The sequence below is a fragment of the Parasteatoda tepidariorum genome, chromosome 12 (genome assembly GCF_982258835.1).
Source record: "Parasteatoda tepidariorum strain Cologne lab strain chromosome 12, Ptep-v5.0, whole genome shotgun sequence".
Classification (NCBI taxonomy): domain Eukaryota; kingdom Metazoa; phylum Arthropoda; class Arachnida; order Araneae; family Theridiidae; genus Parasteatoda; species Parasteatoda tepidariorum.
In genome coordinates this window covers 613,507-757,685 of record NC_141766.1, presented here as the reverse complement: position 1 = coordinate 757,685, position 144,179 = coordinate 613,507, and the positions used below count along the sequence as shown (strand labels likewise).

The following is a 144,179-nucleotide window of genomic DNA, read 5'->3' as shown; positions in this document are numbered from 1 at the left end:
ACTGATTCCTTTTTCACTAGCCAAAAAGTTTTTGTTTGTTTCATCCTAAACTCATCTCCGATCCAGGACTGGATATCTTTTTATGGATAAAAAAAGGTACGTGCTTTAAATATACTTGGTATCTTCTAGAACTGTTTTTGAAGAAGAAGAATTGCTATTTTTCTGGGTTAGCCAAACTTCGTAAAATGTACAACTAACTATGTTTCACCCGGCCATTATTAATTTTTAGTTTTTTTTTTATTTTTCTAAATGGTTATTCTTTTGCAACTTTTTCATTCTTTCTATACCCAACCGTAACAGGGCATAGACGGAAACAGTATTTAAAATAATTTTGTTGGTTTGTAAAAAAAGTGAAATTTTAGTTTTAAATAAAAGTACTTTGAATTTCAGCTGACTAATTATTTTAATTTATAGTTTTATAGCTTTAAAAATTCAAGCACCTTAGACAACTATCTTCTAAAAATACGAGTATGAGTTCCCATAAATAATTTTTACTAACTGTAGAATTTGGATAAGTGTTATTTTAAGATGATTTAAATCAATCTATTAAAATTATAAAAGAATTATGCATTTGAAACTTACTTTTATAGCTTAACAAAAGAAGCAATTACTGCCGAAGGTTTAATATTAAAAATTTCAGGTTGATAAATGATCTCTACTAGTGAAAAAAATGTAATGTACATTATTCTTCATATAATATATATAATATCTTTATATATATATATATATATTATATTTTTTATATAGTGAGTCTAAAAATTAATAAACTAGGTGGTCCGTATAACACCTCACCTTCGTAAGTGCTAAAAAAACATCTTTGGTTGATAAATTAATGCTTCTAAAAATACAAAAATATATACTTGAGGTTACGAAATAATAGCTTAAGGTAGAACATGGAACACATGGCACTAATTAAAAGTAACCTTTCCAATTGTTGAAAATACACTTCAGGTTGATTTATAACAACCAGAAGTGTATGGCCCACCTTAGGTTGAAAAATATATACCTCTACAAGCATAAAATTATATACCTGAGGTTGAAGAATAATTACCTGAGGTAGAACAAAATACATTTGAGGTTGATTAATAACAACCAGAAGTGTAAAACGACACACCACAGGTTGATAAATATATACCTCTACAAGCATAAAATTAGATACCTGAGGTTGAAAAACAATTACCTGATGTCGAACAAAATACACCTGAGGTAGATTTATAATAAGCTGAAGTGTAAAATGACACACCATAGGTTGAAAAATATCTACCTCTACAAGCATAAAATTAGATACCCGAGGTTGAAAAACAATTACCTGAAGTCGAACAAAATACACCTGAGGTTGATTTATAATAACATGAAGTGTAAAATGACACACCTTAGGTTGTTGAATAAATACTTCCACAAGTGTAAAAAAATATACTTCAGGCTGAAATATATATACCTCTGGAGGTATATTTAAGGTATATTTGAGGTTGATTTTGAGGTATTCATTTGCACCCTTTTCAACCTTTACGACGTATTTAAACAACAACCTCCTTTATACCTTTAAAATATACCTCGTTTATACCTCATTTATACCTCGATTTTTTCATAAGGGAAGTATTTCCGAAACTGCATGACTCGTGGGTTGTTCGCGATCTACAGTTGTTAGTGCTTATGCAAAGTGGATGAATGACGGTGAAACCAGCAGTAGACGACATGATGTTGGACTTTCACACGCTATCAAAGAAAGAGGTGGTCGGAGATTGTTTCGCTTGGTGAAGCAAAACCGGAGCCTGACAGTGGCTCAGCTGACAGCCCAATACAATGCAGGGTCAAGTAGAATAGTATCAGAGCACACTGTTCAGCGGACACTGTTGGATATGGGGCTACGCTGCAAACGTCCCACTCGTGTGCCTTTACTAACCAAGCGTCATCGCCAACTACGCCTGCGCTGGGCCCGGGAACATCGCGACTGGTGCATGAATCAGTGGCAGAGAGTTGCCTGGTCAGATGAATCACGGTTTATCATTCATCCCACCGATGGCCGTGTCAGGATACGCTCTCTTCCAGGCGAACAGTTGCTCCCTGAATGTACTGTAGGTCATAGACAGGCAGGTGGTGGCGGTATCATGCTTTGGGGGACGTTCTCTTGGGCGTCACTGGGACCCGTGCTTGTGGCAGAGCAGACCATGAGTGCTACAGGGTATCTGAATTTCATTGCGGACCAGTTGCACCCTTACATAGTCTCTGTTTTTCCAGCTAGAAATGGAATTTTCCTACAGGACAATCCGATAGAACACATTTGGGATGTCATGAAACGGCAGCTCAGAGTTCAAAGACCACTGAGTCGCAATATTGTGGCATCCATGCCAAGACGGGTTGCAACTGTGTTACGGGCTAAAGGTGAGCCAACTCGTTATTAAGAGGTGGTCATAATGTTTTGACTCTTGAGTGTATTATTACAACGTTAATTATCATACCGGTTGTTCATTCATTAGTTCGATAACGAATCCGTAAAAACTTTTTGCAACATTTCCCATATTTCAATAACATTTCGGAGCAGACTTTTACGAATTTGATATCTGGTCCTAAACTTTTTGTTACAATAAATTTCGGTTGTAATGTAAAATTTAATTTTAAATGAACAACTTTTTTTAAATTAGAATATTACACCTATAAGGAAATTCAAACATTGATAATATAATTTGAATTTTTATTCCTTAATATTTATATTTTTCGTAGGATGTGAAAATATTCTAAGTCTAATATTCTAAGATATTCTAACTAATATTTACTAATAAATTCATTCTAATGAAACTCTACATAAAAGGCACTGTATGCTATTTTGTAATATTAAAATTTTTACCGTCCCGCAGTGGACTGATCGTTAAGACACGGTTCCCAGCAGATCACCGAAGTCAAGCATCACTGGCTACGGTCAGTGTGCGGGTGGGTGACCACTTGGATCAGTCTGCGTAGGGACCGAGGGTGTGCGGTATTGGTCCTCGTTAAACTGTGCTACCGTAAAGTGCTCGACTTCGCGCTGGTCCTCGGGCTACCGAAGCGGGGGTGCCATCCCTTCCGCAGAGGATCAAAATTGTGATGGCATGTCTTCGGATCATCCTCCGGGATGTTTCCCAGACCGTCGCCAATAGCCCATTGTGCAGCTCTAGTGCGACGTAAAGTAACAATAACAACAATAAAATTTTTACCTGTAATTTGAATCTTAAAATCATCAAGAGAGGTGGCATTTTTTTTTTTCAAATGGTTTTAAAAAAGCAAATATTTTTATCGTGTTATTATGCAAATTTCAGTGATTACGCTTAGTTTTACCTTATTTTCTCCGATTTTTTATAAATTCAAATGGGGTTTTGACTGCTTTTAGACAGTTAAAACTACGATATTTGGTCAATTTAGGAATTGGTAACTGGGCGGAGTGAGCTTGACGTTAGCTTTAATCCATCAATCTTCTTATAACCCTATATTGATTGTGTGACCAAACTTTTTCGCCAAAGCAATTGGCGTTGTTTAAACAAAAGCTATTGTTATAGAGGAAGCCATTTTCTGTATTTGGCTGCGCGGGATTTCATATTTTATCATCATGAAAGTTTTAATTACAGGTAATTCTTATTAATTAAAGATTTATAATATTAGTGCATGTTTCATAGCAATATATATAAAAATTACATGAAATTTTTAAAAAGATTAATGAATTTTATTAAATATCTGTGAATACCACGCGTTAGATTTTAAAGTAAATAGTTTGTAAAATGTATGTATTTTAAGAAAATCGTTATAAAAATTCATTTATCAAAGTTTTTCTCTGCTTCCTTAGAAATCCTTTGTTTGATCTGCCAAAATTGTGTGAAGCAGTTTAGTAATGAAATTTCATTTAGTTAAATTACTTGATTTATGTTTATTTTAGTGACATAATACAGAGGTATCTTTTTTTTCTATGAAATATATTGCTAATTAAAATTTATTTTATATAGAAAGATTAATATTGAATTTTCTTAAAAATAGTGAAACGGGTTTTGATCATGTCTAAAATAATTTGTTTCAATTTTATTGTAAACTAATCTAAAAAAAAAATTCTGAGAGAAATTGAACAAATTTAGATAATATTTATCATTTTCATTCACAGTTACTGCATTCATTATTATTCTTTTAGGTTGTCTTAACTATTGAATAAATTATGAGCATGCATACTTTCAAAAAAAAATTTTATTCTATAGGTGTATCACATTTATGTGCAAAACAATTTGTACTCAACAATTTGTTTTATTTAAAATACATAATACAAATACTATAATAAATTAGAAGATAATTCAGATTAGCAAGTTATCTTAAATTTAAGTTATTTTTATTGGATATTAATATGAAATTGAATTTTTTCAATTATTTAACTTCTCAAACTATATCTATAATTGTATTTTTTTCATTACCCTAAGATTTTTGACAGTTTACGTGGACAATGTAAAGCAAACTTTTCATATTTCTTCTTTCTCTTCATAAAATACTTTTTTACTAGGTGATTCCCTGGAGAAGTATTTGGCTAATTACTTAAATGCTGAATGAAAAAAGGGATATCGATGTTTGCACACCCTGGAATCGGTGTGGACAAATTAAGTGTGCAATTGTGAAGGGACGATTGTGTTTTTGTCTTAATTCATGTTGGTAAGTTGAAATGTAATTTATTTACATATTTAATGATTATGTATCTAAACCATTTGTTGGCATTGTTAGTATCTTGTGTAACTATTCTAATTCAGATACTTATTTATTTTTTTATTAATATTACTTATGGTTGTGCTATAAAATAATAATTTATTTTGCTTTTCTTAAAAATAAAGGAACTAATGATGTGCAATTGGGTACAATGCCCAACTTTAAAAAACTGGCTTGTGGGGTTGTTGGGGAGATTTTGTTTGGTTATCTGTGGAAGAATAATTCTGGGTAGCCAGCCGCCAGGAACTAATAAAAAGAGAAGGGAACTCAGAAGGTATAACTCGTAGCCACCCCCGGACAACTATGTACATGTGTTTTTTTTTTTTTATTAAATTTGCAAGTTTAAAATCTGTTTAGCACCTTGGCGATTGTAGTTGGCACGGCAGATTACAATACAGAAATATTTCTGAGTTGTTTTTCTCGAACGAAGAGTTTAGAAATTTCTCTTGCTGAAAGATCAGCGTATGCATCAACATTTTGTTAATCTTGAAAACGTCACTATAAAGCGATTCAATGAAGTAATTAAAACTTTGTGAATTGTACTTTGGCTAATGTTCTGTGAATCAGCTTTATCTGTGGATGAATGTATTGGTTAAGATCACATACATTTAAACTGCCAGGGCCATATTCAACTGGCAAACATCTTTGAAGAATGCATGGCAAAGTTGCTAAAAAAGGAAGTGTATTTATACACAACTTTATATACTAATTATATGAAAATATTGTAATCTTGTCTTGACATTTAGCCAGATAACCAAAACTCATCCCATACAAATAAGAAAGAGTAGTCACAGTCAGAAGTCTGTTTAGAAGAAATTTGGGTCCGTTAACGAACTATTCACAAAATATCTTTTCATAAAAACTGACATTTCACAAAATAATTTATCTTTTACTCAGACTCTTCACAAATTCGTTTATCTTCATTATTGTTTTGTTAATCGAATAAACCCTTCCCGTGAGGGGGGGGGGACGACAGATGTAAGCGAAATAAATTTTGTCTTCAGCAGACGCTTCTTCCTTTATTCGTCCGAAATGAATATTCTGCATTCAGCAGTATAGGCAAAATACCAAATATTTATATGTTGCATCTCTAATTTAGTAGCAGCAATTGCTGTTTATTTTTTAATTTTTTTAATTATAATTTTACAGTGTTGGGCATAATCTTGTAAGTCTTTACAATTTAAAAACTCCTTGAAAAAGTTTTTTTTTGTAATAACAGACCCTATTTGCACTAATTCACAAAAGCAGGACCCTGGTTGAAAGAATGTGACCTAACATTTATTTTATAGTCACAAATTACGAGTAATTTTTTCTCAATTTTGCAAATACGGACCTTTCATAAAATGTCTGGACAGATCCCTGACAGTACTTGAACAGATTTAGTACTATGATGCTGTAAAGAAAAATATTCAGAATGTATTCAGTAGAGAGTGTTATTTTCTAATATTCTTATCTGTGCTACTTTACACAATGCAGAAAAATGTTTAGATGCAATAGATTATTTTATGACTAGTTCTCTCTCTCAATGATTCTGGTTCTACCCTTAAAGGACAGGGGGAAGATTGTTTAGAACATTGTCCCTGAATTATAAATACCCTTCCACTTTAAACGCCTTTGGTAAAATATACTAAATGAATAATGCTAATGACACTAATGAATAATGCCCATTGCTATTACAAAATAGCAATGGGTATAATGTTCAACACTAAAAGAGATTATAAAAAAAATTTCGATTGCACGGAGATTACTCTAATTCTATTCTTTGTTAGCTTGAATGAGATGTAGACTCAACAGAAGCTAATACGAGTGCCTCAGTTAGTATCTTTCTCTAATATTACTATAATGTTTTTTGTTTTGATTATTCGGAGAATTGTATATTATTAACAGTGGCATTTTACCTTAATCGTTGTGAGTTTTTTCCCCAACTGTATTGTTATAGTACGGATTGTTTACTGTTAGTGCAGCACAGTTTATAAATTATTACAGTATTAATAGAATAATTCAAGTCAATGAATTGAATGATCTTTTAATGTTTATCAGTATTTGTCTTTAATCAAACTCTGGTTAAGAAAAAGACAGTGCCCCACCAGTTAGTATATTCCTCTTTTTTTAATAAAATTAATAATATATATTTTTTTAATTTGATTATTTCAAAAATATTTATTACTTTTGTTTTTATCAGTGGCATTTATTGCATTATAAATAAAAACTAATTTAATGTTTAAACTAGATACTAATAAGTTTAGAAAATTAATTTATGATTTTATTTTTTATTCTTGAAAAAGGTTTAGAAAATAATATTCATTAAAGTACTGGTGATGTCGACAGAATTTAGATGATTAGATACTAAAAAACTGGGAGCAGTGCAATCAAACCTGAACAATAGACAAACACATCAACATGTACTGGCTCATCATTAAAAGTCAGCGTGGGGATAACTCAACATGCACATTCCATGATCCATCATGGACTCGTGCCTTTAAGAAGCCTACGTGGCTGTCTCTAGGGTAAACAGTTACTCAACAGTGCACATATCAACTGAACAATTGGCTGTGGGGTCATTTATGTTGTGTAAAGAAAATATAAAAAAATCTGTGCTGTGACTAACTATTAAATGCTGTGATGTAATGTCCTGTGATTGTCTTGTTCTTAAAGCCATTAGTCTTTATGTGTAAACCTTGATTGATGCTGCAATAGAAATATTAAATAATATTAATCAGACACTTCCCCTCTCTTTCAGATGTAAGTAACCTGACTAAATTGGGGATCTGCAAAAAGAATTTAAAGGAAAAAATCGAGCAACAAACCTAACGTTGCAATAATTTACACTCCTTTTTTATGTCTTGATTTTAAAGTGACAGATGTGTCAAATCCCCAAGTATGAGTTTGAGTGATGCTTCCACCCAAAAGAGCTGTGAGACCACTCTGAAAGTGTCGCAAGTATGCCATATGCGTAGAAAAAGATGGATATGCCAGGTTTAATAATTATTATTTTTTTCTGTTTATCTCTGTTTATAACTTAAAACGTATACTTCTGTGCTAAATGTTCTTTCACTCTGTAATTCAAATTGATTCAAACTACTGTATGCAATCCTTTATTAGATTCACAATTTGAAGAGTTGTGCTTTTATCTATATACTTAACCGTTGGTTGAAATCTTAACAAGGTATCTTGATTACAATATTAATTTGAAGCAACTTGTTCTCTTCTAGCTTTTGCCTGGATTCTACTGATGATTCATGTTTGTCCCGGGGAATAGTCTCACAGCATTGTCTGCTTAAAGCTTTTCTGTGAGATATGTTTTCCAGGACTTGTTTCTACAATGATGTATGCAGATTCTCATTTAGTTTGAAGAATATCTCTGTACCGTAACAAGATAACATTTCAGTCATTGATTTTGCTATATGTATTAAATATAATTGTATATTTTTTAAATTCATAAAAATAATTAAGCTCTTTATTTTCCGGCACGGTTGTCAGTTAATAATATAACTGAAGTCTTTGATTGGATTCTGATCCACTGTAGAATTTTAAGGTAACATGATTTCTATTTTTTATCTAGAAAAATGCATGCATCCTGTGATTATTGTGCTAAAGTAATTTTTAGTAGCTTTTTATTGGAAAATATTATTCCAATAGCTGTCTGTTGCTGATTATTTTACTAAATTATTATTTTTGGAAATTTTTTTTTGTAGTATTTAAACACTTGCATCAGAAATATTTGTTTATGATGTAGATTATTATTTACCTGTGTTTTATAATTTGGAGATAAATAATTATATATTAATAGGTAATGTTTGTTTTTAATATATTATACCGGTATTCCTAATTATAAAATATTAATATTATAAGTTTCCCACAAAAGATAGCGTTTATAGTTTTGTTTTACTAATTTACATATTTAAATATATGTCTATTAATGTTATGATTTAATAGTTAAATTTTTATCTTACTCTCGTAATTAGTGCATATAATTTTGTCTCTTATAGTGTTCCTAATTTTTGATTCCTAAGGTTGGCAGCTATGCAATAGTTATAAAGAAAGACTTAGCTGCTTTTTTTCTCAGGATGATGCCACTAGTAGTGGTCATAGACCTTATACGATTGCATCTGCAAGCACCTTCATAGAGTCAAGCTAGCTACCATATTCTGTCTATTGTGTAAGAATAAAAACAAATATACGTGCTTCAAATTCTCAGATCCAACTTGAATAATTTTTTTTTCTTCCTTTTTTATACTTTTTACATATGCTGTACTCTTACCACTAAAAATAAATATATTCAAAAGAAAACATATCTCATTTATTTATTCTTTCTTGAAGATGTATATCAAGAGAAAGATACTATTTTATAGTACATATGTATCCAAGGTGCTACTACTTTAACACTGCAACTATTTCAATTTAAATGAATCTCAAGTTAGAATTTAATGCTACTATATTTAATTAAAATTTTGAAAATACGTCCAATAGTACGTTTAGAAGTCATTTGACTAAAATATTGATAAGTATTGAACAAGAGCTAGCTCTTGACCTGAGAAAAAAACCAGAGTTTTGGGAAACCAAAAGCGTTAGTTAACTTATTTTTAACGAACTAATTTTTATAACTGTAATTCAACTTTTTTTTATTTTCAACTAGCTGAATATCCACTCTTCGAACAGGATTAATAAAATTAAAAAACAATAACTCGATACTGAGAAACCCAATGAAATCGTGGACAAAACTGAACGGTATATACTGACAAAATTAATAAGCAAAAACATAACAAAACCTGTTTTTTGTAGTTCAGCCCATTAAAATTGAGATTAACTGTATTCAGCATTACTAGGCATAATATCGAAATTTACCATTAACTTGAAATTTTTGTAAATAAGTAATTTTTTTAATTTATATAAAAGGAATTACCTATATTAATTAAGCATCATTGGCGGCAATAATAGTTTGGCGCTTGTTTACGATTAATCTAAACGAATAAGTACCTGTACTCCATAAATGTTGCTTTTTGTAACATAATGGCTTACTTTTTAGTATTTCAATATGCATCTATTACATTACTTAAATGAACTGAGTGTCAGCATTAACACTTTGACTCAGAATTTTCATTAAATATATTTTTTTTCATTATTTCTTTGTATTTATTCATGTCAGGATAAGTGAGAAATAAATTAAGAATTTTAATAATATTTGGTGAGATGAAATATAACGTGAAACACCATGTTTTTTTCTGCATAAAATGTCAAATATTTCAAACGCGGCTCACTTTCAAACAATTTAACTAATATGCAGTTATTTAAATCTTAGCGAAGCAGTTATTTATAATTGAAACTTCTTTAATTTACAAAATCATTAATACATTTTTGAATATGAATCAAAAAAAGATTTTTCCAAACTAATTATTTTGAATTTTATATTTCAGTAAAATCTATAATTCCGTAATCTAACAAATATTTTTTATCAGCTGTTTGACTTTTTATTTTTAAAGAGAGAATACCAAAAAAATATATATATTCTTACTAGGAATCAAAAGGCCAGAGAAAAAGAAAAGAGGGACAGCGGTTAATAACACTGAAGTAATTTTCTACGTTTTTCCTAAGCAAATTAGTACCACTTTCCCATTAATTTTGCCTTTCATTGCAAAAGAATATTTATTTTATTTTAATTACCGCTGTTTTTAAATTATTTACTTATACCGAAACACATTTTGACAGACGTGACAAATTAAATACGTGATTTCAGATAACTTTAGAGATAATTTGGTGATATAGTGCTACCACGCAATTTTTTTTTTTCATTGTTGTTGTTTACGTCGCACTAAAGCTGCTCAATGGGCTATTGGTAACCAGGGCTAAAGAGAATAGAAGGGCTAGTTCACTCCGCTCTTAGAGCTGAAGCTACGATTTCCCTCCTCGTGACGTCACTGTGTCCACAGATCTCGGAGATCGCAAGCAAAGATATGATAACTTAGCATCTTTCTCTTTGTAAAAATAAGTTATACTTTTTCTGGTTATTAGCCTTCAAACTTTACGTAATTAACACATTATTTCCGTTCATAAACGTAGTTAAAAAAACTTTCTTGGTTATTATATTAAAAAAAATACCATTTTAAACTTATAAAAATGTTTTGCTAGTTGGTGAAAATGACACGATAAATACTTTATTTTAAAAAGTTCAGTTTTAACTTTAACTATTAAGAAAAATGAAGGCATATATCGGCACTTTTTTTATCTACATATTCTTTTATAACGATAAGTTAAGTTAAATTTAGAATCCCTGATTTTAAAATATGTCGTTAATGGCAATTTGTTCTTACTTAATCATTAGGAAACATCGACCTTAAACGCTAATTACTGAAACAAAATAATAATTTAGGTTCATAATGACATTAGAAATTTTACAATTGTTTATAGGCATTTAAATTTACGATGATATAATTTATAGATATTTAAATTGAAGAGAATATAATTTTTAAAAAATATCTTAAATATTTAGAATAACTACATTAAAAAATATGTTATGAAATTAGGAGAATTTCAACTATATACTATATATTTTATTTATACTTTTTATTTACATTTTAATTTTCTTTGAATTTATCAATTTTTTAATTCTTTTCACCTGCCTTTCTTTATGAAGTAACAAAGCGGTTTCTATTTAGATAATGAATTTTTATAAGAGTTCTTTACGACAGAATAAACGTATTGCTGTTTTATATTAACTGTGTCATTTCGGAATCCATTCTTTACATAGTTATTCATTTACTTTAGGGAACACGCGAAAAATTATACTTTTTCCTTTTGTTTTTGTATTAGAATTTTTGAAAGTTGCAATCGCGCGAACTGGCATTTCGATAATAGTTTTAAATTCTTGTAAATTCACTGCAAATACTGAGGAAAGTCTTTATAAAATAACAAATGTCTTAGAATAACTCGCAAAAAGAAATGATCCAATATTAGTTAGAGCTAGTAAGGCCAAACGCTCCGTTCTTGAAGTAAAAGTGCGAGCTTTGTGCCAAAGTGACGTCACTAGAGTGACGTCGGAGGATCGGTGCGGCGAGAGATACTTCAAAGGAGTGAACCAGCCCTTCTATTCTCTTTAGCCCTGATTGGTAACGGTCTGGAAAACATTCCTGACAATCATCTGAAGACATGCCATCACAATTTTGAACTCTGCACAGGTGAGGCTCCCTTCGCTTCGATAGACCGACGACATGCGCGTGAAGTCAAGTACTTACGTATAACATTTTAACGAGGACCAATACCTCACACCCTCGGTCCCGTCACAGATTGATCCAAGTAGTTTTTCACCCGCACGCTGACAGCGGCCAGTGATGCTCGACTTCGGTGATCTGCTGAGAACGTGTCAACAATCAGTCAGTTGCGGAACTGTTGATTGAAATTATGACATAGCGAAAAAAAAAACTAAATAAAGTACAAGCAATAACTCTTTTTTATTGTTATTAAATAGAGCTATAAAGTATCAATGATGTTATCTTTAAGATTTTTGAGGAAACAACGGCTAAGACTTAACCAGTCAACCCCGCTTAAAAGAATATCATCAGTTCCAGCGAAATCTATGCAATTGAGCGGGTTATTCGATTAAAAGGATAGTGCAATATTCTATCCTAAATTTCTGCGAAATTTTATTTTTAATTGTATTTAATGCAAAGTATAGTGTTTTGATTAAATAAACTTAGTTTTATGATCAATAAACAATTTTGATTAATAGTATCTGTGTTAGTATCATAAAATATAAATGTCATTTAAAGTTATATAAAAATAAATCAATATTAGTAAATAGTATAATATATAGTTACTAAAATATTATTTGATCCCTTCCGAAAAAATCTATAATTGAAGACTATTTTTATACTCGTTTAATTCGTCAATTTATCAAAATTAGATTTTCAGTTTCTATTAAGACTTTCATGAATAATTGCGTATTCCTTTCAAACGCATATTCAGATTATTTTTTTTTTCTAACCTCGTCTTGAGAATTTCCAAATTAATGAGCTATTTTAGTTTGGAATTTTTTTAAGTATATCGTTTCCCAGATTCATTGTCCCCCCCCCCCCGATTAATTCAAATCCATCCTTTTCTCGCTGAACTTGCAACCATTCTCAGAGTTATTCTCTGGATTAAGCAATAATTATTCTTACTTAAGAGAAAGACACACTGTATACTGATGTGGTACGTTTTTGAAATTTTTTCTTATGAAGCTTATAGCGCACCAGGAGGGGACCACAAATCTTGACTACAAAACAAATCACTCTGTGCCTTTTTAAAATTCTAAATGATGTGTAAGTAAGTACAATTTGTCTAAAGTAAGAACTCACCTATTCGTCTGGACCCGTGGGGGTGACTATGGTAACAAGGTATAGCTATTTCAAATAGGAGTGTGGGTCACTATTTAGGATATATTTTGTTTCGGGTGGGAGAGAGAAAGGGAATCTTTTTCTTCATATTGCCCTAAAGCAGAGTTTCCCAAAGTGTGGTTCGCGTACCCCCAGGGATACGGGAACAGTTTAACGAGGGTACGCGTCCTTATGCGAAATATCTTGCAATAAACGAAAATTTCAAACAAACTTATTTAAAAACAAAGCTAGCCATGAAAATTTACGGAGTTAGCAGTTAATAATTAGTGGTGTCTACAGCCAGTTGTGATTTTTAAATTTTGTGCAATTTTTTTATAGTAAAAAATGCACTCATTTTTTATTAGTGGTACACAGCGTTACGAAAAGTTTAGAAAAGGTACACAAAAATCATAAGTTTGGGAAACACTGTCCTAAAGTAAAGAGAAGCTACCCTCCCTGAAATGCGCTATTCTTGTTTCCTTAGCAGCAGATGGCCTCAGATTTAGTGGCGGGGGGAGTTCTTACCGTAAACAAACTCGTAGTCAATGAGATGTAAAACACTCGTCGCTCACTTCAATGTATAACTAGCAGCAAGATTTGATTTTTTTTTTTCAATTTTACCCCTAACACCTGCTTAGACCAACTAATGAACAGGACCCTTTTGAAGTGACCACCTATTGTATCCTTATCTTAACTGAAAAACGAAAATTTCATTTTAGTTAGTGAAGCTTTTCTCCAAAATAAAATTTTTTTTTCATTTCAGTACCTCTTCTACATGCAATTAGGCGGGGACAAAAAACAAAGAATGTCAGTTTAAACGGGGAAATTTAACATTAGTTGCATACAAAATGATTTGGTTCCATTCGTGTAAGCGGGTTATTCGATTATCCGACATGCAATTAAGTGGACATGACGCAAGAAAGTTCCAATCCGTTTTTCACTCGAACGGTTTGAAATAGAATGTTTTAATGTCAACAGTAACCTTCGTGCGACGAACTATTAGTATGCCAAATTTCATTGCTCTCTGTCGGATGGTTTAGTCCAGGGGTGGCAAACCTTTATGTCTCAACGTGCAATTTTTTCTAAAAAAATGTTTAATGAACTAGTTAACGTATAGTTTGTCTAAAGTAAAAACTCGCCTAGCCATTTGTCAAGACCCTTGGCGGTGACTATGGTAACGAGGTCTAACTATTTCAAGGAGTGTGGGGTCATTGCTTAGGACAGATTTTGGCTAAGATTCGGTGAGAGTAAGAGGACTTTTTTTTCGGTCTATTGTGTTAGCCCTAGAGTGAAGAGAAGCTACCTCCCCCCCCCCCCAATGCCCGCCTGTGTTAACATTTTTCGTCAATTCGGACATTAACAGGGCACCATATTAGGTGGGCCAACGTTGCTCCCACAGTAAGGACAGATAGTACAGAGAAGAAAAGAACATCCATGCCTTGCCCGGGATTCGATCCCAGAACCTTTCTGGTGCAAGGGCAGTTCCCTAACCCTTCCACAGGCCGGTCGGCTAGCTACCTTCCCTGAAATACGCTATTCTTGTATCCATAGCAGCAGACGGTCTCAGACCATGTGGCGGGGGGAGTTCTTAGCTTAGACAAACTATAAATACTCTGTTAAATTCTGCATCCATTTATAATTACATTCATGTTTTTAAAATATAGGAAAAAACAAGTGAGTGCGAGCGAAAAGGACACATGGCCTCTAACATAATTGGATATAAATAGGAAAACAGATTTTAAATTATCGTAAGTTAAAGCTAGACGCCCGGTGGCTGAGTGGTAGTGCTTCGCGCTCCCGTGCCACAAGTCCTGGGTTCGATCCTCAGACCGGGCAAGGTTGACTCAGCCTTCATCCCTTAGTGGGTAGACAAATGAGTACCAAGCATGCTTGGGAACATGCACTGGGGGTTCCGCGGTCGGCTGACCACCTAACTGGAACATCTGCTCCTGCACCCCAGAGCCCAATGTCAAGAAAACTGAGATGGGCCTAGTAGGCCTTGGCCCCCTAGGGGCTGTCGCGCCACTGAGTTTAGTTTAAGTTAAAGCTACATTTTTTCTTCCTTCGGCGTAATTTAGCTAAGCTAAGATTATAAGCAGTAAAATTATGATCGCGGCAGTACCAATAGAGTGGGGGGAGTCTCTCCCCCCTCCCTATATATATATGTGTGTGTTGTGGCATCAGCCAGATTAACTGTAACTGTGTAGTAACTGTTTAGTTTTAGTTTCAGTTTACTTTTATGTTTAGTTTCAGTTTGTGTTTGTGTATCTCGCTAAGTTGTTATTAAATGTGTTTGCGAGATGCTAGATCCTGCTCGTTTATTTAATATGTACTGAAATAATACATAACAACACATGGTGACAGCGGTAAAAGAAAACAAATTAACGCAGTAAGTTTTGACTCTCCTTCGATATTCCAAAATTGCATCATGACATCAGCTCCTGCTTATCACATAACGCCGCCAGAATCATTTCCTTTTTCGATTCCCTCGGAATGGCCTAAATGGAAACAAAGATTTTTACGTTTCCGAACTGCTTCTGGACTAATAACAAAAACAGATGAGGAACAAGTGGATGCTCTCATATACGTCATGGGTGATAAAGCCGAGGACATATTTCTTTCGCTCAGTATATCGGAAGAGGATAAAAAGAAATTCCAGGAGGTTTTGAATAGTTTCGACACTCACTTTGTTGTTAAACGAAACATAATATTCGAACGAGCTCAGTTCAATCGGCGAATTCAAAAAGAAGGTGAGTCTGTCAATGATTTTATTACTGCTTTATATGCTCTTGCTGACAAGTGTGAATATGGTAATTTACATGACGAATTGCTTCGTGACCGTATAGTTGTTGGTATTAAAGATCAAACTTTAAGCGAAAAATTACAACTTGATTCTGAACTTACCCTGCAAACTGCAATTGACAAAGTACGTCTTTCGGAATCAGTTAAGAAACAACAATCACTACTAGTTGAAAATTCTACAGTTAATGCTATTAGTCAAAAGAAGAAATATAATAAAACAACTAATGCAGACAAAAGTAATTTTCACGATTCGAAAAGTAAATATCAAGATTTGAAGACTAATTATCAGCGAAAATATTGCAAATGGTGCGGTAAACAGCCACATGAAAAAAGAAACTGCCCAGCAAAGGACTCAAATTGCAGAAAATGCAAGAAAAGAGGACATTGGGATAATGTTTGTTTATCTACTATTAAAAGAGTCAATGAACTTTGTGATGCTGGTTTTGTAGGACTAGTGGGAAGTACACAAAACACAGATGAGTGGGTTGTTCCTGTTAAAATACTAGGAAAATGCATCCAATTTAAAATTGATAGTGGTGCAGACTATTCTGTTATTCCAAGCAGTATTGCCTCCACAGTACTCAAACATGCAGAACTAAAAAGTGCAGATAAAGTGATTTTTGGCCCCGATAAAACACCCTTGAAGTTAATGGGAAAACTGCTTGAAAATGTTGAATATAATGGAAAAAAGTGCTTAGAAGAAATTTATGTTATAGAAGGACTCCAAACATGTTTATTAGGAAAACCTGCCATAAAATTTTTTGGTCTTGGTCCCAATATCCAATCTCAATCTGTGCTCAACATTACAAGTTTTAATCCTTTTCATGAATTTCCTTCGTTATTTCAAGGACTTGGCTTACTGAAAGGAAGTTACCATGTTGAACTTAGTAGTGATGTTAAACCATACGCTCTAACTTCTCCACGTCGAATTCCAATACCGCTTCTGGAGAAAACTAAACTAGAAATACAGAGAATGCAAGAATTAAATGTTATTCAGAAGGTAGAAAAACCTACTGATTGGTGTTCTCCTGCAGTGGTAGTACGAAAAAAAGATGGAAGTGTGCGAATATGTGTCGACTTGACGACACTCAATAGAAGCATCAAAAGAGAATGGCACCCATTGCCAACAACAGAATACAATTTATCACTTTTGGCTGGGGCGAAAATCTTTTCGAAATTAGATGCAAACTCTGGGTTTTGGCAAATTCCTCTTGATGAAGAATCTTCATATCTCACAACATTCATTACACCCTTTGGCAGATTTCGTTTCTTACGTCTACCATTCGGAATATCATCTGCTCCAGAACATTTTCAACGTAGAATGTCACAAGCTTTAGAAGGTCTTCCTGGTATTATATGTCACATGGATGATATACTCGTCTGGGGTTCAAATCAAAAAGAGCATGATGAACGTCTAACATCTACTTTAATCCGTCTGAAAGAAACGGGAATCACTCTTAATAAACAAAAATGCTGTTTCTCTGTTAAGTCTATAAAATATCTAGGTCATGTCATTGACGACTCAGGAATACACCCAGACCAGGACAAAGTAAAAGCCATACAAAATTTCAGAAGCCCAACAAACAAAACTGAACTGAAACAGCTACTTGGAATGGCAAATTATTTAGCAAGATTTATTCCACGATTTTCAGATATTATGGCGCCTTTGATTTCTATGTTATCCACAAAGAATAAATTTGTTTGGAACTCTCCTCAGGAAACCGCACTAAAAAAGTTAAAAGACATTTTGTTATCTGAACCTATACTTACCATCTATGACCCAAACAAACAATCAATTGTTACAGCCGATGCTTCTTCTTATGGATTAGGAGCCACACTGTGTCAGAAGCATGATTCTACAATCAAGGTGGTAGCTTATGCATCCAGAACTCTAACTCCTACTGAACAACGTTATGCTCAAATAGAAAAAGAAGCCCTTGCACTTACATGGGCATGCGAAAAATTTTCCAATTATCTAATGGGTACCAAGTTTCTTTTGGAGACAGATCATAAACCTCTTGTCCCAATACTTACTAGAAAATCTTTGGATGATTTAACACCTCGCCTACAACGTCTCAAAATGAGGCTCATGAGATATTCTTTTGATGTTTTCCACACTCCTGGGAAAAATCTTTGCGTAGCAGATGCACTATCTAGAGCACCACATCAACAAGAAACTCCAGATCTGGAATTGGAAGAGGAAGTTGAAGCTTTTATCAATCAAGTTTTAGAATCTGTTCCGATGTCTTCAGAGAGACTTTCCCAGATAAAACTAGAACAAGAGACTAACTCAACATGCAATATGTTGATCAATTACGCTTCTCAAGGTTGGCCGGAGAAAAACCAGATAGTACCGTCCTGTTTACCCTTTTGGCCTCTAAGATATGAAATCTCCATACAGAATGGCTTATTAATGAGAGGAAACCGAATAATCGTGCCAAATAGGCTACGACAAGAAATATTGGGCAAAATCCATGAAGGGCATATGGGAATTAATAAATGTCGAGCTTTAGCGAATTCAGCAGTATACTGGCCTGGCATCAGTAAACAAATAGAGGAATTAGTTCGGGACTGTCCTTCATGTATACAGGAAGCTAAAAACTGTTCTGAACCTTTGAAACCAACTAGTTTTCCTCAGAGACCATGGGAAATTGTAGCTATGGACTTATTTAAACTCCATGCAGAATGGTATTTATTAGTTACAGATTTTTACTCACGTTATCCAGAAGTGGCAAAACTGGATAGTTTAACATCAAAAGAAGTAATTTTACACTGCAAATCAATTTTTGCCAGACATGGAATTCCAAATGTTGTAAGATCAGATAATGGACCACAGTTTGAAGTTACTAGAACAGCAGAGTTTCAAAACTTTGCAAAAGTATACGGTTTTAAGCACATTACTTCAAGTCCAAGATATCCTCAAAGCAACGGTTTTGTTGAAGCAGCAGTGAAGATAATTAAATTAAGATTCAAAAAGTCTAAAGATCCTTACTTGGCTTTATTGAGTTATCGGACAACACCTTTAAAGAACGGCTACAGTCCTGCTGAATTGTTGATGGGGCGTCAACTACAATCAACCTTACCTTTAGCAATTTCACTACTTCAACCAAAGCTAATAGAGAAGGAGATATTGGAAGAAAAAGAAGAGAAAAGAATAGAAAGACAGAAAAAGAATTATGATCGGAGGCACAATGTTCATGAATTGAAGCCAATACATCCGGGTGACAAGGTATGGATAACTGATAGGAAGGCTGTTGGAACGGTGCAAAGAAAAGCTGAATCACCAAGGTCATACTTTGTTAAAGAAGGCAAACAAGTGCTTCGACGGAATAGGAAACATTTGATTCCAGGATCTAAACTACAGATTCCACCGCTAAACGATGATTTAGAGGAAGCTCTTTCAGAAAGAGATAACAGAAGGAGCTTACCAGAAATAACGGATCCAGATCCTACAGTGTTAACTCAGAAGAAGGATGTATCTTCAAAAACTGTTGTGACTCGCTCTGGAAGAATTGTGAAAGCTCCCAATAGACTAAATCTTTAAAGGGGGGGGGGGATGTGGCATCAGCCAGATTAACTGTAACTGTGTAGTAACTGTTTAGTTTTAGTTTCAGTTTACTTTTATGTTTAGTTTCAGTTTGTGTTTGTGTATCTCGCTAAGTTGTTATTAAATGTGTTTGCGAGATGCTAGATCCTGCTCGTTTATTTAATATGTACTGAAATAATACATAACAACACACATAAAACGCTTCAACTTATCTTTTTATGTTATTCCTTTGTCGAAGTCCTTTTCTTAATTTACTATTCTAAACTAAACGCTTTTGCACTTTAATATTCACATCCTGTCTTGTAATCTACTTTTGGTTTCAAATCATGCATTGAGTAACAGTTTTGATTTTCCCCCTTATTTGAACTGTGAGAAAGACTTTTTCACTCGCCTTATTTAAAATATAGATTTGATTTTATAACCGTCGTTGAACAGCCGATCCAATTTTAGGTTTACGACTCCTAATGTTCAACTCTGTAACCTTTTAATTTTGAACAAATTCAGTAGACAAGGAAATTTTTGTTTGATTTGTTATAGGAACATGGAGGACTTTGCAACTCGATAGATTTCACTTGCATCAGTCACCATTTACTATACGGGCAGTCTTCGGCCGGCTGTGGACTTGTTCACTCGCCTTATTTAAAATATAGATTTTATTTTATAACCGTCGTTGAACAGCTGACCCATTTTTTGGGTTTACGATCACTAATGTTATACTCCGTAGTTTTGTAATTTTATAATTAAAAACTGGAAAGTTCCGCCCCTTGCTTACGTTGCTGATCAACCCTCATGGTTGCTTCTCATTAATCATTGCGGATTAAGAGAAAAAAACCGTTTATTTCCATATATTACGCTTGAATTGCTATTTACATTTTGAAGATGACTAAATTTAGACAAAACAATAAAATTGGTACCAATCAATAAAATTGGAACATCCTGTAGAGTTAATACTCAGTGAAGATGGAACCAAGGGAAAAAGAATTCGCCTCCGAATGAGGTGAACCAGATTCGAATCCCAATAATGGCTGGTCGATACGAATTCCGCACCCGGCTCGCACCTACTACAGTGCTGATGTAAAATATCCTCCACGGTAGACGGATTATGGGATTTCGTGGTTTTTTTCTTCGTGTAACGCAAACGCGGGTTAGTTTCAATAAAAATTTTTCCCAACACTTGATCCAAGAGTTCCCTGGTCTTTTGGAATGGGTACAAAATTACAAGGCGACGTTGTTGAACATTGGTAACAGTAAACCCAAAATTGGGTCGGCTGTTGAACGACGATTATGAAATAAAATAAAAATCACGCGCTCCAATCGCATTTTTCAATAATATCCCGATTTTTTTTTTTTTTTTTTGAGAGTCAGATTTAAAGCTCTTAAATATCATTACTTAAACTGCATAACATATTTGAGTTTGGATGGAGTTGGATGACTGCATTCAAATCATCCTACTCCAGTCATTGTTGTCGAAACTGGTTGTCGTAATAATTTCATTTAAAAACAATAAAAGGTTTCAACTTAAACAGGGCATTTCATAAAGTTCAACCATAATGTATATTTTTAAAATCCTTGATGAAATTTAAGTAAAAAAACGAGTACACACATTGTCATAAATTAATAATTAGGCAAGGAAAAAAAATCAAAATTTAATGAATCATGACTGATGAAGGTGGGATTGGCTAAAAACTTGTGATTACTAGAGAAAACAAAACTTAGAAGGCGATTAAAACTTAACACGTTCGTGTGTCATCGGCCATTCAAACTGATTTTCTATTTTTCATACCGCCTATTTAACAATTAATTTAACTGATACGATGACGTTGTCATTTTTTCTCCTCTATGAAATATCAATTTGCAGCTTTTACGTGTTAGATGTAATTACAGAACACCCTGTATGATGTACAGTATTTTACGTGATTATTAATTAGGTAATTTTCACAATCAAATTTAAATTTTAATAAGATAAATAGCTTTTCTAATACCTAAAATTTAAAAATATAATTTTTTAACTTCCTGTAATTACTACGTCTCTTCAAAATTATGTTGAAAATTTATGATGTTAAGAATGATATAAAATGTTTCATACCTTTTAAAATACACTTCTTTTTATAATCATTAATGAATAAAATACAAATAATATTTAATTCTTAAAGGAACTTCAACATTAGTTTTGGACAAATGAATTTTACTGTAATGTAAAAATATTTTTAAATTCTTGAATTTAACTTCATAGATACAACTGAAATGCGAATTGTCATAGCATTTGTGCTCATATTTTCGACCGCTCTTTAGAATGAGCTATTGCAAAAAGTTGCATAGATCTTACGAAAAAAAGAACAACTTAGTGTTCAAACGATATTGAGGAGCATTTAGAATGTTGAAGGCACTTAGGAAAAAAAAAGTAAATAAATAAAATTCTGCTGCTTTTATCCTTGTGTTTCATACTAGGTTTATCAGGTATGTTGCAAACATTGATGAGCTTTCTTAGAGTTTTTAATATCATTGACGTTTGGAACAGTATAGTCGATTCTGGTAATGCTGTCATTAAACTATAAATGAAATTTCATCTAGAAAGAGTCGGCCCAGTTTGAGCTCCATCCTAAGCACACTTCTCTTCAAATACAATTAATTCATATATAAAATGTAGCAAATCAAAATGGAAACATTATTTATTGATTACCAGTTAACCTCACTATTTTCCTTAGTAATAAGCAATGAAAACTCACCACTCATGCTCTAAGGAAAATCTTTTTCAATGGTGCATTAGAGTTCAAACAGCGATTTTACAAATGAACAATTAAAAATAAATAATAAAAAGTACTGTTAAATTAATGGGGTAATGCCTTTTCATTCTATGCATGAATCATGGGGATAAGTATAGGCTTACTGTTTGCGGGTTGCAGTCCAAGAATAGTCAAAGGGTCATCTAAGAAACGACAAAAATAAATAAAATAAGAAAAACTATATCCAATAATTTTTGGAAAAAAATGTCAAAATTCCAAAACTGCTAAACAGTATGAGAAAGAGCCTTAGTGCAGATTATAAATAAAATGCCAATTCTATACATGCAAATAAAATAAAAATTATATATTTTTTTTTCATGCGTAAAAAATTAACTAAATATTTAACAAATCTCATTTTCTGTATTAAATGTATAAAAATTTATTTTAGCCATGATAAAAAAATGAAAAAAAAAATTATATATGTGTAACCTGTTATGAAAAAATGAAACTTTACTTTACTTGTAGCTTTTTTTTAAGACTATGTAAAAAAGCAGCTTCTTTTTTATATTAGGTTTTATTTCATACCAAACTTTGAGTACATTAACATTGATACAAATGGTAAATAAATTAAGAATTTAATATACTTTTTATGACCATTTAAACTGTAGTTGATTTAGACTAAGAAGAAATAATACACTTCTCCATTTGATTACAAAACAAAAAATTATTATTTTAGGCTATAAAGTAGCAGTAACCATGTAAGCATAAACAAATACCTTTAATTCAAATAATAACAAACAATTTAATTCTATTTACTTAAGTTGATTTGAAATGAGATCCACAATCCCTTAAGATGTTCTTTGGTCTCTTTATGTTTCTAAACAAAGCATAAAAAATAAATGCCCTTTTAACATAAAACGAGACAGTTGTACTGTAAAAAAAATTTCTTCCTTCATGTTTCAGCATTCATACATAACTTTTTCAGAAAAATATATATATATATGCTAGCAACATTTAGACCAATTTAAATTAGATATTCATCCAACACAAAACAATCCTATAAAAAAATTTTAAAAAAAACTTTAATGAAATAAAAATTAGAGTAAATTATTTACACTTTTTAATATTGTCATCAATAAACAAATTTTGTGTATTATAAAATCATATTATGATTGTGAGAAATAGAGACACTTTTTAGAAAAGCCACACAATCTCCGGTACACAAAAAAATCAATTAAAACAGACACGACCACACATCAATTAAAACAAAAATGTATTCAAATTCATCTGAAAGTAAGATCCAGTCAGTGGTGTTACATCCTTTAGAACTGCTCTTAGAAGATATTAGAGGGTATGCTGTTATTTTGCAGTACAGTCAATGGTGGATACGATGTATTTTAGATGTAAATATAAACTACGAAGAAGTTAAGATACGTTTTCTACAGCCTCATGGACCCTTACTGTCATACTCGTACCCACGGAAGCCTTTGATATTGAAAGTAAATAAATCACGGATCATTTAGAAGGTTGAAGTACTAACAACAACAGGTTAAGACTTTTTCTTACCGTCTGATGAGATAAAAATAATTAACAAAAAAATAGCACTACATCATTCCTAACTATTTCATAAAATTTTATAATGCTTATATGTTTAAAAAATTACTAATTCTGTTCATAACATATTGTAACAGAGTTAATAATCATAATTTTAATTTTATAAATTATTTTCTATGAAATAAATGTTATTCATATCTTGTAACTATTTTAAATATTTTTTGCATATCAAAAGGTAAACCATTTTTTAATAAGAAAAATATAATACACTTGCTAAAAATAAAAATGTTATTTTCGATACATTTTAGGAGCCAAAAGTATGGGATAAATATTACTTTTGGTATGAATGATCATTGATTTATATATTGGTTTAAGAATTTTAGGCTTTTTACTCAGTTTTCTATAAAGTAAAGTTCTTAAAGTAACTTTTTTTAAGTAAAAAAAAAAAAAGTTGCAGTTATTTATATGCATGCAAGTTAGTGGTTTTTTCAATGAAAATTTTATTTTTTCACGTGTTTATAACTTGGACAAATTTCAAATAAAAAACTGTTCGAATTGTTTACATTATCATGTGTGCATGCTCCACCAAATTTCATTAAAATAGTAGGGGGATCAGTTCAAAAGTGATTGATCTGTTGTGGAATGACTCATTATGAAATTTTTCCTTTGCTAATATTTCCTTCTACTTATTATATAAATATAATTCAAATTTTAAAGGATCTTTTTGATTGATAGTTTCTAAATCAAAAAATAAAAAATTTTACTCTTATATGCTTCAAATATAGATTTTTATATATTTATTATTTGATTGTTACAAAATTGTTTTTCTAATAAGGCAGTGGTAAGTTTAAAAAAAGCAACATTTTTATACTAGCCACTTGATGCACATTTGACCTAACTCTTAATACACAGCAGTAAATATGTAATCAAAAATCTAATCTATCATCATAAAAGTAAGTAGTCAACTATTTCGAAAATAAATTTCATGTAACATGAATTTTTTTCATTTCCAATATTATTGTTATTTCCACAGAATTTTTATCATTTCAATATTATTGTTTATCATGATGTGCTTAGATTCACAAATATATTATTACTTTTCATTACTTCCAAATAAATATATAATAATTGATAACCACATAAAAATTTTATCGATAATTTTTAAATCTTGCCATAGTTTTATTAACTAGCCATAATTTTATTTCGTTAAAACTGCTCGTTACAAATTCATTTATAAAATGTTATAAGTAGAAACACTTTTAATGTCGATTAAACATAATATATAAACACTTAAACTGGGATATTATCATAACTACGGCAAGTTGGCGAAGAGTCGCCGAGGAAGGAAGATAACGTTTCTGGCGGAGGGAACCAGTTTTCCTCGGATCATGACGTTTACGCCTCTTCCTTCTCATTGGCTCAAATTCCCTGACTACTCCTTAGAACTTATCGGTTAAGATATATCAGTTATTAAGTAACCGGTTCCGATTTCTTGTTCTTAAATAACGTGTACAAAATATTAGTTCTTGAATAACGTGCTCACGGTGTCAGTTCCTAAAGATAAAACAGACGTTTTGCAAACGTCTAATCTAAAGTTATTAATCCTTTTATTCTTTTTTTTAAAAAAAATCTGTTTGACTCAAAATTAATGAGATTACATTTGAATAATAGTTTTAAAAAGTCTTATAATGCACCACAGTTTCTTTTCTTTGTTTCTGAAATATAATTCATATTTGATTTAAACATTTTATTCATTTTTCAATAGGATGAAGATACTATACATTTTTCAATACAAAATGCATTTAAGATGGATCTGAGGAAAACGTTTCTAAGAAAGCTTAGACATTTAAATGTTTTACTTTAACCTTATTTTTATTAATTTTTAATTAGGATGAAGATCGTATGGCAATTACCTTAAAAGTTTGCAATTTCAAATGTAACAAACTTTTGTAAGGTATTTTTATTGCAATACATTACTTATTGCTTTTATCTCTAAATTCAGCATTTCAGATGCGTAATTAGGACGAAAAGAATAAATTAAATTTTCTTATTCCAAATGCATAATAAAAATTCTTCAGAATGAAATATGTACATATTGTTACGCTAATAATGAACTATTGAATTTGATAATGAACTATTGATTTGAGAAATGAGTTAAGGATGCACTTTATACATTCAAAAAAAAATTTGAATCACTTGTTTGCTTTTTCAGATGTATGATATTTTATTAAATCGTTTTTCGTCAAATTAAACATTTAATCAGAAATAATTTTCAATTATGTGATAATTTTCAATAGATGATAATTTTCGATTGGAAATATATATAAGACATTATTCACAAAGGAATCGATACTTTTACACAAATAATAAATTAAGATAGATCTCAAGGAATAGACCTGAGAAAGCAATTAATACATTTAAAGTGCTTTACTTTAACCTTATTATTTTATTCAGTTGTTTGCAGTTTCAAAAGTTATAAAAGTTTTAAAAAAATATTTATATATATTTCATTATCATACGCAGCACTTTACTTTAACATTATTTTATTCAAATGCAATTTCAAAAGTGATAAAGTACAAAAACCAAGTCTTATTTCATAATTATAAGCATGATTGATTGCATCTTAAAAAATATCTGTAGTTGATTTATAGAGAAAATTACATTGTCAACTTTCATCATAATTAACACTTAAACTCGGAAAAACGTTGTTCGCAAGTATAATACTAGTTTCCATTGCACGTATTTCAATTATAAATTTGGAGTTTAATTTTAAAAAAAACTATAACTTTAAACGCGATAAAAAGATTTTGTTAAAATTTAAATCAAATCAGTAAAAATAATATTTCATTTATCTATTTAATTATTTATTATTTTTTTTTACTAAGAAATTGAAAATAAAAAACATTTCTGAGAGAACTCCAAACAAGTCAATACAATCAATGCATCAGAATATGTCATCAGGTCAATGCTCTTCACAGTCATAAAATTTTAAAATTAAATTCTTGCTTAGAGTTTCAGATTAAAACTAAAATTGAAAGATTTAATTTAAATTATTACTAAATATTGCAAAGAGAATTTTGTGTTTTAATATTTGTATTACATGATCTTATAAAAGCACAAAACCCATGATCTTATGAAAATTCTAACACATGATCTTATGAAAATTTGCAAAAAAATTCCCGATTCTTTTAATGAATATTTTTCAAATCTGATGCAATTCTGAAACTGTCGTAATATTTAAAATAAATAAATAAATAAAAATAAAAAAAAGGAATTGAGTCCTATGTTTCGTTTTAAATGTAACCAAGTCGCTAATATGGTAATTATCATTGTTCCTGACATATATAACAGAAATTATTACTATCTCTAATTATTTTTTTCATTTTAATAAGATCATGTGCTAGAGGCGACGAGTATCATGCGTTACACCACGTCCCGTAAAAACGAATGAGCTTTCTTTTCACTAATGTTAAAAGTCATATTTGAAACATCTCGTAACATTAAAGATTTTTTAACAAAATAAATTAAATTAGTATCCACTTTTGTTAGACATATTCCAATAATCAAAAACTTCAAACAATAATATTTAATGACATATTAATCTTTTCTTTAAGAGACGAGTTTCATAAGAAACATTTCATTCACTTGTGTAACTTTTTTTAAATTCCTCTTGACCTTACATTTCTTTAAAGGAAATTTTAAGATGTTTTTTTCGTTAAAATAAATAAATAAATAAAATCTTCATAGTCAGCCGCTATTTTACAATAGATGGGGGGAGGAGCAGTTTTTTCTCATTTTTAGACAATGACGAAGGAGAGAGGAAGGTAAGTTTATTTATTTTTATAAAACATTTTTTATTTACCCATTTCTTAGAGAGATATTTGTTTATTATGATATTAAATATGTATTTAAGATTTTTATTCCCTGATGTATTTTTAACGTAACTTTTCCTTTTTTGCATTTTTAGAAATCTGATATTGGGTAAAATAATGTGTTAAAATGATTTTTCCAAATTCGAAGCTATGAAGTTCAATGAGTTCGAATTTATTATTTTATTACATAGAAGCAAACTGAAAATTGTTTGAACAGTATCTGATGTATCAAAGGCTCTAGGATGGAAATTATGTCTGACGATTCGTATGCATTGCGTATCCACTGTAGCTTGTATTTTTAAAACAACCCATTTCAAAAATCAATATAATTTATTATTTTACACGTAATAAGCTTTCCAAAAAGAGTGGACAAAAAAATCTGAGAAAATTGTGCAGTACTTTCCCAAAAACCAGGCAAATTTTAATTCAAAAAGAGAAATCCGAATATATTCATTAACAAAGAATGAGTCTTTTTATTTAGTATTTATGGCTCAACATCTTTATCAATAGCACTGTTAGAAATGTTTTGTTATTCGTCTCAAGCTATTAAGTCAAAAATCTGAAGGAATATTTATTAAAAAAAAAAGAGTATGATTTTGCTTTTTAAATCGTGTATTAAATTATTATTTGCACCCGCAGTGATTAAATTGCATATCTTAAATGTGCCTCTCAAAACAGGGAAACTGCATCTTAGTACGAGTAATATTTTGTCCTACTAGTTTTTATTAATGAAATATATCTTTGCTGTTATAAACTTTCAATTAAAATGAGCAATGATGTGTTAATAAACATTAAAAATATATGGATAAGCTATCTTATTAACTCTACAATATAGTAAGTAAAAATCCAATTTAATATATATAAAAAAATTATTTAATATCTATGTATCGGGAAATTAAGCTTGTTTTTCTCTTATTTTAATCTAGCCATACAGTGTTATTGTAAGTTCCAAAAATCACAATCATACTTGATGCCTTCAACTAGCAAGCAACATTATTTATAAAAGAAGATTTTCGATTGCAATTGTTAAGAATACAAAAGAGGATCAATTTCTTGATTTCAGAGTTGTAAGAAAATGTAGCTGCACCACAACTAATAGCTAATTTTCTACAGAATTTTTTAACTCCTCATTTGAAATATTCTCGAGCAGCATGACAAATAAAAAATTTTGTTTTATTCCACTTACGAGTAGTGTCTTATTTTCCACCCCTATTCTTAATATCAGGGGTGATTGTGAGCCCAATTAAAAAATCCTGAAAATTTCCTGAGTAAAATCATTAAAGACGCATTTCAAAAAATTAATATCTTTATAAATTTAAATCATTGATATTTTCACAGCGTGAAAGTCTACATAAATTATATGCAGCATAATTTAAATTAATAATTATGTATTTAGTTTACTTTTATCTCTATACACATTTATTATTCTAACAGAAAAAAATATTTACAAATGAAAGAGATGCCAAGAATAAATTCTAGTTCTAATATTTTTAAATAAAATATACAAGAATTTTTACACATAAATGTGATCGATGATTTCTGTAAACTTCTGGACTGCGGATTTCCTGATCGCAAATAGCGAAACATCTGGAAACCCGGATTTTTTCCGGAGCACATTAATCTCTGTATTATTTTCAATTTAAAAATGGAAAGAGAGAGAGGGAGGGGGGTTTAATTTAAATAGTTTGTAAATAGAGGCTTGAACTAAGCAAAGTATAATAAACAATAAGAGAAATTATGCTACGTTAATAAATAATTCGAATAGTCGAAAATAGTATTTTTTATTATTAAATAAAGTGCAACTTGCAATTTATTTAAATCAGTAATTTTGACATGAAACTCAGGTTATATATCTTAATGATTATAATTTAGCTCATCTCATTTGTAATCTTATATAGTAATTATAAATTTAATTTTTAACAATCTACATTGAACTTTTAGTAATCTATTATCAACCAACAACCATAAATTCCAAGGTAGGGACTTTATTGCTAACATCCGCTGTAGCACTTTCGTCATGGTGCGGGGATTAGGTTCGCAAGTACCATATGATCAATGGATGGGAGGCCTTCGTGTGTGTTCATTGATAAGATTTGGTTTTGAAATAGTCAAATACTATATAAATATAATACACCATTTCCTACAATATATTTAATAATTCCTTTAAAATGTCCATTATAAATGGCAAAATTTCCTATAATTTACATAGCTTTAGCAAATTTTTTTTCTCCATAAATGCTTATAAAAAGTAATGCTTACATTAAGCTTTCATTTTTATTTAAAAATTCTATCATAAATTTTTTATTTCAAACTTTCTTCGCAACCACTTATCATCCCACTAAAAATTAATCAAGCCTAATAATATTGCGATCCAGTTGCATACAATAGATTCAGACTAAAGGCATTTGATTTATATGTAAGCATAAGTAACTTGAAATGTTAATATTAGACAGTTATATGGGTGATTATTTGGAAACATGACAATTGGAAGAAAAAAAAAATTTTGAAATTTAAAAATCTTCAAAATAATCATTTTTTTGTATATTTATTTAGTTGCATTTATTAATATCTTACAGAGCGCAGTGTAGTTTATTGAAATTTGTTCAAGGAAAAATATTTAATTGCTGTAATCAATTAAATCTTCAAATCGAGCAAAATTAGTTGCAAAAATTTAAAAATAAATAAATAAAAAGCTTTTCCTAAAGTTTATAAATACAAAAATCAAATAAGAGCTGGGTCGTAGAGAGAATTTGTAATCTGACTCAATTAAATAAAATAAACTAAATAACCGTTTCCTAACTTTTCAATAAATTCTGCATTCAAAATAATCATGTCTTTAAATCGGAATTGTAAAAAAATTAGCCCAACTCCGATTATGAAAATGATTTAGACGAATGTTTATAATCATGAGGATAGAAATATTACTTTTATTAATCTTACTACAATCGTTTAAATTATTACTTATTACAAAATTAATTTATAATCTTTAAACGTTTTTAAGCCTATTTTTTTTTTACTAAAATCTTAAAAAAGTACGCATAAAGCTATTGAGACTGAGAGACAATCTAGCTATTGATTTTCTGGAAACGGCTAAACGTTATGATTAAATGAAAATAAATGATATTAATTGCGAAAATATAAATCAGCATTGAGATAAAAAAAAAGGGGGGGGGGAACTTAAATAGAAAGAAAATTGGAAAGAGGAACGAAATGTTTCTGTTACTTTTATTATTTTTTGCAATTCATTCTATTTTCACCTTCAAGGCGATCTTTCAAAACTATTTCGTATTTTTACAAACTTTAATTCATGATTTGGACTATTTTAAAATTAATATTGTCTATGGAGCTGTAATTATTTCTAAAAGCATAAATACATTATAAATAATAAAGTTAACGAATATCTTTTAGATTGATAGGTTCATATTATTGACGCATAATGAAACATATTTTTTTTTTTTGTAAAATTACTTACTTTTTAAATAACTATATCCTAATACACTTTTATAATTAAAAATGTATTTATAATTATGATTTCATGACAATCCATGTTAACATTGTACCGATTTTCATAGCAAATAATACATACTTATAAATTATTTAATTAAATATTTAACAAATAAGGTATCCTTCAGCTCATAAAATTCCTAAGTCAAATTTATTAAGCTAAGTTCTAAAGGTAAAAATTAAATCTAATGTATCATGGTTAGTTTCCTTCAATATTTATTAAAGAATCAGCTTGGGCTAAGACATTTATTTGTTATGCGTGATTGTGCATTAATATTTTTTACAAATGCATGTCTTGAATCTAAGATTAAATGAAAATTTCAATATATTATAAGTCGGTGGTTGGCTTTCTGAAAAATTCGGAGTCGAAAATTTCAACTATCAACTCTACAACTATGGTTCGAAAAATATGAAAAACTGTTTTAAAGATAAACTAAATATATAAAACGATTAATTGTAAAAAAATGTATTAAAAATTCCTGCATGGGTTTTTTAAAAACTGGTGAAGTAAATTCGAAGTATCCGCGCATTGTTAAGACTTTGTTAAATCGAAAAAATTAAATTTATTTTTGGAAAAAGCATAAATTATTATAGAATAAACTTTATGTTGAGAAGAAAGAAGAGTTAAAATATCTAAAAAATATAATTGATAAGAAAAAATCGACTTTTTTATACTAAGAAATTTATTTGTAGTATACTCTATTAAGACGGTCAACTGTAATAGCATTTTTTCCCAATTTTTTTTTATTATTAAAATCTTTCGCACATTTATCTCTCATTTCCTTTATGTTAGTCAATAACTATTTTAAAGTTGCTTAAAGTTAAAAAATTAAAAAGTTGAAAAAAACGCATAAAATTTTATTTTACTTGCTGCAGGGTTCCCACGGTCTGGAAAATTTTTCAAAGTGGTCGCATAAAAGTAGTGATAGGTCGCAAGTGGTGGGATAAAACTAGATATTTTAAGCAGTTAAAAAATATTTAATTTAAAGGAAATATATATTGGTGAAAAAAATAACTCAAGAATCGAATTTACGAATGAAAGATAAATTTAAGCATTTTTCAGTTGTCTTGAAAATTTTTTAGCTATCACTCATTTATTTTTTCCAGTTTTTTTTCAAGGCGCTTTATTTCGTGTGTTTCTGGCACAATTTTTTTTTCTTATGTCGAGAAAGAGTTCAAGGTGCATAAATCCCCATGGCAGAAGTACCTTGAAATCTTGAATAATCTAATATCTGACATTGTAGGAGATTCATTTAATATAAAATTTAATAATAATCATTTATTAGAAAAATCTTAGTTGTATGGTGGAAATAATAATAATAAGTTTGAAAAAATATAAATAATAAAAGAAATAAGAATAAAATATAATAAAACAAAGAGTAAAAAATAATAATAAAAGAATTCAAAATTTGACGTAAATCAGGCACTTATGCACCAGTAATGAAGTCGGACATTCGTTGATCATGAAATATCGATGCATTTCACTCAATGAGATAGATATGAACAACTCTGTATCAATTTGCCCTTTACAACACTATTCTTAATATGCTTGCAATAAATTTTACTTTTAAAGTTTTTTTTTCTTTTCAAAAATCGTTTTTTAAATTTATTTCAGATAGAAAAATTTAAATAAGAGAAGTTATTTCAAAAAATATAACACAATGAAAAACTTTAAAAAAAATACCATAAAGCTTCAAATTTAAACTACTGAGTTCCACACAAAATTTTCTCCACCCTCATCCAAAGAATTCGAAATTCCACATTTTTTATTAGATTTTACAATAATTACAAAGCATTTTATGTAACATAAATGCGAGTGAGTACAGTGTGGAATATTTTCAACTAAAGAAAATTTTGCAGATACTAGACTTAATAGTTTTTTTTTTCTACACTTAATAGTCTTTATAGACTTAATAATTTTTTTCCAATGTTTTTTCGTTTTAAAAATTTTCATATTTGGTTTTTTCAGCAGTCAACTTATACACCTGACATACCAAAAATTACAAGAGCGCAATCAAAAATATAGCGGGTCGACTTATATACCGGTAGATACAATATACAGAATTTTATATTTTTACAATTGGGTAAATTATGTTATAAATCTTCATTGTAGTCATAAAACTTATGGTTATAAAAATAACACTTGCAAAGATTAATTTAAATTATAAATGTATAGTTTAATATCATAAGAACAGAAGTTTCGAAATAGGCTATCTTACAGTGCGTGTAGATACGTTGATCAAAAAGTGACGTTAATAAAGTATGACAAAATAAAAATAATAAAGATTACAAGTGAAGCAGGATGTAATGAATACTATTTAAATATTTTTATCTAAGAAAATCAACTTCTGGAGTCGACTTGCTAAGAAAAGAATTATTTACTGATTTGATAACAATAAAAAACACGGTATTTTTATCTGTTCTGCAAATAACCAAACAATTTCTCGATTCGGGAAAATATATTCAGCTTCAGTATTTTTCATTTTGGAAAAACAAAGAGTTTTGGAATTATTGGCAACATCTGAAGTTTAAGCACATCATAAATAAATGCTAATAATTAGGCTAATAATATGATAATAATTAAATGCTAATAATACGTAGCGGGTCCTAAAATTTGGCTTGGTCCAGTTATTCAAAACTAAACAGAAAAAAAGAAATCTAGGTGTTTATATGTATGTATAAACTACAGACGCAACTTATAGACGATGGGAGCTACCTAAGGCATTTGCAGCTGTTAATGTTAAACCTTGTAATTTTCAGCTACACCTAGAAGATAAGAGGATTCCTAAGTCAAGCCCAGCAACCTTATCAAGTCGACCAAATTCGATTTCGTGAAGAATTTTGTAGTTAAAACTAACGCGTATTCGTGGGAGAAGAGAAAAACCGTCCATTGTTAGCCTGATGGTAAAGGAACTCAACCGGAGAGAAATTGAACATATTGCATCGCTACCAACAGATAATTTTATTCCGTTATGCTTCAGTTTTATGTAAGCACGAATAACAGGGGTGATTGTGAGCCCAAGTCAAAATTCCGGAAAATTTCCTGAGTTCAAAAAAAAAAGAAGTTTAAATTGACAAATTAGAAAAAAAATTAAACTAGGTTTTTCTAGTAGAAGTAATTAAAATTTACAAATATGTCTTTCCTTCTTGAGTTTATGATTATAACTATTTACTGATAAAAAATGTATCTGGCTCTCCCTTACAAACAAAATAAACTGTGTTTTTAAGTTCTACCTTTGAAAATTTGATTTCCGGAAACTTCTGTGATCAATGATTTTTTGAAACGTCTGGACCTTCGATCTCCGGAAACTTCCGGATCACTGTTAGCGAAAAATCCGGAAATCCGGATTTTTTCCGGAGCACAATCAGCCCTGGAATAATAAAATTTTCCGAGATAAGTTCATTATGTCAAAGATTAATTTTTTTTTTAATATTATTTTATGGATGTGTCCTTCTTCTCAATCTTAATGTAACTTTCTGTATTATTGATTTTATTATTTGAATTCTTCAAAATAGAAAATTCGAAAGACTTCAATCTTCAAAGAAAGACAACCAGAAAATAAATAATTCAAATGCGAAAAACAAGAAGATTTTCACCGACATCAGAGTTTTTCAATTTAAATTGTGGGATTGATGAGAAAAATTTAGAGGAATCGTATTTCACCACTCTTAATGACTTTTTATCATTTATTTCTTTTATATTACATGTATAAAAGTAACAATTTAAAATTTCTTAAACTAAGAAACCTTATTCGAAAGTGAATAATAAAAAAGAAATTTTTTTAATTTTATTTTTCAGTTTCAGTTAATATGTAATAAAAATGGGTTAACGTCCACTGCAGATTGGTAAGCAACTATATCAATCGTCAACGACGATTAAGTGCACTATTTCCATCCTTTTTGATAAAAACCTTTAAGGTCGTAATCAGCTATATGGAATTAATAAATGAGAAGTCATAGAAGGGGAGAGGCGAATTCGTGAAAGCAGGACTTTAAAACTAGTTTATTATATGAACCTTATTGACCCTGCCCAATATTTATTTCTGAGATCAATTTTTGAACTCAGAAATAAATATTAGGTTGGGTCAATTTTATTGAAGGCAAATGCATATAATTGATTTATTACATGGCAGTTCCTTCCTGGCACTCCCCCCCCCGAGGCTGAAGTATTAATAAAATATCAGAATCTAGATTTCTGAAAAACCATGAAAAAAAGATTAAATGATTGAACCCATTAACACTTTTCTATTGACACTAAATAAAACTTCTTTTTAATAATTAATTGAAGACTATAAGTGTTATTTATAGAATTCGAAACAGAAGTTAATACCGAGAAATTATTTGAGCGAAAAATATGTTGAAATGTTAATTATTAGGAGTTCAATAATTTTTAAGCTATTTAGTGCATCTGAAAATTAGTTCGTGGATATAAATGCATTAAATGTTTACATAAGGCGTTTTAAATTTTTACATGCGTAAAATTATTACATTTACAAAATCAGAGTTCCGTCGAAAAAAGTTGGATCATTTAGGGTTTCATAATCGAAAAAAATTTGGGAATCGCTGTCGTGATGCATACATTTTACTTGATGGAATGTTCGTATTATTAAAAAATGTAATTTACTTTGAATTTTATTCACCCTAATTATTGATGGAAGTTACTATTACGAAATAATTTAAGTTATAAAAAATTTAGTTTATAAGGAGTATTTTTTTAGTCATGAAAGCATAACTTCAGTATTGCAATGGTAATAAATTTCCTCTAAGTCCCATTGAAGGGGGTGTAATAATTTCAGATTGCTCAGTTGAATAGGAAGAGAGCGGTCTTTTCTAGAAGATGAACTTTGACATTGATGAATTTTTCCCCCAGTGCAGCTGTGGGCTTAGGCTCCTCTAAGGCTGTGGGAGGAATGCCTTCTAAGAAAAAGATCACCCGATACTTTGTCAGGTTTCCCGCCGAACACTCCAAACTAACGTTTTGATTGGTTCGATAGAAAAGCGCGCACTTCTTTCTTTCAATATGGCTGTGTGGAAAGTTACACAAACTGTTTTATTGTAAGAGTTTTTATTTGAATTAATAATTGTCTAATTCGCAATAAATTTAATTTTATTTTTTAATTTCAAACTTCTTTTTTTGTTAATTTAAGATTTGCTATTAAAAAATTACTGTTTATTTCCCCCCCCCCTTCTCTTTCGACTCGATGTTTATTCGTAAATGAAGTAAGTCTCTTTCCCTGTATTTTAAAAATTTTATAGTGTATAATTTAGACGTAATGCATCTTTATTTTTTACTAATTATTGTTTCTTTAAAAAAGTAAATATAAATTTTAAAAGTAAATATAAAGTTAGTATGATTTTGCTTAAAATTTATGCTTAAAAAAAAACACCATTTACTTTGCTTAATTTGTTTAAATAAGATCAAAATTGTATAGAGTATTATAATGTGTAAATATTGGAAGAAAAAGTATTATGTATTCAGTTTTAATAATTATAATTTAATATAATTTTTTAAAAAATTAAATATAAATTTAAAGTTAGTATGATTTTGCTTAAAATTTATGTTTTAGAAATCGGTAACCATAAATTGAAATTTAATTAGAAATTTCTGAGGGAAAGTTTAATTCAATTAACTATTTTAAAAAAATTAGTTTTGTTTTATTAAGAATGTTACCTGAAAAGCATAGTATTTAATATGCAATAAATATAAAAATTATTACGTTTGCCAAACTTTCCATTTAGAATTAACAGTTAAAACTTAACAATTTTAAAATTGATTAGCCTACTTGAATAGAGTTTCCATAAGTAAGTGTTTATTTATGTTTATCTTTGATTTTCTATTCGTTAGCCTTGTTTCTTTAAAATCCAGATTTTTCACTCTTGAACTATGTTTACATTTTGCATGCGATTTTTTTTTCTATCTTCTGTACCTGTTATTTCAATTTTCTCCCCGTTCCTGATATCACGACGGTAACACCGTTCTATTTTGGTCCTCTCCTCTTAGAGAGCGCCTTTTCTTTCCCCCATCTTCCCCCTTTCCGTCGTGATGTCATGATCGGGTTTCTCTTTTTCCTCCTACCCCTTGGCGGCCTATCTAAATAGGTCGCCAAAAAATTGGCGGCACTTCTTAATATCAAAATGACATAATTTTATTTAAAAACAAATAATAAACATAGCAAAGAAAACATTCATTTTTATTGTTACATTGGGAAATATGCATAGGATGATTAGACATTACATGGCATAATTATTCTTTTAATTTAGATCCGAATTTTCTTTTCCTTACAACAGAACGTAAGAAAATTGGGGGTCCCGAAAATTAGATAAATATTGCAGCTAAGCTTTTAAAAGAGAATACTTAATTTAAAAGTATTTAAGAGCACCCGTTAACATACTCTTAATATCAAAATGACATAATTTTATTTAAAAACAAATAATAAACATAGCAAAGAAAACATTCATTTTTATTGTTACATTTATAAATATCGAAAAATTCGAAAACATTTTCGCCTAATTTCTTTTTTAAGCACAAGTCTCCTCTTTTCCAGTGGCTGTTTACGAAATAAATGTAAACACAATCCATCAATGAACCAATTGTTTCATCACACCAAGTACGAGATTACGCGAGAACACAGACAGGCGTGCACGAAATTATTGAAATTTTTATTTTAATTCACAATAAACGCGATAACTTCTCAAATTCTTGCAACCATGAGTGATACTCAACAGCCAATCACAGTGCGAAAAGCCCATTGATCCGACGTTATCATCTCCTTGTTGCCATTCTGTAGTAGAAACTATGGTTTAAAATTAGTTACCAATTCCTTAAAAGATAGAGACCCTTAAAACTACTATCGCTATGTGGTTATTAAAATCCTGATTACATTTAATACGATATTCAGACTCTTGAATTGTGCTTTTAGTTATAATAACCACTTCTTTGTGCTCTTTATTTTGTGTCTAACAATTAAAAGTATTTGATTTTCTGAAAACATATTATCAAGTTTACTGATAAAAAAATTACACTGAATTTACTGATCACAACTCGTAGAACATAAAAATTAACATATATGCTGTCTACATGAGCAAATACATGTGTGACTCTTAGTTAATCTACCTGCTGTATTTTCACTTAAAAAGGTGACATACCTAATGAAAATATGGTGTATAAGGATTGTATTTTATAGGAATTAGTTGAAATGCTTTTTGCAAAATAAATCCATTCTCTTTTAAATAATACCGCTTTTTGTAATGAAGACGTAAATGAAGGATGGAAAAAAAAACAACATATTTTTACTTTGTTCGTAGTTCTAAAAAATTTTTAATAAAATTTTTTTTCTATTAAACTGTTATTTAGAAAATGCTATAATTTATTGCCGTCCGAGTATTAATGCAATTTTGCTTTATTAACACAGCAATATATTAACAAAAATTTCAAAGCTATGAATATCAGTGGATATTTGGAAAAACTTGTATTTGAATGCTTCATGAATTTTGAAATTGCTGATTTGTCTAAAAAATTTTTATTTAAGTTGAGACTTAAACCAATGAACAATACTTTTAAATTTTAACACTTATTCTTTATGTGTTCATTTGCTCTAATCGTAACTTAACTTAGAGTAACTAACTTATGTTTTCTACTTAGCATTTCAGTTAGAAATATGTATATTCTCTCAGAATATACAATTCATATTAAATTTGGTTAATCATCCATTTTCCAATAACTATTTATAAAACTTATTTTTTTATGAATATTTATAACTTTAAATTTATAATGTGAATGTTTTATTTTGATTTAGAAAATCCATTGAAGAGGACATTACAGGAGCCAATAAACTGACAGCATGGACAGAAGGGTGTGAGAATTATGGGGTTAGAATTGGCAGGAAGTAAGTGAAGTACTTAAGTATGTAGTTTAAAATTATGTGTTAATCAAGGTTTTGATCACGCCATCTAGTGTTTGTGTTGGAGGGATGATTGTTTTTAATGAGGGGTTGTTTTGCTTAAGGAAACTTTAAACAAAATTATGTTGTGGAAAAAGAAAACTCTAAGAATTATTTTCCCCGTTTTTTTTCTTTCTGTAATTGATAGCAATAGGTCCTTTTCATTTGGACATTTTTTACTTAGTTTAAAATATATTTTTGCAAAAGATTCATATTAGAGATAATATGACTATAAAAAGTTAATTTAACAATAAAAATATAAATATGTGAAAAATTAGTTAAACATACTAAATTAAAAGAACTTTCTTTTTAAATATTTGGAGAGGCAAAATACATTTAATCTATTCCTTACAACTTTGAAATATGGGAATTGTGATGGAACTCTCCTTCCACATGAATCTTTCCAAGCCAAATTGATAGATACTGAAGCATCAAAATTTTGATCCATCAGTAAAATTTAAGTTACCTGCAACAGGGGTCTGTCCAAGCCAAATTTACTACCATTTAGTGGTACCTTCACAAATTCAACTTCAGGAAAAAATGGTCGTTTCACAAAGTTATATAAAGTCGTTTCACAAAGTTTCTTAAAATTTTATTATGTGTCTCGTAGGAAACAATAAATCCATATTTTTATTATAATTTTGTGTTGATTTTTTAATATAATTTTTAATTTTCAGAAATTATGTCTAAATTTTCACAAAATAAGTATCGTTCAGAAAAAGCTTGACAGAGTACTGTACAAGTCATAATGGAGACATAGAATTGAAAATTCTGTTATCTTGAGTCTCAATTTTGATGTTTTTGGATCATTAAATGGTTATATGTATACTATATGCATATAACGATTGGGAAAAGGTACTAGTTTTTTTTATTTAAGTTTCATCTCTCTCTCTTTTTTTTTTTTGACTTCCCACAGTGGTGCATAGTTATTTTTCAGGGCTAGTTATGGAATTGAAACAAAATTTGTGATGAAAAGTTACTCCCATGGTATGACATCCTCTTAAAAACACAGTGTAGCATTAGATTAAATATAAAATGGAAAGACAAATGAATTTTAAATATTTTTTGTTAAAATATCTTAATATAAAAAAAAGCATTTTGAAAATATTAAAATAATTTAAAACAATGTTTGTATGACTTGGTAATTAAAAAAATTAAAATATCTAATTTAAACCAACTAACCTTAGTATATACTAAATCAAGTAATATTTATTTTTCTTTAAATTTTACTTTTATTTTGAGAGTTTATTACTCAATCCATTTTACAGAAAATCTTTTAGAAAAAAAAAAGGAATTAATAGGGTTACTCCTCCTAATAAATAAATATAGGGTTACTCCTTGTAAAATGGTCTTAGCATATTTAAGCATTGCTTGTTGAGTAAGGTATTTATTCATTTGATTAACTTTTTTTATAACATAAAAGATGTATACTGCTGTGCAATAGATGCATTAATAAATTACAAAAAAACTCACAATTGAGATTTTAATATCTTTGTAATTTTTGAATAATATAACATTTGCCTTTCTTACCAGTTATCTGAATTAAAATCAATTAAATTAAAATTAATTATCTGAAATTTTATTTCAGTGTCAATAGTATTAGCAAAAGAAGGAAAGTAAATGTCAATCCATTTACTAAAAATATATTCTGAAGCCTGACTTCTTTATTTTAAATTCCACCCTTGCTGAACACCACTTCCTTTGAAGTCTCAAAATTTGTCATATTGTTTGTTTATATTCTGTTTCCTTTGACTGCATTGGCAAAGACTGGGAATGTAACAGTGTGTTATGAGAACTATTTTAATTTATTAGTTGAAAGTTATTTTATTAATTTATGAATGCCTTAACAAATGTGTCTGATTGAAATTACATAAATGACTGTTTTTACTTTGGCTCTGATATCATTAATTAATCCTGATCACAACAGTTTTAATTACAATATGCTCTCTGCCTTTTGCTAATTTAAGTAGTGGAGACAGTGTAGTTCTATTTGTTATAAATTTGATAAAATATTTCCCTACACTAAGTTTTTAGATACGAAAAAAGGTGTTTATTTGGTTAAAACATAGATTCTGCTGTTTAACTTTACTATTTTATTGGAGTAATCGCTTCAGTTTCTTATGAGGCCAAAATTCAATTATTGTCAGGACGTAATGAGATAATACCAACAATGTATAATGCATATATTTTTGTGTTATATATCCAATATTTATATTTCAGAGCTTATTTCATAAATTGCTTTGAAAATTCTATTAATTTAAAAAAAAAAAAAAAAAAAAAGCACGTCATACATATCTGAATGGCAGGGATTACACAACATACTCGTCACCCAGGTAAAGGCAATGTAGCGACTAACATGCTCATGTAAAAAATTGCAGAAGCTTTCCTGCTACTTAATGAAAATTTTACAGTGAAAGATGTTTAAAATATCACTTAGATGCTACATAAATGTTTAAAATTGTAAAAGTTCAAACTAAATATTGTGTTAATTGAAATTTTTGTAAAGATTTAAAAATTTGTTGTTTATTTTTTACTGAAGAACTACCAGAACTACTACAAAGTTCAGCTTTTAACTATTCAGAAATAGACATCAATTCATCCACAGCTGGAATATTTTTGCTCTTTAACAAACAGATTTTTTTAGCAAAGTTAAGACTTTTCCAAGTGCTATTGTTTTTTAAAAACTTGTTTTTATTTTTATTTGCCTTTTTCCATATTAACATTTTCTTTTTATTTCAGGTCAGATGAGAGAATATCTAATGAAAAGAGGAGTTACTGCCACAGAAATGGAGGAGGCTATGAAGAAAAGAAACAGATATATATCTGATAAAATCCAGGATATATGTTTTAATATTGCTAAAGTTAATGATTCTTAAACAAAATAAATCTTTTTTAAGTTTTCTTATTTGTCTTCTCTTATATGAATATCAATCAAATGATTATTGGTAATTATATATTTTACACAAAATTTAAATGAGTTGTGGTTAGACATACAGCTGTGGTTTTGTTATTTAATATCAAAAAAGGTATATTTGCACCATATTTAATATTTGTTAAAAAAAAAAAAAAAAAAAAAAAAAAAGGGATCCTAGATACACACATAATAATCCTACTGTTAAAAAGCAAGCCTGAGAGGTGGGCTTCATAGTAGAGAAAGAGTAAAAATATTTGCTAGTAGGAAAGCATTAAACATAACAAAATTTAAAGCAACAATTTGAAAATTAATGCTAGAATAGCAAAGATTATAAGAAATTAATAATAGTAATATAAATAGCAAAAATTTGAAGCAACTGATGGTAGAAAAATAATGCTGGAATAGCAAATTTATCAAGCAACTGTTGGTAGGAAAATAATGCTAGAATACTGAGATTCCAGGCAACTGATGGTAGGAAAGTAATACTAGAATAGCAGAGATTTCAAGCAACTGGTGGTAGGAAAGTAATGCTAGAATAGCAGAGATTTCAAGCAACTGGTGGTAGGAAAATAATGCTAGAATAGCAGAGATTTCAAGCAACTGGTGGTAGGAAAGTAATGCTAGAATAGCAGGGATTTCAAGCAACTGGTGGTCGGATTTTTATGCTAGAATAGCAAAGATTCCAAGCAACTGTTGGTAGAGAATTATGCTTGGAATAGCAATAAAAAAAAGCATCTGTTGCTATAGAATTATTGCTAGTAAAGCATAAAAAACAAGCAAGTTGTGGTCTTGATTGTTGCTAGACCAGCAAGATATTCAAGCAACTGTTGGTAGAGAATTATGCTTGGAATAGCAATAAAAAAAGCATCTGTTGCTATGGAATTATTGCTAGTAAAGCATAAAAAACCAGCAAGTTGTGGTCTTGATTGTTGCTAGACCAGCAAGATATTCAAGCAACACAAGTTGGTTAATGTATGCTGGACCAGCAAGATATTTAAGCAACACAAGCTGGTTTATTATGCTGGACCAGCAAGATATTCAAGCAACACAAGTTGGTTTCTGTATGCTGGACCAGCAATAAAGTGTGCCAATTCATGGTATGGAATGCTAGTAATTATGCTGGAACCAGCAAAGATTTATGGTAGTATATGCTGGTATTTTAGCTGGTACATAGCATTATATGCTTGTCTAGCAAACAAATTCCAGCAAAAATTTTAACCTGGGATGGCTCTGTTATATTCTGATAACTGAGATATCGTAAGAGTATGGGAAAACAGAATCATTTTATTAGATCTCCATGATTTCATACAGAGATCAGGGTTAATCAGGGATATTTTAAATCAGAGTTGTTCAATAACTATCAAAGCCCAAACTTGGAAAAAAAAACAAGTAGGTTTTTTTCTTGCATTTTATTATAACAAATAGACTATATATTAAGATTATACTAATAGAATAATATTTATATTTCTGCTACTTCAATATTCTGTATTTGAAAATTCTTAATTAACTTTTTTTGAAAATAATTATTATTAGAAAAAGGAGATAATGTACTTAGGTGTTTTCGCAAAAATTCGAGATATTAATTCACAAAATAATTGAAACTACTACTGTTATAACAAGATTAGAATTGCAATTCACTGAAATAGGAAAATAATACATTTATAAAAGTGCATTTTAACTACTATTTTGCTAACCTATGAGTCTAATTACATACTTTCAAATGATACTTTTAAAATATAGCACCCTTTAACTGGTGAAATACTTGTTCAGATGCATCCTTTGTTGTTGAAATATTAGAGCTTATTCTGGAAGCTCCTTTTCACTGTAAAAAACACAGGACACAACTCAGAAAAGTAATGCAATGCACCATTGCATAAAATAGTTTTTCCAAGTAAAAGAAAGAAAAAAAATGTCCCGCAGTGGACTGATCTTTAAGACACGGTTCCCAGCAGATCACCGAAGTCAAGCATCACTGGCTGCGGTCAGTGTGCGGGTGGGTGATCACTTGGATCTGTCTGCGTAGGGACCGAGGGTGTGCGGTAGTGGTCCTCGTTAAACTGTTCTATCGTAAAGTGCTCAACTTCACGTGCAGGTCGTCGGGCTACCGAAGCAGGGGTGCCATACCCTCTGCAGAGGATCACAATTGTGATCGTATGATCCTTAGGGATGTTTCCCAGACCGTCGCCAATAGCCCATTGTGCAGCTCTAGTGCGACGTAAATTAACAACTACCAAGTAAAAAACTTTATTTGAATTAAAATAAATAATTTAATTCTTCGTTAAAACATTTAGCAGTTTTTTTTATAATTCTATTTTAAAACAGAATAGGTAAATCCTACAAAGGTAATTGGACCTTTTTACTCTCACTTAAAATAGTATTGTTACTTGTGACTAATGACATAGATAATGAAATGTTTAAATAATTATTATTAATGGCTTGGTCAGGAATAAAATTTATGGTATTTATTTATGCAGCAAGACTAAACTACAAAAATTAAAAGAAACGAAGACAAAATCAGACGAAATTGGAAAAACCCATTCCTTGAAAAAACCTGAATCGGTTCTTTCAGGGATTCGATATTTTTTTAATTTTTTTTTTAAAGTAATAGATGCATTTATCCAATGCTGCATTATTTATAAGTATATTGTGTTATGCCTAAAAGTTTCATAAGAATTTCCATGTTCTTTAATATTAAAATTTTCATCATGTCAAGAGAAAAATAAAACAAGATATCTTTAATTTATAAGTAATTGAACTATATACCTACCCTGGAAAAAGGACATTATATAATTCTGAAGAACAGCATTTTTATGTATAGAACTGAGGAGCAAACAGCCAGCATAACTCACTCCTATACATATGCTTCCAATACATTTATATTTGTAAGTAGACCTGTTAACATAATGTATAGAAAAAAGGGAAAGTTTTTACTTTTTATTAAAATATTAATGGTAGAAAACGTTTTTATGAAATACTTTTTAAATAGTCTAATAAAACAACTTTAATTAATTGCCTAAAATATTTCACCACTGAAAAAATTAAGTTAAAAATTCCCAACCCTGGTTTTTTGCTCCATAATTAGCTGAATTTCATGGCCCTGATAAATTTTTTTAATAAATATTTTAGAACTTTTGTTCAATCATTATGGAAAGAGATAATTTTACATACATATATATATATATATATATATAATATATAATTCTTTTAACATTACATAATATTAATCCATAAATCGAGCATTTATCTAAGGCGCAAACGTTTAAAAACCTTTCCCACAAGAAAGTAATAATATTGATCTAATTATCTCAAAAAATGTGATGATGTGGCTTTAGCAGCTTGGGAAATTGATCAGTCCCACGCTACTGAGACCTATTAACATTTAAATATATTGTCCAGAAAGATATAAAAACCCTCTTTCCAAGGTCAAATGTGCTATTCTCTACCTATCCACCAGCATGTAAGGTTGTCATTCTGGGGCTCTGTCCCTTACTTTAATAAAATTATATTATGATTCCTGTATTTTCCTGTATCTTTTTCAAGAAGCACCGGCCACACTACGAACTTACAATGTTTAGGCTTTCAAAGCGTAACATATATATATTATTTATAAAATAATTTGTGGTACATTGTTAGTATGCATTTGCATTTCATATTAAAATATTGATACTGATAATATTGATATTGAGCTAATTGATAATGTTCATGAAAAATCATAGTAAATGTTAAATTTTCTACACTTTAATTACAGCCTAGCATAAATTTTTATAAATAGTAAAGCAAACAGATTCTTCTAATTGGAAGAAAACGATCACAGTACAAGGAACAGTACAGCTTACAGAAAAGTCACTTAAGTTCTAAAATTCCACTCATGAAAAGATTCCTGAAAATTGTAATAATCTGTAAAAAAAAAAAAATTAAAAGCATTATATCTATAAAGATAACTCTGAATCAATTTTCTTAACTCAATCAAATTAATATAGAGTCAATATAAAATATACTACAGTACAGAACCCGTTATCCGGAAATCAGAAAACCGGAACGAAATTCGATAAATTTTCCCGCCATTTAAAAAAAAAAAATTTTTTTTCCTCATAAGATTTTAGGATTTTTCTTTCTTTTTTGAAAGATGTTCACCTTACCATCATTTTGGAAATAATCATTAGTGTATTACTTCATCGTTTTTTCTTCTTTTTAAGATTATTTCTAAATATTTTTTTTTCTTTAGTTGGGTTTGACAATAAAAAAACGGCTTTTTGTAGCGATTCCGAAAACCGGAAAAATCAGTTATCCGGAATAGTGATGGTCCCAATCGTTCCGGATAATCGGTTCCCTACTGTACTATATAATATATAAACTCTGTAAATAACCCATGCATTATTAAATATATCTTTAAAACTAATTTAAATGTATACTAAATTAATATTTCCACTTCCTTCATAATGTTGATTTGGAGTACCCAGAATTTTTGAAGAATCAAAACTGGAATTTCAACAAGCACTGACCTGGCAATTCTAATAATTCTCAGGTCAGAGTAGTTAAAAATTCAGTGGATGAAAGAGCCTTTTTTTCTACATTTAAGGATGCATCACATTAACTGATGATCATAACAACCTGGAACAAAACTATTAGCATTGCAACTGCATATACAAAACATGAAACACAACTTGTGCTTTTTCAATTATTAAAATTAATGAGCTCTTAATATTAATTTAAAAGTATTATTTATAGTAGTAATGTAATCATAGCATCATCAAACAAGTAATGAAGTATGTAAACAGAAAACTTTACCACATGTAATCTAAATTTTAAAAACTAGCAATATAAAATGTAAAACAATTTTTAATACCATTTGAAGATATTTATACAAAGAAAATTGATAACTTATTAATGGTAACTTTAAATTTAGGGTGTAATATATTAATTTAACCTTCAAAAGAGAAAAAAAAAACTGATTTCTTCCCAACCGTGTATTATTAAAGTATAACTTATTAGTCATTCATATTTCCTTTCAAATAATATTCAATATACACAAGTAACTAATTCAAATATGCATATTTTCATACTATTATAAGTAACTATATCCAATATAATAATTAGAAGCACAAAAAATTGCTTTACCCCACATAGATATAATGCAATGAAAAAGATACCTAATTAATTATAATGTAAGAGATTAAAATATCTACAAATATAAAATATGTCGGAGGTACATACCAATTTTACATTTATGCAGAGAGGCAGCAACAATAAATGACTAGCAAGTGAAATTGTCACACTAACAATTATTTAGGCAAGAAATGTAACACTTATACTTACTCAGCATCAACACAAATCTTTGATAGCATATATTCCAGTAGGTATTTCTATTCCGACAAATTATGGTCATAACAAGCAATTTCATTGCTCCCATTTAAGACAAAGACATGCTGAAGGAGCTTTTAAAGGATACATCTGATTAGTTGATGAAAAGAAAGTCTCAACTTGCAACAAATCTAGATACGCAAAACACGAAGACGCACAAATTACAATTTGTGATACAATTGCTACTTACTTGTGCTTCTTCTCAACTATTCAAATTCTATACTAGTCTCTCCATATTATTCTGAACTATAATATTAGTTTTAAAAATGTCATTTATAGATATGTTTAATAAGCAGAATCTTACAAATAATAAAAAACGTAAACACAAAATCTAAAACTTTAATGTATGTAAAATTTAATACAGGCAATAAGACATAGTAAAATATTCTTCATATTTCTTGCAATTAATTGTTTTACTCACTACGAATGAAACAAAAAATAATTTGGACTTTTAACCACAAAAAATGCTTAAAAAACAACAAACAAAACAATGATTCGACAACAATGAAACAAAATTTGATGAGATACCATATTAATAATTATGTAAGATATTAAAATACATATAAATTATATATACATATATTTTTAATATAATTTTCTTTATATAAAACTATAAATATTAATAATAGATAAGGTTAATATAAAATATAGTACAACGTAATATATTAACTCCGTAAACAAACCAAGATTAAATATATCTTTAAAACAAATTAAAATGTATACTTATTCAATATCATAACTTCCTTCCTAATGTTGATTTGACAGGAAACTGGACACGATGGATCAAAACTGGAATTTCAACAAGCACTGACCTGGAAATCGTAATAATTCTCAGGCCAACATGGTTGAAAATTCAGTCGATGAAGGAGCCTTCTCTCTACATTTAAGGATGCATCACAATAACTGATGATCATAACAACCTGGAAGAAAACTAAAAGCATTGCAACTGGATAAACAAAACATGAAGCACAAATTGTGATACAACAGAACTTGTTCTTTCCAATTATTGATTCATGAACCCTTAATATTATTCAAAATTTTAATATTAATTTAAAAATATCATTTATAGTAGTAATGTTATTCTTGCATCATCAAACAAATAATGAAGTATGTAAGCATAAAAACTTTAGCACATGTAATCCAAATTTCAAAAACTAGCAATATAATAAAATCAGCGTATCTGCTACATTTTAAATTACCAAGTCCATGATTAATTCCAAGAATTTTTCAAGACTTTACAAATTTACTATTATCTCTGACAAAAACACAACAGCAAATTTAAAAAAGCATTATAATAACATTAATTGAAATGATTGGTATAGCCAAAACTGTTGTAATCTGCATCCTCAGTTGATTTTTAATTTAAAACACAGAATAAATAAAAAGTTGAAACAATAAAATAGCTGAAAAATACAAAAGCAATTAATTTCCTTTTTGTAAAATTATATTCTAAAAATACTTTTCTTGCTCATTGATAAGGAAAGAAATACTTCTGATTTTTCAGTTCTCATTTTAGAATAAAAAAAAAAAATTGCCAATGACTGGCTTGCTTCAACTAGAATCTTAAATTGATATATTAAAAAAATAAATAATAAAAATTCTTAAATCACAAAAGTTTAAAAGATAATTTGCTCTGGAAATGATGTTTTTTCTTCCATTTGTTGAAAGAACACGATAAAAAAATTTTATATTTTAATAAAATATGACTGTGAGTGTGGAGTTAGTTACAAATTCAGATATTTGGTACATCAAGATATTCAGGGGAGGGTTAAATTCTATTTCAAAAGTTAGATTAATCAGTGGTCCAAATCCATGAATTTCTAGGTGCGCTGATACTTTGTAAAATGTAAATCAAGGAAAGTTGATAACTTCTTATTGGTAACTTTAAGTTTAGGGTGTAACATACTATTAATTTAACCTTTTATTCAAAAGAGAAAAAAAAAGGGCTTCTTTTCAACTTTGTATTGTTAAAGTATAACTTATTAGTCATTCATATTTCCTTTCAAATAATAAATAATATTCAAGAAAATTCAATTCACTCACTAATTCCAATATACTTCCATTCCATTATAACCAAAGATGTCTAATGTACAAAACTGCTAATGTTTATCTTTAAAAATGTCTAATTTTTAGTATAATCTATATTATACACTAAATTTGGTTTTAAATAAATTTCTTAATAATATCACTGCAGATTTTCAATAACACATGAAAATGAAAACATAATATTACAAAAGATGTGAGCTTTCAAAAGTACAAGATTTTGGTTACTTTTCAAAATATAAGTGTTTCTTCAAAATTTTAAATTTATTTTTTCTAGAACATATTTAGAAACACTATCCTTTATAAAAAAAATATATAAAATTTATGTATTAATTAAATTTCACGTATGAATATAGGTTTTTGACATTTTAGACAGTGAGGTTTTTGACGTGACGGTTTAAACCATGGTTTAAACTGTCAAAAACTGTCACATGTCAAAAACCTGCCAACCCTGGTTTTTGTACTTTATCACTTTTGAAATTGCATTTGAATAAAATAATGTTAAAGTAAAGTGCTGCGTATGATAATGAAATATATATAAATATTTTTTTAAAACTTTTATAACTTTTGAAACTGCAAACAACTGAATAAAATAATAAGGTTAAAGTAAAGCATTTTAAATGTATTAATTGCTTTTTCAGGTCTATTTCTTGAGATCTATCTTAATTTATTATTTGTGTAAAAGTATCGATTCCTTTGTGAATAATGTCTTATATATATTTCCAATGGAAAATTATCATCTATTGAAAATTATCATATAGTAATTGAAAATTAATTCTGATTAAATGTTTAATTTGACGAAAAGCGATTTAATAAAATATCATACATCTGAAAAAGCAAACAAGTGATTCAAAAATTTTTTTGAATGTATAAAGTGCTTCCTTAACTCATTTCTCAAATCTATTATAGTTCATTATTAGCGTAACAATATGTATTTCATTCTGAAGAATTTTTATTATGCATTTGGAATAAGAAAATTCGTTACATTTGAAATTGCAAACTTTTAAGGTAATTGCCATAAGATCTTCATCCTAATTAAAAATTAATAAAAATAAGTTTAAAGTAAAACATTTAAATGTCTAAGCTTTCTTAGAAACGTTTTCCTCAGATCCATCTTAAATGCATTTTGTATTGAAAAATGTATAGTTCATTTAAATCTTCATCCTATTGAAAAATGAATAAAATGTTTAAATCAAATATGAATTATATTTCAGAAACAAAGAAAAGAAACTGTGGTGCATTATAAGACTTTTTAAAACTATTATTCAAATGTAATCTCATTAATTTTGAGTCAAACAGATTTTTTTTAAAAAAAAGAATAAAAGGATTAATAGCTTTAGATTAGACGTTTGCAAAACGTCTGTTTTATCTTTAGGAACTGACACCGTGAGTACGTTATTCAAGAACTAATATTTTGTACACGTTATTTAAGAACAAGAAATCGGAACCGGTTACTTAATAACTGATATATCTTAACCGATAAGTTCTAAGGAGTAGTCAGGGAATTTGAGCCAATGAGAAGGAAGAGGCGTAAACGTCATGATCCGAGGAAAACTGGTTCCCTCCGCCAGAAACGTTATCTTCCTTCCTCGGCGACTCTTCGCCAACTTGCCGTAGTTATGATAATATCCCCAATAAATAGGAGCACAAAAAATTGCTTGAATAATAAAAAAAAAAAACTCTACCTACTCCACATAAATATAATTTAATGAGAAAGATACCTAATTAATTATAATGCAAGAGATTAAAATAGGTACATACCTGTCAACAACTTTATTGAGTTGATCTGACCAAAGATCTATGAGGATAAGCAACAACACAACATACTAATTATGGAGTTATGCAGTGAGGTAGCAACAACAAATGACTAGTTAGTGAAATAGTTACACTAAGGAGTATTTTGCCAAGCAATGTGACACTTATACTTACCCAGCATCAGCACAAATCTTTAATAACAGATATTCTTGTAGGTATTTCTTTTCCTACAAATTATGGTTATAACGTGCAATTTCATCGCTTCCACGTAAGACATAAAGATACACTGGGGCTGGTGAACGAGATTTTGAAGGATAGGAATTTACCTATTTTATTAGTTCATGAAAAGATATTCTTAACAATTGTTTACATTATTGAGCTATAAAACGTATTCGCCATTTTCACCACGCTCAAAAAAAAATCGGGCATCCAAGCTCTTGGCGATAGAATTAGTTTGGCAATCACCCATTTCAGCTGATTGCCAAAGTTTAGGGTTATAAAACGGCGGGCATTCAAGACAGTAGTGCGCTCCTAAAAAGATGCAGACCTGGAAATCCGTAACTGTTAAGTTACGGATCTGGTTCAGCCCTGACTTAGCAGTTTGAAAATTTTTAACCAATATCCGCAGTTGATTTCGTAAGAGTATTGCGTAATAAGGTCGTGATCTCTTCTGCTGTCATCTAGTATCAGCTGGAACTGTAAATAAACTATGGAGATGCAAACGAATTTCGATATAGTTGATACAACTACCATGAGTGAAAATTGTGATGATTTGCCTGTTGTTCCTTTACAGACATGTTGGACATTTTGGATCGACAAGTTAGATTAATTTTAAATTTGTAGTGTATAAAAATATTTTCATATTGTGTTTTCATTGCTTCTTCATTAAATGAGAAAAAATCATATCTGACTAAGTAGACAGAATTGACTTTAATGATAGGTTCTTAAGTATATTTCCGCACATTGTTTATTATGCGTGTATCTTTTGAATATTCAAAAAATTATACCATTAATTATAAATGATTTTAAGCACTGAATAATTCAAAACTGTGTTGTTTATTTCTTCTGGGATGGGACAAGAATGCCTGTGAGCATTTACTTTCGTTGGAAATATTTCCATACTGGTACATGTTCGCACCAAAAAAAATTATCAAGTGCAAAGACCCAGTCTACCAGTTTTATCCGGGGGCGGTATTTCAAGGGGTCCCCATTTCAATACCGATATCTGTTTGCACATATACCTTCGTCAAAGGGTTCTTTAATTTGCATACATTAAACAGAATATATTGTGGTTTTCCCTAGGGGGATAATTTTGTGTTGTGATCAGGCAAGCCAACTACGATCACCAAAGTGCGGAATAGATTTTTAAAAGAAAACATGTTAAGGTTTTCCCAGTTGTGGCTTCGAGTTATACCCATTGAGTTAGTCCTCATCTGTGATATTTCTTTTTATCGCTGCCTAGAAACGTCTAAAATTCAGCAAGTATTTTGCTGTAGCATCCTATATGAAAATCTTCCCTGCCTGGTGTGGCTACAAATATGTTTTTCTAGTTGGTCCCATCTCTGATGTGTATTTTTAGTTCTTCATGGAATAGTTCCTCTAAAATCGTCAAAAATTGGCCTTTATTTTAGCATAGATATCGATAGGGAAATCTTTGCCTGTGGGTTTTGCTCTATTCTGTTAGGGATTTTTTGTTTCTTGCATGCAACTGCCTCATCATCACCAAAACATACAGATTATATTGGTGAAGGTGCTAATTCACAAGTCTTCCTAACACCAAGTGTCAGGAACCGGGGAGGGGGTGCCTTAGCTTAGCTTTAAACGAGGAGCAAAGCCTATTCAAAGATTAGAATTTTTTAGTAAATATTTTTATGTAATTAAAGTTGCTATTAAAAAGTAAATAGATTCTTAGCTATAGATTCTCTTTAATAATAAAAGATAATCCCTTACTCATCTCCCATGGAGGCAATTTATGTCCCTATGTTGACCAAATGAAAAATTCTTAGTTTCAAATGTCACTCAATCTTATCTTTATTTCTTCGGGGAAAGTGTAGTTGGAGTCTTTCCCCCGTTGCGAGATCACGGCGACGTGTTCATAGAACATTACAGAGTTCTTGCAAAATGATATTTCCTTTGGGAAGTAAAAAATTTTGGTTTTCTTTTCTGCAGAAATTTTTGAAATATTTTTTCTTCCAGATTCAAACGATGCTTTTCTTGTAGATCAGAGGGAAAAAAAAATTCCGTGATTTTTTCTATTCTCATTTGAGAATAATGAAAAATAAGGAATAATGAAGTAAAAAATTTTAGTTTTCTTTTCTGCATAAATTTTCTGAAGATTTTTTTTTTCTTCGGCAGAATTAGTTTCAAAAGAAACCTTTCTCGCATGTTGGAGAGAAAAGAAATGCTCGTAATTTTTCTACTCTCATTTGAGAAAGCAATATGTTAATGATTGTCTTCAGCTAGAATTTTAATCAGATAATAAAAAGAAAAAAAATCAATAATCGCGAAAGTTTAAAAGATAGATCGCTCTGGAAATCATGTTCTTTCTTTCATTTTTTTTTTTAAAGAACACCATATTTTGCACTTTAACACTTAGTATGATAAAGCCTGTCATTCTGGTCCACTTGTTATACCAGCCTTAAGCGAAAGGTTAATAAAATTTTTAAGTGGGAATTTTGTTACAAATTCAGATTCATAGCAAATTAATTAATCAAAGTGGTACATTTTCCCCTCTTTTTTTTTATTTGGTTGAAATAAAATCAATCCAATATTTTAAATGTGTTACGCACATGAAAATTCTAAATTGCACATTTGAGTATTAACTGTATCACTCACTTGTCATCACAACTAATTGCATAATAAATACATAGTATTTTGAAATTTTTTTTCAGTAATGATTGTTATGAATTTTTGCTTGCTTTTTTTTGTTGAAGTCCTGATGTCTTTCATTGCTCAGTATTCATTGATATTTTCGCATTTTTTAAAAATATTTATGACATATAAAGTTTGTATCGCAGATTCAAGAGATCGCTCTTTGTCATGCTCGGTTCGTGTCGATATTCACGTTAATCCATGCGGTGTTTCAATCATTCTTTTGACAGCTATTGCTATGAATTTTCAAATTTTTTTAAAAGAAACCTGATGCTATTGTTAATACAATTTTATTACACGTGAAACTCAAATCACTTATTTAATTATTTATTTTTAACATGATGATTTTCTGAGGGTTTTTAAAATTCTAGTCATTTCTCAGTTGATATTTCTACACGAAAAACTTAAACTGCACATTTTTTATTACCACTTTTTGCTGTGCTCAATTTATGCCAATAGTGTCGTAATTCCTTGTAGTGTTTTGATTGTATTTTTGGCAGTTATTGATATTGATTTTCACATGGTCTTTAAATGTCCCAATATATTTCTGAGATTATCATGGGCTCTTTACTGAAATTCTAATCTATGAAGTCTAATTTATTATAAATAATTTGTAATTGAGATAGTTTATACTTTTTTTCATTTGAGACTATATATTTAAGGAGTTGCATATTAGGTTATAAAATAAATTCTTGAACTCTACTATATTATATTTAATTATGCAAAATAGATTAAAAAAGATTCTCAACTTTTAATATTGAAAATCAACAAATAAAACTTTCTTTTCTAAGTCCCATCCTTTTATGTTTCGTCGATCCTAACAAAATACAATATAAGTTTCAGATTGGCATGCATATCCCACATATACACATCTATGCACATACACACCTAGCCCCCTCACTTTTAAGAATTGCATTTTCTCAATGCTAAGCGTAGCATAAGATCTTTTTTATTGAGGCTCTAAAGTAGATCTAATTATTGATTAAAAAATGCTTTTCAAGTGTTAGCCTATATTTGATTTTGGTTCCTTTGTTTAGAGATGAAACTGGAATAAAAAGACAGGCGCAGTATTTCATCTTTAGTGCACTCCGACCAAATGACAATGTAGCGAGTGGGGGAATGTCAAAAATAGTAATTAAACCCCTAACAGTTATATTTCCGAAAGAAAAAGTTTAACAATAAAATTAAAAAAGAAAGAACAACAACCTGGTAATGATTGGAAGGATAAGATTTATCTGAAAAAATAGAAACCGAAAGAAAGAAAGCAAAGCAAAAAAAAAAAAAAAAAAAACTTAAAAGAATGAACATTGAAAGAATAAAGAGATCAATAAAGGTGAGAGCAGGAGTTGCAAAAATTCTAACCCTAATATTTTATGTTTGATTAAAAAGCTTAATTCTCCAGAATTAGTTATTATATTTCATTCTGATACAGGAGTTTAAAACTGATTATGAGAAAAACAAGTTTTAAATCTAACCTATTATATATTCTTTTTTTAATATAATATTTTTTTAATAATAATATCTCTTAATACTAATAATTTTTTTTTAAATTATGAAAAGTAAATATTTTCTTATTACATTTTAGAATCAGAATCATTTAGATACTTTTAATACAAAAAGTGGAAAGAAAAAAAGAAGCCACATGATAAATTTCCCAGTGTTACTCTTTATATATAGGTGATAAAAAGAAGTTCAAGAATGAAACTTCTTTTTTATTCAGTTTTATTGGTTTCATGCATAAGATAAACAAAAAAGGAAAATATATTTCATTTAAAAAATGCCACTAAGGCCCATTTCTAAACCATTAAGGTGAAATATGCAAATTATATTTTAAAATGTAAAACAATGTCTAATGTGTTTTTTTAATTATTATAAAGCAAATGGTATTCTTCTCATTGGCACGACAGCCCAGGATGGGCCTTGGCCTTCTCAGCAAGCCTATGCCAGGACGCGATATTCCACTTTGACTAACTCTGGGGCACTCCAATTGGCACTGTTTGGCGTGCGAATTCTTAACCCGCCAAATCAATGAATCTCACGCTTTCTCGAATCGTACGAGATTAAACTTCAACCGTTATTATTATTTTTTTTATACGAGTGCAAGTAGAGTTTGTTTATGATCGGTGGAACTCGTTTGTACAAAAATTTGTTAATTTAAATGAACAATAAAATTACTTAAGAAATATAAATTGTATTTTTCGTATGTTTTAGTTTCACGTTAATTGTTTCATATAACGCAACTTCTTTTTTAATTCAAGTAACGTAAAAATGGAGCAGTAATTAATTATACAACTATATGTTTGTATTTACGTGGCGCAACGCAATTTCATTATATTTATAAATAAACATTTCTACCATTTATGATTTCATCTATAGAATCATTTCCGCTTAGAACTAAATGCTGATTTTTTTTTTTTTTTTATAAATTTGCTACAAAAATAATTAATATCAAGAAGTTTAGCACTAAACCTAAACAACAATTACCATACCTTTTATAAAAAATTACGGCTAATATATCCATATTTCAATCAGTTGTTGAAAATTATTCTTGATTTCTTCTTTGCAATTTAGAAAATAACTCATCAATATCAAAAATAAGACCTGAATTAATACGAACAATTATTTAAATATTTATTTATTAGTTACTAGTCATATTAATCATAAAAAGTAATTAAAATCTGAATAAAAAATGTCTTCAAAATGAGTTAAATGCAATCCAATTTACTGTAATGGTGAATAAGGATAAACTAATACATTTAGTAATAATTTTTATTTTAATTTAATTTAAAACTCAATGCAGAAAAATAACGAATTATTTCGCTATGGTTGCTTTCAGTGTCTTAAATTTTGCCTAGTTTTTATTTTAATTTCGACCAACTTTTTTTACCAGCAAGAAACAATGGTTCTCCTCGAAAAGAAAACCCAACGATTCTTAGTATAGTCTCACCGTTTTAATATGAAATTATCAACATTTCATTCCAGTAGAAAGTTAATATCCTGTAAACAGTCACTAAGCATTTTTTGAGTGAAAGTGAATTTGCTTAATAACTAATATTTTCTGTTTTGGGCAGTATGGTTCCCATATATTAACCTACAATGTTCAAACTGGGTCAGTCACATTTTTTAAATCTTTAGGTGAAACATAAAATATTGTAATTATACACTAATTAGGGTGCGATCACGTTTAATTTTGTTTAAAGAGTAAAAATTTTTAAACAGAGCTTGATTCACAAATAAAATATATTGCTTAATTATATGGTGTAGCATTTAGACAACCACAAAATGTTGAGAGAAATACTAAATATGCTGCAATTCAATGAGTACATTTTATTTTAATGATTATGTACTAAAATTTAAATGAAATGAGAATTCTTTTCTTTCATGCACATGCATTTCTTTTAAAAGTGCTTTTTTAATTTTTTTCATTTATTTAGATTATCTTGAATTTTTAATTATAAAACACAATAGAAATCATTTGTCTTTGATTATGTTCTGAGAAACTACAATTTTTTTAAAATTTATGAAGTGAAAAAGATATGGTAAATTAGAATTAATAGTAATAATGCAAAAATTATTTTGCTTATTTGCCTCAAAAACCAAATATATTCGATTTGGTCGAACATAAATACTTTTCGATATCAATTGATGTATTTTAAGCAACAAAATCCATGGGTTGTAGTAAAACTTGCAGATTCTTTTCCAATTTTCATAGTGTGAAATAATTTTCACGCTAAACCTTTCTTGGCATAAAACAAATTTATTTAAACACCTAATTATGCTACATCACAAACATAAAATTAAGTACATAAAAATAATTGTAAATGACATAGTCAAAAACGCTTCTCTCCTTCCCAAAACATTCTAATCCTTTCTACACCACGGTAAAACGAGAGAGATTCTTTTTTAATTAATTCTTAAGTTTTGTTCATATCTCGTAGCGCCATCTAGTGGTGGGTAATCTTACAGTTGTATTTATGCATAATAAATTTTTAGTGTTTATTAATTTTTAAATATAAAAGCATATTAAATTAATTAAATTTTAAATATAGTTATAAATTTTATAACCATCTGATTTCCTTTTCCGAATATTATAATAAATATTTATATATTGTGGGAAAAAATGTGCAAAAATGGAAAAATAAATAGCATGGTAAAAAGTTGTTTCTAAGAGGTATATTCTCTTACGTTATTAAAATTTAACATTTATAATAAAGTGGTAATTATACTTAATATCTTTTGGAAAACTTGCAAATAGAATGCTTTAATTTAAAAAGCTGTTTAAACTATAATCAATGTATAGTATTTTGGCCGAAATAGAGTTTACGAGTCGCAATTGGTTACCAAATATTTGCCTGCATCTTTTCTGCATGTATCAGGTATTCAACCAAACAATTATTCTTTGCATCTTTTATCAACACTAAGCTCAAATAGAAGGGGAAAATTAAATAAAAATAAATACGATAGTAAAAATAAAAACGATAATCAAGTTTAAAAAGACGATGTTCCTTGTTTACAGTGAAGGGTTGCCACAGACTCTTTCGTAGATATGCGCGCATAACAATTAAGCAGTTATCGCGGAGTTTGGCGAAGAAGTGCCCCAGAGTTAGTCATAGTGGAATATTGCTGCCAGGACATTCTTCCCTTAGCCAATGTTCTCCAGTTTATTATCTTTAAAACTTGTAGGTCCTTTTCTAGGCAGTCTAAAAATCTTAGGTTTGGTCGTCCTCTTTTTCTTGTACCAGTTGGCCTGGCACAGAAAACTTTTTTGGTTGTCCTGTTATCCTCCATTCTTATAATATGGCCTGCCCATTTAATCCTTTGAATTTTGATAAATTTAAGTTCATCAGGTTCTTTATATGCTTTGTAAAGTTCCGTGTTTGATCTTCTAAACCAGGTACCGTTTTTACTTATTCCACCAAAAATGCTTCGCAGTATTTTTCTCTCAAATCTATCTATCATATTTTCATCTCCACGGGTCATTGTCCAGGTCTCAATACCAGCAAATGGTATAGTTAAGAAAAAAATATATTTTGAAATAAAAAAAAACAAATTTTTTCCAGTTTATTATTACTGTCCCACTTTGCAATTACTGCCCCAGCGCAGAAAATTGCATTTTATATTATAATCAAGAGTTTTGGTTTTAAATCTTATATGTTTGCTTACAAAATGTGGTATATATTACTTAAGGTAATATAAAAATATAAGTGATTAAAAGACGTTTTTACAATGAAAAAGTACAAATATTTTTTATGGAAATTCTTAGCATTTTTTCAAAATTTTAGATATAATCTATTTTTTTAAAAAAATGTTGATTAAATTCTCAATAAACTATTATGTAAAATATTTTTCTTCATTCACTTATTAATTATTGATTTACAGAAAAAAATTAAATGTTTTCTTCATTAATTTTAAAGCATTTAAGTGATGGAACAGTAATTACATTTTTCTATGTTGTTACATTTTAAAACTGTCACTGAATTTTTAAAGTATTTTCATTGCTGGTCATTGATTTGTATATTTAGATCAGGGTTTCTTAACCTGTGGTTCATGAACCCCTAAGGGGTCCATGAGTTATATTTTGGTTATATAAAAACATAACATCCTAATCGATTGAATGTTGAACATGATATACATGTTGCTTTGTCGAAAACCATCCCCCAATTCAATTTATTAATGAAGGAAAAGCAGCAGCAACCTTCACATTAAAAATTTTAATTTTAAAAATTTTATATACTATTCAGGGGTCTGTTTAGAAGAAATTTGGGTCCGTTAACGGACCCTTCACAAAATATCTTTTCATAAAAATGGACCCTTCACAAAATATTTTAACATAAAAACGGACCCTTCAGGAAATGATTTTTCTTTTAATCGGACCCTTCACAAATTTGTTCATCTTCATTATTGTTTTGTTAATCGAATAAACCCTTCCCAGGGGTAAAAACAAGAAAGATGGTTGTAAACGAATTAAGTTTTGTCTTCGGCAGACGCTTCTTCAATTTTTCGCCCGAAATGAATATTCTGCTTTCTGCAGGATAGGCTAAATACCAAATATTTGTATGTTGCATCTCTAATTTTAAAGCAGCAATTGCTGTTTATTTTTTAAAATGTAATTTTTTTATTATAATTTTGCAATGCTGAGTATAATTTTGTATCTATATCTATTTACAATTTAAAAACTCCTTGAAAAAGTTTTTTGCATTAACCGGACCCTATTTGCACAAATTCATAAATGCAGGACCCTGGTTTAAAGAATGTAACTTAACCAGGGATGAGATTTTTCCGCTTTTTAGCGGATTTCCGCTTTTTTCCCTTTTATCTCTAGAATTTCAGCTTTTTTATCAAAAATTCAGATTTTTCTAAAAATTTCACTTTTTTTAATAAGTATTCCGCTTTTTCAGAAAATTTACTGATTTTCAAAGAGAAACAGAAAATTCAAACTACATAGCTACCAATCCTTTCTAATTTTTACTTATTTTAGCTATTTTCTCCCGTTTTACTCGCAGCAGATAAGATTTTCCGATTTTTTTACCCGCCCTCCAGTTAGATCCGATTTTTGTACTTCAAACGACGCTGCTTCTGACAAGCCTTTTAGAGGTCCCAAGCCTGGAATCTGCTAATATCTCGATTCTTATTTGCGCGATTTTAATATCAGACGTAGCTTTTCATATTTGCGTGTTGCGATTCTTATTCACGCGATTTGAATATTGTACGTTGCGATTCTTATTTACGAGATTTAAAAATCCGATATTGTGATTCGTATTTACGCCTTTTTAAAAACCTATGTAGCAATTCGTATTCACGCAAGTTTAAAATTCAATGTCTTGATTTGCTCATGCGGTTTATAATATCAAACATTGGTTTTCGTATTTATACATGATTTTAAAATAAGGCATTGGGATTCGCCTTCACGCATTCTAAAAATTCATAATTCTTATTTATGCAATCTAAAAATTATGCATCATGATTCGTATTTACGCGATCTAAAAATTATGAATCGTGATTTGTATTTGCGCGTTTTAAAAATTCTATATCCCAGTTTGTATTTTCTCATTTTCAAAATCGTATATCTAGTTTCATATTCATGTGATTTCAAAATCCATAATTGTTATTCATATTCACGCAATTTTAAGATCAACTATCGCGATTCTTGTAAGAAGTTAATTATTTTTTTTAATTAGTTACTATAAAGGTCACTGTTTTTCTAACGACGATTATTAGTATATGTAAGTGTTACAACATCAGAGAAACTGGAAGGGAATATATTCAAAACTTGCATTCTGTGCTTGCAAAGAAGAAAAAATAGGATTTGTCACAAGATGTTTGAAGATGGACTAACGACTAAATATAGCAAACATAAAAGATATAGCAAACAAAAGCAATCACTTAAAAAGGGATTTAATTTAATGTTTTTTTTTTTTTTGGAAAAAGAGTTAATTAACTCATCATCAAGATTTTATTTATAATTGCTGTTATTTATGCTATAAAATGCAAAATTCTTATCAAATAAAAAACAATTATCTGAACAGTTGCTGATTGTCATGTAATTTTTCAAACTAAAATAGCAATTTTTGTATGTTAAGGAGTTACTATATATTTCTACTTCACTGTTATTGATATGTTTCAAAGGGCTCTAGTTAGATTAGACTATAATATGAACATAATGATTCGGTCCATTGTTAAAGTTTTTTTTTCCAATATAATTTAAAAAATAATATTACTGATATATTTGCTATAAATCACATAACAGTATTTATTAAAAGAAATGAAATATTAATGTATATTCTCAGTAGTTTTAATTTGCTAAGCCAGGTAGTTTTTCAAGTAATAATTGTCTCTTATGTGAACTGATGAAAAATATAATTTCCAGCTTTATTTTTTCAATTGGTAATTTTTATTTTCACTAAATGTTAAGTATCAATGTAATCATTTATATAATAATAGATTAGTACACAATTGTATGTCAACACATTATTTATTACCTTAAACTGTCTGGAATTTATTATTGAAGGGTTGCGCTTGCGTAAAATTTACTATCGTGGAAATTCAGCTTTTTTGCCTTTTGGCTAATCTCATCCCTGCTTAACGTTTATTTTATATTCACAAATTACGAGTAATTTTTTCACAATTTTACAAAAATAGGGCCTTTCACAAAATGTCTGGACAAATCCCTGCTATTAAAATAATAGAATTAAATGTTTTCTAATAATTGATGTTTTTTGCAATAATTTTTTTTACAGGGGGGTGGTCCGTGACTTCTTAAAAATTTTTAAAAAGGGTCCATTATATCAAAAAGGTTAATAAACACTGATTTAGATGTATGGTCATAAGGTAAAGATTATCAACATTAACAGGGCTGGATTAAGACCTCTTGAGGCCCTAAGCACTGAAAATATTTTGGTGCCCTCCCCCCTCTAACAATAAAAAATATATCTAGTACTAAGTCACGTGTTAATTTAAAATATAAAATCAAATTTTTTTTGTAAAAGAAATATTTATTCAAATTAAATCAAAGATTTAATTTGAATCATTGATTATATTATTTAAAAAAATATTTTTAAATAATATAATCAATTGAAAACTTTTCAATTAATATTAAAAAAGTAACTTATGTTTGTGTGTATTTGCAAAAAAGCAAACACTTTGAATAACTTATGATCGAAAGTTTGAACTTTTATTTACTAAGACTTAAAATACTTTAAATTAGAAAAACAGGCACATACTTTTTCTAGAAAAAGCATACCTTTTTTTTCCAATTGATTCGAATTCTTGACTCTCGAAATAAATGACCATATCTCGAGAATTTTTCAAACAAATTAATCATTTTATATTATTTTATTTATTAAGAGAATATTTGAAGGAACTTTAAATTGAAAATTTAACAAATGTCATTTTAAATGACAAAATACAAAATTTAATCTGTACTAAATCAATCAAATAAACCTGAATCTTTCAATTTTAAAAAAGTTATATATTTAACATTTAATTTCTCAAGAACTTTTCGACAAATTTTGTACAAATTTTGTATTTTACTATTTAAATTAATATTCTTTAAAATTATGTAATAATTTGTATATTTTTGAATTCAAAATTGTTCCGACTATTAATAATAAATAATTTAAAAAAAAATATTTTTGACAGGGAATTATTTTTAGGTTAATGAATTTTATTATTAAGTGCAAAAATTTTTCAATTCGTTTCAAAAGTTCTCGAGACATGGCGAAATGCATGAAAACTGCAATTAATTATTATAATGATTATAAACTCAAAAAAGCTTTTGGGATCTTAATTTCCATATTGTGAATACCATCCATATTTTGAGAGACAAATATCCAAATTCAACAACAACAACATATACATATGTAGGTAGAGGAAGCACGTTTGCCCGATTTCATAACTTAAAAAAATATCTTCTGCACCAACTAATTAGCATATGTTAAGTTTGGCCCTCAAACCATTTAGATTGAGATCTAGTAAGTTAAAATCCGATCATTAAATCAAGAGTTATTCAGGTTTTTTACTTTTTTTATTTTGCGCACTGTATATAATAACACATAACTTTTACAAATAATAATGCTTTTCATTATTCCTTTTTCCTTATTAAACCTAATATATTAATAATGATAGGAAGAGAAATGAAGGGAAAAAATAGTGATGAGTAATTTTATAAATGCAACAATTATCTTAAATGGTCCCATAAAATCTGGATTAAAAATCAGAAATGAACTTATTTCATGATAACAACTCACTCTAGATTGCATCTGTGGAAAACAGAACTAATTATCTAATAGAATTATTACTATTTTGTTTAATATTTTGGACATTCTCGTAGTTAGTTGACCTGTCAAAGGTACAGAAGAGCTTAAGAGCAATAAATAACTATCAATTAAATCTTAATTTGACTAGTAAAAAAATGACCTTTTAGAAAAAATGATAGAAATCACTTAAAACTACTGCATTAAACCTGTACTTAAAACTCTCATAAGTGATAGCAGTAACTTTGGTCTGAAAAAGCTGTTACAGTAAATAAAAACTCTGTCCTCAATAAGTAAATAAATGCATACGAGAAAAATACGAGAAATTAGTTACTGATTGTAGCATAAATAATGTTATTGGTTAAAATTTATGTCAATCAAGAAACTTTTCTTTTCCTAGACCTCCCACTTTCCTTTTTTCTTTTGAAAAAAAAAAGAAGGGGGAATGAGTCCCCTATAGGATGCTTAAAGATATCTGAGATGAAAGGATGTTCTCTGTCTGTAGTAAATCAATCGGTTACACTTGTCTTGTCCTTAAAGTGTTTCTTCTCAGAAAATTTAGCTTTGTATTCTAACACATATGTTGGTGACAATCACGGTGGCCCTTTTCAGGAACCTTCGAATTCATGGAATCTAATGCTGGCAATATACAGCTTTTGTTGTTTTACGTCGGGATTGTTTGTTATAGGCAGAAAGCAAGATCAGGTTAAATTGAAACACGTTTCCCAGAAGTCTGTTACTTATAATAAAATAGCAGGGAACAACAATATTTTTCCCACTCGTTTATGCAGAATGACCAATTTTTATTTTAAGAAAAAGTTAAATGGATAATGGAAATACCTTAACTAATTATTTATTTATTTTAATCTGATTTACACACGAGCTACAAGTAAAAATTAAGCACAACTATTAAAATTTTTTTTAGTGACAGAAATATTATTTTTATATTCAAAATATTTACATGTTCAAATTATCATCATAATAAAAGTTGATGAAATTACACACATATATTGTATATATATATAATCATTATCATTAAGGATTTTCCTTATTAGTTATTAAACATATTTTAAAATTCAATAAATAAAAATATCTTTCTTAAATTTGCTATTTATTTTTAATTTGAAATTTTCAGTACTTTTCTTATTTCTTAATTATAATTTTTACAAATTTCGTAATAAGATGCACAAAATATAGTTTACTTGCACTAAACAAAATTCAATGATTGAAAATTTGATTTTATTGCTACTTATTTCTTACATTTGCTTTCAAAATTAAATTAGTTTTAATGGGTACTCTTCTTAACGTATTTTTCACCGTCAGCGAACATCCGGTTCACATTGAGAATTTACACATCTTTTGTACTCAACTTTTATAACATTTGTATTTATACAAGACTCTAAGGACTAAGGAACCTATAATTCTTTCCTCATTCAAAAACTAGCTGCTTGCATTCATATTAAGTAGTATATATTTTAAATCTAATTTCGATATTCGATATATATAGATAAAAAAAATCCTAAGTGATGCAAAGTGTGTGGTCATATTTTTCGCAAATTTTACCTCTCCTCCACAAAGAAATTTCGAAAAATGATACTTAAACACAGCTCCTTTTTCTTAATTTAGTGAATAAAAAAAATTATTTGACGTAAAATTTTGAAATAAATTTTTGCAACACAATCTTTACGTAATTTGATGACTTCTTTTCCAGTTGCAATGAGAATATAATTAAAAATATAGTATAAGCAAATATTTTATGTAGTATAAACAAAAACATGCACAAAAACTGCAAACATGCACAACATAGATTTTTTTTTCATAAAAATATCAAATTGCCGGAGTATTAACTTGCTACAACTGCGAAAAATATTCTGTAAACATGAATCGTAGCAGTATGTTATGGAATCATTGTAATGGATAAATAAATAGAGCTTTTATTGCGTTGAAATTCACTACCTAATTTCATTATAAGACCGAAAATTTTTGATACAAAACATCTTTCGTTTTTTTCTTTCTTTTATTATGTGAAATTTCGTACTTAGAAATGGTTGTTATCTATTCTTAAAATGGAAGCTCAAAATAATAAATTTATTATCAATGTTTCAAAAAAAAAAAAAAAAAATTGTACTACGAACATTTAGTTAGGTTTTGTGGTGCCCCCCTATCCTCTGGTGCCCTAAGCACATGCTTAGTGTGCTTAATGGTTAATCCGGCCTTGAACATTAAGTTAAATATAAGATGAATTATTTCTAAATTGCTTTGGCAAAAGTTAACGATTTGAGAAAATCACCTTTTTGAACTTGAAGGAATTAAGAATTTCATTGTTAAATTAACCCTGTGTTACCCCATCATTTCTGTAAACATTTTGGTTTGGTTTGTTTAAGCTAACTAGAAATTTTATTTTTTATATGTTCATAATGAGTCTGAACATAAGCATCTCAGGCTTCCAATATTTGAGGAGGACGAAATTAAGTTACAATTCTTCTCTAAACATAATTCAATTTTTCTTCAATCTGCTAAATAACGATGAAAGGATAATTTTTTAATGTCTGAAGTTGCTTTTAACTTAGCTTAATTTTAATCTATAATGATTCATGGAACTTTGATTTTTATTTGTCTTAAATGTTAGTAGGGTCCTTTTGAAATTTCTGATTATTGAGCGGGGCATGTACCCACCGTCCCCCATATCAAAAATGCCCATGAGTCAGAACTTCCCTTAAGAAAGTTCAATATATTGAGATTCTGAACGAAAACATTTTGAGATGTAAAAATTTTGAGATTATTGCAACAATATCTGTTCATGCTTATTTTTCTCCATCATATACATACATATTTTTTATTTTACAGAGCTGAAAAAGGTGTTTCTGCAGCAGAATATGAGGCTAGTCTACAAAAAGTATACACAGTGCAAACTGTTCAGGTAGAAAAAGAAAATTTATTTTCTTTTTTTATTAATTATGTTTAGCTTTGATACATTTAAAACACTTGTTTTCAACATTTTTAAAGTATGTTTGAAGTGTATACCATGGTCATTAAAATGTTGTCTGTGGTGCACCAGCAGGAGGTTGATCCCAATTCTGAGTAATGGCTCCAAGACCACACTATATTGGCATACCAGAGAGAGGCGATGATTTCGGTCACTTCGTATGCCTTGTGCTCTTTTTAAGCTTTCATTTGTATTTTGCATTATGATTGAAAAAAGAAAAAATACGTTTAAAATCTTGATTAAAAATGCATAAATACGTAAGCAAATTTTTTAGTTAGTTTATTACCTGCATGTTCTTGTCAAATATTTAATATAAATGTAAGCAGTCTAAAAAAAACCCAAAAAAGCCCCATTTATTTATGGAATAATAGTAAACTTGAAACAGCTTTTTTTGAAAACACTTTTAACAACAAATGATAAAGTTTTATAGGTAGCCTATGTTCTGCCTTAAATTCAATTTGCCTCATCACTAGAGGGCGCTATTATTCATGTTTTATTCTTTCTATTAATTTTGTTGACCAGTGTGTGTGTAAACAAAGAGGATTAAAGTTAGATTTAGAAGCGTGTGCTGTTTCTTGTCTCGTCTCATCATCGAAATGGTCCGTCCGAGCCCCAGCATATAATTTTTAAGATGAATGACAGTGACACAGTCAACGAAACTTCTAAATCAACGGAATAACATTCAAAAAACCCAAAAGCAAATCGAAAGCGAAACCATCGCACTCGTTAATTGAGAAGGTCACAAACACAATGGATCAATTACTACAGCAAAAAAGGATCCTAAAAGGTAAGCTAACTAGATTAACTAATCAAATTGACTTACTTAACAATCAAACAATATCTACTTCAATAATTGAAGTCTATGAAAATAATGTAAACACATTAAACATCGAAATCGATAAATTGAATATTGACATACTAAGCACATGTCAAGATACAGATTATAACAATTATGAAGAGGAAATGCATGATATCTTTTCAAAACTAGATAAATTAAAAATAACCTTAAAAGATGAAATGATAAAATTAAACGAAAATAATAGTACAACTATTAACAATACTGCATCTAACAATGACATATCCTTAAATACTTCAAACTGTCAAAACAATGTAAAATTACCGCGAGTTGAATTGCCAATTTTTACATCAAATTTCATTTATTGGATTTCCTTTAGAGATCTATTTTTAGCTTGCGTTGGAGACAACGATAACTTAAGTAAAAGTCAGAAATTACAATATCTTAAACTTTCAGTTAAAGGCGAAGCATTTGGTTTGTTGCAATCTATACAAATTTCTAAAGATAATTATGACACAGTGTGGCAAATTCTAAAAGACAGATACGAAAATGAATCAGAAATAACAAATGCAGCTTTAAGCAAATTAGTTTCGCAGCCTAATCTAAAGTATGAATCAGCTACTGGTTTGCGAAAACTTATTGACACCACACAACAATGTATCGACACATTAAAAATTCTCAAACAACCTGTCGAGCATTGGGATACAATAATTATATTTCTATTGCGCAACAAATTAGATCACGAAACACTCAAAAATTGGTCGTTAGAAGAATCAAAACAAATTAAACCTTCTTTTCAATATTTTAAAGAATTTATATTAAAAAGAGCAAATGTGCTCGCATCCTTGGCTAATTGCCAGAAAGAAAAACAAGGTCAAAGTTCGTTTTGCGGTTATAGGCAGAATAAAGTTTCTCATCCGATCGTCTCTAATTTATGCGTGTTTTGCAAAGGAGAGAATCATAAACTATTTAATTGCGATAGCTTTAAAAATTTATCGATTAAAGAGAAATGGACAATAATTAAAAGTAACCGTTTATGTTCTAATTGTTTAAAAGATAATAGAAGTCATCCACTCTCTAAATGTAGAGCTAGCATGTGTAAAAATTGTTCGAAACCACATAATACAATATTATGTTCAAAAAATACGAGCGAAAACAAATCAGACTCGCAAACTGAGGGCAATGAACTCACCATTACTAGCAATAGTACAGTTGTATCTCGTGGCGTATTATTGCCTACTGCGATTGTTTACGTTAAAGACATTAATGGTGCGCTAAATAAATGCAGAGTTTTAATTGATTCAGCTAGTCAAGGCACATTTATTAGAGAAAATTGCGTAAATTTATTACAATTAAAGCGTTCTAAAACAAATGTTAACGTAGATGGTTTGAGTTCCCAAAAAATTGGTAAGGTTGCAAGTTCCGTTCAGTTAGAAATTTCATCACAATTTTATAAAAACGCGTGTATTTCTGTTGAGGCATTAATCATTCCCAAAATTACTTGTGACCTTCCTCAATTTCGAGTGGATGCGACAGCTTTAACTTCTTTTAAACATCTCCCACTAGCAGATAAAAATTGCATTCAACCAGGTCCAATAGACATCCTCTTGGGAGCAGATGTATTTGGAGAAATTATGCTAAATGGACATTTTTCGGTTCCTGAACATTCTTTAACAGCTCTAGAATCTATTTTTGGGTGGATTATCCTAGGCAAAACAAAGACTATAACTAATACAATTGTATCAAACCACGCTAGTTTCAACTCAGTCGAGTATCAGCTAGATAAATTCTGGAAGCTAGAAGAAATTACAGAAGCAAAGTCCTATTCAGAGGAAGAAATTGCATGCGAAAATCATTTTAAAGAAACATTTTCTCGAGACTCTACTGACAGATTTGCTGTCAATTTTCCTTTTCGTGAGTCATCTGAAGAACTTGGTTCATCTAGAAATTTTGCTATTCATCGTTTGCAACAAATTGAACGTAGGTTTGTCAAAAATCAGTCACTTTCTATGCAGTATCATAAATTCATGCAAGATTATTTAGATCTCGGGCACATGGAATTAATACCAGAAACGGACATTGACGTTCCAGCCACATCTAGTTTTTATCTCCCTCATCATCCAGTTCCAAACAAAATCGGGGATAAATTCCGTGTTGTCTTCGATGGTTCTGCAAAATCTTCAACTGGTGTTTCACTTAATGACAAATTGATGGTAGGACCGCAGTTGCAAGATGACTTAACAACATTGCTCATAAGATTTAGAACACATAAAATTGCTCTAACAGCAGACATTGAGAAAATGTACAGACAGGTTATTTTGAAGGACTCTGACTTTCAAAGAATCGTATGGCGTAACTCACCCTTTGAGCCTATTCAAGATTATCGACTCACTAGAATCGCGTACGGCACAGCTTCCGCACCTTATCTTGCTACAAAATGTCTTCAACAACTAGCAGCAGAAGAAGCAGATAATTTTCCTTTGGCCTCCAATGCAGTCATGAATGACAGCCGAGATTCTCGCAGAATATCATATTTGTCATGTCAACAATAAAAGAGAAACGAAGTTTCTGAATAAATGAGTTTATTTAAAAACATTAGTAATAAAGAATGTCACAAACAGAGTGACGAAAAGAAAGAATACAAAATGATCTGCTTCAACAGAAGCTTAAATACAGATAACAGGTGACGTCATGATCCACGCAAGAACGACCAACAGCAAATGAAAATAAACTGGCCGATCCCCGCAGACCATGACGTCACCGACGCAAGTTGAATGCATGAGATCGACGACGAAAAGTCGAACCTCATACCTTTTAACTTCTATTATTTGTCTAACATGCGGCCCCCTCTCATGCCTTCAACTTTTACAAAAAAACACACATATACAGTTTATCAAAATCCTCAATAAACTAAAGAAATATTTAATTTCCTTAAACTAATACTTAAGCTGTTTCAGTCCTGAAACCACCCAAAAGATTAAACTTTCACAAATACTTTTGAACAGAAATTTTCCACTTCTAACTTGGTTAAAGGTTTTGTAAAAATGTCCGCTAAGTTAAATTTACTCCTAACGTGCTTTACAGCAAAAAATTTATCATAAATTAAATTTCTTAAAAAATGATACCTTACGTCGATGTGTTTCGTTCGACTATTTTCAATAGGTGAATGAGAAAAATCAATTGCAGATTGATTGTCACTAAATATAATACAATCACTTAAATTTATGTCTTCTAAATTCAATTCTCTACACTCATCTATTATTCGCTTAATCCATATTACCTCTTTGGCAGCGTCAGTTAAAGTCACATATTCTGATTCCATTGTAGATAGACTCACACATTTTTGTTTGAAAGTTTTCCAGAATATCGGAGTTTTATCTAAAAACAATATTATACCACCTACTGATATTCTGTCATCCCTGTTAGCAGCGAAATCTGAGTCACAGTAACAATTAACATTTAATTCTTCAATATTTGACAATTTTAAGAAATAATCTTGAGTATTTTGAACATAACCTAATAATCTTAATAAAGTATTCCAGTGTTTTAAACCTGGGTTTTCTTGAAATTGTGATAATATATTTACCGCATAGGATATATCCGGTCTTGTGCGATTAGCTATATAAGCCAAACAACCCAAAATGTTCCGATACGGCAATTTCGCCATTTCATCCACTTCGTTTTTAGAAGATGGACAGTCAGCTTTTGATAATAAGTTACCCTTAGTAATCGGCAACGATGACAAAGGAAATTTAAAGCTAGAAAACATTTTACAAACTTTTTGGATGTAACTCTTTTGATGTATTAACATCTCACCATCTTTCTGAACAAATTCAACACCTAACAACTTACGAGTATTACCCAAAATTTTTAAATCAAAATTATCACCTAAAAGTTTAATAACACTATTTACTTCATGTTTTGTTTTAGCAAAAATAATTATGTCATCTACATAAATTATAAGAATTACATTTTTATATACATATGTACAATTACACCACTTCAATCTTACAAACTTTAAATTTTCAAGTGTATTATCCAGTTCAAAAAACCACTCTCGACCACTTTGCTTGAGTCCATAAATAGCTTTCTTTAAATGACAGACGTGGTCTTGCTTATTTAAATGAACAAAACCTTGAGGTTGATACATAAATACATCCTCATTCAAATTTGCGTAAAGGTAAGCACACTTTATATCTAATTGGGAATGATACCATCCTAGCATACAAACTAATATTGTGAAAAACATTCTTACAAGAACAAAATTAACCACAGGACTAAATACTTCATCATAACTTTCACCTCTTATTTGTTTAAATCCCTGGGCAACTAAACGTGCTTTGTATCTTACAATTTCCCCCTTCTCATTTACTTTAGTTGTATAAACCCAACGGCTTCCCAAAATTCTTTTATTTTTAGGAGTTGGTACCAAATCCCAAACTTTTCTTTCTTTCATAGTAGTAATCTCGTCAGACATAGCTAATTCCCAATTTTTAATTTGAGGGGATTTTAAACAGTCTTTATAACTTTTAGGAATTTTTATTTCAATATGATTTGCTTCATGTTTTATATTATGATTAACCTGAAAATTTGAAACTTTACCCGAAAAAGCATTTTTCCCACTGAAATTAAATAAATCCTTATCATACTTAATATTGTTGCTATTGCAGTAATTTTCTACATCGTTATAGGATCTTAATCTCATATTTACTCCTTCAATGTTATAATAAATATCAGTTCGACTATTATCTGGATGGGGTACAGCTTTTCTAATCCATGAAATATTTTTACACGGAATTAAATCGGGTTTTAAGCTTGAATTACCTATGTCTTCATCTGAAGAACTTCCGCCCAAATCGGGACGTTCCGGTATAAAACTAGCAAAATTGCGTTTAATGAATTTGGTGCCCAGTACAGCTTCCACGCCAATTACACTTTCGTCAAAACGAACATTTATTGTTTCTACAAGTTTCCTTTCGTTTTTAATCCAAATTCTATAACCCTTCGTATGCATTGCATATCCTAACATAATCCCTTCTTTAGCTCTCATTTGAAGTTTATTACGCAACTGTTTTGGTTGACCCACAAATGCTAAACAACCAAATGCTTTCAAATGAGTGACTGATGGTTTTCTACCACTATACAATTCAAAGGGAGTTTTAGTTTGGTTTTTACGGCAAATTCTATTAAAAGTGTAAGTAAAACATAGTAAAGCTTCAGCCCAAAAAGCATCTCCTAATTTACTAGATTTTAACATTGCTTTTACATTATCTAAGGCGGTTAAATTATAGCGTTCACTAACACCGTTTTGCTTTGGCGTATAAGCGTTAGTACGCTCAGCTTTTATCCCTTCATTCTCAAGAAAATCACTAAATTCTTTATGGCAAAATTCCATACCATTATCAGTTCTAACATTTACAATTTTACAGTTTAAAAATCTTTCTGTTCTCTTTTGAAATCTTATGAAACAATCAAAAACATCAGATTTCTTTTTAATGGGAAAGGTAGTAACTTTCCTCGAAAAATCGTCCGTAATTGAAAGAAAGTACCGACTTCCACCATGTGAAATGACAGGCATTGGACCACATACGTCCATATGTAAAAGTTCCAAAGGTTTCTTAGACCTTATACTTAAAATTGGTTTAAACGAAATTCTTTTAGATTTAGCTAATTTACATTCTATACAATTATTGTCTAAAAAATTGAGATTAGGTAATCCTTTCACACTAGAATTTTTACTTGTTTGAATTATATAATCACAATTTATGTGGCAGTACCTTAAATGCCAGATGTCTAAATCATTTGTCTGAACAGATACGTTAAACAATTGCTCATTCGCGTCACTAACACTTCTGTCAATAACTAAATCTTTATCAGGCTTAGTATAGGCATTAGGTTTAAAATAATACAAGCCATTAAATCTTTTACAATAGAAAATCTTCTCATTTACCCGATTATACACAGAGATACAATTTTTAACACCCACAAAATAACCTCCAGCTTTCTCTATTACAGAACCAGAAATAAGATTTCTTCTAAGTTTAGGAGAATACATGACATTTTGTAAAGTTACTCTGTGCATTTTACCATTCAACTTATTAAAGAATTGCACCTTTCCAATACCTAAAATTGGGCTCTCAATGTCACCTATGGCTAAAGACATAGAAGCATTTTCTACAGTTTCATATTCAAAGAATAAATCCAAATTATTACAAAAATGTGTTGAAGCGGCAGTGTCAAAAAGCCAACTTTCTTTCTCAATTTCATGACTCACATTGCCAACATTTGCTTCAACAATATAAAGACTATTATCTAAAACATTTGTAGTTACATTACAGTAAGAATTATCACTTGCATTTTGTTTAAATTTACTCTTTATATTCTTTGAATTACACCTTAATTTTTGCTTACAATCTGATATTAAATGACCATATTTGTTACAACGATAACAAGGTCCTATCTTAGATTTATCACAACTAGTTTTGGATTTAGACTTAATATTAGCAGATTCTAAATTTCCCTTACTTTTAGAAGAACCAGATTTAAACTTATTAGTTATGCTTAACTTTTCATTAAAACTTGAATTAACATTATAAGCAATATCACTAACATTATTTAAATCAAAATTAAGTTGCTTAAGTCTACTCTCCTCCAAAAGTAATTCGTCTAAAATGTTCTTAAATTTAAATTTAGTGTCCTCCCATCTATAAATAATCTGAACTATACCTTGAAAGTCCTTGGGTAAGTATCTTATAAGTTGGAATCCTTGGTATAGGTCGTCAACAGGATGTCCTGCTTCTTTCAATTGAGAAACCAGGTTCTTTAATCTTGCGGCGAATATTCCAACCTCTTCTCCTGGGGTGTATTTCAGGTCAAAGAACTGGTCTAGGAGTTGAATAACTCTCGCTCTCGTAGTCGGCTCAAAATGTTGTTTTAAAATTTCCCAAGCTTCAGCACCATCCATTGTCGCCGAGATCAGACTTCGGTATTCAGGTTCCACACTAAGAAATATTGACGTGTACGCTTTGTCCCGTCTCCAGAGGTATTCTTGACTTTCTTTTCGACTTGCTTCTGAAGGTAGGGCAGGCTCAGTTTTGGAGATAAAACTCCACACTCCTCGGTCCATGAGGATTACTTTCATATTTTCTTTCCACGTACTCCAATTTGACGAATTTAGGAAATCTATATGCAAGTTCGAAGATTCCATGATGAAACAATTATAACTCAAAAGGTTCTTTAAAAGCAAAAGTAGTATCGTTGCTCGTTCCAGACTAGATACCAAACTTCGTAATCTGTAGCAGTAGCCATCAAATTTGGATGTGCCGACTTCAAATTCCGGTCTAAAATTCTTTAAATAAATTCTTACTGTTAGTTTTGTCAACTGGAGAAAAATTCTTTAGAAGCATCATATTTTCTTAAATGTGGTATTATTTTTCAAATCCACAGCACCTTGAAGTACTCCATAGCAAACTTATGATTTAAGCTGACGATTCACTTTGCAAATTTGGCGGGCGAGAGCGGCCCCCATCTTTAAGATTCTCCATTTGAAGTTAAGAAAGACTCGGCTAAATCCAGGCTAATGCAAAACTAGATATTCAGGACGATAGAACATGAATCCCGGTTATGCCATAAATTTGGCCCATAACCTTGACAGCCGAGATTCTCGCAGAATATCATATTTGTCATGTCAACAATTAAAGAGAAACGAAGTTTCTGAATAAATGAGTTTATTTAAAAACATTAGTAATAAAGAATGTCACAAACAGAGTGACGAAAAGAAAGAATACAAAATGATCTGCTTCAACAGAAGCTTAAATACAGATAACAGGTGACGTCATGATCCACGCAAGAACGACCAACAGCAAATGAAAATAAACTGGCCGATCCCCGCAGACCATGACGTCACCGACGCAAGTTGAATGCATGAGATCGACGACGAAAAATCGAACCTCATACCTTTTAACTTCTATTATTTGTCTAACAATGAAAGACTTCTACGTTGACGATTTAATGTCTGGAGCTGAGACACTCGGTGAAGCTCATGAATTACAAACACAATTAATGCAAATGTTATCAAGCGCTGGTTTCAGTCTGAGGAAATGGTCATCAAACAGCAATGAATTTTTGAAGACAATTGATGCAGACTTGTGCTTAAAAAATACATCCCTTGATCTAGACAGTGAAAATATCATAAAGACCTTAGGTGTTCTTTGGAACCCAGCAGACGATGTGTTCCTTTTTAAGGTTACTCCAACATCCTTTGAAGGTACCTTGACAAAACGCCTACTTCTTTCCACTATTGCCAGAACATTCGACCCTCTAGGTTGGTTGGCACCTATTACAATTAAATGCAAGCTAATTATGCAAGAACTGTGGAAGCATAAATTGCAGTGGGATGACACGATCTCTCCAAATATCTCACAAGAGTGGACAAAGCTTGCAGAAGATATGATGCTCGTAAAAGACATCAAAATACCAAGACTCTGTCACCTAACAAGCAATTTCAATTATTTGGTTTCAGCGACGCTTCAGAAAAGGCTTACGCGGCTGTCATATACTGTCGCTCAGTGCTAGATGATGAACAAATCAGTGTTCAACTTGTTGTATCCAAAACAAGAGTTGCACCACTAAAGAATGAATCTCTTCCAAGACTAGAACTATGCGGAGCTTTGCTTCTAGCAAAGCTGATGAAATTTACGTGCAGTGCATTAAATATTCCAATATCCCAATCTCACTTCTACACAGATTCAACTATCGTTCTTTCTTGGTTGGGATCGCCATCCAGCCGATGGAAAACCTTTGTTGCCAACAGAGTAGCAAAAATTCAAAGCTTATCTTCCCCAAATCAGTGGCATCACATTAGTGGTGATACAAATCCAGCAGGTATCGCAACCCGTGGTGTGTCATCATCAACATTATTAACATCTCAGTGGTTTAGTGGTCCAACATTTCTGTATCAACCGATTTCTTTCCAAACAAATATGCTCATATCTCAAATGTGTGAGCCTGTGCCTGAAGAAAGAGTGTGTACTGTGCAGTCAATTGCTACAATCAGAGATTCATCTGAAGCAGATGAATTGATAAACAAATTCTCCTTTTTCTCTAAACTTAAACGTGTAACAGCATATTGCTTAAGATTCATTCACAATTGCAGAAACTCCAAAAGTAAGGTAACTGGTTTTGTAAAAACTGATGAACTTAATAATGCTATGAGTGTATTGATTAAATTAGTTCAATCTGTTGAGTTTAATAATGAGATCAATGCTCTTCACAAAAATCAACCCTTATCTTGCAAAAGCAAAATTTTATCTCTCAATCCCTTTTTGGATCATTCAGGTATACTTAGGGTGGGAGGTCGCTTGCGACATGCAAATATCGGATACGACCAAAAACATCCCATCTTACTGCCAAAAAGGCATGCCTTAACTGATCTCATTATTAGACATTATCATCAAAATTTATTACATGCTAGTGCTCAACTTGTACTATCATCTATTCAGGAAACTTTTTGGATCATGGGTGCTAGAGACATTATCAGAAATTTAATTAGAAAATGTGTTAAATGTTGTAGAATTAGAGCATCTGTCACTAACCAAATGATGAGTGATTTGCCATCCAGTCGAATTTCACCAGCTCCTACATTTATACGATGTGGAGTTGTTTATGCAGGCCCGTTCCAAATTAAAGCAGCTAAAGGACGGGGCTCTAAAACATTCAAGGCATATATAGCTCTTTTTATTTGCTTTACAACTAGAGCTATCCATTTAGAGTTGGTCACTGATCTTTCTGCAGATGCCTTCATTGCAGCCCTAAAGCGATTTATTTCACGTAGGGGTAAGTGTAGCGACATATACAGTGACTGCGGGTCCAATTTTATTGGAGCTAAGCATAAACTAATGGAATATGAAAGACTAGCAAATTCAAAGGGTTATAATCAAAATGTTGACAAATTTTTGTCTGATATGGGTATACGTTGGCATCTAAACGTGCCCGGCGCTCCTCACATGGGGGGCCTATGGGAAGCGGGCATTAAATCCACGAAATATCATTTAAAACGGGTTGTGGGTGATATCAAATTAACACACGAAGAATTTGAGACCCTCTTAGCCCAGATCGAAGCTTGTCTCAATTCTCGACCTTTAACTGCCTTATCTTGTGACCCTAACGACCTATCGGCCTTAACACCAGGTCATTTTATAATCGGAAGACCATTAACAAGCATTCCCGAACCAAATTACACCGAATCTAACATTTCTTATCTAACAAGATGGCAAATAATCCAAAAAATGGTACAGCAGTTTTGGAAACGTTGGCACAAGGAATAATTGTGTAGACTGCAACAACGACCAAAATGGCTTATGCCAACTAAAAACATCAAAATTAATGATTTGTATTTGCTAAAAGATGATAATTTGCCACCTACCAAGTGGAAAATGTGCAGAGTAGTTCAATTACACCCCGGTATTGACAACCATGTTAGAGTTGTAACTGTTAGAACATCAGATGGCATATTTAAAAGAAATGTAACAAAATTGTGTCTCTTACCAAAATAAGCAGAAATTTATACTATTTGTAATTTGTACTGTCTTTATGTAAGTGTATTCATGTAAACAATTCATTTAATGTCTTATTGCATTTGTATCACATTTAAGAATTTTGAAATAGTATTTCAAGGTGGGCGGCATGTTCTGCCTTAAATTCAATTTGCCTCATCACTAGAGGGCGCTATTATTCATGTTTTATTCTTTCTATTAATTTTGTTGACCAGTGTGTGTGTAAACAAAGAGGATTAAAGTTAGATTTAGAAGCGCGTGCTGTTTCTTGTCTCGTCTCATCAGCCTAATAGTTTTGTTGGTAGAAAGTAAGATCTTGTTGTGGTGCTTTTAAGAATGCAAAATTTCTAACAATAATAATTGCTTTTTATAAATGTTGTTTTTTATATTTTAAAAATAAATGTGTTTTTAAGTAAGGCTACTCAAAGTAAAAAACTATTTTTAAAATATGTAGGAAAAATTATATAAATAGCAGTAAGCTCTTAAAAAGGATATTTTTTTAAAGAAAAAACTTCTTTTTGTACCCAGTTTTCACAATCATGTAATTGATTTTAAAATTATGGAGTTAATCTCTATCATCTACTAGAACTAAAATTGTCTGTTGGGGAGTATCTTACTTTTTATGTTATTATAGAAAAACATTATTGAAAGTGTTCTAAAAGTCAACCAACAAATTCAGAAGGGTGATAAAACATATCAAGAGATTGAAAACTTACCACAGGGGTTGCATATCAACTTGAGATGGTGAAAATCATTGCTCTACTAATTCTAGAGGGGAAGAAGGGTTGAGTATTATAGCTCTAGCTTTCACACATTTTGGCTAATTGAGGTGACAGTAGTTATCAAAGTTATAAGATTTCTCATATTTCTTAGTGATGGTAGTTGACTACATTTCCATACTGTCATTAAAGATTTAAGATGCTTAAACTTTTTTGACCCACCTTAGTAAACAATCTTGATTGAATGTTATATTGGAATAGCAATGAAATATGTTGTTATTAATTTAAGAATAAGTGTTGCCTAAAGGGAACGAACAAAACTAGAATAGTTGAGGCATTATTCTCTTAAATGGTGTCGTTTATAGTTTGTTTTGAACTTTTTAGTGACTTTTTATATTATTTTCAGTACTACAAATTACAACTTTTTATTTGTTATACTTTATTTAGCACTAACAATGTTTGAGCGAGCATTTTTGATTTATCCTTTTAAGCTTATATTTAATTACTGTTCAATTATAAGCTATTTTCTGACAAGGTTAGTAGAAATTAAATTTCTTCTTTTTTTAAAAATCAGATTTTTTTAATTTTATCAGATATTTTTAAAATTTTAATCAGATTTTTTAAAAGTTTAAACGATTTGTTTTTTTCTTCTCGCATTTATCAATTAAAGTTCGATAAAATTGTATCAATATTCTTGAGTATTTTTAGGAACAAAATTTTAACTAAAATACTTAGTATTTCTTACAAAAATGGTTAATATTATTTTTTTTATTTTAAACAAATCACAAAATAAGTAAATAAAATGGCAGTTATTTTTATTCTAGTTCAACGTTTTAATAAATCTGAAGACAGAGAGCCCATTTGGTAATTAGATATCAAATGACGAGTATATTAATTTAGATTTAAAAAAAGTAAATATTCTTGATTACTCTTAGCTAAAGTTTTTTCTTCATTACTTACAATAACTATGTATGTAATAAGTTTTAAAAGCACTTGTATTAAGTAAACAGGCATATAGATGAAATATATTTATCAAACGACAAATAATTTTACACATTGTTATAGAAAAATTTTAAGTTTTAGGTCATTTTTTATCATGTTTAGTCTATATTTTTTTCTATTTTGAACATGAGTTAATAATTTACACATATCCTTCTTTCTTAATACTCTGAATAAAAATTTTAATGGCCATAGGAATAAGACTTTAAAAAATGAAGTCACAACCTTAAAATTGTATTAAAATATTTTTTAATTAAATCAGTGATTTTTTTTAAATATCAAGGGATTTTAAACCATTTAAATTCTTTTTAAAAAATAAATTTCTGTTTAAATCATGCATTCCAAGTATTCTGATTATAGATTTTGTTTTCAGATGTTTTGGAGCGTTTATAATAACATACCTGATATTCAAGAGCTTAAAAAAAAGTATAGCTATCATTTAATGCGTGGAGAAAGAAGGCCAGTTTGGGAAGATGAAGCCAACTGTAAAGGAGGATCATGGCATCTTAAGGCATACAAACAAGACTCTGTAAGTATCTGAATGTGCCTCTAAATTAAGAAACAAAGAGCAAAAATTAAAAAAAAGAAAATCTGAATATTTACAGTTATAATATTTACAGTGATTTATATCAGTTGATTTAGATCACTTTCTTCACACATTCTTTTTATTCCAACAATACGTAATATTAAAGGTTGTTTTCATTTTGTACCCTATCATTTGTTAATTTCTTTTCAAAGAATAATAATACCTGTTAACTTATTTAGGAAAATATATTTAATATTTTAGGAGTAGGATAACAATAAAAACTAAAATTTTAAATAAAGTAAAAGTTCTTCAATTTTCTAGTGATAAGCATAGATTCAGATAAGGTAATTCAAATTATTTCCTAATTAGCAGCAGAGATTTTTCTTATATTCATTGAAAGAAAAGATATAGAAAATTCAGAAAATATGAATTTTCTTTTCGATAATTTTTTAAAAAATATTTTAAATTAAATTGACTGAATCTGTTTTTATATAATACTGCAACATACAAAGACGATTTGTTTCTTTAAGAATTCTTTTTATTCCAACTAATATATATTGTTATGGGTAATTTTTTTTGTTTGTATTCTATCATTTCTTTCATTTCAAAGAATAATAATATCCCTTTACCTATTTGGTAAAATCAATTTAACACTTTAGAAGGAATAGACAATATCAAACTTCATTCAGAGATTAAGTAAAATTAATAATTTATTGTAAAACAAAATAAAAGTAGGCTAACGACCGAAACTAAAATTTTAAATAAAGCAATTGATCAGTTATTAAAAATGAAATTATGTCACAAAAAGTAATAGGTTACGATTAGATTTTAAAAAAATTTAAGATTAAAAAATTTTTCCTTTCTTCCATTAACAAAATTTTTAATATACTTTGCAATCATGTATGTGATTATTAATCTATATTTTATTTATTTAATTTAGTTTTTAAATATATGTAATTAGCTGATATTTGTGTTAATTAAATCTTCTCTAATTATGTATGTTTTAGATTAATTACTGGTAAGTTGAAAAACTTATAAATAAATTTTATAATAAATTTTAAAAAATGTATTTTTTTTTTGAATTAAAAAAAAAATTGACTTCAAATAAATGGATTGTTTTAAGTAAGAAAATACAAATTAAAATTGTTTTGTTGTTACAGTACTTATATTTATTAGTAAATATTAATTAACTTAGCCAGGGATCTGTTCTATTTTTTTCCTAGGGTCCTATTTTTCTGAATTTTCTTCTACTTTTGTAAAATTTAATTTTTATTTTTGTGATAAATATAAAAACAAAAAAATAAAATTAGATTTAGTATGAAATAAACTTTATTTGTATATCAATATATATTGAAATTTATCTGCGGAAAGAGATATATAATGCCCACAAATTTTTGACTGCATATCGCAATTTAATATATTAAAAAAGAAAAAGGAATAAAAAAATACTGCAGATATATGTAGCATAAAGCAAGATAATGAATAAAAAAATCATAACCATTTAAGATAGATAAGATATAGATTATAACTGTAATTAAATATCAATTTATATTGAAATAATTTTCTTTTTTACTGTAATGAAGGTTAATAATATAAAAAATAGATGAAACTATCCATTTTACAACTGCATGCATCAGTTTAGAATAAAAATAAGAATAGCACAAGTAAAGAATATATTTTGTTGTACAATAAATTTTACTTGCTTATCTTTTCAAATTTAAACTTATGAGTGAAAATATCTACAGAATTATTTTTTAGTTTAGTATGAAAACAGGAGTCATTTATGTGAAAATCAGGTCACATTTTATGTGACTAAAATATTATTTACATAGCTGTATTTTCACACAAAAAGTTGCACTACATCATAAGAAGAAATAGTTCTTTTATTTTTAATCTTTACTAAGTTAATATACTACTGTCCTCATTTGTATCACAGCAAATAATTTTAAATCAAGTTAATTACCACCAAATAATTTTTATACAAATTTTGTTACAACGATTTAAAATAAACGTTTATGATAGCTTTAGATGCTGTAAATAGTTAAATGGTTTTGTAACAAAATTACACACAATATATAGGGTTAATATAATTATTTCTCCTGCCCTAAACTCGAACACCTTTTGTTTAGTAAAGTTTAACAACTTGCTGATTTTAGGGTAATTTCTCTTTTAAACTCTTTTAAACAACTGGGCTTTAAAAATAGGGAGTTATGTTCATTGATTTCTGTCTACTACCGAATCTCACAAATTGTTGTCACTACATATAATTTTTATTACATTTAAATATTTTATATCCATAACTAAGCTTACTGGGTGGCTGGGCTATAGCTCGCCCTTATATATTATTTTGGAAAAACTAAAATTAAATTTTAGCATTAACTTTCATTTGAAAAGTCTAGCTCATTGAAAACACATTTAACATGTTAAGTGTGAGTGTAGAACAAGTATTCATTACCAGCTAATTTAAATAGTTGCACAGATGATCAATTTTAAATATCTATGTGGTTAGCATTGTAGTTTTGCATATAATAGAGTCATGCTGTCATTTTAAATTTATGAGCTAAGGCATTTATTGAATTATGAGCTGAGATGATCAAAGTAGGGCAGCCAGTGAGGCACTCATTGATGCCACGACATGCCCAGCATGTTAAATTTAAAAATGTTTATTACTATAGTGGCCCAACTTTATAAAAAAGTGTCAGTCCACTTATGTTTATATCTGCTATAATTTATGGCCTGAATGCCAACTTTTTATGTGTTCAAAGGTAAAAATATATAAATAAACTAATTAATTGGATATTTTTACCTGGTATGATACCTGCAGTATTATTATTTTTTTTTTAAGTTAAAAAGTCAAAGTAAACTTTATAAAGTTTTTGGAATAACAATACATATTACTACATACCCTCCAACTTATGAAGATTTTGAAAATAATTCTTTTTAGTGGTAGCGAACCAAAGTAGAAATTTTTAAAGTAAATGGATCTCTCATAAAACTTTTATCAGAACTTAAGAATCTAGCCATATGGCCTGCACTTTTATAAGTAATAGTGGACAAGTTACGCTAAAATGAATTTTTTTTAAATATTAAGACATTAATTTTGCTACCGTCTGAAAAGAAGATTTCTGAAACTACGGAAATTCCGTAGCAGTTGGAGGGTATGTTACTAGAATAATTTTCTTTAAGTACTATGAAAATAATCCGTACTTTCCTTATCCTAAAATGAAAGCTATTGCATTTTGAACAGCTTTTTTTCTCTATATGATGGAACCAGTTTTTCTATATTAGATAGGGACATGGTGTAGGGGAAGATAGAAATATTTTACCAAATTGCCCCATTTGCTTGAGCATCAAAGGGGTAACTAATTTTATAAAATATGATGCAGCATTAGTCAGACTCATTTTCTCTAAACTATAACATTTTAATTAAATGTTCATAATTTTATGGGTTCTGTCAGAGTTATTAATTGTAAATTAAAGTTAGTGACGTCAACTTGCATTAAAAAATCATCATTTCTTTTGCTTATAACCTAATTATAGTTAAATGATAAAATTTTAGTTAATATCTAAGTCATATTTCTATATATTGTAAAGTGGATAAATTTTGAGGATTGATGTTGGTGAGATTTCCTTGTTAGCAATGATGGTCTTCAAAACATTCAAAAACTGATATGTTTAGAAGTTAGCTTGTATTTTTCATTTGATTTTTGATGGTTTTGTCCTTGTGTTATTACATTTATTCCTCATGTTAGGCTGACACAAATATTTTAGTATATTTATGATTGGCATTTGAATTTGCCTCAGGTGCAGACTTGATACATCAATAAACCTTCATACATTTTTCAAACAATTATATTAATCTTTTTCTTTGTTTGTTCTTATTTTCTTTTGCTGTTTGTACAATAAAAGTATTTTTCTAACAAATTAGTAAGGGGTATTTTTATAGAAAATAAATTAGTTTACAATTGAAACAAAGTTAAATTTAAAATGTTAAAATGAATATAGTTTTAAGTTTTCTAATTGCTCATGTTCTTATGTGCATAAGCAATTAGAACTGAAAAATATGCAATTTTAAGAAAATATTTGTAGTAAATTATCAACATGCACCACTAATGAAATATGCACATATGTGTTTTTAAACTAATCAGTTTAATGATATTAATTTTATGTAGCAAATTGTAATTCATTTTGGTTATTAATATTATTAAGATATCTAATTCTTACGCTAGCTTTGCTAAATTAAAGTCTAAGGCCACATTTACACCATCTGTTGATTAGTTTCCTTATTTATTTATTGCACTCATAAAATTAAAGTAATATTTGTTATTTTCTAAATAAAATATCCTTTGTTCCAAAACTGCTGTTTATTTCAAAGTTTTGTTGCTTATTAACCCATTCCTTCTCACTCCTGTTAAAATGACAAGTTGAAGTTTCGCCCTCTATTTTTCGTGCCCGTAATAGTTCTGGGCTGAACTAGTCAGAAATAACAGGCAAAAAAATTAAAACAATATCTTTTTTATTTCCGGAATCATGTCTTTTTCTCAATCTATGCTCTAGATGGCAGTGCCAGATTATTTGTAAAATGTTTAGAGATAATTAGCTTATTTTAAACTAGATGTCAGCATCCATCAAACATGTAAGCTTAAAATTAACCCCAAAGTTAAAAATGAATGCATATATTGCACATACACTTAGTTTTATGTAATTTTTTTGAATAAAGAAAATAGGCACTTTTTTGACTTATCTTTAAAATTATGTGACCACCTATTTCAATCTATAAATGAAGAGATATCACTTATTGGGGGAAAAGGGGTCAATGAAAATTTATTCTTAGAGGTTCAGTGTTTGAAAGGTGCGGTTCACATTTCTCACAAGAAATGATTTTGACAGAAGGCACCCAACCTCCTGCAATACATATTTTATGATTATAGATTTAAAAAAAGAAATCAGTCAGGGTTTTTTGGTTTAAACCTATGGGATTTAAACCAGTTTTTTTAAAAAAGTAAGCTTGTTTTTTTTACAAATATATTATAAATAAGTGAATTTTCTATTGTTTATTTAAATTCTTTCAGTTTGATTGCAACAGAAAAAAATATGAAGTTTTCTTACAATTTTTTAAAATTTTAAGTATATTTGCTTATGGTAATTTGTATTATTTCAATTATAAACATAAATTTTTAATTTTTAAATGATTATATAGACATTGTTTTCCGCAAAAACATCTATATTAAATAGCATTGGCATTTCATCCCGAAGGAACCTATCTCGTCCAGGGCAGTGGAAGAAACTAAAAAAACCCAAAAGAATTTGGACAAAATGGAAGAAACTAAAAATGCCCAACACGATAATACAATTAAAAATAAGTATTATAAGAACAACTCTAATTTAAACATACTAAATTTAATATAGATAGTTTTTTTTAAAATAACTTTATTTGTTTATTTATTAGTTTTATAAATAATTTTAAGATCTATATATCATATTATTCACGAGTCTCTGTTTGAGTATTCATACTTAACATTATTTGATAAAAAAATTAATATGCTTTTTGTAGTTAAGAATTCAATATGATTTTAAATAGTGTCTATGTTTAGTATGTGATTTGTTAATTTAGTGGTATCAATAAAGTTAATTGTTATTTTAATACTTCTTTATATAATTATGAAAATTAGTTTACTATATTTCTTAACATACAATATTAAAAATCTAGGTATTTTAATTTAAGAAATTCATGAAATTTTTTTCCCAAAATCTTTTTTTTTCTTAAAGTTTTTATTTATTTAAAAAATGAAACATCAAGTATCTCTAAAATTAATACTATTATTTGAACTAGATTGCCATTGTAAACTGCTAAAAAAATTGTTTGGATGTTAGATATTTCTTTTTGAATAGTGAAAAGTTTTTTCCTCTTGTGTTGGAAGAAACCTATTTTTTGGATAGTTTTTTCTACAGTTTTCTTCTATTTCTTATTCGGTTTTTCTATGTTATTTTTCTTTTTTGGAAGAAACATGCTATCCTCTATATTAAATAATGTGAGCAAATTTAAGATTAAGTCATAATGTCTTAATTAAGTCATAATGCCTTAAGCCTGCTTAAAATAAAATGGATGAGCCATGTTCTGTAGTTTTTAAAATTAGTTAAATATTGTATTTATTGAAAGAGTTCAAGTTTCTCAAAGTTTATTTTTATCTATTTGTTAAATAAATTATGTTTGCATCAGTCAAAACTATGAATGGGAATGAGGTGTTTTTTAAATTTATTCAGTTTCATTTTAGAATATTTTTCTGTCACCAGTGTAAATAAATATGTATTGTATATATGTATCATGTTTATATTTGTTACTAAAATTTTGAAATAAGATTTTCATATTATATATTAAAAAAATGTTTAAGAAAAAACATTAAATTCATTTAAAATATTTTTAAAGTATTTGTTCTTACTTATATAATGCTGCAATTTGTCTTTAAGAATATTGTCAAATTTCCCTAATGTCCCATCATGTTGAAATAAAGGACAAAAAAGTTATTCTTTATTTTTCAAATTGTTAGTACTAAAACATACTTTTACTATTTTATGTCTATATTTATGCCGTCCATTTGTCCTTTTCATTTCGTTTCATCGCTCTATAAATTTTAAATATTTTTAATTGAAAAATTATATGACCTTGAATATCTCACAAAAAAACCAATAAAATTTTTTTATTACAATTATATATATATATATATATATATATATATATATATATATATATATATATATATATATATATATATATATACAGTAGAGAACCAATTATCCGGGATGCTCGGGACCATCGCTATCCCGGATATCTGAATTTCCCGGTTTTCTGGATCGACCAAAAAGTGTCGTTAATCGATGTTTTATCGAACCCGAAGTACAAGGAAAAAGTGTAATGCATAAAGTAAGAGAAAAAAGAAAGGTACTCCTAACTTTAAAAAGAAAAAAAAAATGGTAGAAATATAACATTTAAAAGAATAAAAAAATTTGCAAGCTTAGGCAAGAAAATCAAGTTTAAAAAATACAAAATTCTCATATTTATTTTTTAAAAATAATTACAATTCCTAAATTAAATAATATAAACAAAACCAATGATTAAATAACGCAATATATTTCATACCTAATTATATGGGGAGAAACGATAAAATAAAAGGAAAACTTATAATTCTAAATAGAAACACTTGAAAATTATCGAACCGAAACGATAGTTAAAAAAGGCACTAGCATAAATATTAAAACAAGGCAAGATCAACGGAATTCAAAAAAAAAAAACAAAAAAAACCCTAATGATAAAATTTATGAATAAAAAGAATTTATTGAGTGCGAAATTTATCGCGAAAAGAAAAAAAAAAAAAAAACGTAGTGGAATCAGAAAAACAAAACTGTAATCTGCTTCATAAAATAATCCTATGTTTAAATTAATAAACAATTCTCCTTTTATTTTATTTTTGTTGTTGATAAAAACAATATTTTTAATTACAGCAGATGTGATTCCACTCAAAAAAAAACTTGCAATTGATACCGCACTTCCAAAGAATGAGATTTTATTCAAAAGAAAAAGATTTTATTTTTATTAGTCGATGTCAAATAAATATATTTTTCTCTTTTTTTTTTCTGTTCACTGATATGCTTGCAATGCATTTTCCCCACCCCCCTCGTAAATCAAGCAGAAAACGAAATCAGCATGCCACACCCTTGAGTTTGATTGACGGCCTAAAGTAAAAATAAAACATTCGTCCCTTCCCTGCCTTCAAGGTCACGGAGGAAATGACGTTTCTCTGGGTAAACGGGGAAAAAAAATTTCCCCTTCCTTACATTTTCCTCTACTCAACTTCAAGGATGAGTCCAATTTCCGTTTTTTTCGTTTTAGTTTAAAATGGCGTGAAAATCGAGCAAAATTTTTCCCGGTTTTCTGGTTTCCCGGTTATCTGGATACTGGATAAATGGTTCTCTACTGTATAAAAGTCTCATTATTGAATACTATATAGATTAATTAATTCAGTTTTAAGTTAATTGATTTATATTAATTATTAGCCATGTGTATGGAAAGAACTGCTGTTAGCTGCTATAGGAGAACAATTTGCAGATTGTGTTGAAGAAGGTTTGTATAGATTCCTCTAAATACTTTTAATACAATATACTTGAATACATAATTTATTCTTAGTAGTTTTCTCATAATGGTATCATTAAAATATGTAACAAATAGGAGTGTTCCATTTAAGATCGCTCTTTATATATATTTAAAATATCTATATATTGTTGAAGTGCATTATTCAGAAACTTAGATTAACCCTTCTATTCCAAGCTCCTTCCTTAACCTAATGGATGTTCCAATTCTTAGGCAAGCTAGGAATCCTTTTCTTCATCTTTCCCAAGACAGGCACTGCAAGCATTTTCAATTGCAATATTCGGAAACAGTTACTACGAATTTCACTCTTAGGATAGATTGCAAAATAATCAGTGTAAGAAATACATAGCAAGTGTATGCTGGACAATCGTCCGTTCTTTAAAATAATGTCAGTGTAGAGAATAACCGTCAATGGCCTTAAAAACCAACAGTGTAAGGAATATTGGGAAAGTCTTATCCAGGAAATGGTCCACACATTTTTATTGGGTTATATTCCTATTTGATTATTATAATAACCACATTGTTGGTAAATGTGATAAATATAAAGTCACATTGCTTGCTACTCCATGTACTGTTGTTTCTTTTAATGTTAAAGGACATTTCCAGAATATGCTTGCTTCATATTCTCTATACTGATGTAACAATGTAGGCATGCATTCCTTATCTTTTCTTACTTCCTAAAGAAATAAAAATCCACTTCCATAGAGAGGAAACTTGGTATTATAGGTTTAGTGTAACAGCATTGCTGGTTAGTGAATAATGCTGTTTAAAACCGAAATATCAAAACTGAGTGTCTCAGAATTTTTTAAATTCATTTCTGAAAGCTAACATTTCAGAGACTCCACTAAGGAAAGCATCTGGTACAGATTGGCAAACATTAGCATTTTATTAAACCTACTAACATCAGTGACTGAAAATTAAGGTTTTATGCATTCATATCCATAAATTAATCATATTTCAGAATTAGACGGAAATTGAACTCTAAAGTAAAAAGTTCCCCTGTAAAATTATCATTCACAACTTTAGGAATTATAAAATAATATGCAAATTAGAGGAAGCCACCTGATGACACCAATAGTACGTCACAAGGATAAGAGTGTAAGAGAGGGGTATATAAGGAATGGGGGTAAAAATGCAAAATCGGTCAAGCATTTTTTAAGTTATGACACAATATACGTAAATAGTTATGACACACGTGGATGATTTTTTATGTGGTGGAATTATCGGCTACCTGGAATATGGGTGTTCTCAGGTCAAAATATCCGAGGAATTTGGAGTTGCACAAAGTGTCATCTCCAGGTTTCTGGCAATGATTCCAAGACGGTGGAAATGTTGGTTGATGTTACAGTATGGGTCATCTCCCAGTTACAACAAATGAAAACAGTTATTTGGCTGTAACTGCCAAAAGAAGCATATGAAGCAGGAGCACTAGTGCGCCAGGGTTCCATTATAGATCTGCATGTTCAAATCGAAACCATAACAGGCCAAATTTATTGGGGAATCATTCTGGGACCAAATGTATGTTTGCTATGTGGTACCATGGGTGCAGAATTTTTGTTTATGGATGACAATGCTTGCTCTCACCAAGCGAGCATCATAAATAATCTAAGGATATTATCTGTATGGAATGGCAAGCATTCTCACCTGACTTGAATCCGATGGAGCATGTGTGGGGCATGCCTTCTACATGTGTACCAGGACTTAGAAGAGCATTGCTTGCTGAGTGGAGTAATGATCACGTTCCGTGATCAGCTCGATAATTTGACTCTAAGCATGTCTGAGTGTTGTACAGACTGTATTTCATCGCATGGAAAACGTACAATGTATTAACCATCAAACGAATCGTGTAATATTAAGTTTATGTAAAGGAGATATTTTTTATAATAGCCCAGGAAGTATTTGTATCCTTAAGCGTTTTGGCACAAAATCTTGCAGTTTTTATGAAGGAAAAATAAAGGCTTTGTTAAGTTTTTTTTCTTTGAAAAAGCTCAAGGAAAATTCCATTAGATTTCCTTTACAAAGAATGCAGAATTCTATGCCAAAACACTTAAGGATTTTTTTTAATGTTTGGCACTGAGAGTTTTTCTACATGAATTAAAAAAAACCCTTAAGGATTTTTAAAATAGTTAATATAAACATTTTGAAAAAGAGTTAATATAAAAATTTTGAAGAATAGTTAATTAAGACATTTTGAGTTAATTTCCTTTAAAATACTTTACTTTCACTTCAATTCTTGTGTTAGTTACTTAAGAGTGTTAACACTTATTAAATCTCAATTGGAGTTATTTGTTACTAAGAGTAAATTTTAAGATTTAATAAGTTGAATTCAGTTTTATATTTTTAAAAGTGTTTCACTAGTTTTGAGTGTAAGTAAACATAAAAGTAAATAAAAATCATTTTAAATAATATAGTTTTTTATCTTTAAAAAGTTAATGGAAAATTCCTTAACAAAAACTGTGGTTTTTTGTACCAAAACATAAAAGGATTTTTAGAGGCTTTTCTTTCTAAATCTTAATGCTGTGAATTTTTCTATGTGAATCTGAAAAATCTATAAGAGTTTTTAAAATAGCTAATATAAACATGGTATCCGCACACCTGGAAAGTCATGAATTTCAGTATTGAACAAAATTTGTCATGAAATGTCATGATTTTCATCTATTTTTTGAAAAAAAACCATGGAAAGTCATGGATTTAGGTCGCTGAAAAATCTAATTTTTAAAATGGAATCATCCCCCCCCCCTCAATTTCATCGTGTTCTAAATATCTGAATTCCTAACAAAATCACTACTCAGTCATATTTTATTAGAATATAAAATGTCTTTCTCATGTTCTTTAAAAATGGTGTTCTTTCGAAAAATGAAAGAAAAAACATCATTTCTAGAGAGAATTATCTTTTAAACTTCTGTGATTTAAGAATTTTTCTTAATTTATTTTTTTGTCAATTTAAATTTCAAGCCGAAGCAAGCTAATCATTGGCGAATTTTTTTTATTTCGAAATGAGAACAGACAAATAAGGAGCATTTCTTTCCTTTCTGATGAACAGGAAAAGTATCTTTAGAATATAATTCCATAGAAAAAAAAAGAAGAAAAAAAAATTTGCTTTTGTATTTTTTTCCAGCTATTTTACTGCTACAACTCTTTCTTGACTCTGTTTTTTAAATTTAAAATCTATGAATATGAAGATGCGGATTATAACAGTTTTGGTTACAATTATCATTTCAATTAATGTTATTATAATGCTTTGTTTAATTTGTCGGAGAAAATAGTAACTTCTTTAAGTCATGAAAAATTCTTGGAATTAGTCATGGAAGATCATGAATTTGAAAATCTAAAATGTTGCCGATACCCTGTATAAACATTTTGAAAATTAGTTAATATAAAAATTTTGAAAAATAATCAATATAAATATTTTGAGTTAATTCACTTCAAATTATAAGATTCTTATGATAGTTGCTTAAAAATGTTATAATTTGTTATAATCTCTTTTGAATAAATGCATACTAAGTGCAAATCTTAAGATTTAATATTTGTAATTTGGTTTAATATTTTTAAAAGAGTTAAACTAGCTTTGAGCATAAATAAATTTAAAAACAAATAAAATCATTTTGTATAATTTTAAAAAAGAGAACAATTCAAATTTTTGAAACAGCTTAAAATTTTCATCATAAAGATATGATTTCATCTTCTAAAAATAGTAAATAATAAAAATAGTTTTGACAGTATAATTGTTTTGAGTGAAAATAAACATTTATTTAAAAAAATCAATTTGTGAATGACCCATTAGTTTACAATTTTGAAATTTCTTTATACATTGAATTGTTAATTTGATAAAAATCATTTTAATAAACTGAATAAAGGGAATTTGAAATTTTTGAAACAACTTGAAATTTGATTTCATCTTCCAAAAATTGTAAATAAGTATATGATCCCTGATTTACCATTAAACTACATGACAATTTTTTTTCTTTTTACTTCATATAATATTTTTCAAGGATCATTATAATTCAGAAATATATCGGGTAGAATAGATCAGCGTCTTCATCATAGAAAAAAAAATGGTTGAGAATTTCTCACCCTTTCTCAAAAACAGGATGAGATTTCAAAAAGTTAAGTGAGATTTATAAAAACTAAAAAAACACAAAAACTCTTGGAAAAAAAATTATTTCTTTAATTATAATACATTTTTAACGTCTTCTATTTTTTAAAGCATTGAATACTTTTGGTGCATCATCATAGAAGATTTTGCCTTTACAAGGTATTTGTCCATCTTACATTAGTGCATAAAAAATTTAAATGTCTTACATGAAGAAACCTTATCTATGGTAAACACATGGTTGCAGAGAAATGTGTTCTGAAAGGGGTTACGTGGTAGTGTTCTGTTCTAAAAGGTTCTGAACAACACTGGTAAATAGGGAAGCTAGATTTCGGGGCAGATGTTGAAAATAATGAAAGATCCAGGAGAAAAGTGAAACGTATTTTATTCTAAATGGGGTAATTCGAAACTTTTTCCAAAATGCGAGAAATTTGCGAATTTTGAAATTGATTCATAGAGTGCGCGAATTTCTCGCGGTAATAATTTTTTAATGCGAGAAAAGAAAAAAATATACGAGATTCTCGTGTTCTCGCGCTGTTGTGAAAACACTGATAGATAAAATATTCCCTTCTCTTTGAACAATTTGTGGATCGTCCCCTAGTGCATTATTTTGAAACTAAGCAATTTCAGAATTGTAAAAGTTTGAATGGAAATCAGGTAAAAAAACGTTAAATTTCGCAGATAAGTGGGATAATAGTATGTTGAATTAAAGTTAAATTTCTTGGTGACGTGTAATTGAATTACTAAATGAAGTATTTAACTTATAACACAAAATTGTCTTAATTTTAATAATAACAAAATCTTGTATAATAATTTTTAATGTTACATACTTTTAAAGAATAAAATCTGTATATTAAAAATTTTCAAAAAAATTTAAATTAATGTGGCAATAGGTCTACAGTAGCCCTTTTTTAATACTTATCGAGCATTTTCTACTTAATAAAAAAATATGATAATAAGAACGTTTTTCCAGCCAACCCAATTTCGAGTTTACGACTACTAATATTCAACTCCGTAGCCTTGTCATTTTGAACCCAATCCAACAGTCCCTGGAGCAGGTGAGGGCCGTTATATTAATACTGTTTGTAAAAATAAGAAGAACATTTCGTAAGCTGATATTATTTAATTGATGTTTATATTGAAAATATTTTTTCATTATTTTTGCTTTCTTTTTAATTATTTTAAGTACATTTGTTAAATTTTAGTGCAAGAAGAAAAAATTGTCATTATTTATGTAAATGTTTGGCTTATATTTTTAAGGATTTATTAAAGGGTCTATTAGATATCAGAGAGAATAAGATTAGAATAGAGATAAGAATTAGATATCAGAGGGTTTAAAGTATCAGCTCTGCTCTTGATGGTGTATAGTGGCTAGGATGTGAAAGTGCAACTGTCCCGGGCATCCCGCCAAAACGAGCATTCAACATATCAATGGAACACACTAAAGCTTTATATCAATTAGCAATTAGTTTTAGATAATTACAATTGTAGAATCGAATGATGGGGCAAAAAAAAACTTTTTTACCTTTTAAACTAGAAAATTGTTTATTTATAAATAATGTATTAATACTCAAATTGCTTGAAAGATGATATGTTCCCTGCAAGTGACAACGAAGTTTTTTGTTTTATTCAATCATTTATTTATATTTATTATCTCTGACAATGTAAAAAAGAAAGAAAAAAGCATTTTCGGCTTCTGAGGGCCCCAGCTCCGAATAAAACTTTAAAAAAAGAGGGGGAAAGCAGGATCTGGGGGCCCTTGTCATCTCGTGGCTCCAAGCTACAGCTTATTTAGCTTATACTTAAATCCGGCCTTGCCTTCATGGTGTTGCAATTTTCACAAACATGAGTTTACTATTTAGCAAAACATTAAGATCACGTTAAAGTTAAAATTATATTAAATTGTTAGAATAATTTTTTGTTATTTATGAAATATCTAAAAAATTTCCTTTACATTTTCTTCATAAAATCTACATATTTCCTTCACATTTTTTTTTTCATGAAATCTGCTTATTTCCTTTACATTTCCATTAAATAGCTTTAGCATTCTTAGAAATAAAATTTAGAATAAAGTTTTTTGTCCAGTTTTTAAAATCTTAACAAAAAGGGAGTATTTTTTACCAAAAAGCTTGTACGAATTTAGTTTTAAAAGAAATCTATGGCAAATAGATTTTGCTGACTAAAACATTTACGAAATCTTAATAAAAACTTCACATATTGCTGTACAGCAATACCAAATATGACTTCTTTCAAAATTCCTTATATTTCAAAATCAAGGAAATACTAACTGACAATAATCTTTGCAAAACCTTTTTTAAAACTGCACTTTTTTAAAATTGCATAAAAAACTTTATGCATGTGTTTCTTAACATTTCTTTAGCAAAACCTTTAAAATAAGAATTTACGTAAGGATTTTGTGCTGAATTTTTTTACTTGGGATCAATTGGAAATTCTCGATTCTAAAGGATGATTACAGTCATTATAGAAACATCTACTTTTTGAAAAAGTCTGAAGCAAAGGGTAAGATCAAGGTGTTCTTGGAATTGCCTGCTAGTGTTCGGAAAATAATCAATTCGTTGAATTAGCAAGAACAATGCTACGGGTTGAAAATATGGAAAAGGAACTGTGGACTGTTGCTACAGCTGTGTGCATTGTCAATTTGAGTAGAACGAGCACTGCAAAAGAGAAAACACTCTAAATTGAGGTTCAAAGAGTTTCCTGGCATAAAAAGGTTACATCCTTTTGAAACAAAAGCCTATGTTTTGCTTTGAAAGCAACATAGGAAAAGAAAAGGATGCCAAAAGTATAAAGGGGATATTTGGCAATTATGGAGGAAATATCATGTTATTGAATCTACTTTCCTGGTTTAAAAAGGAAAGTGTGAAATTTTCAGAAATGTGATATTTAAACTTGGTAAAACGTACACAAAAGAGAGCAATACAGTGTATATCTGTCCAAAACCTCTGCTAATTGAAAGTAAAGAAACAAGTGAATGTATAGAATGGCTAGAAGACCCTGAATCACAGTTGAATTGAAGTTGAAGAACACATACTTACTAATTATGTTACAGAGGAAACAACTGAATCTGAAACAGAAGATAATATGGACAAACGCAAGACTGCCACTGTGACTGGAAGGCCTCAAAGAACTGCCAAAATTCCTGAAAGTTTAAGATTTTGAATTATGTTCAGTCTTTAGCTTTCTTGAAGAAACCAAAGATCCTGTCTTTGTTAATGAAGCTATCAAAGATACTGAATACAATGAGGCATTGAATCAAGAACTAAATTCACTTCTGCAGGTGAGAATTTGGGAAGAAGTTGAGTGTCCACCGAATTCCAAAATTATTGACAGAAGGTTTATTTTCCTTGGATAAGATTGATGAACAAGAAAGGCAAGACTCTTTGCCTGAGAATTTCAGTAGGATATTACATCAGAACTCTATTCCCCAGTAGCAAGATTATCTATAATAAGAATACTGATATCCTTAGCTGTGCAAAAAGACCAGCAAATAAGACAATGTCCGGTTGCTTTTTTAAATGGAAGTCTGTTGTGTGCTCCATTTTTTTTTTAAAGGAAACAAGTAACATACATAAAACCGCCCAAAGTTGTTACTGTAAAGGGACAAAAAGTTTTAAAGCTTAACAAAGCTTTGTATAGACTGAAAGGTGCTCCTCATTTCTGGAATGGGAGATTTAATGAATTTGCCTTAAATGAATTTGCCTAAAGTTCGAAAGATCAAAGAATGACTTCTTCACTTATACAGAGAGGAATCTGATTATGGCAATCTTTGTTCATAATATCTTATTAACTGGTGAAGAAAGTGAAATTGAAGAAACTGTGTTACTACTAAAGAAAGAGTTTCCTGCAAGAGATATTGTGAAGTAGAAAAACTATCTTGAAATATAAAAAGATATGCTGATAGAATTAAAATCTACCAAGTTCATTGACAAGATCTTGAATAGCTTTGTCTTGAAAAAGTGTAAGAGACCAAAGACACCTATGGAAAAATTTTCTAACCAGGTGTAAGTAAAGCTACTGATGATACCTTTGTGAACTTATTGGTAGTCTGATTTACCTCTCACTCGGCTGCAGATCAGATAATACATTTACTTTGTCTTCTCTCAGTCAGTTTTAAAACAATCCAATAGAAACTCAGTGGAAAGCAGGTAAAAAAGTGTTCTGATACTTGGAAAAAAAAACATGATCTTGTGGGCTGTATTATACTTAACAAAGTAGTGGTATAACTTATAATGCCTGGACTGATTCAGTTTGGGACTAAATTGCAGCTTCATTGGCTTCTGCAGAACTTATATCTATTACTGGATTGACATCTGATATGGAAAACAAAGCACTGAGTGCTGGGATATTGCACTTAGAGGATCAGGCTGCTATTCAGTTGGGTAAGGGTTAAAAAAATGTTAAGAGATCAAAACACATAGACATTAGGTACCATTTTATTAACTAATGAAAATGTGTCTGACATTCTCTCGAAACTATTGACTGACATATTTTTTCGAATTTTATGTGTTAAAAATGTGTTTTATAGATTTTATAGCATATTAAATAAATAATATAACCATGGAACTTTCTAATATTAAATCTTTTATTTATCTTAAAAGTTTTCATATTTTTAGTAACTTTTAATAGAATTTCCTTTTTTAAATTTTATGATGCATTTCTCTTATTAGGACAAATATTTGAATTTTTTCATCATTTCAATTTGAAATTTAGTAAAATTTGTTTTATTATTATAAAAAATATCTGTTTATCAAAAACCTTAATAGTGGTGTATACAAAATATCTCTTTATAACTGTCAGAAGTTTATATTTTTGTAATATTCTTAATATTTATATCTTTTGAAAGAAACTGTTATGTTGTCAGATCCAATATTATTCCTTTGTTGTTATTCTTATAATCTGTTGGAATTTTTTTTCTTCCTAAGTGTTCATTTTTTTTTTTTTTTTTGCCTTGATTATAGTTTGCATCATGTTGCTGTATTAAACACAAAAATTTGTATCCAAATTTTTAGAAAGATTGTACAGTAGAGAACCATTTATCCGGTGTCCAGATAACCGGGAAAAAGTTTTGCTCGGTTTCCCCGCCATTTTAAACTAGAACGATTATGAAAAAAAGCAGAAATTGGATTCATCCTGGAAGTTGAATAGAGAAAAATGTGAGGAAGGGGAGAATTCCCCCCCTCCCGTTTACCCAGAGAAACGTCATTTCTTCCGTGACCTTAAAGATCGAGAGGAGGCAGGGAAGGGACGATTGTTTTATTTTCTCCTTTAGGCCGTCAATCAAACTCAAAGGAGTGGCATGCTGATTTCGTTTTTCTCTTCTATTACGAGGGAGTGGGGAGAATGCATTGCACATGCATATCAGTTAACAAAAGATGAAAGAGAAAAATATATCTATTTGACATCAATTAATAAAAATAAAATCTTTTTCTTTTGAATAAATTCTGATTCTTTGGAAGTGTGGTATCATTTGCAAGTTTTTCTTGATGTGGAATCACATCTGTTCTAATTAAAAATCGTGTATTTATAAAAAAAAAAAAGAATTGTTTATTAATATAAACATACGATTATTTTATGAAGCATATTGCAGTTTTTTTTTCTGATTCCACTATGTTTGATTTTTTTTTCTTTTCTTGATAAATTTCGCGCTCAATAAATTTATTATCTTTAATCATAAATTTTATCATTAGTTTTTTTTTTTTTTTTAAATTCCGTTGATCTTATTGATCTTGCTTTGTTCCAAGTTTTAATATTTATGCTAGTGCCTTTTTTAACTATCGTTTCGGTTCGATAATTTTCAAGTGTTGTTTTTATTTAGACTAATAAGTTTTCCTTTTATTTTATCGCCCCCCCCCCCCCGTATAATTAGATATGAAATATATTGCGTTATTTAACCATTGGTTTTGTTTATATTAGTTAATTTAGGAATTGTAATTATTTTTAAAAAATAAATATGAGAATTTTGTATTTTTTAAACTTGTTTTTCTTGTCTAAACTTGCAAATTTTTTTATTCTTTTAAATGTTATTTTTCTACCATTAGGAGTGCTTTTCTTTTTTCTCTTACTTTAAACTACGTTACGCTTTTTCCTTGTAATTCGGGTGCGATAAAACATCGACTAACGACACATCCAGAAAACAGGGAAATTCAGACATCCAGGATAGCGATAGTACTGAGCATCCTGGATAATTAGTTCTCTATTGTATTACTGTTTCAATGTGATTCTTTGTATTTTTTAAAAATCAAATTCAAAGATCATGAGATAAAGGTTATTGTAATATCAAAAGAGTACTATTTTTAAATTATTTTTACTATTAGCAAAATGAAAAGTAATTAATGAATCCATATGCATTGAGTATATATGCTTGTATGTATAATCCATATACTTTAATACCTGATTTTGCATCTAGCAACTTCTTTAAATTTCTATTTTTAAATGTTATTTGTGAAGACAATATAGATTTATTTTTAAAATGAGTGAAAATAATTTTAGTGGTAAATATTTTTTTGGTGCCCTGTCCTTTAATAAGTCTTTGGCAAAAGAATAAAAATAAAACCACTAATGATTTTGGCAAATTTTTTTATTTTTCAGAATCTCCTTTTATCTCTGCACAGTTTCTCTAGCATTTTCCAACCTTTTTAGGCCTCCCAAAAAGTACAATTTTTTTAAGTTTGAAAATTTAAAAAATGTAACTGAAAATCAAATCTGGTGAATAGGGTGAATGTTTTTATAATTAGATCAAAACTGCTCAGGTGTGCACTTTAGCAAAGTCTCGATTGAAATTTTTTTTTTCTTTTTCAAATAAGGACATTTTATATTTATTTCATCTTTGAACTGACCCAATAAGGACACAAAATACTCAATTGATGTAGATGATTGATGTACTAATTGATGTAGATGATTCCACTTGGATCCCAGTAAACTGTGGCCATCATTTTGTTAGCTGATTTTACCAACTTTTTCACATCTAGATTGCTTTAAAAGTCCCATTGTTTCGACTGCTCCTATGTTTCCAGAGTGTAGTAATGTACAAGTGCATAAACTTGTCAGGAATAAAAAGTTAAAGTGTAAAGAAAAAATGCCTGTTCAATCACATGATTATATTTATTCCTCATTGAGAGTAAACAAAGCACCAATACTGGATTTTCTCACATCTTATTTTTGGTACAAAATTGATAAAACTTTATCTACTGATATGCCTGTGATCTCAACTATTTCGTGCTCTTTGATTTTCAATCACTCAAAACTATATAATTTGTTTTATCGATCATCTTACTAGTTTTTGAATTACAAATTTTAAGTAAACAAAAATTGACTAGCTGATATATTGAAAATCATTATGAAAAATTAAACGAGAAACAAAAGCACGTCTTTGCTGAATACGAGAGCAGTATCTATTTCTCTACATTAGTACATTGGCAAAACAAGCAACTTCCCCAAGACAACCATGTCACTTGCTCGTTGATGTTACTTCTCTGTACTGTCTCATCCTTTGTGTTGTTAAGAACTTTACAGTCATCTTAAAATGTGTGACATTTCCTACTTCAAACTTTGCAGAACATAGGAACAATAAACATTAGGGAAGATGCTTACCTGTACTCTCAAAATATACTTTTAGGAGAAACATGAAGTGGTTGAGTAAATATTGCAAACAAAATTATTTATAAGGAAATTTTTTTTTTCTCGTTATCTTATGTTCACAGGCATTTCCTTTGATGTTTAGATCATTCAAGTGAGAACTTTTCATGAGACAATGTTAAGAAGAAAGAATTTGATTAAAAACCAATTTTGTAAAAAAAAAAAAAAAAAATTTTTTCCAAGATAATAGGATGTTATTATAATAAAATTTGGGAGAAGTTCCAGTTTAACTGAAGTTTTTCTTGCAGCTGAAGAGAATAGCAAAGAGAATTCTTGTAAGTTTTCAAAGATGTCTTATAAAGTTTTAAACAATATTTTCAAAGAGAATAAGAAGGATATTATTAGAATAAGATTTGGTGTGAGTTATACAGTTTGACAGAAATCTTTCTTTTTACAGTTCCTGAAATAGGCTTGTAAAGATATTAAAACAATTCATAGAAATGTATAGTATATTTTTTAATAAGTTAAAAGTATTCTGATTTTTAATGAATGAGAAAATCAATTATAATATTCAAATAGGAATAACATTAATTTACTCTATATTTCTCTATTATTAATGATGCCCATTATGCGACTCTTTTAATAATTTTCTATTTTACCACATAATAAAAAATTGCATTTTTAACAGATTTACAAGATTAATTACTAGGTCTGTTCTAAGAAAACTAAAAAATTGTGCCTGGCTGTAAGTTTTAGAAGAAATATGTAGTAATTACATTGAAGAAGTAATTACAGATTAGAAATAATTACAATGAAACCTCGGTTAAGTGGTCACTCTTGGGATTGAAAAAATTGTCCCTTTACGAGAGTTGTCTGTTAACGGGAAGGGTACCCTAATCACGAGGTTTATCTTTGTAAATTGTTTTTAGAATATTTTCAATGTTCTAGGAAATAATTAAATAATCTAAAGGATATTTATTTAAATTTAAAAAAATATTTTTCCTAAACAAAAAGAAAATAGGAAAAAGTTTGATATAAATACATAATTCTAGATGTAGCTACGGATAAATGAACATAATTTTCCTATTAACACACATATTTAAGTTAGTCATATGATACTGAATAGCAGCTTTTAGTTCTCAGTCAGTTTCAATTATTAGGTTTACACCCCCTAACACCTACTCATCACCTGATAGGAATCTTAATTAATACATCCTTGAAAGTAAGCCTGCGATTTTCAGAAAACAAAAGAGATCAGTGCTTGGTACGAGGACCTATAGAGTTGTTATATTCACAATTAATCATCTATCAAGTGTCTGAATAAATGTATTATTTATATGAACACCTCAAAGATTATGTTTCTGCTTTCTTTTTTTTATCCCATATGTGTTTAATACAGTCTTCAAATTTATAAGAAAATGAAACAAATTTTCAGTCAGGAAGAAGCATTGAGAGCATTTAAGATGTCATTTCAGTTTGTGGGATCTCATAACCTGTGTTGTCCAGATGAAAAGATCAAAAGATGCCGCTTTCGCATGGGCAGAATCACTTTCTCTGCTTTCTCTGCAGAGATAAGAAAATGTGACGGGAGAAAGATTGATTTTTTAGTAGTGAAATAGCTTAATATTTTTAGTTATGGATATGGCAAAGAATTAGCATGCTTTAAAAATGGTGAAAAGTTGCAAAATTTTTTCTTTAATATTAAAGCAGGAAAAGTTATTTTTTTTTTCAAATTTAAAAAAAAAAAAGTGTCTAGTTTGAAGAGATAGAAAATAACGTTCAGGGTAAAGATGACTGTCCGTGTCCGGTCACGGGAATGTCCACTTAATGGAGAATGTACATAATGGCTTATTCGTAAAAGATTCACTGGAAATAAAAATATGTCCGTATTGAGACCGTCCTTTTCTCAGAAGTGTCCATAACAGGAGCTTTCACTGTCTAATTTTTTAAAAAATGTTAATAAAATTTTTTGTTTTAACCCTTTTGTGCCTAACGGGACGGATACGTCCCAAGCAAATTTTAAAAAAAATCTTTTGGGACAGAAGCGCTTCTCTGACTAATGGGAGACTTTCCCACCAGTCCTGCCAATATTTTTGTAGGTATTTTCATTCACAGAACATAGATGGCACTACCGTAATTTTGTGATTCCCGTGTTTTTGAGGTGTAGTAGCTCATTCCTTACTGTACGAACGTAAATATTTTAGTTTTGGAAAATACCGCCTATTTTCGATTAAATTTTGATTGATCTATAAATCTAAGGCCAGAGATGTTACTCAAGAAGCGGATTACCTCCAATAAACTGGTAAGTGGCAAAGTTTTACTTCTTCTTTTATTATCGGGACATATGTGTCCCTCTTTTCTTGTATAGTGGGAACACATTGTCCCAACAGTCCTATGGGATCATTTCTCTTGATATTATATTTTTCGGTTACTTTTGAAATAGTTGCTTATTATCTTTAATTTAGGCACAAATTAATTCAATCTGAAATGACTCGACGCCGGGGACTTACTAATGAAGAAATCAAAATTTTTTTAGAAGAGTCAGATGACGAAGATATTGATTTGAATGATGAAATAGACGATCCCAATTTTCAAGATCCAGCATTCAAATAGCAGTACTCATCCGACCCCTCTGAAATTATACTTGCCCTTGGATGCATGCTTGTCATGTCTTACAATAAGGTGCCGAAATTCTCTCATTGTTGATCATCTAATCCTTCTTTGGGTAACGTAGCAATAAAAAATGCTGTTTCAAGAGCCAGATGTAAAATGTTGTCGAACCTATATTTTGCTGAACCAGGAAAGCTAGAAAATGCAAGTCAAACATATTACATTGACGGAACAACTATGCCTCAAGAAATAGCAACCGTCACACCTCATACTCTTAAAGGGTTGTTTTAGACTGAATAATTTTCCCTTCAATATTTTTCAATCCTTAGCAAGAATACAAATAGTAAAATAAATGACGACAGGAATAAGAGAATAACACTAGCAATTTTATTTTATACACTTTTGGAACAGCAACAAAAACATGATGCCATTCACCACAAAACAAATATATATATATACAAGAGATTGAAAATTAAATTAAAGAGGGAACATAGAGGACGCTACACACTCCCTTCCCAGTGGAAACGATTAAGAAACAATCCTCTAAATGAGGTGGAAACCTGACGGTTCTTCCACTACGTGTGGTTTGCTTGTGGTTGTCATAGGACGAGATCCGTTCCGGGGGTTCGCACTGAGGGTGTTAATCTGTGTCAACCCTTGGTTTGTGAGTATCAGGCGAATGCTCGGTATTGTCCTGTATAGTAAAGCATGGCTTTAGCCTATCAATTGAAATTCTTTTGACTTTTCCATTGATTTCAATTATCAATGTATTTCGATGTTCAGAGCTTGACAATGTAAGGACCAAGATAAACCGGTTGCAATGATGAAGTGGCAGCATTATTGTAGATGAAAACATGCGAGCAATTCAAAAGTTGTTTTGAAACGAATACGGCTTTAGTGCCATGAGTAGTCGTTGCAGAAGGTTTCAAGCTACGAATGATACTTTGTAGCCTATGCACGAAGTCTGAGTGCGTGACATTAGGGATTTTAGTAACAAATTCTCCAGGTAAACAGAGAGGACTTCTGTAAAGAAGCTCAGCTGAAGAATATCCGATATCTTCTTTTAGCGCCGTACGTAATCCGAGAAGAACAAAAGGTAAAGCGTCTACCCAAGATTTATTTTGTTGCATTTTATTTTGTTGTTTTGTCTCAGGCTGGCTTTTATAGTTCTGTGTTATAGTTCTCAATCAGTCAGTTCGATTGTGGATGGTAAGCAGTTGTCCTAGAGGTTTGAAATCCCAAATATCTGCTCAATGATGAGAAGAGTTGGCATTCAAACTGGCGTCCTTGATCGGATGTAATGCGTTGTGGTACGCCGAAACGAGAAAACCAGGTTGAAATCATGCCTTTTGCTACTGTTTCTGCTGATTGATCCGTCTTGAAAAATGGTCAATCATCGTTAGCAAGTATCTGAAACCTTGGCAAGGGGCCAACAATGTCAATGTGAACTTGTTGGAAGCGTTCGGGTGGGACCTTGAAGTTCATCAGAGGTGATTTTGTATGTTTCTGAACTTCGAATCGTTGGCAATCCACGCATGCCCTGCACCATAATTGGCAATCTTTATTGATACTTGGCCATATGAATCTTTTCGTGATTAGTTTCCTTGTGCTCCTAATCCCTGTTTGTGATAGGCTATGAATAGAGGAAAATATCTGCCTTTGAAATTTTAAGGGAATGTATGGATGGTTACCGGGTGTAGAGACATCACAATAAATCGATTTATTGGTTTCCGGAATGGAAATTTTAACCATTTTCAGTCTTGGATTGTTTTTCAAAATTATTAAATCATCATCGTTTTGAAAGTCTGCCATAGTCGAGTAATCGATTGGAGACGGTGTGGAGATGGCATTAATTCTAGAGAGAGCATCAGCCACAATGTTCTCTTCTCCAGCGATGTAGCGAATATCCGTTGAAAATTAAGCGATGTAACTCAATTGTCTGGCTTGTCTAGGGGAAGCTTTGTTCAACTTTTGCTGAAAAGCGAAGGTGATAGATTTGTGGTCTGTGTAGATGGTGAAAGACCTTCCTTCCAAAATGTGTCTAAAATGCTTAATAGCAGTGTAGATTGACAACAGTTCCCTGTCATAAGCGCTGTATTTTTTCTGAACGTCGGTTAAGGAGCGTGAGAAGAAGCTCTATGTTCGATTTAATGTATGGCGGCCCCAATGGCTGTATCTGAAGCGTCGCATGTCAGAGATATATTAGCATCAGTAGAGGGATGAACAAGCATAGTTGCATGACAAAGCACATTCTTGAGGTTTCTGAATGCATTGCGGGAATCTTCGGTCCATATTAGAGGTATTTTGCTATTTTTGCAAGGGACAAGGTAGGAACTCCCAGAAAAGTGGGAATGACACTAAATTGTATTGGGACTCAAGAACTCTCATGAATTGTCACTAACTTTACCTTTTCCATGTTAATGTTTAAAATTTTATATTGTTGAAATGTTTATTGATTCAAATGTTTATTGTTCTTTTTTGTTTACTTTACCTAAATTGTTGAATTGTTTCTTTGTTATTTTTCTGCTGCTTTGTGGTGCAGTGAGCTGTCAAATTTTCTGGATTGAATTCCTAATAAAGCCATATGAAACACACAACACATTGACGAGGTTGTTTCGTGCCTGAAACAAACCTTCAAACAGTGTCAAAGTGAAAGCTCATATCAATCTATTGATGAATCAATGGCAAAATTTAAGGGACGTTCATCTCTCGAACAATATATGCTGATGAAACCTGTGAAAAGAAGGATAAAAGTTTGGCAGCGATGTGATCCAAAAACGGGATATGTATATGAAATGAACATTTATTCCCGAAAAGAAACGGGTAAAGTTCAAGGCTCACTCGGAGAACAGGTAGTATCAAAGCTAACGTAGACAATACGAGGAAAAGACGTGATGCCTGCGTTTGACCGATTTTTAATAAGCGTGCACCTGGTGGAAACCCTGAAATTTCATGCTGTTGTACGTGCATCAAGACACATAAAGATGTTCCTAATTTTGCTACAAAACTAAGCAAAAGGGGTGAGGCTGAGTTTTTCGTAACTAAAAATGGAATAATGTGTGCGAGGAGGCTAAGTAATTGCCACAAAGCTAAATACGGAAAAGTAAATTGCACCATGAAAGATGGAAGCAAGGAAGAATTTGAGTGTCCTGTGGCAATCTAATTCTACAACAAAATCATGGGAGGTGTAAACCTTGCAGACCAAATGGCAAATGTCTATGAAGTAGATCGAAAATCTTGCAAGTAGTGGAAAAAAGTTTTTTTTTCGCCTATTGATGAGCGCAGTGGTCAACTCATGGATTGCGAACTCAAACATCAAAAAAACCTCATTTCTTGATTTCATTGTACTTCTTGCAGAAGTCTTGATGGTGCCCTGAAAGCTCAACGACGAAGTATCAACGCCTTAGAGGAACTGGACGCCCATCCAAAACATCATGAAGCTTACTCAATGTTGGTGACCATCTGCCGGTGACAACAAAAACTCGACAGTGGTGCCGTAAATGTGCACAACAAAAGAAAGGAATCATGCACTAAAATAATGTGCACGATGTGTAATGTCCCATTGTTCATTGATTGTTTCAAACCATACCATTCATAATTAAATTTTTATGACTAGAAAATCATTGGTTTTCTTTACAAAACTACTCATTGAAGACTATTGGGATACATATGTCCCAGTTGTCAGGACTGATGGGACATATATGTCCCGGTCCTAAATCAGTGTTTAAAATCTTCCTAAAAATATAACATCTTAGTTTTAGCATTCTAGTGTGCCCTATTCATAGTTTATGCTACCAAAATTGTTTTGTTGTAAAAAAAAAAAAAAATAACTTCGCGAAAGAGTTAATGAAACAATATTGATGAATTAGTAAAAATTAATACAAATTATTTATAATTATATCTACTCAATATTAAGAAATTGGTAATGAATAAATTTATATCTAATATTCAAATCTTAATAATGATTATATTTAAAAATGACATAAAATTATTATTTATTGTTGTAGTTATAGTTCATTTACATTGCACTAGAGCTGCACAATGGGCTATTGGCGACGTTTTATGAAACATCCCTGAGGATGATCCAAAGACATGCCATCACAATTTTTGATCTTCTGCAGAGAGGATGGCACCCCTGCTATTATTTACATGTGTATTAATAGTAGTGAATGTTTATTTATGAATAAAAAATTCTTATTTATTATACACTCATAAAAATGAATTATTTTGCTTATACCTTCATTAATTAAGAGTAGTTTTTTTAAAATTATTTCATAGTATCTGTTTTAATTTTAAAGTTCACAAGCATTATTTACTTGTATTAATCATATATAAGAATTATTTTTATAGAATATGAAGCATATTAAAAAATGAGGTAGATAATAAACCTTTCTAGATGTACATTAATTTGCCATAGCTTTCAGCTTTTACACATATAATTTTTGAACCACACTAAGAAATTCATTGTTGAGGATATTTCAAAATAATGTTTAAATTACATGTTAATTAATTTCACTTTCAGTGATTATGATTAATTTGTAGGTGATGATGTTTGTGGAGTTAGTGTGACTGTTCGAGAAAAAGATGATGTCATACAAATATGGAACAGTGATGGCACCAGAAGTGTTCCTCAAAATATTATGAAAAAAGTTTATGAGCTTGTGCCAGGAGTGAGATTTAGTACTGAATATTATAGACGTAAGCATTTTCGTAACATTTTCATTAGCTTAAAATTACTTTTATTCGCATAAAAAGGCATTTTAAGCAATTTTGCTTACCCACAAGAAAATTTTATCACAGTATAATCAAAGTAATTTATATGCTATACGCCATTTTAGTTATACTTTATTTCTCATTAAAATTTTTTGAACCAATATTATTGTAAGAGAACATCCAAGTTATTGACAGACATCTGGAGACATGCAATACTGCATGGAGTGGCATACCTTCTTCAACATGTATATAGTAATGTTTAATATGCAACCCTGTCTAGCTGCTCCTGGTAGCATTTGTGATCTCATGTAATTCTGTAAATGATCCATTGTTATCAATTATTTTTATTCTTCATGTGTGCCTGCTTTGGCATTTTGAAACACCCAATCTCTCTCTCTATATATATATGTTACGGCCAAAGCCCGAAGTGCGGTTATACCTCTCTGCCAAAGTGCGATGTAATTGAAACGATCAGTAAATATTCTACTTTGACCGCCCATTTCGCGAAGTAGCCACGATGTTCCGGCCAAAACGCGATGTGCTCATTCAAGAATGCCCGGTAGGTAGCGCACCTGCAATTCCGGCAGGAATGTGCCACATGGCGACATTTGTCTGCTGCTACTCCTTTTTTGCTATCTTTTGTATTTCTAATGACTTTTACTTTACAGAAAAAAAATTGTAGTGGTATGCTTTTTCAGATACCGGGTGGTACGGCGGGACCACAATTTTTTAATATTTGTTGTATTAAAAAGTTCATTTGCTAATATTGCCCCTTTTGTTTTCTTTTTTAATTTAAAAATATAAATCTTCTAATTTAAAAATATAAAAAAGTATACAAGTTTTTAAATTAAAATTTAAAAAATGTAATTTTTTACTTTGTCTCACATGGCCACATCCCACCATAGTTAGCTGCGGGTACCACAGGTAGTAATTTTTAAGGAATGAAGTTATGGTTATACAGAGCCAATAATTCGTGCCAATGATTTTTTCTTCCAACTTTGGCTGATCCTGCCATGCCACTTCGCTATCTGGATGGCCAATTCCCGAAATCAGGAAAAGATCGAACATTGGCCTGCTAATTTCAATTCGGGCTTTGGCCGTAACATTTATATATACAGTAGAGTCCCGATTATCCGAGTTAATGTGGACCACGACTAACTCGGATAACTGAAAAACTCGGTTAAAACGAAGAGTATAAAAAAAGAAAGAAAAAGAGTTGGTATAAATGTAATATATTTAAGAAATATAAAATTTATACGAGTATACCACATACAATTCTTATTATTATTAAAAACTTAAAAAGCATACTTTGCGAGAATTAAAGAGATTTTACTTAAAAAAAGTCCTTAATCGTGTTTTGTTTTACATAACTTTGGTGCTTTTTTGCAGCAATGTTTCGCCATTTTTTAGGGATAACAGGAAGGCTGGTGTCGCCTCTTTTTGTTGTTCTATATTCAGTAGCATTTTCGACAGCTTTAAGTGCATCGTCACTGTCTTCATCGTCTTCGCTAGGTTCATTTTCATTATTGATGATATTAACGATCATTTCATGGGATCAAGTTGTTAAATTTTGTTTTCCCGAGTGTTTGGAAGATAAAATTCAGATTTATTTTTCGGTGGTATTTTTAAAAATAAACTAGAACAAAAAAATCCTTAAAATATTTGATAGCTTGGTTAAAGCGGAAACTCGGATAACCGGGGCTCGGATTATCGGGACTCCACTGTATATATATATATTACGAAACAACCTCTGTATGAATAAAACCAACATAGGCCAATAGATGTTGCTCCCTCCATAATTAAACTGCTAGAACTATTTTGATGTAATAGAAGAGAATTAGTTGGAAATGTAAAAGCAAACTTGTGGTTTAAAAAGAAGTCTGTACGACTCATGTCTAAATGAGCTTTTTTTTTTTAAATATTAAAGGATAAGTATCATCCTTATTGGTTTTTCCATATATATATATATATATATATATATATATATATATATATATATATATATATAATTCTTTACACAAGTCTTTTTAATATTAAATTATAGCTTAAAATAGCTATATCCTATTAATTTTAAACTAAGATGATCTTTACTTTCACAAAGAGTCATTAAGTCATTAATATTCACCGAGAGTCATTGAAAGATTATTTTTTAGAGTTAATAGGCAATTGTTCTGGGAAGTAGAGTCATTAAAAAAAGTTCCCTGTAGATAATATGGTATTAGATAGCGGACTTATCAAAATGTTTAAAAATTTCAATTTCTGATGACGTTTAATTACATAAATAAAAATTTTGCTATCAATTCCCGCCCTAAATCTTCATACATTTAACACTGGGGCACGCAGAAATGCATAGCTTTTTCTGATACTGATTGCCACATGAACTTCTACTATGCCCAATCCCCAACACCCTCAATGGGGAAACTACCAGAAAATGCTTCAAATGTTATTCATTTTTTAAAAAGGACTTTAAATTGCATTCATAGAATGACAATGACATAATTCAAAATTTGATCACCTGACTTAGTATACCATCTAGCAGACAAGCTTGCATTAATTTAATTAAGTACTGGCTTTCACTCAAACCAGAGATGTTCTCAGTTGTATTAATATAGTTCTGAATCATAGATTCATTGATCATAGTTTCAGTGAAAATGACAACAATATAGAAACAGTTTTTATTTCAGAATTTTTTATATACTTAATGTTACAAATTTACTCTGCATGGTGCCAATGAGCATAAGGTTAAGGACATTTTATTTTGTAATGATATCATGCTTCACCACTATGAAAAAGTCTTAATTAATAATAAGATTCTACTTAATATTGTTAACAATTTTAATTAATATATTTAAATTGTCTATTGAATCTATTCATTTAAAGTGATGATTTATTTCTCAAATGAGTTTCTTTATTAAAAATGTTTGCTGTTGCTTGATGTCTTCAGCTTTTTTTTACTGCTTATTCTTTCAGATTTATGTTTAATTAAAGTTTTTTTTCCAGCTCATTTTACTCATAGAGCATATGAAGGGGAAAAAGGTGTTGGATATTGATGTTAATAAAAGTATAGTGTTTATGCAAGTTCAATATATGCTTATCAAATTTAACGTTGAAGTAAAAAAACATTGTTGAACATTGTTTTGAAAATGTTCTTCAGACCTCATGAGTTTAAGGATATACATGTCTTGAGTCAGTTATTTTGTTCAGTAAAATATATATATATATATATATTATATCATGTGTATTCTTTATGATATTTCATTTTTGAAGAACAAACAACCATAAATTGTTTTAAATCATGTTTTGAATGTCTGCTGCAAAACAACTTTTTTAACTAGATTATTTATTTTGTTATATTGTGATTTTTCAAACTTAATTCAGAAAAATGTATTTTTCATGTTTAACATTTCTGTGTCAAATTTTGAACTATAGTTTTGAAAACCCAATATAACAACCCCTGTTATCTCTGCAAAAATGGATTCTCTGTGGAAAAATATCGTGAGTGTATAAAATAACATAAATATAAACTTAAAGCTAAATAGAAAATTAACTAATTTTAAAAAATCAAATTTAAAACTAAATGGAAAATTGATTAAGTTTAAAGAAGCAATGTTTTTTTTTTTTAAATAGGAATTTGGTACTAACATAACTGATGATGACACAACTTGTTTTTTCTATAATAATATATGGGTACAAAACGTTCCCTTAAACATTTTATGCATTAAAAATACTACGCTGGTTTGAGGTGATCACTAACTGATGTCAAGATACCTGCAAAATAAATTATTTTATCTATAAAAAAAAATACTCAAGAGGATTAACATTTCACAAAAAGAATAATTGAAAGTTTTAAATGAGAAAAATATAATTGATAAATTGTAAAAAAAAATTACGCAGATTGTATATGTTATAATAAAATAAATTCTTTGTTATAATAAAAAAAATTACAGTTAAAATAATTTCTTTGAAACATTTGCTGAATCAAATGAATACAATTTGGTTACTATATCAGAATAAATGGCTTCATTCTGAGGATTTAATGGGCTTTAAAATAACATTGCGTGCATCAAATTACAATTGAGACTTTATGCATCTGTTGGTGTAATCCAAGTATTGCTGTAATTGAAAATCATACTAAGGAGCATTGTTTTTTCATATTTAATCATTGTTTAATTCAAACTCATGCAATAATATTTAATGTGGAAATTTATTAATGTTTTTCCAGATATTTTGCTTCTTATATTTTCTTGTTAACCAAATACAGATATTTTTTATTTATACTCTGTATTTTTGCTGTGCGCATTTTAGAATGTGAAATTTAAGTACAGAAAATTAATATATATTTATTGAATTGTTTCTTTCTTTGGTGCACTTATTTTTTTGAAAGGTATTAACTATTTCAATTAATGTCAAGAGATTTTTATTGCATACATATAAAATATGTAATTTGAATGTAAAAATTTGTAAAGGGATCTTCCTTTAAACAGTTTTGATATGAAAGAGTAGATAATTATTCATTATTGGTATACATGTATAGTTAAAAAATTATTACTGATTAAATCACTTGTAACTTAAACCTCACTTGAACACAATAGAATGAAACATTTCAAATTTGGCAAAATTTATATGTTTTGAGAATAATTTATTGCAAATATTTTTTTGAGAATTTTGTAAAATACTTTTAAATATTAGCAACCATCTGTCTTTTTATGGTAGATACTTTTACTTAGAATTCAGTTATATAGATTTATTTTACTATATATTACATAGGATACAATTATTTTTCGTAGTTTTTACAAATATAAATAATGAAATAGCAATAATGCATAAAAGATTCTTTTACATGTGAGAATGTTTTTTTTTGTTAATTATCTGTTGATTGCAAATTAATTAATTTTCATTATATTTTTCTAAGAAAGCAGTTATTACTAATATTTTAGAATGACAAATATATTTGAAATAACAAATATATTGCATCAAAAATAAATTAATTAATGTGTTAATATTAAATAAATTTTAAAACATGACCCATAGTTTGAGGATGTGGATTATTCAAAGCATAATTCTTTTCGTTGCTAAATCTTATAAGAAAAAGTCAAATGAATGCTTTTTCAATGCAACAATGACCTTATTTTTTGTATTATGTTGAACAAAGTAAATTACTTTTTCAATAATGCAGGTACAAATCTTTAAGTTTCATCAAGCAATAAAATTCAAACTAAATCGTTTTCTTCATGCTTTAAGTTATGTTTTGCATTAACAGTGTTGGTTTCTAAGAATACCATCAGTGCTTACTAGTTAATAAACTAGTAAGCAAATCCAGAGATGGTCTTTTCAAAGAGTAATTAACTTCATAAGCTTATTTGAGGACCCGGTGTCAAAAAGTACACTCCATTTAAAATGTTATTAAAAGTTACTTCTGCTTCTTTTGAAATCTTGTTTTTTCTTCTATTTTTTACAATATTTTCTAATGAAATTAAAATTTTATTGTAATTTGCAAACAAAGTTCTGCTCTCACCATTTCCTTCTTTCCTTCTCACTCAGGTTTAAAGTGTTTAAAAACTACAATAGTAATTTTTATTTTAAAAATTCTTTCTCTCTTCCCCTTTGTGTTGACAAAATTTTAAAAGAAATTCAAAATCTTATTAAGATATAAAATTGTTAATTTCTTATCTAAAGCTTCTACACATTGCATACACTTGGCGTTCAGAAGCAGCATAGAGTTAGCTGTAATCCATAAAAAAAGCAGTGTAATAGAACAATTAAACAAGACACTTAGTTCTAATGGATTTTTCACACTGCTTTCCATCACACTTTAAAATTAACTCCAGCATTTATTGTATATAATCATGCTTAGTCTTGCCACATGATTTATTTTTTCATCAAACTTAATAACTTATAGCAATAATTCTCTTGACGTCCAAGAATTGATTGCTAATAAACTAAAGCCTATCCCAGATCACCAGTAACATATACAAAATAAACATAGAGTTTGTAAATAAAATTATTTATTTACATAAATTTAGCGATAAGAAATCTTTATGTATTATAAACATATTTGTTAAATAAATTTGTCCATGTGGCTAAAGTAACATTATAAATCAAGGCAAGTACATTTTATAAGTAATTCAAAAATTAGTTTATTGTGATCACAGACTTTAATTTATATATATATATATATATATATATATATATATATATATATATATATATATATATATATATATATATATATATATATAAAGTTTAGAGCTGAACTGTATTGAGTAATCAAAGAAAAGAAAGTTATAAGCAAGGGAATATTAGTTACATCTTATCTTTCTTTGTAAGCCTACTTCTTCTCTACTTCCTTTCGCTCTTTCTCTTCTCCAAAAACCCTGCAAAGGCATCTTCAGCTTTTTTATTGGTTAATCCACTACTGAAAAATTTGGGGATGAGTAATGACTATTTTTCAGAGAAAGGCCATCCCAAAATTAACTTCCAAGATAGTAAGAGGACTAAGACTCATGAAAAAAGAAACTAAACAATTCGGATTTAGTATAGCAATGTAGAGAAGTGCAACAAGGGAAAAACTCAACATGAAATAGTAGTAAAAATTTAAATGATAAACTGGCTGGAACACTACCTACCTGTATAAAAATAATTCTTGTACCGGAATGTAGTGAAGAAGTCTTCCCCCCCCCTCCATTCATTAGAAACATATAGTGAAATAATTACTGATCCAACAACCTTAAAAAGCAAATCATAGCAGTAACTGTTAAAAGTGCTCATGTTCTGATATAATAAGCGCATTATTTAAAAATTGAAAGTACAAATTTTCTTATTTGTTCCAATAAAAATTAAGTAAATTTTCAGTAGCTACTTAAATATTTATTAATTACCTTAAATTTAGTAATTATTTGTATGTAAATTTTTTAGTTTTATATCAGTCACGTAAGTGGAAAGTACAGTGTTTCTATGTGTTAATTATCATCTTGATGTAAAGCCACTAATTTTGAACTTAACAAAGGATATTGAAATGGGAATTAAACTATGTACTTTTCTTAATAATTTAGAACTAAATTTATCTTCATATGTGTGAAGTAATTTGCATGATATAGTTTTGTAATTCTGCCATTTTTTTTATCAACTCTGTATGTATATTAAAGAGCCATTCTCACTGAATGCAGTTTAGGCACCTTCGATTGCTGTCAAGGAAATATGAGTGCCTGATTGTTATAATATATTTCTTTGTGAAAAACTCGCTAATCAGGTTATCTTTTTCTCTAAGCAGGAATCATAGTTGTGGCTACCACATGCAATGAGGATGCTCTCTAAGGCTGCTTGTTACAAAATACAGTATATATATACTATAACGAAAGTAAGACACCCCAGGCTATCACTAGTAGCCTATTCATGTAACTAGTGCAATATTAACTACCAAATTAAATCAACTTTCTGATGTGCTTAAAAGATTTTTTAATCATTATTTTTAATCTTTATCATAAAAATAATTCATTTTAAGTTTTTGTTTTTCTTTTTTAATTAATAAATTCCTGAATAAATAAAAAATGGTTATTTTTTGAAAAAAAATTTTTTGTGTGGTATTTTAGAAATTAACAAGCATACAAAACTATTCACAAATTGTTTGATGTGTTTTTCAGAAAAATCAAAGTTTTTAAGAAATTGATATTTATAGCTTTTGATGTTGTTAAAAATATATTCCATTAATTTTTATTTTTTTTTTTGAATATACATAAGTAAAAGAATACAAAATATTAAATTCAAAATTGACAAAGCTATTTTTGAAAGAAACACGCTTAAAAGCAGCAGAATTTTCAAAAGAAAGAATAATTGAAGCAATAAACAATCAATAGAAATAAAATAAAAATATGACCACCAAAGCCGACGTCTTCAGGAGGTATCGGCCTCGGTGGCCATAAAACAAAACCTTTTCTATTGAGAGAGAGGACAAATGCCAAATTGACTCTCTCAGTACCTCGAAGGTTTTGTATATGTCCTGGAAAAAATACATGAAACCATTCAGAAAAGAAATTCAAACAAAAACTTGAGAAAATAAAAACTCACATTAAGCCGATTGAACAGCGATTTAACAAGCAAACTAAATGCAAAGGAAACACATAAAACAAAAGAAAACAACCCCTTCTATTAAAATGCGCAGATTGAAAAAAAAAGAAGATTATGTAACAAATTAATATAATGCTTTGCTGGGGCTGCTTAGTTAAGACTTGAATTGCGCTCTGTTAAAAGAAATAAAAATCTAGTATTCTTCAATCATTTTCTTAATCAAAAAATTAACATTACAAAAGTTAAAAGGAAAATCATTATTACTCAAATTCTTCAAAAAATTATTCACTGCCTCCTTAAAACTTTCAATGTTATTGCAAATATTTTTTATCCTAACCAATTGTGAAAAAACTAAATTTTTGAAAATTTTATTACACAGATTAGTATTAAAGTTGCAGAAAAAAATAACTTTAAATTTAAATTTCTATTAATTTCTGGAGTATAATGAATTTAATGCTCTTAGATATATTGATGGTTTGATTTTGTTTAATTGTAATAATTTTAATTTTATTTATAGTATTTATCCTAAAGATTTGGTTTTGAAGAAAACTAATGAGAATTGCTGAAATGTTGAATATTTAGATTTTAAAATTGATATTGTTGATAAAATAATTAAAATTGGTGTTTTTGATAAAAGAAAAGCTTTTAAATTTAAAGTTATTTTTTTCTGCAACTTTAATACTAATCTGTGTAATAAAATTTTCAAAAATTTAGTTTTTTCACAATTGGTTAGGATTAAAAATATTTGGAATAACATTGAAAGTTTTAAGGAGGCTGTGAATAATTTGAGTAATAATGATTTTCTTTTTAACTTTTGTGATGTTAATTTTTTGATTAAGAAAATGACTGAAGAATACTAGATTTTTAATTCTTTTAACAGGGTGCAATTCAAGTCTTAACTAAGCAGCCCCAGTTAAGCATTATACTAATTTGTTACTTCTTTTTTTTTCAATCTGCGCATTTTAATAGAGGGGGTTGTTTTCTTTTGTTTTAAGTGTTTCCTTTGCATTTAGTTTGCTTGTGAAATCGCTGTTTGACCGGTTTAATGTGAGTTTTTATTTTCTCAAGTTTTTGTTTGAATTTCTTTTCTGAATGGTTTTATGTATTTCATGTATTTTTTCCTGGACATATACAAAACCTTCGGGATACTGAGAGAGTTAATTTGGCATTTGTCCTCTCTCTCAATAGAAAATGTTTTGTTCTATGGCTACCGAGGCCGGTACCCCCTGAAGACGTCGGTTTCGGTGGTCATATTTTTATTTCCATTGATTTTTTATTGCTTCAATTGAATGTACATATTCATTCTTTAATTTGTCTTCTACATTAATTTCTGTTATCTTTATTTTCCATGTAGCTAAAAATATATTCATTTAATATTTTGTTTATTTTGAATAAACATATCCAGTTATTAATTTGTGTTCAGCATTAATTTCTGTTAGCTTTATTTATTTAGTTTTTTTTTAAAAAATTTCTTATTTTTTCTTTCCAACAGTATTTATAAATTAAAATTTAAGTGCTTTTTTTCAACAATTTTCTGAAAGCAATGCAATCATTAAGTAAAATATTTAAAATATGAAGGTTTCCAAGTTACATACGGCATTTTTAAACACTTTGAGACACATTGTTAGGAAAAAATTAAATAAATAAATAAAAAAAAGCTTTCAAAGTTCATTATGAGATTAGGACACACTTAACATTATATTATTACTTTGTAAAAATTGCAACAATTTGATGGAATTGTCAAAATTAAATGAAATTTTATGCTCAAGTAACTTGTCTTTATACAATTAAAAATCAAAGCAAATGAAAATGCTTTTTTAGAGTCCAAAATCAGTATTTGATGTAGTGTAGCAACCATGCACTACAGTGAGTGCAGTTACACAACATGGCTTAGAGTCAAACAGATTTTGAATTTCTGCTTGGAAGAAGAACGTTCTATGTTTTTTGATGGTACCTAATGTTTATCTGTAAAAGCTGTAGGACAAGAATCATGAGTATGATGTGGACCAATGAAATCCTACTTATGTTCAATAGGTGCCATATTTGGCAAACAACCAGTCCAAGGAAAAAGCTGTATTTCTCTGCTGGAAAGTCCTTGCTACATATAAGCAGCCATTATCCTCCTAAAGGATAGGACTGCCTACAAATCAAGTAATAAGTTTGGATTCCAGAACTTCACTGATGTACATGTTGCTGTTAAAATTACTCTCAATTCATACTTACTGTATTAAAAGAAAGAGAAATAGAAGAAGAATAGAAATGCTCTAGAACAGTGTTCCCCAACCTGTCAACGTTTGATAATTTTACCACGGCCCACTGAGGGGGGGGGGCATTGATTGTTTATATTTTAGATTATTTTGATTTTATAATTTTAATTTAATTGTATTTAAACATACCTTTAAAATAAAATACAGTTACACCAAAAAATAAAGTGATTTAACATTTTAACTTACTTGAACATTACATCAATGAGAACCCTGAGCTTGTTTCTTTGCAATAAGACGGGTCCATCTGGGGGTAATCGGAGACAATGACACCCGAAGTGTGTTGCTTAGCTCCAGTTTATTCCGTTGCTTTGTTTTAGTTGCTGTTACTGCAGAAAATCCCGCTTCACACAGATAGGTTGTCGGAAATGGCAATAGGGATTTAAGTGCTTTGGTGGCAATCTCGGGGTATTCTGCCAGGACTTTAATCCAGAACACCGGCAGAGTTGTTGTTTCGAACGTAGTCTTAAGGCCGCCGTCATTTGCAATCTCCAACAGTTGATCTTCTTGCATTGACAAGCTAGATTCACCCGATTTGTTGGCAAATGGGTCGCGGATCCATTCCTTACCAGTTCGTGGGTCTTTTGTGGTTGGGAAGTAGCGCTCGAACTCTTTTAAAAGCAAAGACACACAGACAACGACAACAGATCGTGAACCAACTGGGAGAATGAATCTTCAGGCTCTGTCTCTCCTAAAACACCCTCTAATGTCTGAAACATGTCGAAAATGCCTCTGTTCACGCGTCGTCCCCATAACTCCAATTTGACTTTAAAGGCAGCTACTTTGTCAGCCAACTTGAAAACAGTTGTCATTTTCCCCTGAAGGCACAGATTGAGTTCATTCAGCAGGTTGAATATGTCACACAGGTAAGCCATTTTGGTGACCCATACCTTGTCACTGAAATGTGCTGCCAGCGGTGACTTCTTTTCTAAGAGAAATCTTTGCAATGGCTCTCGCAATTCAAATACTCTCAGTAGCGATTTTCCTCTAGATAACCATCTTATTTCTGTATAGAGCAGAAGGCATCTGTACTCTGCGTCCATCTCCTCACAAAGCTGCTCTAACAGGCACGAGTTAAGGGCGTGTACTTTGATGTAGTTAATAACTTTAACGACATCAATCAATACGCTGTTAAATTCTGGTGACATTTTTCGGCTTGCTAGCACTTCCCTGTGAATGAGACAATGTGTAGCTTCACTCTCAGGTGCAACTTCCTTAATCCGAGCAGTTAAACCAGATAGACGTCCGGTCATAGTAGCAGCTCCGTCTGTGCATATGCCTATACAAAAGGACCATTTTAGTTGTCTTGATATATAACCATCCAGTGACTTGAACAGTTCTGCTCCTGTGGTGTTGGTTGGCAAAGATAGTGCACATAACAAATCCTCATGCACATCCTCCTGATATAGATATCGCACATAAACAAGTAGTATTGCCTTGCTGTTAATATCTGTAGATTCGTCAACCTGGAGTGCGTACCACGGTGATGCATTAATCCTCTACAACAATTGCTTTTCAATGTCTTCGGCTATTTCCCCAATGCGCCTAGTCACATTGCTAGCCGACAAAGGCACATGTGCTATCTTTTCCACAGCAGCTTCTCCTAGTATTTCACGGCAAATGTCTTTAGTGGCGGGCAAGATTAATTCTTCACCCATATTGAATGGCTTTTTAGCTTTAGCAATGCGGTTAGCCACCAAACATGATGCTCTTAGTGCGCTCTCCTTTATTGATGTGGTGGCCATCATAAATTTTTTCTGTCCGTCGAGTTCCCGTTTTCTTCTTTCAAAATACTCCAGGTTCTTGTCTTTTAATCCAGGGTGCTTGGCGTTCAAGTGGCGAAGCAGTTTTGAAGGTTTCATTGCGTCATTAGAGAGTTGATCGCCGCAAACTATGCAGAGCGGTTTTGGTTTGTGTGAATCGCCTGTCCCGACAAAACCATACTTCAAGTAGGACTGACTCATGGTATTATCTGTTAAAAGTTGCATGTTTCTTTGATGTTGAAGGCTCTTCACTGAGCCTTTTCTTTTTTCCAAGGAAACTTTCTAAGGACGTCTGTTTTGTATTCATGTTTGCTAACTTGTGAGTTAAATTTGTGTAGACACAATACACGCGTACACCAAGCACTGTTAACAGAGAGAGGAGTGATAGAAACTTTCTTTATACAAAAAACAAACAAATCCGCATAAAGCACACAAAACAGTAGAGAGGAATCATGATCACGTGGTCTTTGGGCGACTAAATGGCAGACGAGCCAGCTTCTCTTTTATAGCCTTACTATATACTCTCGCTGTGTGAGGCGTCAGAATCGAGAGAGAAGAGGAAGTTCTTTATTAGTTCCAATGTAAACGTCACGTCGCGCTTTCGTTTTTTATTTATGATATTTACAGTTACGATGATTGATTTTTTTTTATTAAAACTAATTGAATGAGAAAATAGTTGCAGAAGATTTCTTTTTTTTTTACTTTTTAAAACATTAAAAAAATTATGTTACTTCCTTCGGGGGCATATTTTTTTTAAATAAATAAAATTTTAATGGTACACAGATATTTTTAATTTGGGGTATAAACCTAGAAATTCAAATTCAGTTTCAATGAAATGGGCGGACTGGTACCATTTGATCAACGGACCGGTACCGGTCCGCGGACCGTGGGTTGGGGACCACTGCTCTAGAAGAGCAGTGTTCTCTCACACAGTCTTAAATATGAATGTGGTATCCTGGTTTCTGAAAATATAGCGGTTTTGTGCTGGTGAAACAACTTGTTACTAATAGGCATGCTACTCTTCATGCTCGTGAGCCCATTGCAGCTGCAGGTATCTATGGTATTGCAGTAGGGGATCTTAATAAAAGAATTTTTGCATGCAGTCCATGAAGCAGAAGACCTCTATGAAGTGACATAGCAGACAATAAGGCACCTGTAGTAGTGGACCAAAGTGCAGCCAACTGTCCAGTTGAAGCTGGTAAGCACATCAGCCTCATGTAGGCCTGGTGACCATCAATGTACAGTCCGCAAAAAAAAAAGATATCACCCTGAATAACTTTCGTTCTAATGATCCGATTTTCACGAACTAAGTGTCAATCTTAATGGTTCCTGGGGGTGACCTCAAATATGCTAATTAATTAGTGCTAACTTTTAATTAAGTTACGAAATCAGACACAAAAATGTACTTTCTCTGAATAAACATATATTTTTTTTTACATATTTGGAATCTAGACACTTGAATTAGAGGGGGTAGACAAAATTTTAAAACAATTGGGTCGTAAATTGGGTTGCAATAAAGGTTTATATATTTGGCGATAGTCCAGAAAACCGCCAAAAAAAGTCGCCTGCGCAAATAAATATTTTAAGATAACCCATTGACTGATTCAAAAGAGAAACGCTTAATTTTACTAGGTTGCTAGGCAACCAATTTCTGACTGTAAAAAAATTTAAATAATGTTTTGTGATTGCTCTGAGAGGTTTAATTAATAGTTAATAGAAAACATCTCGAAGTTTCTAGGCAATAGACAATTTTCAAGTTTATTTATGTCCAAAAAGCAAAAAAAAAAAAAAAAAAAAAAAAATTATTTTAATCTCCTTTGAAAAGAAAATTTGCATCGATTTATAAGTTTTTAGAATTTAAATACATGAACTTTTTATCTGATATTATTTAGATTATGCTATTTTTGCTATGTTTATTCGAGGATTTCATACTAAAATCAAATTAACGTAACTTATAATAGCTATATACGAAATTTTAGGGATAGAGATTTTTACAGCTTTAATCGAGTCTTCTAGGCACGAAAGTTTGAAGAAAAAAAAAGTGCTTGAAAAATAAAATGTAGATTGTATAGTAATTCTAATGCACATTCACAAGGTTTTCTATAATTTACGATATTTCTTTTTTCTGTAACTCAAGGAATTGCTGAATGTTTAGTGGCATTTTAAAAACATTGAAATATGTTATGTTTAAAAATAAGATATTGAAATAATATGTTGCATATTGTATGATTCATTGTTTAAAAAATTGCTTCATTTTGCTAGATATTTACGTTACATGATTTTCTTTGGATAAAGATGATTAGCAAATAGCATCCACATGTTTCGATACATTCTGAAACTTACGTTCGCAAATTCACCATGAAATGTCGCACAGCATATTCTTCAATTACGATAAGCTACATTTACCACCAAATACTGCTACTATGATTATTTTTGTTTTCTTATATATATATATATATATATATATATATATATATATATATATATATATATATATATATATATATATATATATATATATATATATATATATATATATATATATATATATATATATATATATATATATATATATATATATATATATATATATATATATATATATATATATATATATATATATATTATATATATATATATATATATATATATATATATATATATATATATATATATATTATATATATATATATATATATATATATATATATATATATATATATATATATATATATATATATATATATATATATATATATATATATATATATATATATATATATATATATATATATATATCTGATATGATACTCTCTTTTTAAACAGAGCTCTTAAGACCCTTAAGATACTGAAATGGGGGCACGAAAACTTAAAAGATTTTTTTTTCCTAATGCCCGCCTGTGTTAACAGCCGTCAATTCAGGCATCTACAGGGCGACAGATATCTGTGTGGCCTAAGGATTCCTAACGAGCATCAAACATTCTCAAAATTAAGTGTTCATTCACTGGAAAATTTAGTGTTTACTCAATTTAAGAACTGTTCCTTCACTTGGTTATCTTACTACTTATTATTTAAACCACCAAAAGCTTAAAACAATATTATGTAAGTTATCTAAATTTTTTTTACATAATTTGCATTGAATAACAAATATGTCAACATGCATTTAATAACAAATATGTCATTTAGCTAAAATTACAAGTTTTGAAATTTTTATGATTTTTTTTAAAGACAAGCTAAGCTTAAGTATTTCTTCACTGGTTAGTTTACCCTATAAGATTTTGAGAAATTTGCGATGTTGTGAGAGATGCTTAAAAATGTTGACTACGTATTTTTATTAATATTCATAAAATATATATTCAAGAAATTGATGAATATTTTATTCCAAATTTATTCATTCGTATGTATATTATTGAAATTTTATCAGTTATTGAGAAAAAAAAATAAAAAATAATCACATTAAAGAAGCACAATCTGTTGTATAATCATATTCTATCAGAAGCATGCTTTTATAAAACTCCACATTCTCTGAATAAAATGTATTTTATTCAATAAAATGTTTTATTCAAATTTCTTTACTAAATTTCAAATAGAATTTTAGACGACTAAAAAAGAAACATCGTATTTTATAGCTTAAAAAAATAAAAATGAAAAGATAAGCAAACGATTATTAGCGAAAAAAATATGAATGAAATTTTATGCTAAGCGCGCGAAGTCAAGTTCCTCGCAAGTTTATCACATTTTAATATTAATCGCCCCATTTAATCATTTCTTCATTGTCGCCAAATTATTTTTTTAAAAATAATTAATTTTAATTTTTCTCAGCTTCTAATAAATAAAAACAGTTGAAACTTTAGATTTTTCAATTGAAAAATATGTAGATTAATATGGTATAAAAAAATTCATACCTTATAATTCAAAAATTTTTCATCCTTAATTTAATTAAATAATAAAAATAATTAACAATTATTAAAAATTATTTTTTTCGTGAAATTATCTTTGGGTAAATGAGTTTTATGACTGGGTGAAATTTTCTTCGAATTGCTTTATTAGTTTTTAAAATATGACTAAAAACGTAAAAAGTGAAATTAACATTAAGGGGTACGAACTTTGGATCGCTCTCCTGACCAAACTATGGGGACCATATTTCCCAGATTGCGGCTACCCCCTATATTTTGAAGGTTAAGAATCCAAATATGTAAGAAAAAATATATGTTTATTCAGAGAAAATACGTTTTTGTGTCTGATTTCGTAACTTAATTAATAGTTAGCACTAATTAATTAGCATATTTGAGGTCACCCCCAGGAACCATTAAGATTAACACTTAGTTCGTGAAAATCCGATCATTAGAACGAAAGTTATTCAGGGTGATATCTTTTTTTTTTTGCGGACTGTACATGACATAATCTTTTGTTTCCACTACCATCTTTCTGAGTTGTGTGCGTTTTGTTGGTTCTCTGCTTTCAAACTCGCATCTCTGTGCTGCTTTCATGTCTCCCTAAGATTTACCACTGGCAGTTATTCATGGACTGGAGGTTTCAACCAGTGAACCACTTGAGGTGGGTTATTGACTACTTATCAATGTGAGCGAGCTTTTCACCATTAGTTTTTGTTGTGATGACAGTCGACGTCACCTTCCGTCATCACTACGAATCAATGACGACGGCCTGTAGTTTCTGAACAGCGGCGCTGCCTTACCTTTCCAGAGAGTATATAATAGACACTTTACTAATAGATGTTCATTCGCTAATCTTTGTTACTTGCTGCTAGCATGTTTTTTGTTATGTTTTGTTGGTTTATTAAATATATATTCTAAGTTATTATGTTTCTTACTTGGAATACAACACCAAGGATACTCACAGTTCAACACGTGGCGACGACTAATGGGATCTTATTCCATTGATCTTACTCCACGGCACGAAGAAGTTCAACTTCAATTGGATTTCCTTGAAAATGCAATTTCTTAAAGATTGCTGGCCATGAGTTGTTGACCTGATCCAATACCGGTAGTATTTTATGCTTCCGGTAGGCGTTTTAAATGTTTAAATGCGTTTTTTCTATTTGCAATATTTTCTCTGCTTAAGCTAAATTTCGCACTCAGATGGCGACGGTAGGCTCTATTCAGGAATTTGATACTTCAAATCCAAATTCATTCGAGTTATATGCTGATAAAATTACTTACTTTTTGGAGGCTAATTCTATTATAGATGTTCATTAAAAGCGCGCGACTCTTTTAGCTGTTTGTGGAATTAAAACATTGTCTATAATTCGAACTTTAGTTTCGCCAAAAGAAGTTACAGCATTTAAATTTCAAGATTTAATTAGGCTTTTGAAAGAACATCTTTGTCCTAAATCTTCAGTAATATTTCGACGTTTCAAGTTTCATAAAAGATTTCAGTCAAAATTAGAATCCGTGAATGCTTACGTTACCGAATTAAGAAAGCTTGCCGAAGATTGTAATTTCGGGGAAACTTTGTCAGAATGATTGCGAGATCAATTAGTCTGCGGTATTCGTGATGAAGAGGTTCAAAGAAGATTATTGGATGAACCCAAATTAACACTTGAAAATGCAATTTCTGTTGAGGTTGCGGCTTCCCAATTAAGGCATATTCATATCCAAAATTCTTTTTATTCTGAGAATTCGGATGCGGTTGATTTCGTACGTGGTTGGAACAAAAGGAATAATGCGCGATTTAGTAAACAAAATTCTAATGTTTCAGGTAGTAGCAAATTCTAAAGTGTGTTTCTGTTGCAGTGGTAAACATGAACGTTCAACGTGTAAATTCAAAAATGCAATACTCCATTCGTGTGGTCTTAAGGATCACATTATAAAATTTTGTCGGAAGAAAAATGAATTTGAAAAACAGCGTGCAAATGAAATTGAAGTTCAACCCGAATATTTAAATGTCATAAGTTCTCAATCTCCGTTTAAGAGAAACGTTATCATTGAGGTTGATAAGGAAAAATTAGAAGTGGAAATTGATTCGAGTTCCTATTATTCAATTATTTCATTGCAAACGTTGAATAAAGTTTTCTGTTCTAAGAAACCCGTGTTAAACTGCGCGATTTTTCTAAAAATGGGATTTCACTAGCTAGCGTATGTAAAGTTGAAGTTATGCGTAACCTTTCCAAAGCAAAGTTAAAACTGTTAATTTCAAATAATCACTGTACGAATATTTTGGGGTATTCTTGGTTTGAACCTTGAGGAATTTTGAATAACAGGAGTACACGAAATTAGACCGGGAATTATCGAAAAAGTTCTTAAAAAATACGATGATATTTTTGATAATAAATTGGGTTCGTATACGGGTAATCCAGTATCGCTTCCTATAAATTCGGATATCGCTCCTGTTAGATATAAAGCAAGAAGCGTTCCTTTGGCAATGAGGCCCAAAATTGAAGCTGCCCTAACAAAACTTCAAAGTGAAGGAGTTTTTGAAGAAATTTCTAATCCAAAATGGTCAACACCGGTTGTTCCAGTGCTTAAACCGTCAGGTGAAGTACGTTTGTGCGGAGATTATCAAATCACGTTAGTTAAACAAAGCAATGAGATCTTTATCCAATTCCCACTGTAAGTCATCTTCGTTCAAAGCTTAAGGGAGGAGGTTATTATGCTAAGATATATTTGGCTCAGGCATATTTACAATTACTGGTTGATGATGCTTCCGCTGAAGCTTAGACTATCATCACGCATAACGGTGCGTCTAAGGTAAAAAGGCTTCAATTCCGAATTAACGTAGCCCCAGGAATATTTCAAAATTTAATCGAAGATTTGTTTCAAAATTTAGAAGGCGTTGTTCCTTATTTTGATGATGTACTTGTCAGAGGAAGAGTTAGCCGCTCGCATGGAACAAGTACTAGAGCGTTTGAGAAAAGCGGGACTTAAAGCAAATGCGAACAAATGCTTATTTGGGGTAGCGGAAGTAGAGTTTTTGGGCTACCGTATCGATGCGAAGGGCATCCACCCCTCCAAAAGTAAAGTAGAAGCGATTCATGCTTTTCCGGTACCTAAAAATAAGGTCCAGTTACAGGCGTTTTTGGGTTTGATAAACTTTTATAATAGTTTCTAAAGGACAAAGCTACTAAAGCTGAAATATTACATAGGCTGTTAGATAGGGATTCAGTGTGGAAATAGTGTCAAGTCCACGATGAAGCTTTTTGATATTTAAAAGAATTGTTAAGTTCCGAAGCGGTATTGGTTCCGTTCGATGAAAAATTACCGGTAACTTTAGTTTGCGATGCATCTCCGTTTGGCGTAGGAGCTGTCTTAAGTCATGTTCTTGACAATGGTTGAGAAGCACCAATAGCTTTCGCATCGCGTACGCTCACGTCGACTGAAAGTAACTATGCGCAAATCAACAAAGAGGAGATGGCAATTGTGTTCGATACAAAAAAATTTCACCATTTTTTTTATGGACATAAATTCACTATTATAACTGATTATCAGACTATGTTAGGAATTTTTTCAAAAAATAAGCCTACTAAAGAAATTTTGTCTCCTCGTATGCTGAGATGGTCTTTAGTACTTAATGCATATGATTATACTCTAATTCATAGACCAGGAAAAAAAATTCAAAATGCAGATTCTTTAAGTAGACTTCCAAAAGAGACTGATAAATTTGAGGTTCCTGCTTCTTTTAGAGGTATTGTTTACCGAGGATTTACAAGATCCTCCACTTCAGACAGCAGAGATTGCAAAATTAGCATTGCGCGATCCAATTTTGTCAAGAGTACTAAATTGGGTTCTAGAGGATGGCCAAATGAAAAACCGGATAAAAAATTTCAGACTTTTTTCTCGAAACGTAACGAACTTTCTACCCATCGAAATTGCCTATTATGGGGTAATAGAGTAGCTATTCCAGTGTTGGGACAATCACGTGTTCTCCAGGCTCTACATCTGGGACATCCAGAAATTGAAAGAATGAAAGCTCTCTCACGTTCATACGTGTGGTGGCTAGACAGGGACTATGACATAGAAGTGCGCGTTCAAAGATGCCAGGAATGTCAACAGACGCGTCATGCCCCTCCGAATGCTCCAGTGCATCCTTGAAAGATTCCGGAGAAACCTTGGTCCCGTCTTCATATAGATTTCGCTGGTCCGTTTCAGGAACAAGAATTCTTCATCCTTGTAGATGCCATGTCGAAGTGGATCGAAGTTCGTCATATGACTTCTACGTCTACTTCTGCAACAGTCGACGTCGTACGTGAAATCTTTGCTACCCATGGGATACCTGAAGTCATCGTTTCCGATAACGGAGGCCAGTTTCGAGCATCGGAGTACCAGACTTTCTTAGAGAGGAATCTCGTCAGAAGGGTTATGATCGCACCAAGACGTCCGTCCGGAAATGGTCAAGCTGAAAGAACAGTCCAGAGCGTGAAAGATTCCCTGAGACGTATAGAAGGGAAATTGCAAGAAACGTCTAGCCCAGTTCCTTCTTCAACAACATTGCACTCCCGCCACAACAATAAGTGCTAGTCCTGCAGAACTGTTAATGGGGAGGAAGCTGAGAACCGTCTTAGTAGACTCTATCCAGATCTGGCGGCAGAGAGGAAGTTGAGACAGGAGCAAGATGCGTATAGAAAAAAATGGCGATTTTCTTCCAAGATCGTTCAGTGCCGACGATCCAGTCTTTGTGAGGAGCTATGGACAGGGTCCAAAGTGGTTTTCAGCAACGGTAATTAAACCCACGGATCCAGATTCTTACCAAGCTGTGACAACAGGAGGCGAGATAGTTAAACGTCACGTAGATCAAATGTGGAAGCGTATTCCTGATCGGTTGACTATTCCGTTTGATCCTAGTGTAGCATCTCCACCAGCACCGAGTTTTGAGACTGAAGTACCATCTTCCATTCCTGCTAGTGCGGATTCTCAGAGTGCAGTGGTTGAGCCTACAATACCAAAACAAGAGTCTTTAGTTCCAGAACAGACTTCAAGAACTTTGAGGCCCAGACATAGCATCGTTAGGCCAAGCAGGTTCTAGGCCAAGCAGGTTCAAGGACTTTGTTCTATCTTAGGACAAAGAGATGTTGTGATGACAGCCGACGTCACCTTCTGTCATCACTACGCGTCAATGACGACAGCCTGCAGTCTCTGAACAGCGGTGCTGCCTTACCTTTCCAGAGAGTATATAAACACGTTACAAATAGATTTTCATTCGCTAATCTTTGTTACTTGCTCCTAGCATGCTATTTGTTATGTTTTGTTAGTTTATTAAATATATATTTTTAGTTATTATGTTTCTTACTTGGAATACAACACCAAGGATATTCAGTTCAACAGTTTTGTTGAAGACTTAATATTGGAATAAATGAAAGTGGAGAGTGACTTGGGGCTGAAACTATCCTGTTCAATCAATATATATATATATATATATATATATATATATATATATATATATATATATATATATATATATATATATATATATATATATATATATGTAATAACAGGGTTGCATCCCTGTTATCATTGGTTACAATTAGCTCAAATAATTCAGTCGTGAACCAATTATTCCTTCATTAGTTTTATTTACGGATAGGCTGGTAGCTATAACGTTTCACATCCACTCTCCACAAGGGAGGGGATGGACGAAACTCCGGATAGTTCCGGCACTTCTTACATGAAATACATCACACAGCAAGAGTCACGCAAAAACAATCGCTCCTGTATTAAGTACTAACAGAAAATGAGTGAAAAGGCTCAATCGTCGCATACCTTGTAACCCTACGCATTAAGGAAAATCATTTAATGCTTCCTAATATGGAAGTGAAAGAGGAAAAGATTCCGAAAGTAACTCCTTTGCAATATAAATCTAATTATTATTCATTGGTATGTTTTCAGCCTTGAAGTTCCAAAATAGAATATCTCTACACCTATTCTTTACCAAAGACATTTTATGAAAAGAGTTTTAGTACTTTTATTAATACAAAAGTATTTATAATTTTTGTATTACATCCCCCCCCCCAAAAAAAAAAGAAATTTTGGTAAGCCAAAATAAAAAATTTGAACTACTTTAAATTTTTAAAATTTAGGTTGGTACGACTGTTCCTTTTCCCTACTACAAATAACATTTTTTCAATTATGTGTAAAAAAAAACAATTATTTACAATGACAAAAATGAAAACATGATAATGTAATTGATCTGTTTAGTCAACTAAACAGAAAGAAAAATGAAACATATTTATATAACTATTCTACTAAAATTTTCACAAAAAATTTCCTCACACAAAAATGTACACATTTTTTATGCGAACGAACTGGACAACAAGTGTCATTTAATCAGAATTTTAGTTTCTGCGTGGTTAAAAGGGTTATTTACTTTATGAAAATCTGTATTACCCGTTAAAATGGAGGGAAACAGAATTTCATGAAGCACAGTGATATTGAGAGATCCAGATTGGACATATACAAAAATAGTTTATGAAATTTTTCTCACCTTTCATCGCCCTCACATCCAAATGATGCTGAGGTAAACATCTCCACACGCGATTTGGATCTCTCAAAACTATAGGGTTTACTTCTTCCATTGAAGAAAGTAAAAAAAAAAATTCTTTTCCTTTGGACACTATTCATGACTTAATTTCAACATTTGTGGGCTGTTATATTTCCTAAGCTTTGATACATGTACTATTTCAAAATTTTGTTCACCTAAATTATTCTTTTTTATTTATTTTGTAATTAGCTTCTGAAATTTATTGAAGAATTTTATACGGTCCACTAAAAGGAGGTGACAACTTCCTCGTATTAGGATAAGTAAATTCTTCAAACATAACTAATTCATCATTTTTAAAGTCTATATCTAAAAATCTAACATCATAATAAATTTTATTCTTTCATGGTATTCTTTACTTCTTTGAATTGCTATTTTTTTAGCTTCCTCAACAGGTGGATAGATTTCTTCCTTTAAGAGATTTTCATAGGGGAGTCTTCCATGCACGAGGTATGCAGGTGGAAATTTTGTTACAGAATGGGGAGTTAAGTTATGAGTATTAACTATATCTTTTAACAAAGTAGGCCAGGGAGTTTTAGTAGGTTTTTCATTAATTTTACATTTTAAACGCGTAATTATTGTTTGACCAAGGCCTTGCCATTAGACGGCGGATGATATGCTGTTGTCAATAATTGTTGAATTTTATTATGTTTCGAAAACTTTTTAAAATGAGAAGAAGTAAAGGCAGCGTTTCGATCACTCAACAAAGATTTAGGAATTTGATTTTGAAAAATTTGATGTAAAAAATTAGTATAAGTTTCTGAACTAATGGATTTTGACACAAAAGCCCAAATGTATCTTGTGAGGTGGTCAATAATTAAAGTTAAATATTTTTTTGTTGAATTATAGTAATTTAATCCACCAACACTATCTATTGCTAGTAAGTCAAAAGACTGATTAACAGGGGGTAAGGATTGTAATAATCCAAATCCTTTTCGTCGCGGTATTTATTTAATTGGCGCGAATGACAATGCTTACAAAAATTTTGTTATATCTGAGGTTATGTTATTCCAATAAAAAAACGGGGTTATTAAGTTAATAATTTTTTGTATTCCTGGATGATTAAATTTCTCCTGAGCAATTTGCTGTAGTTTTAATATCAACGAAAATGGAACAACTATTTAAGTAAAATTTTTCTCACGTACACATAAAACATAGGTTAATATCAGTAAAATTACCTTGTAAGTTATAATTCCTTTGAGCTTCACTTATTTCACTCAATTTTGACAAATGTGATACATGAACATTATTATTTTTACTATTGATTTTGACAAGTGAATATGTTGCATCTCTCGAAAGCCAATCAACTTCAAAATTAGTAGAACCTTTTGTGTATTTAATATCATATTCATACATACTGAACAATAATGACCATCTAAATAATCTACCTTTTAAATTTCTGAAATTTTTTAGCCAAACTAAAGCAGCATGGTCAGTGTGTATGGTGAATTTTTGGCAAAACAGGTAATGATGGAATTTATTTAAAGAATCTACTATAGCAAGACATTAAAGTTCTGTAATTGCATAGTTTTTTTCTTAGTCCCTTAAGAAACGAGAATGAAAAGCTACAGGATGCAATACACCACGTTCATCTGTCTGTTTTAACACAGCGCCAATTCCAACTAACGATGCATCAACAAAACGATGACATTCATGATTAGGATTAAAAATTTTCAAAATTGGTTTACAAATAATAGCATTTTTTAAAAGTTCAAAAGATTGTTGACACTTTTCTGACCACACCCATTTTACATCTTTCTTTAACAAGTTATTTAAAGGATGTCGAATATTTGCATAACTATCAATAAATTTATTGTAAACATTTATTGATCCAAGAAATCTTCGCAATGATTTCACATTTTTAGGGGGCATTAATTTTTTAATCACTTCGATATTATGGTTATCGAGTGATACAATCCCATTGCTTATTTCATATCCTAAAAATTCTATTTGTTTTTGCAAAAATGAACATTGTGAAAGTTTTAATTTCTAGTTTTCTTGTTTGCAAATGTCAAAAACCTTTTTAAGATGGGTTAAATGTTCATCACAAGAATTAGAAAATATAATGATATCATCAAAATACAGTTTGTAGCAAATTTAATTTTATGTTTATTTAAAATTCTATGAATTGTACGTTGAAAGACGCTTGGTGCATTCTTCCAGCCAAAAGGCAATCTTAAGTATTCAAATAGACCATTGTGAGTAGCGAATGCTAATTTTTCAGTGTTGTCATGTCAACCGACGTCACCTTCCGTCATCACTACGAGTCAACGACGACAGCCTGTAGTTTCTGAATAGCGGCGCTGCCTTACCTTTCTAGAGAGTATATATACCAATTCCTAATAGATGTTCATTGCTAACCTTATTACGTGCTGTAAGCATGTTATTGTTATGTTATGTGTTGTTGTTTTATTAAACTTATACCTTAGTTATTATGTGTCTTACTTGGATACCACCAAGGATATCTCACAATACAATGCGTGGCGACGAGAAGGGATCGTATTCCACTGATCATATTTCACGAAAATTGGAATCCGACCGCACGGCATGACGAAGTTCAACTGCAATTGGATTTTTTGTGAAGATGCAATTGGATTTCAACTGGATTTCTGTGAAGAAGACTGCAGGCCATGAGTTGTTCATGAGATTCAATACCGGTATTATTTAATACTTCCGGTAGGTGTTTTAAATGTTTAAATGCGTTTTTTCTATTTGCGATATTTCATCTGGCTTAAGTTAAATTTCGCACTAAGATGGCGACGGTAGGCTCTATTCAGGAATTTGACACTTCAAATCCAAATTCATTCGATTTATATGCTGATCAAATTACTTACTTTTTGGAGGCTAATTCTATCGTAGATGATAGTAAAAAGCGTGCGACTCTTTTAGCTGTTTGTGGAATTAAAACTTTGTCTATAATTCGGACTTTAGTTTCGCCAAAAGAAGTTACAGAATTTAAATTTCAAGAATTAATTAAACTTTTAAAAGAACATTTTTGTCCTAAATCTTCAGAAATATTTCGACGTTTCAAGTTTCATAAAAGATTTCAATCATAGTTAGAATCTGTGAATGCTTTCGTTACTGAGTTAAGAAAGCTGGCCGAAGATTGTAATTTCGGAGAAATTTTGTCAGAACGTTTACGAGATCAATTAGTCTGCGGTATTCGTGATGAAGAGGTTCAAAGAAGATTATTGGCTGAATCCAAATTAACTCTTGAAAATGCCATTTCTGTTGCTGTAGCATCTGAGGTTGCGGCTTCCCAATCAAAGCATATTCATACCCAAAATTCTTCTTATTCTGAGAATTCGGATGTAGTTGATTTTGTACGTGGTAGGAACAAAAGAAATAATGCGCGATTTAGTAAACTAAATTCTAATGTTTCAGGTAGTAGCAAATCGCAAATTCAAAATTCTAAAGTGTGTTTCGGTTGCGGTGGTAAACATCCCTTATGAAAAAATCGAGGTATAAATGAGGTATAAACGAGGTATATTTTAAAGGTATAAAGGAGGTTGTTGTTTAAATACGTCGTAAAGGTTGAAAAGGGTGCAAATGAATACCTCAAAATCAACCTCAAATATACCTTAAATATACCTCCAGAGGTATATATGTTTCAGCCTGAAGTATATTTTTTTACACTTGTGGAAGTATTTATTCAACAACCTAAGGTGTGTCATTTTACACTTCAGGTTATTATAAATCAACCTCAGGTGTATTTTGTTCGACTTCAGGTAATTATTTTTCAACCTCAGGTATCTAATTTTATGCTTGTAGAGGTAAATATTTTTCAACCTATGGTGTGTCATTTTACCCTTCAGCTTATTATAAATCTTCCTCAGGTGTATTTTGTTCGACATCAGGTAATTGTTTTTCAACCTCAGGTATATAATTTTATGCTTGTAGAGGTATATATTTATCAACCTGTGGTGTCTCGTTTTACACTTTTGGTTGTTATAAATCAACCTCAAATGTATTTTGTTCTACCTCAGGTAATTATTCTTAAACCTCAGGTATATAATTTTATGTTTGTAGAGGTATATATTTTTCAACCTAAGGTGGGCTATTTTACACTTCTGGTTGTTATAAATCAACCTGAAGTGTATTTTCAACAATTGGAAAGGTTATTTTTAATTAGCGCCATGTGTTCCATGTTCTACCTTAAGTTATTATTTCGTAACCTCAAGTATACATTTTTGTATTTTTAGAAGTATTAATTTATCAACCAAAGATGTTTTTTTTAGCACTTACGAAGGTGAGGTGTTATACGGACCACCTAGTTTATTAATTTTCAGACTCACTATGTAAAAAATATAATATATATATAAAGATATTATATATATTATATGAAGAATAATGTACATTACATTTTTTTTACTAGTAGAGATCATTTATCAATCTGAAATTTTTAATATTAAACCTTCGGCAGTAATTGCTTCTTTTGTTAAGCTATAAAAGAAAGTTTCAAATGCATAATTCTTCTATAATTTTAATAGATTGATTTAAATCATCTTAAAATAACACTTATCCAAGTTCTACAGTTAGTAACAATTATTTATGGGAGCTCATACTCGTATTTTTAGAAGATAGTTGTCTAAGGTGCTTGAATTTTTAAAGCTATAAAACTACAAATTTAAATAATTAGTCAGCTGAAATTCAAAGTACTTTTATTTAAAACTAAAATTTCACTTTTTTTACAAACCAACAAAATTATTTTAAATACTGTTTCCGTCTACATGTTGAAACTTGTAATTATTGGAACCTAAAAGGAAAAAAAATATAAATTAGTAAGAAAGTCATATTTACAATAATAGTGGCAGGTCTTAAAATATTAGAAAGTATTTTTTTTATCATTTAAATTAACTGGATGAAATTAATTTTCCTTTTCAGATAAATATCTTCTGCCATTTCTATTCAATCCTCGTAGCTAAAAAGCATGTCATGAACACAGCCACAAAATAAAATACACTGAAGACAGTATTACCATTAGCAACATTTACAGAAATTCAAATATACAGGGTGTTTATAAAGTCTCGGACCCATTTTGATGTTTAATAACTCATAAAATAATAAAGATAGATTAAAATTAATAACATAAATGGTTAGATAGACTCAAAAACTTTCGTGAACCTTGTCAATGAACTTCCACGCGTGCCCCCTTCGTCGCACGGAGAATATCAAGTCGATAGTCAATTTCACGCCAGGTAGCGGCAAGCATGTCGGCATCCACAGAGGCTATTGCGGTTGTAATTCTGGCTTTTAGGCCATCAATGTTCGACACGATCCTCCTGTAAACATTGTCCTTTATAAATCCCCAAAGAAAAAAGTCCAGCGCCGTTATATCAGGTGATCTGGGTGGCCAAAGAATTGGACCTCCTCGCCCAATCCATCTTCCTGTAAAATGGTCATTCAAAGAACTACGAACGATGATACCCCAATGAGGTGGTGCACCATCTTGTTGCAAAAAGACATGTGGCTGAAGCTCTTCTAGTTGTGGAAATACGAAGTTTTCCAACATGTCTAAGTATACGACTGATGAGATTGTCTTTTCTGTAAAAAAGAAAGCTACCTGGAGTGAAATTGACTATCGACTTGATATTCTCCGTGTGACGAAGGGGGCACGCGTGGAAGTTCATTGACAAGGGTCATGAAACTTTTTGAGTCTATCTAACCATTAATGTTATTAATTTTAATCTATCTTTATTATTTTATGAGTTATTAAACATCAAAATGGGTCCGGGACTTTATAAACACCCTGTATAATTCCAATCTTATTATGCAATTTTAACGCTTTTTATTTTTCTACACATCTGTAACATTATGGTACTTGTAAGTTTAATAATTAGATTTCCTTCCCTTTCTTTTTTAAAAATCTTTAAACTCAATAAACCTAGTCTATATTTTTCAACTTTTTGTCAGACTTCATGAAACTAGCAGCTTTTTTTTAAATTTTTGACGCTGATTCTGAAAAGGACTTATGTTATTGACAATCACATCAGAGTTTCTTAAAAAATAGTTATTTTAATAATTTTTAATCAATGTAATCAAGAATCTACAATCGTTTAATAAATTAAAATTTTAAAGTTATGTACCAATTTTTATTCTTTATTTACACTCAATCGAATAGAACAAATTACAAGCTGATAAGGAGCATTTATTTTAAAGTTGTGAGTAATTTTACGTGAGGAAAATGTCTAAGAGAGAATGATTTGAAATAATACTTTTAAAATAAGTTAAGTATAATATCTCCTATATAACTTATAATACCGAGCAGAATAAAACTAATAGTTAGTTGTTACAAACACTTGTTTAAATATAAATACACATCCCATAGGATGAAACTCAAAATAATGCATATTACTTACAACAATAAATGTTTTTATTTGCAACTGATTTTATTCAATTCAGGATTAAAATTGCATACTATACTGACTTATTTCTAAAATATTTAAGATTTCCGAAATTCGCACATTTTTGAAGTAGTGAACCATAAACAGCTGCATGAAAAAGCTCATAACATTGAAACAAATTGTCATATAAACTTGAAATCGGATTTAATTTCATTCTGCCCAATATTCTAATAAGTAATAACAATCTGCTTAGTAAGTAATTAACGTGGGTAAAATGCGAGAAAATAACACGTAGTGAAAATAGCAGTTTTGTGATCAAACATGAAGAAGTGAGCTAGTACAGTTACTAGTTTTCAATTATCAAATATCTAGCAAACTATTGTTATCAACAATTACATAAATTCTGTAGTTTATTAGGAGAGATTACTTTTTCTTTTAGGTATAAATTCAGAACTATATCCTAGGGGAAGGGGAAAATCTTTCAATTTTCAATGATTCATTTATAAGAGAAATTATGAACATTTTACTCAATTAATCAGCGTGCATACTGCTACGTTAAAACATATACATTTAAGCAAAATAAAAAGAATAGTTCTATTTGACTGAACTACAAACAATAAAATATACTGTGCACAATCTGCTGTAACGATTCACCAGTAATGTTACCCAAAACAGTGACGAGAAATATTTCGGTTATTCTCTCTTATTGCTAAGCCTACAACGATAGCCTCTAAGAATATCCTCCATCTTAAATTCAGGACGCGTCGTTAAAACAAAAATAATAAAATTTAAGTTTCAAAATTGAAGCATATTTGATTAAAGGTGATAAAACTAAATTAATAAATGTCAAGCACACTTACCGAATTTCGAATAGACTTTCGATTGTCAACACACACGCCATTTGCCGGCTCGCATGGAACTCTGGGAAGTGAGTTAGTTAATATGAAGTGTACTTTAAGCAACCTTAAAACAAGCTTAGGTATAATTAAAATGACTTCAACACCTCAATAAATACCTCACTCTCTTTAGTTGAAATAAGGTATATTTTTTTATACCTCATAAATACCTCAATATCGTTAGTAGAAAAAAGGTATATTTTTTATACCTCGTAATTACCTCACTCTCGTTAGTTGAAATAAGGTTGATTTTTTTATACCTCATAAATACCTCTTTTGTTACAAGTGTAAGAGAAACAACCTCGTATACCTTAAAAATCATCTTATCAGTCTGGATGATTTGAAGTGAATTTAAAACAACCTCAAAATAAGCTTAGGTATAAATAAAATGACTTCATATACCTCAATAAATACCTTTTTATCGTTAGTTGAAATAAGGTAAAAATTTTTATACCTCAAAAATACCTCTTTTGTTACAAGTGTAAGAAAATAAACCTGGTATACCTTAAAAATCTCCTTATCAGTCTGGTTGATTTGAAGTGAATTTTAAACAACCTCAAAACAAGCTGAAGTATATATAAATCAACCTCGTACACCTTAATTACAACCTTTACGAGGTATAATTTTTATTGCTGTTTTCTCTGCAACCTTAAATTTACTTCAAATATACCTCAAAACAACCTTAATACCTCAAAAATACCTCAAATCAACCTTAAATATACCTTAAATTTTCATAAGGGATGAACGTTCAACGTGTAAATTCAAAAATGTAATATGCCATTCTTGTGGTCTTAAGGGTCACATTGTAAAAGTTTGTCGGAAGAAAAATAAATTTGAAAAACAGCGTGCAAATGAAATTGAAGTTCAACCGGAATATTTGAATGTTTTAAGTTCTCAATCTCCGTTTAAGAAAAACGTTATTGTTGAGGTTGATAAGGAAAAATTAGAAATGGAAATTGATTCGGGTTCATATTATTCGATTATTTCTTTGCAAACGTTGAATAAAGTTTTCCGTTCTAAGAAACCCGCGATCGAAAAAACTTTAATTAAACTGCGCGACTTTTCTAAAAATGGGATTTTACTAGCTGGCATATGTAAAGTTAAAGTTGTGCATAACCTTTTCAAATCTAAGTTAGAATTGTTAATTTCAAATAATCCCTGTACGAATATTTTTGGGTATTCTTGGTTTGAACCTTTAGGAATTTCAATAACAGGAGTAAACGAAATTAGAACTGGAATTATCGAAAAAGTTCTTAAAAATTACGATGATATTTTTGATAACAAATTGGGTTCGTATACGGGTAATCCAATATCGCTTCCTATAAATTCGGATATGGCGCCTGTTAGATGTAAAGCAAGAAGCGTGTCTTTGGCAATGAGGCCCAAAATTGAAGCCGCCCTAGCAAAACTTCAAAGTGAAGGAGTTATTGAGGAAATTTCAAATCCAAAATGGTCAACACCGGTTGTTCCAGTGATTAAACCGTCAGGTGAAGTACGTTTGTGCGGTGATTATAAAATCACGTTAAACAAAGCAATGAACGCGCATCCTTATCCAATTCCCGCGGTAAATCATCTTCTTTCTAATCTTAAAGGAGGAGGTTATTATGCTAAGATAGATTTGGCTCAAGCATATTTACAATTACCGGTTGATGATGCTTCCGCTGAAGCTCAGACTATCATCACGCATAAGGGTGCGTATAAGGTAAAAAGACTTCAATTCGGAATTAACGTAGCCCCAGGAATATTTCAAAATTTAATCGAAGATTTGTTTCGAAATTTAGAAGGTGTTGTTCCATATTTTGATGATGTACTCGTCAGAGGAAGTTCGAAGGAAGAGTTAGCCGCTCGTTTGGAACAAGTACTAGATCGTTTGAGAAAAGCGGGACTTAAAGTAAACGGGAACAAATGCTTATTTGGGGTAACGGAAATAGATTTTTTGGGCTACCGTATCGATGCGAAGGGTATCCACCCCTCCAAAAGTAAAGTAGAAGCGATTCATGCTTTTCCGGTACCTAAAAATAAAGTTCAGTTACAAGCGTTTTTGGGTTTGATAAACTTTTAAAATAGTTTTCTAAAGGGCAAAGCTACTAAAGCTGAAGTATTACATAGGCTTCTAGATAGGGATTCAGTGTGGAAATGGTCTGAAGTCCACGATGAAGCTTTTCGGTATTTAAAAGAATTGCTAAGTTCCGAAGCGGTTTTGGTTCCATTCGATGAAAAATTTCCGATAACTTTAGTTTGCGATGCATCTCCGTTTGGCGTAGGAGCTGTCTTAAGTCATGTTCTTGAAAATGGTTGCGAAGCACCAATAGCTTTCGCATCGCGTACGCTCACGTCGACAGAAAGAAATTACGCGCAAATCGACAAAGAGGCGTTGGCAATTGTGCTCGGTATAAAAAAATTTCATCATTTTGTTTATGGACATAAATTCACTATTATAACTGATCATCAGCCTCTGCTAGGAATTTTTTCAAAAAATAAGCCAACTAAAGAAATTTTGTCTCCGCGTATGCTGAGATGGTCTTTAATACTTAATGCATATGAGTATACTCTAATTCATAGACCAGGTAAAAAGATTCAAAACGCAGATTCTTTAAGTAGACTCCCAAAAGAGACTGATAAATTTGAGGTTCCCGCTCCTTTAGAGGTATTGTTTACCGAGGATCGACTTACAAGATCCTCCCCTCGACAACCCACCCTTATGAAAAAATCGAGGTATAAATGAGGTATAAACGAGGTATATTTTAAAGGTATAAAGGAGGTTGTTGTTTAAATAAGTCGTAAAGGTTGAAAAGGGTGCAAATGAATACCTCAAAATCAACCTCAAATATACCTTAAATATACCTCCAAAGGTATATATGTTTCAGCCTGAAGTATATTTTTTTACACTTGTGGAAGTATTTATTCAACAACCTAAGGTGTGTCATTTTACACTTCAGGTTATTATAAATCAACCTCAGGTGTATTTTGTTCGATTTCAGGTAATTATTTTTCAACCTCAGGTATCTTATTTTATGCTTGTAGAGGTAGATATTTTTCAACCTATGGTGTGTCATTTTACACTTCAGCTTATTATAAATCTACCTCAGGTGTATTTTGTTCGACATCAGGTAATTGTTTTTCAACCTCAGGTATATAATTTTATGCTTGTAGAGGTATATATTTATCAACCTGTGGTGTGTCGTTTTACACTTCTGGTTGTTATAAATCAACCTCAAATGTATTTTGTTCTACCTCAGGTAATTATTCTTCAACCTCAGGTATATAATTTCATGCTTGTAGAGGTATATATTTTTCAACCTAAGGTGGGCCATTTTACACTTCTGGTTGTTATAAATCAACCTGAAGTGTATTTTCAACAATTGGAAAGGTTATTTTTAATTAGCGCCATGTGTTCCATGTTCTACCTTAAGTTATTATTTCGTAACCTCAAGTATATATTTTTGTATTTTTAGAAGTATTAATTTATCAATCAAAGATGTTTTTTTTTAGCACTTACGAAGGTGAGGTGTTATACGGACCACCTAGTTTATTAATTTTTAGACTCACTATATAAAAAATATAATATATATATAAATATATTATATATATTATACGAAGAATAATGTACATTACATTTTTTTCACTAGTAGAGATCATTTATCAACCTGAAATTTTTAATATTAAACCTTCGGCATCATCCTTCCTTCGCATCATCCTTCGGCATCATCCTTCAAATGCATAATTCTTCTATAATTTTAATAGATTGATTTAAATCATCTTAAAATAACACTTATCCAAATTCTACAGTTAGTAAAAATTATTTATGGGAACTCATACTCGTATTTTTAGAAGATAGTTGTCTAAGGTGCTTGAATTTTTAAAGCTATAAAACTACAAATTTAAATAATTAGTCAGCTGAAATTCAAAGCACTTTTATTTAAAACTAAAATTTCACTTTTTTTACAAACCAACAAAATTATTTTAAATACTGTTTCCGTCTACATGTTGAAACTTGTAATTATTGGAACCTAAAAGGAAAAAAAATATAAATTAGTAAGAAAGTCATATTTAAAATAATAGTGGCAGGTCTTAAAATATTAGAAAGTATTTTTTTTATCATTTAAATTAACTGGATGCAATTAATTTTCCTTTTCAGATAAATATCTTCTGCCATTTCTATTCAATCCTCGTAGCTAAAAAGCATGACATGTATCACAGCCACAAAATAAAATACACTGAAGACAGTATTACCATTAAAAACATTTACAGAAATTCAAATATACAGGGTGTTTATAAAGTCTCGGACCCATTTTGATGTTTAATAACTCATTTTGATGTTTAATAAAATAATAAAGATAGATTAAAATTAATAACATAAATGGTTAAATAGACTCAAAAAGTTTCATGACCCTTGTCAATGAACTTCCACGTGTGCCCCCTTCGTCGCACGGAGAATATCAAGTCGATAGTCAATTTCACGCCAGGTAGCGGCAAGCATGTCGGCATCCACAGAGGCTATTGCGGTTGTAATTCTGGTTTTTAGGCCATCAATGTTCGACACGATCCTCCTGTAAACATTGTCCTTTATAAATCCCCAAAGAAAAAAGTCCAGCGGCATTATATCAGGTGATCTGGGTGGCCAAGGAATTGGACCTCCTCGCCCAATCCATCTTCCTGTAAAATGGTCATTCAAAGAACTACGAACGATGATACCCCAATGAGGTGGTGCACCATCTTGTTGCAAAAGGACATGTGGCTGAAGCTCTTCTAGTTGTGGAAATACGAAGTTTTCCAACATGTCTAAGTATACGACTGATGAGATTGTCTTTTCTGTAAAAAAAAAAAGCTACCTCTCGTGAAATTGACTATTGACTTGATATTCTCCATGCGACGAAGGGGCCATACGTGGAAGTTCATTGACAAGGGTCATGAAACTTTTTGAGTCTATCTAACCATTAATGTTATTAATTTTAATCTATCTTTATTATTTTATGAGTTATTAAACATCAAAATGGGTCCGGGACTTTATAAACACCCTGTATAATTCCAATCTTATTATGCAATTTTAACACTTTTTATTTTTCTATACATCTGAAACATTATGGTACTTGTAAGTTTAATAATTAGATTTCCTTCCCTTTCTTTTTTAAAAATCTTTAAACTCAATAAAGCTAGTCTATATTTTTCAACTTTTTGTCAGACTTCATGAAACTAGCAGCTTTTTTTTAAAATTTTTGACGCTGATTCTGAAAAGGACTTATGTTATTGTCAATCACATCGGAGTTTCTTAAAAAATAGTTATTTTAATAATTTTTAATCAATGTAATCAAGAATCTACAATCGTTTAATAAATTAAAATTTTAAAGTTATGTACCAATTTTTATTCTTTTTTTACACTCAATCGAATAGAACAAATTACAAGCTGATAAGGAGCATTTATTTTAAAGTTGTGAGTAAATTTATGTGAGGAAAATGTCTAAGAGAGAATGATTTGAAATAATACTTTTAAAATAAGTTGAGTATAATATCTCCTATATAACTTATAATACCGAGCAGAATAAAACTAATAGTTAGTTGTTACAAGCACTTGTTTAAATATAAATACACATCCCATAGGATCAAATTTAAAATAATGCATATTACTTTCAACAATAAATGTTTTTATTTGCAATTGATTTTATTCAATTCAGGATTAAAATTGCATACTATACTGACTTATTTCTAAAATACTTAAGATTTCCGAAATTCGCACATTTTTGAAGTAGTGAACCATAAACAGCTGCATGAAAAAGCTCATAACCTTGAAACAAATTGTCATATAAACTTGAAATTGGATTTAATTTCATTCTGCCCAATATTCTAATAAGTAATAACAATCTGCTTAGTAAATAATTAACGAGGGTAAAATGCGAGAAAATAACATGTAGTGAAAATAGCAGTTTTGTGATCAAACATGAAGAAGTGAGCAAGTACAGTTACTAGTTTTCAATTATCAAATATCTAGCAAACTATTGTTATCAACAATTACATAAATTCTGTAGTTTATTAGGAGAGATTACTTTTTCTTTTAGGTATAAATTCAGAACTATATCCTAGGGGAAGGCTGAGCAGTAGCTTGCTAGTCTCTTCTTCTGCGCCGCCGCGTAAAATACAAAGTTTTATATATATATATATATATATATATATATATATATATATATATAAAACTTTGTATATATATAAACAATAATATAAACTTTACAACAAATATCCAAACGATAAGCATACAGCTATAGTAGAATTTCAAAGCAAAATTGCTATTTTAAAAATCTTTCAATTTTCAATGATTTATTTATAAGAGAAATTGTGAACATTTTTCTCAATTAATCAGCGTGCATACTGCTACGTTAAAACATATACATTTAAGCAAAATAAAAAGAATAGTTCTATTTGACTGAACTACAAACAATAAAATATACTGTGCATAACCTGCTGTAACGATTCACCAGTAATGTCACCCAAAACAGTGACGAGAAATATTTCGGTTATTCTCTCTTATTGCTAAGCCTACAACGATAGCCTCTAAGAATATCCTCCAACTTAAATTATTTAAGATTAGGACGCGTCGTTAAAACAAAAATAATAAAATTTAAGTTTCAAAATTGAAGCATATTTGATTAAAAGTGATAAAACTAAATTAATAAATGTCAAGCACACTTACCGAATTTCGAATAGACTTTCGATTGTCAACACACACGCCATTTGCCGGCTCGCATGGAACTCTGGGAAGTGAGTTAGTTAATATGAAGTGTACTTTAAGCAACCTTAAAACAAGCTTAGGTATAAATAAAATGACTTCAACACCTCAATAAATACCTCACTCTCTTTAGTTGAAATAAGGTATATTTTTTTATACCTCATAAATACCTCAATATCGTTAGTAGAAAAGAGGTATATTTTTTATACCTC

The 144,179-nt window shown here is 30.1% G+C and overlaps 4 protein-coding genes, 1 long non-coding RNA gene and 1 pseudogene across 8 annotated transcripts; 3 read left to right on the top strand and 3 right to left on the bottom strand.

Annotated features, from left to right (window-relative positions):
* The first annotated feature begins 34,259 nt into the window (after window positions 1-34,259).
* On the top strand, window positions 34,260-48,342 carry LOC147800875 (uncharacterized). Of its 4 annotated transcripts, none has more exons than XR_015430795.1 (4): window positions 34,260-36,112; window positions 38,854-38,943; window positions 41,737-41,812; window positions 48,038-48,342. It is a non-coding gene; the product is annotated as an uncharacterized LOC147800875 (long non-coding RNA). The 4 variants fall into 4 exon arrangements; XR_015430796.1 differs by lacking the exon at window positions 34,260-36,112 and adding an exon at window positions 36,135-36,277; XR_015430798.1 differs by lacking the exons at window positions 34,260-36,112; window positions 48,038-48,342 and adding an exon at window positions 37,193-38,027 and having other exon boundaries at window positions 41,737-41,898.
* Window positions 48,343-51,084: 2,742 nt separating this feature from the next.
* Window positions 51,085-114,930, top strand: LOC107447087 (eukaryotic translation initiation factor 4E type 3). The gene is made up of 6 exons (XM_087155854.1): window positions 51,085-51,889; window positions 66,541-66,613; window positions 80,120-80,275; window positions 88,325-88,391; window positions 107,260-107,415; window positions 110,431-114,930. Exons 1-6 carry the CDS (start codon window positions 51,780-51,782, stop codon window positions 110,478-110,480), a joined length of 612 nt encoding a protein of 203 aa, XP_087011980.1. The 5' UTR covers window positions 51,085-51,779; the 3' UTR covers window positions 110,481-114,930.
* A 3,029-nt stretch (window positions 114,931-117,959) lies between these two features.
* On the bottom strand, window positions 117,960-118,271 carry LOC139427189 (protein FAM200A-like). The gene has a single exon (XM_071188064.1). It carries the CDS (start codon window positions 118,269-118,271, stop codon window positions 117,960-117,962), a length of 312 nt encoding a protein of 103 aa, XP_071044165.1.
* A 101-nt stretch (window positions 118,272-118,372) lies between these two features.
* LOC139427190 (SCAN domain-containing protein 3-like) lies at window positions 118,373-119,011 on the bottom strand. The gene has a single exon (XM_071188065.1). The coding sequence runs from the start codon at window positions 119,009-119,011 to the stop codon at window positions 118,373-118,375; it is 639 nt and encodes a 212-aa protein (XP_071044166.1).
* A 246-nt stretch (window positions 119,012-119,257) lies between these two features.
* LOC139427191 (SCAN domain-containing protein 3 pseudogene) lies at window positions 119,258-119,722 on the bottom strand (annotated as a pseudogene).
* Window positions 119,723-126,969: 7,247 nt separating this feature from the next.
* On the top strand, window positions 126,970-127,569 carry LOC147800874 (uncharacterized). The gene has a single exon (XM_087156044.1). It carries the CDS (start codon window positions 126,970-126,972, stop codon window positions 127,567-127,569), a length of 600 nt encoding a protein of 199 aa, XP_087012170.1.
* Window positions 127,570-144,179: the final 16,610 nt, after the last annotated feature.

Bases quoted from the DNA above. Each gene is read 5' to 3' on its own strand.
- LOC147800874 (XM_087156044.1), top strand. From the start codon at position 126,970: ATGTTAGGAATTTTTTCAAAAAATAAGCCTACTAAAGAAATTTTGTCT.
- LOC139427190 (XM_071188065.1), bottom strand. From the start codon at position 119,011: ATGACCGGACGTCTATCTGGTTTAACTGCTCGGATTAAGGAAGTTGCA.
- LOC107447087 (XM_087155854.1), top strand. From the start codon at position 51,780: ATGGAGATGCAAACGAATTTCGATATAGTTGATACAACTACCATGAGT. The intron at 80,276-88,324 runs GTAAGTATCTGA...ATTAATTATTAG, and splicing joins AGGCATACAAACAAGACTCT to CCATGTGTATGGAAAGAACT. The intron at 88,392-107,259 runs GTTTGTATAGAT...ATTAATTTGTAG, and splicing joins TGCAGATTGTGTTGAAGAAG to GTGATGATGTTTGTGGAGTT.
- LOC139427189 (XM_071188064.1), bottom strand. From the start codon at position 118,271: ATGCAAGAAGATCAACTGTTGGAGATTGCAAATGACGGCGGCCTTAAG.